At 35.1% G+C, this 144,179-nt stretch overlaps 12 protein-coding genes and 2 pseudogenes across 18 annotated transcripts; 9 read left to right on the forward strand and 5 right to left on the reverse strand.

Moving 5' to 3' along the window:
* Window positions 1-20,783: 20,783 nt before the first annotated feature.
* Window positions 20,784-21,353, forward strand: LOC132279206 (abscisic acid receptor PYL11-like). The gene has a single exon (XM_059781138.1). It carries the CDS (start codon window positions 20,784-20,786, stop codon window positions 21,351-21,353), a length of 570 nt encoding a protein of 189 aa, XP_059637121.1.
* Window positions 21,354-39,234: 17,881 nt separating this feature from the next.
* On the forward strand, window positions 39,235-40,065 carry LOC132279215 (abscisic acid receptor PYL12-like). Its single transcript, XM_059781144.1, has one exon. The coding sequence runs from the start codon at window positions 39,235-39,237 to the stop codon at window positions 39,730-39,732; it is 498 nt and encodes a 165-aa protein (XP_059637127.1). The 3' UTR covers window positions 39,733-40,065.
* A 2,128-nt stretch (window positions 40,066-42,193) lies between these two features.
* On the reverse strand, window positions 42,194-44,327 carry LOC132279224 (anthocyanidin 3-O-glucosyltransferase 5-like). Its single transcript, XM_059781153.1, has 3 exons — window positions 44,289-44,327; window positions 44,090-44,167; window positions 42,194-42,643 (listed from the first exon to the last, which is right to left on the reverse strand). Exons 1-3 carry the CDS (start codon window positions 44,325-44,327, stop codon window positions 42,194-42,196), a joined length of 567 nt encoding a protein of 188 aa, XP_059637136.1.
* Window positions 44,328-46,169: 1,842 nt separating this feature from the next.
* Window positions 46,170-46,664, forward strand: LOC132311611 (abscisic acid receptor PYL11-like). Its single transcript, XM_059809647.1, has one exon. It carries the CDS (start codon window positions 46,170-46,172, stop codon window positions 46,662-46,664), a length of 495 nt encoding a protein of 164 aa, XP_059665630.1.
* A 1,579-nt stretch (window positions 46,665-48,243) lies between these two features.
* LOC132279232 (fasciclin-like arabinogalactan protein 21) lies at window positions 48,244-49,383 on the reverse strand. The gene has a single exon (XM_059781162.1). The coding sequence runs from the start codon at window positions 49,381-49,383 to the stop codon at window positions 48,244-48,246; it is 1,140 nt and encodes a 379-aa protein (XP_059637145.1).
* Window positions 49,384-55,952: 6,569 nt separating this feature from the next.
* LOC132279239 (vignain-like) lies at window positions 55,953-56,396 on the reverse strand (annotated as a pseudogene).
* On the forward strand, window positions 56,255-57,832 carry LOC132309971 (vignain-like; annotated as a pseudogene).
* A 1,230-nt stretch (window positions 57,833-59,062) lies between these two features.
* LOC132279249 (probable disease resistance protein At1g58390) lies at window positions 59,063-60,938 on the forward strand. The gene is made up of 3 exons (XM_059781183.1): window positions 59,063-59,095; window positions 59,487-60,047; window positions 60,318-60,938. Exons 1-3 carry the CDS (start codon window positions 59,063-59,065, stop codon window positions 60,936-60,938), a joined length of 1,215 nt encoding a protein of 404 aa, XP_059637166.1.
* A 1,491-nt stretch (window positions 60,939-62,429) lies between these two features.
* On the forward strand, window positions 62,430-64,749 carry LOC132309962 (senescence-specific cysteine protease SAG39-like). Its single transcript, XM_059808213.1, has 2 exons — window positions 62,430-63,917; window positions 64,040-64,749. The coding sequence occupies exons 1-2, from the start codon at window positions 63,482-63,484 to the stop codon at window positions 64,621-64,623; spliced, it is 1,020 nt and encodes a 339-aa protein (XP_059664196.1). The 5' UTR covers window positions 62,430-63,481; the 3' UTR covers window positions 64,624-64,749.
* A 4,236-nt stretch (window positions 64,750-68,985) lies between these two features.
* Window positions 68,986-70,327, forward strand: LOC132311688 (senescence-specific cysteine protease SAG39-like). The gene is made up of 2 exons (XM_059809764.1): window positions 68,986-69,482; window positions 69,605-70,327. Exons 1-2 carry the CDS (start codon window positions 69,047-69,049, stop codon window positions 70,186-70,188), a joined length of 1,020 nt encoding a protein of 339 aa, XP_059665747.1. The 5' UTR covers window positions 68,986-69,046; the 3' UTR covers window positions 70,189-70,327.
* A 787-nt stretch (window positions 70,328-71,114) lies between these two features.
* LOC132279258 (fasciclin-like arabinogalactan protein 21) lies at window positions 71,115-72,301 on the reverse strand. Its single transcript, XM_059781191.1, has one exon. It carries the CDS (start codon window positions 72,299-72,301, stop codon window positions 71,159-71,161), a length of 1,143 nt encoding a protein of 380 aa, XP_059637174.1. The 3' UTR covers window positions 71,115-71,158.
* A 1,779-nt stretch (window positions 72,302-74,080) lies between these two features.
* Window positions 74,081-80,101, forward strand: LOC132309982 (uncharacterized). Of its 5 annotated transcripts, XM_059808251.1 has the most exons (6): window positions 74,081-74,250; window positions 75,030-76,133; window positions 76,214-77,239; window positions 77,330-77,391; window positions 77,598-77,626; window positions 79,657-80,101. In XM_059808251.1, exons 2-4 carry the CDS (start codon window positions 75,141-75,143, stop codon window positions 77,372-77,374), a joined length of 2,064 nt encoding a protein of 687 aa, XP_059664234.1. In that variant the 5' UTR covers window positions 74,081-74,250; window positions 75,030-75,140; the 3' UTR covers window positions 77,375-77,391; window positions 77,598-77,626; window positions 79,657-80,101. The 5 variants fall into 5 exon arrangements, with proteins under 5 accessions (XP_059664234.1, XP_059664230.1, XP_059664224.1 ...); XM_059808247.1 differs by lacking the exon at window positions 77,598-77,626; XM_059808241.1 differs by lacking the exon at window positions 79,657-80,101 and having other exon boundaries at window positions 77,598-78,026.
* Window positions 80,102-90,158: 10,057 nt separating this feature from the next.
* LOC132310013 (uncharacterized) lies at window positions 90,159-95,175 on the reverse strand. The gene is made up of 7 exons (XM_059808257.1): window positions 94,646-95,175; window positions 92,637-93,079; window positions 92,377-92,453; window positions 92,249-92,285; window positions 91,671-91,845; window positions 91,250-91,547; window positions 90,159-91,108 (listed from the first exon to the last, which is right to left on the reverse strand). The coding sequence occupies exons 2-7, from the start codon at window positions 93,010-93,012 to the stop codon at window positions 90,920-90,922; spliced, it is 1,152 nt and encodes a 383-aa protein (XP_059664240.1). The 5' UTR covers window positions 93,013-93,079; window positions 94,646-95,175; the 3' UTR covers window positions 90,159-90,919.
* Window positions 95,176-104,991: 9,816 nt separating this feature from the next.
* LOC132310022 (protein MALE DISCOVERER 2-like) lies at window positions 104,992-113,597 on the forward strand. Of its 3 annotated transcripts, none has more exons than XM_059808266.1 (14): window positions 104,992-105,586; window positions 105,804-106,264; window positions 106,366-106,498; window positions 106,716-106,787; window positions 107,771-107,914; window positions 108,006-108,149; window positions 110,451-110,522; window positions 110,629-110,687; window positions 110,776-111,216; window positions 111,962-112,152; window positions 112,293-112,425; window positions 112,529-112,683; window positions 112,772-112,963; window positions 113,078-113,597. In XM_059808266.1, the coding sequence occupies exons 2-14, from the start codon at window positions 106,150-106,152 to the stop codon at window positions 113,336-113,338; spliced, it is 2,112 nt and encodes a 703-aa protein (XP_059664249.1). In that variant the 5' UTR covers window positions 104,992-105,586; window positions 105,804-106,149; the 3' UTR covers window positions 113,339-113,597. The 3 variants fall into 3 exon arrangements, with proteins under 3 accessions (XP_059664249.1, XP_059664263.1, XP_059664255.1); XM_059808280.1 differs by having other exon boundaries at window positions 104,995-105,586; window positions 110,779-111,216; XM_059808272.1 differs by lacking the exon at window positions 104,992-105,586 and having other exon boundaries at window positions 105,707-106,264.
* Window positions 113,598-144,179: the final 30,582 nt, after the last annotated feature.

Consider the following 144,179-nt stretch of genomic DNA (forward strand, 5'->3'; position numbering starts at 1 on the left):
AATAACCCGTACCTGAATGAACCAGACACCCTATCACACACTACTCACCAATTGTCCAACCCTGGACACCCAATCTCACCTGAGATGAGACGAACTTCCTACGCACAAGAAGGAGAACCAACTGGAAACACATACAGGACTACGACCTAAATTCTAGGCGGCCTCGCCACTAACGAACCGTCACACACTATCAACACGAAAACCTCGCATACGGCACTCTGCAACACCTATGCTAACCCAAACCAATCAGGTCCACACCACCCCTTCGTCAAGTATAAAGATACAACACTAAAAACAATCACAGCCCTTCGAACACCGCGTCCCGTCACTCCCAAATAACAACCCATATGCCAAAAAAAATGACACATTACCACCCATTCCATCTCTTCCTTTTAGATGATACTACCTCGATCACCGTGCACACAAGACTTGTGACCTCAATCGCAACAACCCATTAACTCGTTAAAAGAAAAATGTGTCAGATCCTCACTGGCTCTAAAAGGCTAAATAGTCCACAATAGCCTCAACTAGCGCACAACGAACAACTCATAATCTCTAACCCATCCTCGGATCATACCTAAAACCATTCTGCTCATCAGTACTAAGTATCATGCCATAACGCTTCTACTACCATCATCCTCGAATGACAACTCAAACTCTCGTCTCACCGACTCAACAGGTTACCGCCAAGCGATCTCTCCTCGAGCATCCCTAGGATAACACCATCATAACAAGAGAGTATGCCTCACTCTCAATACTCCCCACAGTAACCACTACATACTACTAGGATAGAACCCTTACACTACAATGCTATGTTGACAGATCCCAAAGAAAATGAATGAGCACAAAAACTAGAATGCTCAACACCCAACTGTTTCCTTAAAACCATCTACAACACAATTAGTCACCAACACTTAATCGACTTTTCTGACCATTCTTCCCAAAACACCCTACACACTCAGTCAAAGAAGCCTTACGCACTAGTGCCAACACCATCACTCTCATTCTTTACCGTTCCTCAAAACACCCTTGGCCCCGACAAAAGTCAAATGGGGCTACCAGCTAAACCTACGAGGTCACCCTCGTCCCAAACATTCCAATCGTCAGTCCATAGCTTTCAAATTCAAGAAACACTACTTCCTCCTACCCCAGACACAACATGAAATTCAACTCCAGCCCATAGCTTTCAAATTCTAACGCACAATCCATTTAGTAACACAATGCCTACTATCAATCACTTCATCCACAACAACCAAACATACCAATGACCACATACTACCTACTTTACTGTGCAAGCCTATACTAAACAACTAAAACTAACCATTATACTCCACCTCGAGACTCTCAAGACAATCGTGCCAACCCAGAACCCCGTTCATCGACCGAGCCATGTAATCGACCCATCGAAAATCGATTACCCGTAATACACTCCCATAACTTTTCGAAATGAAAAAAAATCACCCCTCAACCAACCGTAACCAACACATTTTCTTAGACCGCACTAGAACACTCACAATACACATCTATATCCCATAGACTACATTCGTGACTCAAACAACTTCTGTCACACCTACCACGACCAGTTCGAAAAGAACCTCTGCACCAAATTGTGACCACTAACCTCCTAAGGTAACACCTTTCTCCCAAGAAACCCTTACTCCGTACACCTGACCTTTTTGGTTGCAAAACCTATGCACTAACACATGAAACCCACACGTCTCACCCTGGACATTGCACTATGCCATCCGCAATCATTCAAAAGTCGTGCCCCAAGCACTACGCTCTAAAAATAACGAGAAAACTGAAGCAACCCTGCACCGAATAGCTCGATCCATGAGCTAAAGACCTACATCATTCGTTAGAGAAGAACCGGCACCCAAACAACCCTAGAGCAGCAGAGCTCCTCCCCTACTCAGGTCAAAACCTGTACAAGCATCAATGCTGCAATAAGTACTCTACCGTACCAGCAACCACCCCATATATATACTTATATAAAATAAATGGAACCCACAATACCATACGAAACATGTTTGCACTTACCGTGCTCACTATATGCCATATTATCATTAAAACGAAACTGCACACACCGTGCCTACCACTTTCCGTCACCACATTCCTTATACTCGTCATTTTATCATAATTAACATGCTTTCATATAATCTGTACACTTCATTTATATTTACTGGCATTTAAACACATAAGCATGTGAACATTTATCGAGAAAGCATGTCTTTTAAAACCGTAAACACATAAACATGTGATCACATAAACAAATAAGCAAGGAAACAAGTAAGCAAGCTTTTCAAAACTATAAACACATAAACAATTAAACAAATAAGCATGCTTCTCAAACATTTAAACACTTTAACACGTAGCACATAATCATGCAATTCAACTTCCCCATGCAATCCCAAGTAGGCCTCTACCCGTCGTCCTAATGGTATTCGAACCATTGCTCTGATACCAAATTTGTAATGACCCAAACCCGAGGGTCCGAATCGCTAACCGGGTCCTTATCTGAACCCGAAGTCAACTAAGGACACTACCGTCCTTTCCTACGTCAATATATATAATATACATGTTGTCATAGGGTTTTAAAAAAAATTGCAATAGTAATAATAATAAAATGAGATCATAGTTACGAAATATGTCAAAACAATCCACTGACCCATCGAACCCTGTGGAAGAGCATCGTCCGCCACTTCCCTTCCGTGTCCTGAAAAATGTTAATAATAAAAGGTAAGCATAAGCTCAGTAGGAAGTGTCTAAGACACACTTCTTATAACCCCGTGAATCTACATATAGAATAGAAAATAAGAGAACGGGATCATACTATACCGGGAATGTATACCATAACCACAGCATCTAATATAAACACATATGCCATCCAAGTCACAATCACGCCATGTATGCCAATGAAGTGCAATGCCATGCTCGTGTCATTCCCCATTTTCTGAAACATTTCCGTTTCAACATCCAAACCGTTAGTGTTATCCGACCCATAGCACCTTTATGGCGTCACGAGGAGAGGGTTGACTAACTATCCACGACCACAAGGCACCTCCAAGGCGTCGTATCCTGCCTAGTTAGCTCAACTATACTCCCCTATAGACTACATTAACACCACGGACCACTAGGCGCCTCCTATGCGTCCGGTTTTCACAAACACTTTTCAAAACCTTTACCCAAAATCATTTCATTTGCTTTCAAAACATTTTTCCCATTTTCCTTTCCCAATGGATGCATAAATGCGTCATGCTTCAATTCGTTAATTCAACCATACAACTTTCACACGTACTTTGCAACTCAAATCTCTAAAATAGGTAATCATGCTTCCCCTTAACATACATACAACACATAAGCAACTTGTAAGAATTCAAGTTAATTAGGCATACAAAATACAAATTTCCATTACACATAGACATGCTTCTCATAATATCATCAACACACATTGTGATACCCCCTAATTTTGGAACACGGATTGATCAAGTCCGCGCACAAAATCAAGGGATATCAAAACAATTTAAGTATTTAACAAGCACAGAATACAAAGAAGAATAATAAAGAATAAATAAACCGCTGAAGAAAACTAATAAATAAATATTACTTAATGATTCTCCAACAATTACAATTCGGAAATCCCATAACTCAAGGACCCCTTAAAACATTATCTAATAATTCAATACTATTTAAAAGTACACAAGATGAATAGACGAATGACAGTCTCCCAGCTGCGGATCCTCAACCTCGAGACTGGAACCTCTAATAACCTAAAAAATAAATCGTGGGTTAAACCCTACGAGCAAGTTCACTCTACCAGGCCTCTGAAAACCAATAAGCAGATCATCTCTGATCAAAACCAAACCTAATAAAGTTTTAACTTTAATAAAGCATGATATACATGTCTATATATAATTATATATACTATACTAATCACATCCATTAATAGGTTTATTAAATTTCCATACCTATTAAATAATTATTAAAATAATATTCATACCTAGACCAATCTACCATTTCATTTTATAAAAACTCCTTTGACCTTAATCCCATCCTAGTCAGTTGTTTAATCATTTAAATAACAAATTATAATAAAAGAAATACTCTATTTAATCCCAACCCGATAATGATTTTAATTGTTTAAATCACATATCCAAAATCCAAGTTTTGACAAATCATCCACGTCTTCCCCAATATTATTTTATTAATGTAAAATAATACACTAATCAGTAAGTACTAAACTATTCTCATTTAAGAATATCTAACCCTAATCCAATCCATACATACAACAACCATAGATGATATTTTAATCATCTAACACATAACAACGTAATTATGCTTTGGCAAATCAACCATGCCATTGTAAATATTTTTATTTATATATTGGCAATTCAACCATGCCTCCATAAGTATATTTATTTATACATTGGCAATTCAACCATGCCTCCGTGTAAATATATTTATACATTGGCAATTCAACCATGCCTCCACAGGTATATTTATTCATACATTTAATTAGCAATTCAATCATACTTTCCATATATGTATTCTATTCATACAAATATTTAGGTAATATATTTAATCATTTGACAATTCATCCATGCCCACACTTTAACCATGAATTAACTTTAAAATTAACAATACGCTAAATCATACATAGCCATCACATGCATATTATACGCATATCATTAATTTAACAACCAGCCTATTAAGATATGCCAAATAAGAATGATAATATTAATCATCTTAAATGATTTATATATATATATACCTACACATATGTTATTTAATGTATATATGTGTTTAACACCTTCTTTAATAATCCTTGATTATTTAAAATCAATATACATACATACATATATATATATATATATATATATATATATATATAATTATTTATATATGGGTATATATAGTTTAATTTGTCTATGAGTTATATATAATTATTTATATATGGGTATATATAGTTTAATTTGTCTATGAGTTGTAAGGAAGGATGAATATATATATATATATATATATATATATATATATATACACTTCCTTCCATAACAAATTATTAATTTATTATATTTACACAAATTAGTGCAACTAAATATGTCAGAAATAGTTTCCTTTAAATACTCCATATTGGTTTAAATAGTTTTCCGACACTTTCTCACTAAAACATAAATATCTCCTAGTAGGATGGGAATCTGATAATGAAATTGGTACCATTGGAAAGAAGACGAAAAATCCTTGAATTTGAGCTCAAGAATGACCCAATTTCGATTTAAAATGACTAAGTTATGACCGTTTTAATTTCTAGTGTCGAATTAGGCCAACATAGTTTCCCACGCGCGCCCACGTGCTTACTATGCACTTGCACGCGCTGGATTCAAGCCTCCTTGTGTGCTGGTATTGGCTAAGCTCTTTCAGTTACCGTGAGCTCACCACACTGAATCCATCACTTCCTTTATGCCGCATCCAATGGTCATAAATGAGTGCGCAAATGAACACGCTCACACTAGATTATTTTCTATTAACTATAATAGATCTAAGGTCCAGATCAGCGAGTGCACCATCTTCTCATGGTCTGCAATACACCAAATAATCCCATAGTTGACCAGACCACTTCTATGGTCCAGATACACATGCGCACCAAAGTTTTATGCGCCGCGATGCACCATATCAATTCACATAAGTTTAATTAATCAAATGGCCCTAATTGGCGTATACACCCTATTATCCTACACCGCGCCGCACTGGATCAATTCTTTATTGTGCCGCCGCTCCCAGTTACCTAGTATATATATATATAATTATTTTCCTAACAAATAATAGGAAAATAAATCCTAATAAATTCCTAAAAATATCAGAAAAATTCCAGAAAATTACAGAACAATTCTAGAAAATAAAGAAACCATAATTAACTCTCTTGGGTCACAAATCCACCTATAGATTGATTTTAAAATATACATAACACCTATATATATCAATTAAAATCCAATAATCTAAAAATCAAATATAATAGTTTATACTTTTTAATTATTCCGATCTAACCATAATTTTTAAACAAATAAATTTAATTAAAGCCTTGATACTCAAGGTGAAATCCTTATGAGTTCTAAGAGGAAAGTTAGAGAAAACTCGCCTGAAGGTTTCGAAACGAAACCGACGCTTTAAGCTTTAATTATCTCTTCCAATTCCGACGTCCTCCTTTTCAGATCCGACCTCCTCCTTGTCAGCCCTTCTTCTTCCTCTCTCTCTGTCTGTTTTATTTTTCTAACGTGTAAAACCTTTAACCCTAAAGCCTTATGTGTATTTTTATACACCTTAAATTCCAAATCCTATTCCAACTAGTATTATGAATTAAAATAATAATCTTTAAATAATTTATATCTATAAACATATATATATATAAATATATATTCCTTCCATAATTAACTCATTAGTTAATTAAATCATATATACTTATAAATATCAATAAATATATATCTATATATATATCTTTCCATAACAATTATTAATTAATTATATTTATATATAATTATATATATATATATATATATATATATATATATATAATTGATACAAAAGTGATCATTTAAATAATTAAATAACCACGGACCTTCATTAATTAACCCAATAAGGTTTCATACAAGCCCAAGACCACATCTTTTGGTCCAACTTTCCTTAAGCCCAATCCAATTAATTTAAATAAATAAGATAATTAATTAAATACCGAAATTAAAATAACTAATTACATGAAGCACATAAACAAACAAGAATTTACAACTAAGTCATATAATACCAATAAAATCAACACACCAATAATTCAATCAATAATCAACCACACAAACAATCAATCATCATACATAATCACGAAATATAACTTAATTAAAATAAGATAATTAATCTAGCACTCAATAAAATAAAATAAATCATTGAAAAATAAAATAAAATAATTAATCCTAATTAATAAATCTTTTAAAATTATCGGGGTATTACACACATAGGCATAGATTTTCTAACATAACAATCATGTCATTCTCAAGGCAATCAATTTAAATAAAGCATGTTTTTCATACAGTTTTGATTATTTCAAATGTTCATATATTTCATCTACATAAATCAAGTTACTTCAAAATACAATCAACACTACTTAGCATGTTAGAACATAATTCAAGTAAAATTAACTCACTAAGGTGCAAGATTGTATGGATTAGAGACCCCTACCTCAAAAGCAACCAAAATATATCCCCGGCTGGAAAAGTCAACGCCGGTTAACAAAAGTCAATGACAGTCAACGGCGGCGGAACGAAAAACTGTTCAGTGGGAACGTAGCCGTCGACAAGGTGATTCTACTGTTCCAAAGGGTGAGCTCCGGTATCCAACTCTAAGTGGCCCAAAATCCTATCCAAAGCCTTACATCCACAAATTTCAAAAATTCATAAAATAACTATCGCTCCTCTGAAAAATAAACCCTTTGACTATGTGATAGAGAATGATGAAAGCAACATTTTTTGTCAAGGAACCAAGACTGAAATCCCAACCGATTAGCCGAAAAATGGAAGAGAAAATCGAATTATCAAGAAAAAGAAAAATGAAAGGAAAATGAGAGGAGAGAGAGAGAGAGAGAGCTGCGTGAGAAAGAGAGATTTGAGACCATTTGTGGTCTTTTTGCCCTTTTAAGGTGGTGGTGGGACCCACCACAAAAAAATTTAATTTTCTTTTTGTTTTACCTTTATTTCTTTTTACACCACCCACATACATATACACATTTAATTCACAATCACTTAAAACACATAAAATAAAATGAATATAATGCAAATGGATCCAACTAAAATTCCCGGATGCAATAAATCCGGTAGCGGGTCCCACACGAGACCGTCCGGCCCGAAAAAAATGAAAAATGCCGAAAATTGGAAGTATCATAGTTGCAATTAGGCTAAGGACCTATTTAGTACACAGGAATTAATTCTTGATTTTACTATCAATTTCTAAAATAGGAATCAAAAGTCAAAATCATGTTTAGTAAAATATTTTCACTTTTTAACTTTAAGGAAGTACTTTCTAATTTTGTGAAGGAAAAAGAAAGTGAGAAATCCTTACTTTGTATACTTTCTCTACTGTTGGAAGGAATGATTTCCTTTTGCTTCTTTTTACTGTAGCACTCAGATTTGTCCTCTCTCTACTGGTTTAACCTTCTGCCAAACCAATTTGGCTGAAAGTATATGAACGGGGGCAGCTAACAGTGACTCCAAGTGAGGCCGGACTGAGCTTACTGGCAGACCAAGCGGGGACGAGGCTGTAACGATGCGTGCAAGGAATCCGGCAATTTGGCATCGGAGAGGTAGACCCAAATTCGCATCCACAAACAATTCATACTCCAAAGTTCTATTCCCAGTCAGTTTGTCCGTGGATTCCGGCATCGGAGAGGGGACAGTTTGTGGTTTCCATGGATTCCGGCATAGGCAAACAGTATATAGAAAGAGATTGACAAGGCTAATGCACTTCATCATCTCTATTTCTATGGCAAATTGAGCAAGTTTCTGAGGTGGGTTTCAGTTAGACTTAAGATTTTGATGTTTTATCTGTCTGGAGATTATTAAGGATGATGTCAATGACATGCCACAATCTTGAATTTGGTCGAACTAGGTTGGATTCAATTGCTTGTGGGTGTTCTTCCAATGCTTCGTTTGGCCGATCTTCAGTAAGAAACCATGCAAAAGGGATGTTTGGGAGTGTTGGCGGAGGCCATGGGGCTCACAGTGTGTTTTCGACGAAATCAAACCCAGATATATATATATATATATATATATATATATATATATATATATATATATCTGGGTTTGATTTCGTCGAAAACACACTGCGAGCCCCATGGCTAGAGAGAGAAAGATAAGAGGAAAACAAAATTAAAATTAAAATTAAAATTAAAATTATTAAACTTACTTTATGTTTTTCATTTTCAAAATATTAAAAATAAAATCTTCTTATTAAACATCAATTTTACTTTCTATTTCATCTCAACAATGTAAAATTATGATTTTACTTTCTTCGAAAGTAGGAAAATGAAAGCGTTAGTAAACGGACCCTAAGTGAGTAGGTTGTTGATGGACCAAACTTGCAGTGCATAGCAGGCCAATGATAGGCCTAAATGGTTAACTCATGGGGCTATGACCAGAGTTTGGCAGGCCAGGCCACCATGGCCCGTTGGACAGTCTCAGTCGTCGTGATCCTTACACTCCAGACTACAAACGGGAAGAGTATTTAGACTTCCCCCACTCGCTTGTTCGTTAGATAAATAATCAATTAAAAGTAATAAGTTAGATTTTGTCTTTTATAAAATAAAATAAATATTAATATTAATAAATTTCATTAAAAGATAACAAACTAACTCATCTAGATTAATGTAACTCTTCCTTTCAACCTCATCCTTTTTCTTTTTCTTTTCTTTTTTTTTTTCAAATTTTTATACATTCATTTTCTTTCTTTTATTTTCTTTACATTTCTTTTCAACCAAATTGAGCCTTAGACCTCTGAGTTGTGACCCCCTCATGTGCAACCCACTCCAAGGTCCTTGTTGTGCATCAAAACTTCATTATTTTGGTGTACAGAACCCTTCCAAATAAGATGGTATCTAAAATTACACGGTACAAAACCTCATAACTTATTCTGATTATTTTTCTTGATACTGAAGAATTGTTATACAAATTTTCTTATATATATTGAATAATATATATATATACAACAAAAAAATTTTAGACTTCACCGTTAGTCAGAAAAGAAAAAGCTTCCAAAATTGTAAATCGCCATCCTAATGAATCATAAGAATACGTACTTGTAATATGTACTTGTACTTGTTTTTGTTTTACATATATAAGAGATGCAATGTTATCTATATCTATATATAAAGAGGGACACATTATTCTCCCTAAGAGCATCTCCAATGTAAAATGTTATATTTTCATGCCAAATTTATATTTTGAGAGGAGTTACAGTGTCAAAATGTTATATTTTGCAATTATACTCCAATAATGTATTTCATTCAAAATGCTAATTTTTGACACAACAACCATTATTCCATATATTTGAGAGCTCATTGGAGTGCCTTATTTTCATTTTAGCAACTTTTGACAATCTTAAAATATGAGAGGTCTTTTTAGAGAGCCCATTGAAGTGCCTATTTTCATCCACTTGCTATATTTTGAATTTGAGAGGTCATTTGAGAGCTCCTATATTTGAGAATTTCAAAATATGGGAGGTATTTTGAGAGGCCATTGGAGTGCCTTATTTTCATCCACATGCTATATTTTGAGTTTAAGAGTTCATTTGAAAGACCATTAAAGATGCTCTAACAAGCTGTTAGAATGCATCATAATTAAGGATTTAAGATTTAGTTTTTAAAACTCTTTATCTAAATATTTATTTATTTACAAACTCTCTATACTATTTCACAATATTCCTTAATTTACCTTATATTACAACAATTATGTTAACTAGGGATGGCAATTCGTGTTCATGTGTCATAATCGTGTCGTGTCGATGTAAGGATATTATATTAAATAGGTAAACCCAAACCCAACCCATTTAATAATCGTGTCAAGGACCCTTAATACTAATCTATCCCGTTTATTAAATAGATAAACGTGTTAACCCGTTTAATGATCTATTTATCAAAATAAGACATTTAATATTTAATCAAATACTAAATAATAGAAAAAAAAATTGTCAGAATTAACCCAAATATTCAAAATAAAAAAAAAAATCATAAAGCATAGACAAGATTTATGTTGAAATGACTTAACTATTGTGACGGCCCTGGTTTTTCAAACCAATGCGTCCTGTGATGAACCGTAGTTTGACCTAATAACGGATCTGAAATGTAGAAGCGAAAACAGAAAACAAGTCTCTAGGGATATACAACATCCCTAGGATACTAAAGTGACTTTTCATAAGGCCACGGAACTCCATGAGAACCGACATGGAAGAAAAGATCAGAAAAATACCAAATAAGCCCCAAGGGCAAAATAGTCTTTTACATGAAAGCAACGTCTCTAGAAATGTACATCATTCCCAAGACACATCCGTGACTTCATGGGAAGTCACGAAACTCATAAGAAAGCATAGCGGAAGAAATTAAAAAAAAAAAAACCGGACAAGTTTAGCCCCAAGGGCAAAATAGTAATTTTTAGCAAGATCTGGGTGCTACCAAGTACACAATTGGAAAGACAGTGAAAAATTAATCAAGTTAGACTCAAAAATCACTTGATTCGGAGTTTAGATGGAAGAAAAAAGTCAAAACAAAGTTTTGACGTCGCTGAGGCCGTGAATAGTGTTTTGACAGTAATGAATAGTAACCTGGGCAAAATGCTGAAATTTGTGCGCCGTTTTGAGGTACTAAACGATATTTTCTAGAAAAACACGAAGAAGAAACCCCCCTTAAAATAATTTTTCCAAGCTGACCATGTCAAAAGAAAATTTTATTTTTGACATGAAATTCCCAAAATGCCCTTACAATAGACTTTTTCAAATAGTACAGGTGCGCACAGGAAATCAAATTTAACGCGGGATTTTCGGGTCCGAGATGACATTTTTTGGAAAAATGTCGTGACTAGACCCCCCCCTAAAATCACATTTTCTATGTGATCATATCAAGACCAGAATTTAGTTTTCAAAGGAAATTCCCAAAATGCTCCTAGATCAGTTTAGGCCAAGAGGGTTAAAAAGACATGCATAACAGAAAACTAAACTTTGTAAGGGATTTCCAGTACCAAGACGACATTTTTTGGAAAAATACGAATAAGAAACTCCCCCTAAAATGACATTTTCTACCCACCATGTCGAAAGAAGAAAAAAAAATGCCCTGTAAAATGCTCAGAACTCGCTTGATCAGTCTAGGCCAGAAACAAGGAAAATGCAACTTTGCACCAAGTATTCATTTGACCCTAAATGCATTTATAGGCTAAAATGATTATGCACGCAAACGTACTTAGTGTTTTTAAGCACACGAAAATGGTCCGTGGCTCTCAAAAATGGCAGATGCAAAATACGACCCCCCGACGGCCAAAAATATGAAATGGTTTCAAATTACCATTTGGCCATTGGCCACACTTCATACATGATTAATGAGACCCTATGAAAGAATGAAAATGGAATTCCCACACCCGATGCAAATATGGTGAAGTAATAACTTGTCATTTTCCAATATTTCCATAATATTTCTTGAAGTCAAAAGTTACATAGGATACAAAATAATAGTCATTGGCCTCCGGCCTCATCTCATACATGTCAAATACATCGTAAAAAGTGTACTTATGTACACGTTACATATATGGAATCAAAGATACAAGTTTTGACATACAAAGCTACAAATAGGATTTCATGCCAACATTTTCATGAAAATGATACTTCAAGTCTACGAAACTTCCATGGCTTAGTGTGCATCCCAAATCAAGGTCCCTGTACCTGAAAAATGTTCCCACTACGTGGGTGAGTAACATAAAACTACTCGTAGGAGATGAACATGCATCGACCTAGCATTTAACAATTATACCACCTTAAGGTGAAACATGTTAAAGGTGCTAATGCCACCTATAACGACCCACTCCACCACATGGTATGATATTGTCCGCTTTGGGCCTCATACCAATTGAAGATAACACACTTACATAAGCACTTTACCTTTCCTCTACCTAGGCGATGTGGGACTTGTGTACCCGTAGCTCGTCAGTGTGGTAGCCTGACAGTGTCTCTCGCACCCGCCCACGGCACACCCGCCCATAAGGTTATCACAATCCACCCCCCTTGGAGGCCCGACGTCCCCGTCGGCACACTTCCGGCTGGGTCAGGCTCTAATACCATTTGTAACAATTCACTCCACCATATGGTATGATATTGTCCGCTTTGGGCTTGAGCCCACACGGTTTTTACTCTTGGGCTTCACCCCAAAAGGCCTCATACCAATTGGAGATGACACACTTACATATAAGCACTTCACCTTTCCTCTACTCAGGCGATGTGGGACTTGTGCACTCATAGCTCGCCAATGTGGTAGCCTGTCAGTGTCTCTCGCACTCGCCCACGGCATACCTGCCCACAAGGTCATCACAATCCACCCCCCTTGGAGGCCCGACGTCCCCGTCGGTACATTTCCGGCTGGGTCAAGCTCTGATACCATTTGTAACAACCCACTCCACCACATGGTACGATATTGTCCGCTTTGGGCCTGAGCCCGCACGATTTTGCTCTTGGGCTTTACCCTAAAAGGCCTCATACCAATTAGAAATGACACACTTACATATAAGCACTTCACCTTCCTTTTACCCAGGCGATATGGGACTTGTGCACCCGTAGCTTGCCAGTGTGGTAGCCTGACAGTGTCTCTCGCACCCGCCCACGGCACACCCGCCCATAAGGTCATCATAATCCACCCCTCTTGGAGGCCCGACATCCCCGTCGGCACACTTCCGGTTGGGTCAGGCTCTGATACCATTTGTAACAACCCACTCCACTGCATGGTATGATATTGTCCGCTTTGGGCCTGAACCCGCACGGTTTTACTGTTGGGCTTCACCCCAAAAGGCCTCATACCAATTGGAGATGACACACTTACATATAAGCACTTCACCTTTCCTCTACCTAGGCGATGTGGGACTTATGCACCCGTAACTCGCCAATGTGGTAATCTGTCAGTGTCTCTCGCACCCGCCCACGGCACACCCGCCCACAAGGTCATCACAATGGCCGTGGGCAGGTGCGAGAGACACTGTCAGGCTACCACACTGATAAGTTACGGGTACACAAGTCCCACATCGCCTAGGTAGAGGAAAGGTGAAGTACGTATGTAAGTGTGTCATCTCTAATTGGTATGAGGCCCAAAGCGGACAATATCATACCATGTGGTAGAGTGGGTCGTTACAAATGGTATCAGAGCTTGACTCAGTCGGAAGTGTGCCGAAGGGGACGTCAGGCCTCCAAGGGGGGTGGATTGTGATGACCTTGTGGGCCGGTGTGCCGTGGGCGGGTGCGAGAGATACTGACAGGCTACCATATTGGCGAGCTATGGGTGCACAAGTCCCACATCGCCTGGGTAGAGGAAAGGTGAAGTACTTATATGTAAGTGTGTTATCTCCAATTGGTATGAGGCCTTTTGGGGTGAAGCCCAAGAGTAAAACCGTGCGGGCTCAGACCCAAAATGGACAATATCATACCATGTGGTGGAGTGGGTCGTTACACCACCTAACGTCTATGTCAAGATAAGATTCAGGGAGCATCCTAAGCTACCTTAGATCATTTATAGCATAAATTACATCATTCATGCAATTTAAACAATATAGAAGCATGTTATACAAAGCAACAAGATATAGATTATGAAAGTCCTCAACTTGAAATCTAAAACACGAAAACAACTTAAGTGGATCATGCCACCTAACGTCTATGTTCTAAATGAATCTATAGGATTGTTCCTAAGCTACATTTGAACATCAAAACACAAATCACACTATCGATGCAATTTAACCAATATTAGAACTTCTAATACAACACATAAAGCATGATTTCTCAAAGTCTTGAAACTCAAAATGGGAAATCAAATAAGAAACAACAAGTTACGATATTATCTAGTTATCAACTTGAAATGAAATGCGAAATCAAATAAAGTGGATACTTGGACATCACGTCGGATTAGACCGACACAATAGTTACTTTAGGGTTACTAGCCCATGGGTAACCTCCCTATGTGCGCACTAGACTGTATGAGGATAATCCCCCGTACTAGAACCATGTCCTAGCCGTAGTCAAATAACGAAATCCCCAAGTTTCCAAAATCAACAAGTTATGCAACAACGTATATATCAACATGTATATACAAGATAATCAATTATCTACCATGCACAACCAAATTTGGAAACACATACAATACATGTTCTAAGTTCACAACTACTATGGCATGACAAATGTCGAATCTTCAGTGTGCGATTCGTTACACGCTATGACAATATATTTCAACACTGAAAACATAAACTCATGAATCTAATACAAATCCAAAATCGAGATTTAAATATATAACTAATGGCAAACACATCATTAAATCATTAACGCTATAGAAACGGAAATTAAATAAATAAACTAATTAATTTTTTTAAGTTTCAAATCTCAATCAAATGACTCCTAATTGACACATGTTAAACAACATTGCATGGTCATTACATACATACATTCAAAATCTTAATTAAGCCAATGGAACAACAAAGTAGAATTTAATTAAATCTCTAACTTCTAAAGCAACTTCAAATGGTCCCAAATTAATATATGTTAGTAAACAAATCATAGTCATTTCAAATATCAAGTTTAAAACTCAATTAAGCCAATGGAACCCTTAAATCGATTTTAATTAATTTATTTAATTAAAATCTCTAGATTTTCATACTCATCCAAATGCTCCAAAATTAAAGTATGTTAAAGAACATGCCAAGACTTAATTTAATAGCCTATCACAAGTTAATTTCATGCAAGGTACGACCATGAGAATTAATCAATCACAAAAAAAAAATATTAAATAAAAGTTGCAATTCTTATTCAAATGACCAAAATTTAATATATGTCAACAACTATACCAAGACCAAATTTATTAGTATGCTATACTTTAATTCTAAGTTATACACATCCTTGAGAATTAAATCCTATACAAGGAAAATAATTGAATTAAATTCTAGGATTAATACAAAACGTGTATACAAGTGGTATAAAATCATCAATACAATATAAATAAAAGCCTAAGACATCCCCTACCTCAATTTGAGATGAAAATATCAAAAGTCACCAAAATGAAACGGCTCCGAATCCAACAATACTTCTGGGTTTTGTCGAGGACAATACCGTGAACATTAAACTCCAAAAAGGACCTATCAAAATCCTAACTTGACCTCATACCTAAACTCAAAAATTAGCCAAAAACGGGTTCTAATAAGGGGGAAAGATGCGCATAGTCAAGACAAACACAAAATACAAAGACACTACGACTTTTTAACAAAGGGAAGTAGGTTTAATTGAGAAAAGAAGGGTGGCAGCCCCCTTGGGTTGCCATGGAAGCTTCTAGTCGTGCATGAAGAGAGGGGAAGATCATTTTTTAATTTTATAACCCCCTATTTATAGTAAAATCCTAAAAGTGTTCCGAAAGGGCCTCGCTAGGTCTGAAAAAGTGGAATTTGAGTAAATGCGCTCAAACGGCAAAATTCCGTGAACGATAAAGAACCAAAATGAGAAAAAATGAATAACGAAAGAAACGGCATCAAAAATCGAGTCCCGAGTAGAGAGGTATGCCTCGAACAAATTCGGCAGCAACGGGGGCCAGAAATCCTGAAACTGGGGGAAAACGACCAAAAGACAATTCTAAGAGTATACGACTTGACGAAAAGTGAAAATGAATCCCGTACGAGGATCTAAGCTCAAAACGAGGCATTTTCGCAATAACTTTCATTAATTGCACAATGGCCCCTCAAAAAAGTGAAAACTGCACTAATAATCCAGAATGAAAATATCTTACAAAAATATATTTTTAAAAACCCCCGAAATAAAATATCTTCAAAAGATATTTATGAAAAACACCCTAAGAAAAGAAAAAGATTCTAAAAAACTATGCATCCATACCCCTATAGACACTGGGAGAAACCAGAGTACTTTACTCAAAAAACAAAGATACATATTTCGTGGAAACCACTTAGAATGAAAATACGTGAAGTCAAAAACCAACTTCGAACAGAAAGTGAGGTTATGCTAACAAAGTGACAAACGGGGAAAAGACAAAATAGGAAAAATGATGAAAAGTGAATAGTGTCGAAAAACGAAAAATGCAGAAATGACTCGGTTTTTAAAGGAAGTTGTCAATCCAAAGGAAAGAGTATCAAAAACCATTTCCGACCACTCGAGACGATACTAAGTGACGAGAAACCAAGCGCAGAATAGAAAAGATAACGAAAAAAATTTATCCGTAAAATTTGAAGAAAAGGGAAAGGAAAGAAAATGACCGGGTCATTACAACTATCCATAATAATTGGGTTTAAACAGATAATATATTATATAAATCATTTTCACGATTATAACATATTGAGTTAAATAGGTCATAAACGAGTTACACAGGTTGAACCCTTCAACCCTAACCCGATACGGTTAAGTAAACGGGTTAATCGTGTCGACCCTTTTATAATCCAAACCCATTTATGTCAAACATAAATCCTTTTAACTCATATCATGTTCGTATCATATTATCGTGTCGTGTTGTAATTTGTCACCCTTAATGTTAACTCATACAGTAATATTGTATATTACTGGATAACAGAAATTAAAAACATTTCCGATCCAAAACTCAGATAAATTTATCCAACTAAAAGCAAAATGTCTCAAAAACGTACAATGTCTTTTTTTTTTTTTATTTACGGTTGCGAGTGGGTTGTTGATGGGCCAAAGTGGCAGCGCATAGCAGGCCAGTAATGGGCCTAAATGGTCCGCCCTTGGGGCTATGACCAAAGTCTGGCAGGCCAGCCCACCATCGCCCGTTGGACACTCTAAGAGCCTTACACTTTCCCCAACTTACAAATTGGAAGACTATTTAAAATATTTTAACAAAAGTGTTTTACTTTTAAATATTTTTGTTAAAATTAAAATAAGCTACAAAAACTATACAGTACAAAACCTCATAATTTACTCTGACCATTTTTCTTAATACTCAAGAATTGTTATAGGAATGTTCTTATATATATTGAATAAAAATATAAATATTTGACAAAATAAATAATCTGTACTTCTCTGTCAGTCAACTTTCAAAATTTCAAATCGTCATTGATTCATACGTCTAAATAGGCATGAACTGAACGCAGTTAACATAAAAAAAATACATCTGACTTCAAAGTATTACGACAGGTTAATAAATTTGCTAATTTACTAACATCAACAACCGCTTAAAGCATTGCAGTTGAAGTGACATGAACCGCTACTTAAAGTATCTCAGATTTGTTTTACACTATGCATATTTTTTTGATAAATATATTTTTCTTATTTTATATATATGACAGATGCTATCTATATCTATATATAAGTAGGAAGGCATTATGCTTCCTAACAAGCGGTTAGAATGCATCATAATCAAGGGCTTAAGATTTAGGTTTTTAAAATTCTCTGCCTAAACATTACATATTTACAAACTCTCTATGCTCTTCTACAATCATTTTTAATTTACCCTTTTTTCAAAATCTTCAATGTTCTAAAATATTTCATTTCTTTGAACTCTCCAAACTTTCATATTATTTTTAGTCTTTAATATTATTAAAATAATAATATATAAGACATAAGAAAAGAAAATTAGTATATACGTGGTCAAATGTTTAATGGCAAACTGTTTTTTTAAAAGAATTTTTTTTTATATCTGAACATATCTGTAATCGTATTTTTTCATTTTTACTTTTGTATGCTGAATATTTTGAACATTTTTAAACAAGAAACGGAAATTATATCTGTATGTTTAAGAACACATTTTTTTTTTTAATTTATTTTCCTACGACGGTGCTAGACTACTAGTTAGTTAAAAAAATAAAACTAAAATAAAATTAGGATCAAATTTTTACACTCACCAAAAAAGAACAAAAGATATTCATATACATATTGCCAGAACTTGAGCTTGATTAAATTATACTCGAGTTAATATTGACTTAGAATCATGATTTTCAAGCTGGGTGTGAAAAATTACTTAAAATAATTTTATCTAAAGTTCCCTCTGCTTACACACAATGGTAAAAAATGACCATAATTATATTGTCTTTCTCTAAAATCTGACGGTGTAAAAATCACTTTAATTAATTTCATACTCTTAAAATTGGTTCTAATTACATGTGGTGATCAAGAATGATTTTAATTACGCTAAAAAGATCAAAATTAAAAACAAATATAACCAACAGTCCCTTTTAAACACAAGTTGAAAGATTGTGTACGTAATTAGTATCGTTTAATAGAAATTACTGCATCCAAAGATTCCAAACAAGGACAAACATAATATTAATGTCACCCTTGGAAAGAGACAAATTTTACATACTTACCGACAAGGAACAGATAAGAGTTGATACATTCGTGTATATATATCTATATATATATGTATGGAAAATCTGAAGTCTGAACCATAAGATAATATATTAGAATTTAACTGCAACTATAATGACGTATAATGGTGGCAGTGTATCGAAGAGTGAGTCACTTTAAGCAAGTTGATGAGGGATAAAGAAGCCATAAACCGACTCAACCACAAAATGCCAAAACTACAAATATATATAAATATGTATATATAATACTCCGTATATATTTAATTATTTGGGTAAAAGGTGAGATTTTTAGTTAAAGGGACATAGGCCCCATGTGATGAACCAAAACCTGTCTGCAACAAATTCTTATCTTTTGGTAACTTGGGATGGTTGATTTCAGCATCAGTACATGTACAGAAAACATATTATGTTTACGGTTAAATTTAATCACTGTTATTATTAAGTTTTATTAATTTTTAATGATAAATAATATTAAGTTTCACCCATTTAAGTGGTGAAATTCACCATTTAAAATACTGAAATTCGTAAGGGTAAAGTACAGAAAAGGGAAAAAAAAAAAAAAACTTTTCTATAAAAAAAATTATGCAAAATAAACCAATGTTATTTAATATATGCATATAAATTATTAATATTTAAAAATATGTACAAATTGCCCCGGTCAATTTTGATCAATTTTTTTTATAGAAAAAATCCATTAAACCCTTAATAGTAAGTGTTCTTTATTTTTTTATTTTGTTTTAAAGATATTTAATGAGTCACAGGTCCAAACAATTTGTAATAGCCTGGTATATTTTTTAACACATTACATTTCATTTTTAGCACAATAAAAACACAATAATTTTCATTAAAAAGTAAATATAAAATATATGTTAAAAATACATGCAATGCCGTTGAAAATCACTCTCCAAAATTGTATTTGCAGAGCATTGAAACTAAGAAATTCAAAGATAAATTACAAGAAGGCTTTATAATCCATTGGTTCGTAAGAGAATAATGATGAATAATGATGACATGCAATGAACGGTTACAAATACTCTATCAAATAAAAATAAAGTCAAAAAATACGATCTAGCGTGGTATGTAGTTTTGTATACATAACCAAACTTAAAATGGTAATTAATTTAGTAATTTTAAAATGAGACAATATAATAATTACATGTCTTTTTAAAAAAGCAACATCTAATATGAAACAGAAAGAGTACATATGCTATGAATTTTGCCGCTTTATACATTTACATATAAACACAGTGTATAATAGTTTCTATTATATGAGTTAGATAAAAGAGAATTTAAACTAATGTCTCCCATCTTTTTACATGTAACTAATTGAGTCCTCTTTTCTATTTTCATCTTTATTTATTTAAGTTATATTTTTCACAATATATGTATAAATTTTTTAAAAATTATATTAAGATTAATTTACAAATTTTTAAAATTTTAATTACTTTGCCGGCGTCCCCCCAACTTGCAAGGCTTTTGTCAGTTCATTGATTGTCCAGGGAGACAAGCGTAGGAGTATCACATGGACCAACTAAATGACGGATAAAGATCCTTGACCTCAAAACCCCATCCACAACCCCACGAACCGACTCAACCACTACAATCCAAAACTACTAAACAACAAATAATAATCAGATTTTTGCTATAAATAGCAATACTCTCTTTACCTTTTTAAGCCACAACATACTTCAGCAAAATTTAACCATAACCATGAACATGTTTAAGAGTGACCAACCTCAAATTCTTGGATACGAATCAAGCCAACACTACCAAGCACACACCAACAATACACTAGCCACTGTGTTGAGCCACTTCCACGCTCATGTTCCATCACCGGGGCAGTCTACATCGACCCTGGTCCAGACCATCGACGCACCACTCCCTCGAGTGTGGTCCATGGTCCGATGTTTCTCCAATCCGCAGGCCTACAAGATGTGGATAAGGAGATGCACCATGCATGCCGGCGATGGCGGCATAGGAAGCGTGCGCCAGATCGAGCTCATGTCTGGCCTCCCGGCCACCACCAGCACGGACAGGCTCGATTTTCTCGACGATGACATGCATGTCATGACTTTTAGGATCATTGGTGGTGATCATAGGCTTGTGAACTACCGGTCTACCACATCCGTGCACCAAGAGGAAGGTGGTAAGACGGTGGTGGTGGAGTCCTACACGGTGGACGTTCCCGCGGGAAATACAAAAGAAGAAACGTGCTGCTTTGTTAATACTTATATTGGGTTTAACCTTAGGTCTTTGACTAGATGCACGGCTGGGAATTAGCTAGCTACAGTTTGGTTTAATTAAGCTTTTCTCATGTTGTGTTTGTGTTTGTGTTTGTAGCTCTAGGTACGGAAGAGATCATTTGCTTATTCGTGTAAGCATATAAACTCTCAGACTTTTTATTTTAAAAAATTATAAAGTAATAATAGTTTTCTATTTGAGTTTAGTTTAGTCATGTAATAAATAATGATGTTTTTGTTTTATGAAAAATAGAGTAACCTTTTTTTCCAAAAACTTGAATCTAATGATTAATTTCATTGGGCTGAAAGACACAGAGGCCAAACGCACATCAGCAACTCGTAACAAAACTAGAGGGGAATATGGACCAGCCCAGCACATAATCACGTTTTCAAGTTCGTAAGCCGCCAAATGTTTTTATGTTATGTTTAAGAACATTGAATTAATATTTTGAATTTAAAATTGAAACAAATTTACTTCAAAATTTTAATTAATTTTTTTTTTAATTTCAAATTCAAGTTGTCGATTGAATTGAAATCTCCTTGGTGCCAAAAGTTTTTGTCTTGATTTTTTTAAATATGAGAAGGGGGTTTGATTCATAATATCAAGCAAGTATCATAGAAAAAAAACAAAACATAAGGGCAAATGGGCCTTTGGTTCCATATCCATCTCTATTAGCAAGAATCAGAACTTTTTTCAAAAAGTACAACAGAAGGGCAAATGGGCCTTTGGTTCGAGTTTTGACCCAGTTCATAGTAGTCAAAGGTCGATGGATCCTTGAACTGGGCCTGAAGTTTTTGACCCAGCACCTTTACGAATTTCTTTTTGAATAATGCTATGACACTAGAATCCACTGGGGACTCAAACAAGCAGTGTAGAGAGTCTCTCTCCATTGGTCCAACGACTACTACATTTGTAAAAAACCAATCCGCATTTTTATCACATATATATATATATATATACATATATTATCTTGAATACTTATTACTTATTAGCTCAGGTGTGATTTGCTTTTATTTTAAAAAAAGTTCTATATTGGAAAACAAATTACGGTCTAATTGTATTCTTTGGCATGGAAGGTAAGCTATATTGTTCTCTGCGTCAATCACGCAAGTTTTCCTTGAAAGTCAAAAGGATTATTGTGGTTTATGAGTGCAAAACTTCAATGGAATCATCAAGTACATGGTAAAGGGAGTGAATTTGATGGGGAAAGGCAGGCTAATTTTCTGGTTAATGCCTTTCTGATGTATGGTCAGTCGTAAAATATTTAGAAAGGAAAAATATTAAAATTTAACAAAAATAATTTACTCGTCAATTTTTCCGTAAGTCATTTTATACGTCATATCTCGATCTCAACTTCGATCTAAACCTTTACCAAATACCAAAAAAATAAAAATAAAAATATATATTTTTTATCTAAAAAAGAAAAAAAAAATCAAGAAAAAAAATTTACGTCAAAACTACGGAGCCTTCATGTCAATTGGCTCACCATATAAAGTCAAACACGTCGCTAAAGTGGTTAAACCAAATAGTATTTGGTATAAATACTATTGACGTATTTGCATTGTTTCAATATTTTATTAGACCATTACACTACACGGATGGACCTTGAAAAATATTATAGTTGATGAATTTATACAATAATAAAGTAAAAGTAAAATCAACTAATATTTAAGTGAGTTATTGATTGATAATATTTTTGTAAAATATATTAACAATTGTTTATGTGTGTTGAATACAAGAGAGAGACAGAGATATAAAATGTGAAGTGTTCTGTATAATATTGAAGATCTATTTGGAGCATGTACAAATGGACCAATAAATAAGCTACTGTGCAATGGCTATACAATTGTGATTAAGCTATAATCACGGCAAGAATCAATGTGCAACGGCTATAATATAATACACAGAATTTTTATATTAACATTCCCCCTCAAATTCAAGGTGGTAAAGCAGAAACCAATTTGAGTTTGGAAACTCATTCCCGAAATCTACCTGGTGGATGAGTTTTGGTAAAGATGTCAACGGTCTGATCAGCGAAAGTTAAAGAATGAAGGCGTACGGTCCCCCGAGCAACATGTTGACGTACAATATGACAATCAATTTCAATATGTTTGGTGCGTTCGTGGAAGACATCACTATGAGCAATGTAAATAGCACTCTGATTATCATAATAGAGAATAGTGCCATTGGAATGAGAGACACCCATATCCGTTAGGAGTCATCGGAGCCAAATAAGTTCTTGTATGGAATCAGTAAGGGCATGGTATTCAGCTTTTGTACTAGACCTGGAAACGACGAATTATTTTTTGCTGCGCTAAGAAATGAGAGAGTTACCAAGAAAGATAGCCAGTAGTAGAACGCCAGTCAGTTGGATCACCTGCCCAATCAACATCAGAGTAGGCACGTAGCTCAAGTGAAGAATGAGTAGAAAAGTGAAGGCCATGAAACATAGTCCCTTTAATGTATCGAGAATGCGTAGTAAAACAGTATAATGAGTAGATCGAGGCGCAGAGATGACTGACTGACAAGATGCATATCATAGGCGATGTCAGGTTGAGTAACAGTGAGATATACCAGACTGCTAACCAACTGTCGATACAATGTGGCATCACTGAGGAGTGTACCATCTAGAAGAGTGAGCTTAACATTGGTCTTAAGTGAAGTAAGAGCTGTCTTGCAATCAATGATACCAGCATGAGCAAGAATGTTAAAGGAGTACTTGGCTTGGGAGAGATAATAGCCATCCGAATCAGAGAGAATTTCCAAGCCTAGGAAATAGTGGCGGCACCTAAGATCCTTTATATCAAAGTGATAACTGAGAAATATTTTGAGTGCAGAGATACCTGCAAGATCATTACCAGTGATTATCATGTCATCAACATAAAGTCAGAGAAAAGTAATACCAGAGTCAGTTTTGCGGATAAAAAGGATAGAATCATATGAGCTTGAAGTAAATCCAAAATCTCCAATTGTAGAACTAAATTTAGCAAACCAAGCTTTTGGAGCTTGTTTAAGACCATATAGTGCTCGACGAAGTTTACAGACTTGATGTGGAGAATGGTTATGTGACGACCCGAACCCGAAGGTACGAACCGTTAGCCGGGTACTTACTCGAACCTGAGGTCATCTACGTCAAATCCATCATTTCTAGAGGTGTGACGACACTTATAGGATCATCATTAAATCTTCACGAAGGCTCAAAACAATTCTCCAAGGGTCGAAAGTAGGATACCTTGAAGAGAAGAGGGAAAATGAACAAACAGGTGCACTTCGGTCGACCGAAATGGAGCTTCCGTCGGCCAAAGTAGACCCTCAAGAACCGGTCGACCGAAACCCTCCATCGGTCGACCAAAAGGTGAGATTCTGAAAGCAAGAGGATGGTTCGGTTGACCGAACCCTATTTCGGTCAACCGAAACAGGAGATCCTGAGAGTTTGCAATTAGTTCGGTCGACCGATGAGCCATTTCAGTCGACCGAAATGACTCATTCGAGTCATGATCCTGTAATTGACTTGCTGCACTTGGAAAATGAACTGAAATGGTTGAAGGAATTTTAGAATGACCCGGACCTGAACTAAACCATCAATTATAAAACATTCAACGATCATGAACTAATGTGTCATCATATAATCATCTTACAACATCACTTGCTACAATTACATACAGATATACACAATGATTACATTAGTTTCATTTACATTCAATGAAAACTAAGTTTCATTCTTAAGTTACAAGGCCATGAATATTAACATTTGTTACATTCTCAAAACTATGATTATACACCGAATGGCCAAAATACAAAATAGCAAAATGGTCTTCTAACAACTTTTAAGCTTGCGGTGGATTATCATCCGCCGATTCCTTTCCATGACTTGAAAAATGATAAGTATATGGGGTAGGCAATTTGCTCAGTAGATGGCACTTAAGACACGCTCCTTGTGTCCCCGTGAATCCATACAAAGAATAGAGCAATGGGAATGAGGATCATACCATGTCGGGATAATATAACACAACCACTAATCTCAACATAAACATTGTAATGCAATGGAATACTATGCATGCTAATGTCACTCTCCATTTTCAACATTCAAACCATCGCTTTCAAACTATTAATATAACCTGCCATTTGGTTACCTCGCAGCGACACGAGAGAAGGATTGACTAGTATCCCTGACCCTTGGTACCCCTGCAGCGTCATTATGGGCCCAGCTAGCTCAACCGTGCTAGGGCAATCTCCTTAATTCCCTCTAGGCTATATTAACATTCTGACCCTTTGGTACCCCTGCGGCGACCGGGTTTTCATAAAACAAGTTCATCAAAATACTTCCCCGAAATCCCCATTTTCATTTCAAAACAATCTTCTCAATCATGTCCCATGGTATGCAGGTACGTCATGTTCTTAATGCCATGGAAATGAAGGCTTTCACACTATACAATTATGCATACACTATAAGTACTCTAGGGAAATTACACATGCCTTCACACATCATTTCTAACAAGTTCTACAACAATATAAGTATGGTAGATTAACTATTAGACAAAGAAATTAATCAAATAAACACGTTCTCAGACACACGTTCTCATACAACTTAAGTTACACATTTAATCATAACTTCACATATAACACTTACATCATCTTTAAAACAATTTATTTAAAAATAAGCATATTTTACAACAATTTAGGAGGTATAATTCACAAAAGAACAAGAACATCATGAATTAAGAACCCCTACCTCTAAAATGAGCAAAACCCTTGAAATGGGTAAAGAATTTCGAAATCCAAAGAAAGGCCCAAAGCTGAAATTGTTGGTACTCACGCGTAGAGCTCGTCGTGCTCTCCGCTTTGCCTCGAACGGCGCTTAAAATCACTAAGAAATGAAGTTGGAATCAAGATTTGAAGTCTTGAAACCAAAAGAAAAGAGAAATGAAGAAGAAATGAAGAAGATGGAGAAACTTACGGGGAGAGAGAGTGTGGGAATGAAAATGTGGTCTCTGGACCACTTACGAGGTAGTGGTGGGTCCCACCACTAACATTTCTTTTCCCTTTTTCTTTTATTTGCAATTCTACACCACAATTAAATATATAATGCACCACCACACAATTACTACATAGCTCACATAATTTAAAATGTATGAAATGCAAATGGGCTTAACTAAAATCCCGTACGAAAAATGTGAAAAGACAGAAATGCCCTCGCGGTGACAAAATTCTGAAAAAATGAAAAATGCAGAAAATTGGAAACATCACAGGTTATATCTTGGAGGAGGTTTCATATATACTTTTTCAATGAGATTACCATTCAGAAAGGTATTTTTCACATCCATTTGATATAATTCCCACTTACGAGCTGCTGTAACAGCCAATAGGCTACAAATAGAAGTAAGTCAAGCAACAGGAACAAATGTTTCCTCATAGTCAATACCACATTCTTGGGTGAAACCCTTTGTAACCAGACAAGTTTTGTATCATTCCACTGAACCATCAAACTGAGTTTTGATTTTGTAAACCTATTTATAGCCAACAATAGTTTTGTCAGAGGGAAAAACAACTATGTCCCAGGTATGAGCTTGTGTGAGAGCCTGTAGTTTTTCTGCAATAGCTTACTGGCAAAGGGGATTAGAGCTAGCCTCACGATATAATTGAGGCTCATGATGAGACATGATAGTAGAGAAACACTGAAAATCACATAAATGGATAGAAGGTTTTCTTACCCGATCAGATTGGCATAGAGGTTTAGCAGTAGTGATGATATCTGGTGAAGAAGATTCAGTAGCAGGACCACCAGATGAAGCAGATTCGTCAGATAAGGCCATTTGTGGGAGCTCAGATGGCGACGTTGTTTCTGGAGTAGATGAGATAGTGTTTGGAAGCTCAGATGATGATACTGTATCTATGTCGTCTAGGAAGAGTTCAACTAAAGAATCAGTAAAGAATAAGGGAGTAGAAGATGGAGATAGATGGAATTTGGAGAGAGAATAGAACATTTTATGTTTTCAAAAGATGACATGACGAGAGACACGAAGACATCTGGAAATAGGATCCAACATTTGTATCTTTTGTGTTTAATTCCATAACCTAGAAGACAACGTAGACGAGCCCGAGGCTCTAATTTGGTATGTTCATGAGGCTAAAGTAAGACAAAACAAGAAATGAGAGAGGCCTGAACGGATTCAAATGAGGGTTAAAGAGCCACGAGAAACATAATGACATGATGCTGATCTCGATAGGTAGTAAACTTTGCAGCATCAGCAGCACACGACTAAGTTGGTTCAGGAAGAGATTGGTGATCCCGAATAACATGCATTTCAGAGACAAAAGTACTGATAGATAGACCAGGCTGTTGAGTTTTTCTGTGAAGATTGGTCAGAAGTTGATATTGATAGGGTGAGATCAGTAGTGGTGTAATGGTGCTTCAAAAAATCTCAGATAGATTTTGTAGAATCAAAACGACCAAATTCTATACTAATGGATAAGATAGAGGCATTGCAAAATCAAGTGATTATCTAATGATTTTTCCTATCCCATTCTTTAAGACGATCACCATATTTTTCTTTTGTTTCGGTTTCATTTCGCACAGGCTCGAGGATATCACTAGTGACAATGCGCCATAATTTCTTACCTTTGAGAAAGCTGGTCATAGCTTGGGTCCAAAGAATATAATTTGAATAGCCTTCCAATGTAGTGCCAATAAGATGAGAAATTTCAGACCGATCCAATACTGGAAATATATGAGACGTGTACCTGGTGAATAGTTCTGATTGCTGCCCGATTTAAGCCCAATAGCTTAATTGCCCCATAAACATAATATAATATATATAATATTATATTTTTTGGGTGGAGATATATATTATATTTTCTGGGTGGAGATATAATATATATTATATTATAAATTTATAATATATATTATTAGAATTTATAGGCAGTGACAGAGGAAGGTGTAGAGGGCAGCGGTAAAAATCAGTGGCAGCAGCAGAGAGTGGTGCTGATGGAGTAGAGAATACCGGAAAAGAGCAGTGGCAGAGGGCAGGCGGGACAGTGACAACGGATCTGGCGAGATGGGATGACGTTAAAAGTTATCAATTGCATAGAGACGTCGAGGACGGCGGGACGACGTTAACTATAAAGGGACGTCGAGGATGACCGTTGTTGTAGAGAGAGAGGGTCAGCAGCTGAAGCTTACGAACGGCAAACCCGAACCGAAACAGTGGGCAATATGGGTTTTGGAGCAATCTAAAATGATATGTCGATATGGGTTTTGATATAGGTAACAGGTTTAAAATTGTTGCAAAGTTTGAAATCAGATTGACTTTTAAAAAACAATTTTAGGGATAATATAGAGGGAAAAAAAAATTGGTTCGGATTTGTTCAGTACAAGCCATCAATCGATGGCTCTGATACCATGTTGAATGCAGGAGAGAGATAGAGATATACAATGTGAAGTGTTCTGTATATTGAAAATGTGTTTGGAGCATGTACAAAGGGGCCAATAAATAGGCTACTGTGTAACGGCTATACAATGTGATTAAGCTATAATCACGACAAGAATCAGTGTGCAATGGCTATAATATGATACACAGAATCTTTATATTAACAATGTGCATAGGCGTAAGTAGGAGTAAACAAAAAAAGAAAAGAAAAGGATACTAGGACAAGAAATAAAAATTATAGTACCACTTATTTAATTACTCGAGATTTTATAGGTAAAAATAAAGTTAAAGAAAAATTTAGTGGGGCAAGTGCCCCTGCTAAATACACGTACAAAGGATATAGCCTTTATAAAAAAAAATTGTTTGTTTTTTCATTTATGAATCAATTCTTTTCACTTTATTAGGGGTGCAACTTCGGCTGGCCTAACCCAGCCCAATCCCAACCCAACCTCAACCCGAAATCGGGTTGGGTTGGGTTAACTCGAATTGCACCCAACATGGGTTGGGTTATAACCCGAACCAAATATGTTCGGATGGGTCGAGTCGGGTTCACGGGTTGATTTTATTTATTTATTTATTATATATTATTATATATATATATATACATATATATTTGATTATATTTTTAGTAACTAAACCAAAAAACAAAATACAAAATCTACAAGAATCAGAAGTTCAGAACCCATATATTTCAGATTTTCAGTTTATCCATCTATTTGCAAGAATCAAGAGTTCAAAACAGGCATATCATTTCATATTGTTCAAAAAATCAAAACCCATATCTTTCAGTTTCAAAACTAAAGTATATAATTAAATGGTCATTTATCTCCAAATAAACGAAGCATAGAAGGAAATTAGTTTCAACACAATTGAGATTAAGAATAAAAGTATTACCAAAGGACTAATGATATTATAGACAAAGTAGAGTGCACTTGGATTCCAATAAAATTATGAACAAATCCAAACATAACCAAGCAACATGTTATAGTAAGTATGCCAAAAGAGAGATTTTTTACACCCAAAAAAATTTAAAATCCAACTGGACCAAACAAGTCAGTATTCCCATTTCTTCATCTCCATACCATCCGGAGGGTTTCCTTCAACCTTTGAACCCATTTCTTTCCGGTTAGTTGATAGCACCGTTCCATTTGACTCGATCTGTAGGGTAGCACCCACAAAATAAATAATATTACTACTTGGGATGGACATCAAAATCAGTAGTATATATATGATATCAAAGTATGGAAAATTCTAGAAGACTTCAAAGTACTAATAAACAAGCGATACCAAAGTATGGAAAATGTAGATAACTTAACGTAATTACATGCTATTTAACTTGAATACAAAATAAAAGATTGCCTGTAGTTGAACACAAAAGAGCATTTTCATCACAAACACAAATTCAAAACTGTAAGAGCATTTTCATCACAAACAAAAATTCAAGTGTCTATCTAACTCGAATTTAGCAAGAGCTACTCAATGCAGTTGTCAGACACCTTAACTTGCCAGCATTTCCAGACTGTAAACTAAGGCTAACACTTGACAGCTGTTCAATTCAACGAGACGTCCATTCTTGATACAATTAAAAAAGGGGAAACATGAGTAATAAATAAAGAGAGAAAATCAAATGCAAGAAGCCGAAATTCAAAAAAAATGAACAAGTGACAGTGGTTTTACTAGCGAGTGTGTAAAGAAGTTTAATGAATTAAAAGAAATCATCTCAATTGCCCTTTTTTCTAGAAGGTAGTGTCCGTATCCGTCACACTTGTGGGTAATGAGGGAAAGAGTAAAATCAAATCCAAATGTGTGCAAGCAGCAAAAAGAGTGTTATTGATTAGTGTGACCAAATCAATTTCGAGTCACATAATTAAGAGAAGTGATGTAGCTAGGAACTGAATCACAATGTCTGTCATAAACCTTTGTGAAACTTCTGCTGCATAGTATTAGCATTTCACCAACAAAAAGAGGTTTCTGGGCCAAGAAGATGCAAGTGCAACTGTGTAAAAATCCCCTTCCAAATGTTGCATTGAGGCATAAACATGATTAAAGATAGGACACCACAAACTTACTATTTTGAAAATAAGACACCAACTGTGTAAAAATCCCCTTCAACAAGTGCATGATCTGCTGCTTTCTCAAGTAAAAGATTGAACCTTTTCATCATAAACACAAATTCAAGCACTTTCAGTTGAACCAAATTGTTTTAGTAATAAAAGTCTAAGTTATAAGTTAAACCAATTGTGGCCTCAATAGCAACCCCAATCCACCTAAACATGCATCAACAATTGCTAGCTCTATATTAGAAGCCAATATGCAAATAAAAGCATATTAACATAAACAATTAAGAATAGTTCTAACAATTTATATATTGTCAGATTAGCAGTTGCCTCAAAAGCTTTAAACAATTAAGAACAGTTCCAAGAATTTATATCAAGCTCAAAATCAGCAGTCTTACAAAAGATTTTCTCATGCAACATCAAAATCAACAGCGTAGATGTCCCAGAAAAATTTGTTCAAAGCTGCATCTCCATCTAACTTTTCTTTTTTCAATTGCCAACTATTCACGGAATGGCTAACCTTCAAAATCATCAGCAATTCCTACAAAATGCAAATTAGAAGTATAAATAATTTGATACTTAGACAGTGTACTGGACAGTCTAAACAATTTATGTTTATACTTATTATTAAAGGGGCCACATAAATTATTTATACTTATTTATTAGACTGTTTATACTAAAATCGAGCCCAGTAAGCTTACTCAAGTGTACAATGGATAAGCTTACTTGAGTGTCTAATATAAATAAATATAGACAGTCTAAACAGAAAGGGGACAAATTAAGTATTCAATACCTTGTTCGACAACCTCAAGAGCCTCCAACGTCTCTTCAATCTCAACTGGATTAGGTGAAACTCTTAGTCAATCTTGAGCACAAATCAAACTTTCTACAATTTTCAGAGTTAAAAAACTTCGAAATCTGTCAAGCAATCTACCTCCCATACTAAAAGCAGATTCAGAAGCAACCGTTGACAAGGGAATGGCCAAAATATCCCGGGCCATAAGAGAGAGTACACGATATGTAGAAGATTTTCCCTTCCACCAACTTAAAATGTCAAAATTTGATTAATCTTCTTCCACACCATCTTCCAAGTATCTATCCAACTCGGATTTAGCCACCTCATTTTCCTCCTCTCAAAATTTTTTTCCAATCTCTGTCTTCTTCCAAACCATCTTCTTTTTCATTGGGCACATAAACATCTTCAAGGTTTTGAGCTAAATGAGCACCCAAGCCTGTAGGGGAAATTATTTCCAATGATTTGTAATGTCTGAAAAGCCTCTCCATCAAACTTTTCACCTTTCCACTTTTTCTGATGAATATAATTTTTTGTAACAAAACTTCACATACTTCATCTTAAAACATGGATCTAAAACCACAGCAATAATCAAGATCAAATTCAACTTTCGAATATTACAATACTTCTCAAATTTGGCATTCATCTTAATAGCCATTTCTTTAAAACGCAAATCCTCACTTTTTGTCCATCTTAAGAGGACAGTTTGCACTCTGAACACTTCACGAAAGTATTTATTGCAAGTAATATATTGGGACCCTGATATGTACTTTGTGACATTGTAGAAGTACTCTAAAAATTTAGAAAGATCCCTTATTTTTAACCAATCTTCCTCACACATCGGCTCCTCAGAAACTTCCAAATTTGTATCTTGTTCCACCAAACGTAATCCCAAACTAGGATTTTGCTCTGCCAAACGTTCAAGTGCCTTTTGAAAATCAATAGCTGATTTCAACATTAGATATGTTGAGTTCCATCTAGTAGGAACATCCAAACATAAAGACTTCAAACTCCAAAGTCTTTCCTCCTCAACGCATTTTTTAAACGCTTGCAATCTTGAAGGAGAAATCTTTACATATTTCACAAACTCACGAATACGAAGGATGGACTTTTTTACCTCATTTATTCCATCATTCACAATAAGGTTCAAAATATGTGCAAAACACCTCACGTGAAATAATTCCCTATTCAGCAACAATCCATTTCTTTTATTTAACTTCTGTGCCAACTTTGCTGCCGCCGTGTCATTTGAACTTGTATTATCTACGGTGATAGTGCACACTTTTTCAAGACCCCAACTTAATAAAAATGTATCCACGGCTTGTGCAATAGCCTCACCACGATATGGAGTTGGAAGCACACAAAACTAAATGGCAATCCATCAACAATAATCATCCTAGCAAGCTTTTTTCGAAGAATATTTTGGTCAAATGTCCAATTGGGATCTTGGTTTTGGGTTAATGTTGAGAATTTTCCAACTTTATCCTTATTATAAGGATAATCAGGACACGTATTAAGGTGCCTACTAAGGGTAGTAGTACCATGACTACTCGAACAATTATATGGTTTGTGACAATTATTACATGTGGCTTTCATGTATGATTCGTCCTGCAACAATTCTCTTGTAAAATGGTCCGAAATAAAAGATGTAATCTTATAGGGTTTTTTTCTTTTTTTTACGATTTACCTCAAAACAAGTTGAAGAGTTTGAAGTTGGTTGGGTTTCATATCCAGTTTCTTCCATGTCTGACATTTTCAAGAAATGCTTACTGCAAAAACATAAAAATATACAAAGTATCTAACAATTACAAACCTGAATAATAAATATATTATACAAAATTAAAAAGAAAAAAATTAAGAGAACAGTTTACTAAACATACATATCTACACCTTCCAATATGTATATTTGTATGTGTGTGTGTGTGTGTGTGTGTATATATATTTGGATATATTAAGATTTTTGATACGAGATAGTTTACTAATTATAAATGAAGTGGTGTATTTGTTTTGCACAATTTAATCAAGCAGCAACAAACAACAATATGTAAAATTGTGCACGAAGTTGAAGCACTAGGGGAAAAATGAATCACATAATTTATACAACTCTCTCTAACCTGGGGTTATATCACTGCCACTTAGTTATTATATGTGGGCCAGCTATAATGGTATCAGAGCACTGGTTCTAACAACTTTGATTCCAGGGAAAGGTTTTATGAGTAAGTATTTTCTGGAAGGATGACCTGACTAATTCTAGATTAGCAGCCTCCTTTCATCCTCGTAAGTATAGAATTACACCACAATTTTTGCTGGAAAATTATGTCAATTTTACTATTAAGAAGACCTATTATCTTTACTGCATCTGTGTGAACTCTGTTAAAGTTCATCGTCCACAAAGTTTTGTTGCGTTCCAAAATCACCCCATGGAAGTATATGTGCCATGACTATGGAGCGAAAAACATTGCTTAGGACACATCTGGTGTGTTTTCTGGCCATTGAAAGCGGTGAGGAAGATACTTAGATCTCTTTCTGAAACATTTAAAGCTAAGGTAACTGCCATAGAAGAAAGTAAAGATATAGATAATATTAAGGTAGTTGGCTTAGTAGGATCAGGACAAACCTATGAACTCCACAATCTTCCAACTAAAGCCTTGCACTGAGTTATAAAGAAAGATCCTAGTGATGATTTTAGCAGCTAAGGAGCATTCTAATTCATCTGAATTAGATAGTGATGATTCTTCTTCTAAGGTTGAGGAGGTATCACAAGTTGCATTGGTTTCAAGTGTAGAACCTCAAAATTCTTCCAGAGATAAAACTTCTGAATTAAGTAGTGATGCCAAAGAAGATAATAATAGTTATATTGGGAGTGAAGATTAAAAAGATGATAATGATGATCCTTCAAAGCTCAAAGCAACGTTTAATTAAATATTTGAGGAGACTGGTCAAGCTAACAATCTTAATAATTAAGAAGCTAGAACAAACTTTTAACAAACTAAGAAAATATTGCCTGAGAAAACATTGTACATAGATAAACCTGAAAAAGGTAGAACTGATTTGCTCTAAAAGATAAAAGTCTTAGAACAAGAAAATTATGAGGTACAAAACCTAAAGAACTATTATATTAAAAGCATTGAAACATTAGAGGCTGAACTTGAAACCTCTAAAGTAGTAGCATCTAAGTTTATATCAAAATTCAGAACAAAACAATGTTAAAAAGCGGATAGGCATCACACACAGTGATGCACACACACAAAAAACCCTAGTATTAGAACAAAGGAAAAGGCCCAAATCAAACGATCCACATAAATTGAACAACATATATGTGAGAATTGAAGACCCAGATAGGGAAAGAGTGTGAATTTAAAGAAAACCTATTCTCTAGTGGCGAGAGCGGTGTTTCGACTTTCGCGGGAGTCGCCGAGAGATGTGAGATAGAGGGAGTCGCCGAGAGATGTGAGATAGAGGTGAGGGAGTCACTGAGAGAAATGAAATAGAGGGAGTCGTCGGTAGGTTGCGAGCTTCGCTGCTCTTTCCGATGATACAGGGAGAAAAGAGAAGGATTAGGAGAGAGAAAGTTAGCGAAGAAGGAGGAGAGAGAAAGTTAGGGTTTGTGAATTTATGTTTATTGTGGATTATTATTATTATTTTAATTATTATTATTTTTTAATGAAATGTTTAATTTGGGCTTTTGGGTTGGGTTCAGGTTGAACTCAGCCCAAACCGATTAAGGTTGGGTTTTGAAAAAATCTAATCCGACTTAAACCCGAATTGTAAATTTATATGTCTAGATTTTAAAATTTGTAGGCTGAACTCGGGTTGGGCTGGACTAACCCACTCAAGTTGCACCTCTGCACTTTCTTATTATTTATATGGTATTGTGTAATTTATAACTTTGTAATGTGTATTCCTGTTAATTGATTGTTGACGTCCCAAATGGGTTGTGCATAGCAAGCCAGTGATGGTCCGAAGTGGTTGGGCCAAGGAGCTGTGACCAAGGTCCTCCAACCAAAGGCCAGCTCATCATGGTCCAGTCATACGTGAATTAAATCCTACACATTTTTATTAATCTTTTTTATAATTTCAATAATAATTTTTTATTTTTAATTTATAATAAAGTATTCAAAAATTCTGTTGGATTTATTTTTTAAAAAATTATTTTTTATAAGACATATTTTTAGAGAATTATAAATTATATATATCTTTATTTATTGGTATTTCTTTTTTTTTTTTTTTTTTTTTCTTACCATTATCAAATTAAATAATTAACTATTTAAAAATAAAAGTGAGGCGTGCCGCTCATTTTTGACAAATTCCATGTCTGTGAAGTGGCACAAATTTCAAAACCCCATTATTTTTCTTAACCCTTAAGGTTGCTGTACGATTCGTTGAATAAAATCAAAAGCTGTCAACGAATAAAAAATCTGTACGTGGCCGTACTGAATCCCACAAGTATTATTATGTCCAGTAGCTCAATCTCAGTTTTCCAAATCGAGAAATCCAAAAATGGAAGGCGGTGACCAATTAATTACTGTTATGGTGTGTTTTGTAAGCAATCGAAGTAATTGAGTTTTTCCTCGTATTCCAAAGTTTATGTTCTCATATTTTTTTTACTTAATTTATTTTTATTTGATGGTTTTTAAATTTATTCTGAATTGGCTATTATGCGATATTATCAATTTTATACTCTGTCCTTAAATATAAGTCCCTGTTTAGAAATTGAAGTTTTGAACGGGACATGCAATTAATGTATTGTTCCCTTTTAAAATTATCAAATTGTCCTTTTTAATTTAAATATATATAGTTATAAAGTTTAAAATTTTTTAAAAAGATAAAGGACAATGATGAAAATATAATGAAAAGATGTTTTGACTTTTCAAAGAAGGCAACTAATTTGAGACATGTAAAAAGAATTTGTAACACCCACTTCACCATATGGCATGATATTTCTATGCTTTGGGTCTGAGTCTGCACGGTTTTGCTCTTGAGCTTTACTCCAAAGCGGCTCATACTAATTGGAGATGGCACATTTACATATAAGCACTTCACCTTTCCTCTACTCAAGTGATGTGGGACTGTGTACATAGCTCGTGATAGCCTGACAGTGTCTTTCGCACCCGCCCACGGCACACCCGCCCACAAGGTCATCACAATCCAGAAAAATAGACTACTAATTAGGGACAGAGGGAGTTTTTCTTATTTGACATTTTTTAATTTGAATGTTGTATTATCATTTAAAAAAAAAAAAAAATTAAACTTAAAAAAAGAAATTTTTTACTATACATCAATGTAGAATTTATTTAACTTGTATTACAAATATAATAATATTAAGTTCGGATTGTATTGTTCTCTTGAAAAAACTTGCCTTAGGAAGTCTTTTTGATGCCAAAACATTGCATAGATGGTTTTTTGTAATCTAAGTATGTAAAGTTGGATACCTAAAATGATTAGCATGGATGAAAAAATTATTAAAGAGACTTAATTTAAATATTTTTACTGCTTCTTTTAATTTCAGAAACATGATTTTGCAACTTGGTTATGAAAATCATAATAATAATAATTAATTAATTGTACAACCTATAAAATCTTTTGAATATGAATACTCTGTAGTTGTTATCTTAGAAAAAATATATATATGTAAAAAATAAATTATACTAATCGGTGGTTAATAAATAGATTGGACATTAATCACACAAATTGAGATGATGAAAATTAAAACAAATAACACTAACATCTATGTTCTAGTAAAGTATAGTCTTTCAATTGAAAACAAAATGGAAATAGTGTAATTAGTGACATCATGGGTGTGTATATCATAAAATAATTAAAATTTAAGAGCATTGCAAAAAAAAAACAAAAAAAAAAAAAATAATAATAATAATACTAATTAAAATTTGAGAGCAACTATAGTGACGTCACATAGTGAAACCAGTACACGAACCAAGGGGATGAGGGATAAAGATATATGCTAGTCACATGGTGAAACCAGTACGCGAACCAAGTGGAAGAGGGATAAAGATATGCTAGGCATGTGACTCAGCAAAGAACTCAAACCCCGATAAATATACCCGAACTCAAAACCTGATTAGAACCAACTCAACTACAAGAATCCAAAACTAGAACAAATTTAAGAGCAACTATAGTGACGTCACAGCGTGAAACCAGTACATGAACCAAGTGGATGAGGGATAAAGATATGCGAGCCATGCGACTCAGCAAAGAACTCAAACCCCGATAGATATACCCGAACTCAAAACCCGATTGAGAACCGACTCAACCACAAAAATCCAAAACTTGAACAAATATCTCTGTTTTTGTTTTTTTTTTTTTTTTGGTAAAAGAGGAGACAGGGCTAAACAGGGGGCCGAGCCCCTGGTGTGAGAAAACAAAGCTGGATCCAGACTGTCAAGGGCTGAGGTAACACGAACATACATCATAACATGAACCAATATCCATCTCCAATTGTTATGGTGAATTTTATCTATAATAATGAAATTTACTACTAAATTTTTAATGATAAAGTTTCGCCAATTTAAGTGGTGAAATTCATCGTTTAAAAGTACCCGTCTAACAAGTGAGTGACGTGATTCTTTTTTGTACAGTTGGATTTGCACAACCAAATATGAGAAAATTTAGTTCATGTATAATACATTTAGGAGAAGCAAACACTTCACCTAAAAGTGTCTTGGTGGTGACAAATACTCAGATGGGCGTGGGATATAGTCCGGAAACATTTGGGACAAGATTAAAAGTATCATGAAATTTGATTATGTTAGGGTAAACCACGACTGAACACATTTGGAACACTTTAAGGATATGTTAGTGTACTTTTGTAAATTTTTTAAAAAAGAATGTAATTCAATGTCATTTAAAATAATATAAAATTTTAGGGAGCAAAAATAACAAACATCTCCTTCTAAGTTTCAAATATGAGAAATTGGAGATGGTTGGAGTAATCACAATTGGAGGATGGTTTGAGTAACATTAATTAGACATAAAAGTGACATAGTACATATTGAGAATAATATTGAAAAAAGAGATAATACCATAATTAATGCGATCGAATAAAGTCAGTAAAAAAATATATGATATTATGTGGACTGACTAAGGCTATTGCTTTGTATAAAGCGGAATCGAAATAAGAGAATTACTTAGCTGACACTAAAAAATTGGAAAATGGCTTCGTTGATGTGTTTTTTTTTTTTTTTTTTTTCCGAAGGTTTGTTGGTCTTGTTGATGTTGATGCAAATATTATATTATTATTTTTGATATGTTCGTATCATATTTAGGTGTTGTTTGATACTAACTTGATACATGTATGCATATGGATGACTGCATCTTTATACATGCATGACAAATGTGAAACATTCCTACTATATCAACTTGCAAAGGCGGCAATTCATTGTGTGGTGAGTGGTGAGACAATCTTTGGACATATCACATGGACGGACCAACTAGAGGAAGGGTTAAAGATCCTAGAAAAAGTAGCACAAGTATCAATCAGAATTTTGCTATAAATAGCAATCAACCTCTTTCCCCTTTTAAGCCACAAGATACCTCTGCAAAATTGACCATGACACCAACCTCAAAACCTTCAATATGTTTCGGGCAAAGACAACCAACCCCACAACCACCCCATACTAGCCTCTATGCTGACCCGTTATCACGCCCATCACAATATTCCACCAAACCAGTGTACCGCGACCCTGGTCCAGACCGTGGACGCACCATTGCCTTTAGTGTGGTCCATGGTTCGATGCTTCAGTAAACCACAGACTTACAAGCTGTTTATAACCAGTTGCACCATTCGCGAGGGTGATGGTGGAACCGGAAGTGTTCGTGAGATCAAGGTCCAGTCTGACTTACCGGCCACAAGAAGCACGGAGAGGCTCGATTTTCTCGACGATGACATGCGTGTAATGAAGTTTAGCATCATCTGTGGCGATCACAGACTTGTGAATTATCAATCCAGGGTATCCGTGCACGAAGAGGAAGGTGGTAAGACGGTGGTTATGGAATCGTACGTGGTGGATATTCCGCCGGGTAACACTAAGAAAGAAAGATGCTGGTTTACTAGTAGTATAATTGGGTGGAATCTCAACACTTTGGCGGCAGTTGCAACGAAAAGTTGCATAGCTTCAAATTAGCTATATACGGGTTTAGAATCTATTGTGGAAGATTGGGTTCTGTTTTAAATTTTTGTAGTGTTTTTTTTTTCTCTGTAGCGAGACTATTTGCTTGTATTTGTATGGACTTGAAATCTCAAACTTTTCAAAGATATGGAAGCAGTATTACGTTAATTAGGATTTGGGTTTCGTTTAATTATTTAATATATGGAAAATCATGTTGTTGATTTTGAGAGAAAACAACTCTCTCCAAAAAAAAAAAAAAAAAAAAAACTTGAATCCAATGATTAATGCCAATTATATATGAAATCATTTAGGTGGTTGTTTTTTATTTAACAAGAAAGCACCATCTAAAAAATTTATTTCGGGTGTTATTATTATGAAAATAAAATAGGAGAAGGAGGGGAAGGGGCTAAGCCCACAAAGCAATCGGGTGGGCTGAGAGACAAGGATGCCCAAACAAAAGCTGAAGGAGGCCCAAAGAAGGGCCCAAACCCATCAGAGACAGACTCTCAAGCGCACATCAGCAAAAAATCATCACAGATTGGATTTTGGATTGAAATCGGCCTCCTCCTCCTATGATGACAAATGTTTTTGACTTGATTTTTTTAAAAAAATTAAGATAGTGTTGTTTGATTAAAAATTTAGTGTTGTTCTTATTATAGTTTATTTAGTTTCGATTTTTTTTAATGGTTACATATATTTTATTAAAAAAAGTAAAGCTGTCAAGAGAGTTACTTCATGAGCTATATATATATATATAACAATGAAATTAAAATTATTTTTTGAAATTTGTGAAAATTCAAATGAATTATTTAATACATATTTGAATTAATTGATTTTAACATTGAATAGTCTCAACCGGAGTCTATGAATGAGAAGGTGGGAGTCCAACATTCGATTATCAAAGTGAAGATTAGAGGGTTGAATGTTGTCTTTTATTAGAATATATAAAAATATTTTTTTCCCAAACGTTGATTTTAAATAGATTTTTTACATTCGGGTGCATATCTATTTATATATTTAGAGCATCTCCAATACTAAAATGCTAAATTCGGATGCCAAATCTATATTTTGACAGTGCTACAATGTCAAAATGTTATATTTTAGCAATTCTGCTCCAATGATGCATTTTATATAAAATGCTATTTTTTGACACACCCATTATTCTTTTTCAATTACCATTCCCACCATTCATTTTTGCATCAGTAATGTTAATATTAGTCACATTCCAAGTCAAGTTGTAGACATTAGAAGGAAAATAAAATTAAACTTAATTAAAAAGAATCAACAATCTAAAATATCTGGTCAAAAAATGACCCCATATATATATATATATATAATATAAATTTCTGAAAAAGAAAAAAAATATATAAAAAAAATTTATATAATAATATAAATTTTTTTATATATAATATAATTTATATAATATAAATTATTATATAAATTTTTTTTATATATTTTTTTTCTTTTTCAGAAATTTATATTATATATATATATATATATATATATGTATGTATGTATATTATATATATTTGATTATACTATTATTAAAAATATATATATATATATATTTAGGACAAATCATTTCAGCCTCCCAAATCGCCATATATATTTTTAGGGCAAATCATTTCAGCCTCCCCAATCGCCTCCATCTCTATTCTCGTTCTTAACTCTAAGAACTTGCCCCCCTTCTCTCTCTCTCTGTAACTGCAAACTACAAAATCTACAAGAATCAGAAGTTCAAAACCCATATATTTCAGTTTATCTATCTGTCTGCAAGAATCCAAAGTTGAAAACCTATTACCTATATTAAAACCCATATCGACGTATCATTTCAGATTGTTCAAAAAATCAAAACCCATATCTTTCAGTTTCCATCGCCCACTGTTCTAGTTCGGGTTCGCCGCTCGCAAGCTTCAGCCGCTGTCTCTCAACTCAGTCCACCAAGAAACATCAAGAAAGAAATTCACCGTTTTCGTCGAAAGAATCCCAAGGATAGAATCGAAATGGATCGTCGCAGAGGAAATTGCCGGAATTGGAAGCTTTTACTCTGAAATGGACGAAGGAAGAGGGCGATTGAGGGCGGAGAAGTAGAAGTGAGAGAAGAAGAAAGAGTTGAGAAGCAGAGGGCACCGGTTTCTTCCATTGAAGAGAGAGATTTTGGTAGAGCGAGAGAGAGAGACGGCAGGCAACAAAAAAGGCAAATAGCTATTGCTATTTGTTTTGTTAGATTTGGCACCAAAAATAGTAAAGGCAAATTTTGACAAGTGATATAGCAAGTCATTGGAGGGCTCAATTTTAACTCACCTGTTATATTTTGAATTGGCAACCCATATAGTAAGTGGGTTGGAGATGTTCTTATCTGGTTTAATTTATAGCCATTGGCCTTATGTGACTGTAGTCTTTTCTCACAGTCCTTAATCACCTCACAAAGTGAATTATAAGAGGTGCCATATTTCTTTAAAGCTTTCTGGGCACTTTATTTTAGTTCTTTCACTCTCTCCCTCACCATCTTCCCTTCTTTGCTCTGTATCACAGTCCTCACCATCCTCTCTATCTCCTCTCTCCCCACCACCTCCTTTGTTGGCAACTCCCTCAGTCGGACCGCCACGTGGAGCTCTTCCGTCAGCAAGGCAGCATTCAATCTCTGCTCAACATAGAGTGGCCATGCAATCATAGGTACTCCATGCACTATGCTTTCTAAACTTGAATTCCAACCAGAGTGTGTTAGAAAACCCCTTATTGATGGATAGCTTAGGATCTCCACCTGTAGGGTCCAAAGTGGAACAACAACTCCCAAATTGTGGGTCCTCATCACGAACCCATCTGGCAGGTAGTCAGGGGTATCATCAGGAGTATTGTTCCTTGATGTGAAAAACGACGCATCCGTACTACCCTCGATGGGTGGGTGCACCACCCGAACAAACCTCTACCGGCTCAGCTCCAATTCCCAAGCCAGCTCAGACCATCTCCAATGCAAAAATGCCATTTTTACATGCCAAATCTATATTTTGAGAGGTGTTACAGTGTAAAAATGTTATATTTTAACAATTCTGCTCCAATGGTGCATTTTATCCAAAATGCTATTTTTTGACACAACCACGAATTTTTTTTTTTTTTTAACTACCATTCCCAACTACCATTTTTAAATAGAAATCATCTATGAAAAAATGTAAAAGGAACCCATCTACCATAATACTCAAATTAATCACCAATTTGCATAAAGAGACTTCAAAATTAGAATTATTTTTGTTTTTGTTTAACAAAGAAAAGAAAAAGAAAAGAAAAAACTACAAGTCTCAGACAAACATAACTAGTAAATACTTTTGCTAGACTTTCATTTATAAGAAAGAAGACTTTCATTTACATGCATTCAAGAAAATCCATTGCATCTCATGATAGAAAATCATCATAAAAAACTAAAAGATAAAAAAAGTTCATATAGTAGGTCCACAATAACTCACTTTAAGGTCATGAAAGAGAATTATAGTTGAATTTCAGAATAAATATTACATCAACACAGAAATTTTTTTTTTCCCTAAATGGGGTGTTTTTATAAATATAACCAAAATAATACAATTACAAAGGAGATGAACTCCAATACATAAATAGGAATGAATACTTTTCACTCCCAGCAAAAAGACATCAAAACAAAGTAAAAGAGTAAGAAACTTATTAGCCTAAAAGCCAAATCTGATCAACACATGAGCAGGCAGCTTCTCTCTGATCTTCAAAATATATTACTTCAACAAGTCTTCTATCAAAACCACTTATATAGAAACATTATCTGAATGTGCAGCAAAAAGCTATACAATCTGAATTGTCATCAATTGCAGATAGTTAACAAATCTTCCAATCTAAGATTGAGATATGTAAGCACATCCCAAATTATAATCCTGACAGCATATTCATAAGAGTCTTTTGTGCCATTGTGTAGTGCTGAATTTCTACTTGACCAAATTTTCCAAATTGTAGCAGCAAATAAAGCACCCAACACTTTTAATTTTGTGCTTTTTACAGTTGAATTCACAATGAAACAATCTGTCAATTATAACATGGTAGAAAACCTAGGCATTTCCAAATGAAGTAAAGAATTGATCTCTTGCCAAATTGCAGCAGCATATGCACATTCACAAAAGACGTGATCATTAGAATCTATATTTGCCAAACAATTATGACAGATGGAGGGAAGGATCAAGCCACGCTTCTGCAAATTAACAAAGCTGGGGTTCTTATTATGTACAATAATTACAACTCCCACAACAATTCGAGGTCTACAACTGCCCTATAATACATTAGTCCATGACCGTAATTGTTTTTTAGCCTTACACTCATTCCAAGCTGCTTTCAGAGAAAATCTTCCATGCTTCCATACCATTGTATCAGCACCAGCTTGTAGCTCAACATTTTGAATAGCAAAACAGACTTCATCAGGTAAATCAAACTGGACAGCCTAAACACCATTATTAATGATATCAGACACCATAGGATTTCTGTCAATGTGTCTAAACTGTGTAGCCCTACATCAACACATAATTACAAGTCATAGATGTAAAAATCATAACCGTAATTACAGATTCTTTTGAGCTTAAACCCAAGAAATCCCTCTCCATTTTCAGAGTTCAATCAGATATAAAAAGCATACAAGTTTGAAAGAAAAAAAAAACCCAACTTATATTCCGAGTCAAAACCCTCTAATTTTTGCAGGTCAACAGAGATGAAAGCTCTCTGCTCCTAAAGCAACAAACCCTAAAACCTTATGCCAATTGGTGATTAACAGAGGAGGGGTTTGTGCTATGTAATATGTTTGGCTACTAGAAGACATGGCATGTATAATTACAGATTTGAGTTTTTTCAACAAAATTACAGATATGAGAAGATATATATATATATATATATATATATATGAGGATGAGAGGGGAAGAGAAAATACAGATATGAGAATTTACCCGGTTTGGTATTCGTCGCCTTTAAGCGCCGACCGCCGTCGATAAACGCCAGTCGTTGCAGATGAGAGGGAAAAAATATTTTAATAATTTTTTTATATAATTTTTTTTTTTGGAAGTTTATATATATTATATATATAATATACATATAAAGATGCGAGTGAGTGATGATTGGTGAGAAACGGTACCGTTTTAGGAAATGAGAGACTTGCCAAAAAAATTTGACAGCTGCCATATATGAGAAAAAATTTAAGAATCTCAAATTTTAAGAGTTCAAATAAGAGTTCATTGGAGAGACCATTTTTTACCCAACTCTCATATTTTGAATTTGTTAGAGTTGCCCAACAAATTCATGACTCTTCCCATCTGCTCACAGTGTTCTATACTTTCTACTGGGCCCATTATAGCCATTGGGCTACCCGCACAAAAATAAGGTGAGCTAACCCAGTAGGCTTAGGTGTCGCGTTAACCTTTTCTTCTAGCCCTTTGCCTCCTATTTATTTATTTTACAACTTCCAGTTCTTTGCAAAGTCTATCTCTCTTTTTCAATATTATTATTTTTCGTATTTTGCATACTTTTGTTACATGGTTTAGACTGTAGAGGCAACTAGACATAATCTTTGAATTGGCACATTTTAACTTTTTAACACTTACACATGTACTTATTAATCATTTATACAAATCAGTTCTTTTCATCAATTTATTATTATTTTTATATTATATTATGTAATTTATTATTATTTAATTTTTATATAATATGAATATTTATTCTAGTTAGTTGATCAAAAGTTGCTTCACGGTTGATGTTTCGTTCTATTAAAATTTCTTCTATGTAGATTTTCTACAATAAATATTTCTATTATTGAACTTTAACTATAATTTGCAATAGTTTTTTTTCCGTTGAACAAGAATTTTTTACGTGATATACACATAGTAAATGTGTCATTTTATTTAATTATTTGTGGGGAGCGACCTTTCTTAAGTCTTAAGTATCCCGATCATCAAAGTTATTGTGAAAGAAGAAAAGCAACGTACACGTGGCATACCAAATGGCAAAATTTTACACCTGTTCCGATTTGCAAGTACTAATTGTGATTCTCTCGCACTTGTCATGCATGCAAAGCTTTACACGTGTTTTGATTTCCAATTGCCAATTGTGCACTTGTATTACCAAAAATATTTGATGCGTAGAGAAATATATATACACACACGCACATATTATATCAGTAGAATTTTACCGTCGGCAATTTTATGGTAAATATTTAGGAGCTGCAAAAATCCATGTAATGAGGTAAAATCTTATGAAAATCACAGTACCCAACGAGATGAAGGATATAGATATAAAAAATTCAACATCGACCGACTCAACTACACAAGATGACAAAACTAAGAAACTTTTTCTATATATTTAGCGGTAGTCTCTTCCTTTTAGGCTACCATTTATTTCCGCACAAAGAACGAGTGAACAGGCTTAGCTAAAATGCACCATAAACCAAACACAACAACCATATGAAGACCCTATACCACACACACAATGTTTTACCACACCAGTGTAGCTCCACCCTGGTCCAGACCATAGACGCGCCACTGGCTCGAGTGTGGTCCTTTGTCCGACGCTTCAACGAGCCACAAGGCTACAAGCAGTTGATCAAGAGTTGTATCATGCATGATGGTGATGGGGGTGTGGGAAGTGTCCGCGAAGTCACGGTGAAGTCCGGCTTACCGGCTGAGAGAAGCATAGAGCGGCTCGATATGCTTGACGATGACATGCATGTCATGGTGTTTAGCATTATTGGTGGTGATCATCGACTCTCGAACTATCAGTCTACTTTGACCGTCCATCAAGAGGATGGCGGTGGTAAGACGGTGGTGATCGAATCCTACGTGGTGGATATACCGGACGGTAATAGCAAGGAGGAAACCTGCTGGTTTATTAATACAATAGTAAGGTGTAACCTTAAGTCTTTGGCTGAGATTGCAGAGGGTAGGGTTCGTAGAAGATAGGCCTTTAATTAGTTGCTAATGTTTGTATCCTTCTACTTGTTGCTATTTCTAATGGAGCTTTTGGTACCCTCTTTTATTTTAATACAACTTACTTTACAACCCCCTTCTTGTTAGATAATATTTTTTTGCACATATGTTCTCACATAAATAAAAATATATTATTTTAATAAATCTGTCGATACCATATCATCGACTCATTGACAATTTAGAACATTAAATTTTGTTTTTCTAAAACAATTCTTCGTAACAGTGTGATTTTGGCAATAAAAATATGTTTGGTGCAATTTTATTTACACATTATTAAAACACTTCGTGAAAAGTGGTTCAAAATTAAAACACAAAAAAGTTATTTTTTCTTGTTTTGACAATTGTTCATATCTCACAACCATAACAGTAGTTTCTGTTTTCTACATTTTCACAGTAAAACAATATCGTTCTCAAACGTATTTTAATTTTTTTTCAAAACACTCTTATAGTAAAACACTATTTTTATTTTAGCATAAAATAAAGCACCTAAAATAAAAGACATGCAAATGGCTATATATGCGTTTTTAATTTTGTTTGTGGATGCAATACTTCTCAAAAGTAACAAGTTGGTTAATATCATCACTTGAGAACACGTAAGTTGTTGTTTGTCTCACTTGTAAAGCACTAAGGAGAGTCATGGCTCATACATGCATGATGACATCTATCAACGAACGTTTTAAAATATTCAGATGCTAACAATTTTAAGTTTCTGGACATTGTCTGCTAAATTGCGATGTATTGCGTCACTTGAGCATGCGCTTTCAATAAGCTTGTTTGTCTTTTACATGAATTTCCACTTTTGCTCTTAGATCATCTCTTTTGGTCACTACTACCAACTAGCAACATTCATTGGACTGGGCTTATTTCTTGGTCATTTTGGTAATTGAGTGATTTCTGTAGATCAAACTCTTACTTTGAATCTAAAGAGAGAGTTGGATCTGAAGGGAAAGCCCACAGACGCATCCCATATTTACTTCAATTTAGTGTGGACCTCTTTTACATATCGTAACTATAATACATTCAGACCCGAATATATAATAACCGCCAATCATAACTCTTAATTTTAGATATTTGTGTATCGTGTTGCTATTGACCAAATAGTTAGTTTTATCTAGATTTTTATTTGGGTATCATGTTGTGATTGGCCAGAATAGCTATAGCATATAGTTGCTAAATAAATTTGGGTCATTAAAAACTAAATTCTTTTTCTAAATACATTTATACCGGAAAAGAAATTATATATGTTAGATTGGAATTTCAATAAAATATTATAGCTTATAAGGCATTTTCATTGCAATAATCCATATTAGATATTTTTGATAAATTTGATTCATATTTTGATATTACATATTTATGCAAAGAAAAATTAGGTAATATGATTGAAGCATGAAGGAGCAGAATGAAATTCCAACAATTGTCAGGTGCATATTATGAAGTAAATGTCTTGTAAAGTATAGTACATACAAAAGAAGCGTGACTTCTTGGAGTTTTATTCTACTATATCTAAAAACACAGTTACCACTGGTACGAACTAGTGTGAGTGAATCAGATATTAGAGGCCATGCTTCGATTCAATCTCCTCTGTTGATTCAATCGCATGCGTAGGGGCCATCATGCCTCGCATCCCAGCGTACCCCGTGAAGCCTGATTCCTTCATTTTCCATGCTGACCGTTCGATGGGATCAGCATAAGCCGTCGTATCTGTATGACGAACGTGCGGAAACGGGAATGACAGTACATGAACCACGATCTTGATATTGTGTATGAAATCAAAACCCTTGATCTTCACGTAGTTGATCCTCATCGGCGTCAACGGCCCGCCGCCACCCGCGGTTGTCACCACCAGCTTCTGTCCTTGTTCCATCGTTGGCAACTCCGTCGCCATCGGCAAAATCTCCAAATCAGACGCCCTCAACAGCCTGTTCGGCACCATGTGGAACCTCAAATGGGAGACGTAATCGTGACCGCCGGAAAAAATCGACTTGTCGTCAAGAGCGAACACGGTCACCGTTCGAAGATTCAATAGCTCTACATACTTGACTCTCAGAGCAAGAGCGAGTACGCTGTAGCCACTGATCTGTAATCGGAGCATGGCGTCCTTCAGCATCATGCGCATCATAAAGAACTTCTCCACCGGCGGCGCCGGAGGGAATGAGAGAGAAGTCATTCGCTCGATGTGGCAAGAGAACGGCGATAGGTGAGAGATGAAGCCTTGGATGCCGTGAACGACGACGAGGCCGTTGTTGAAGAGGTCCGGACGAGTGACCTCGACGCCGTTGACGAAGATTCTGGAAGAGTTGTTGTCGGCGTTGATGTTGATGCATCGGCCGGGGGCTAGGGTTTCAATCTTGGTGCCGAAGGCTAGCGTGCGCAGGAAGTGGAGAGGGTAGAGGCCTGGGATGGTGTGTTCTTGGAGGAGGAGGGGAACGGAGCAGGTAGGGCAGGTGAGGAGCGAGGAATCGGTGGGAGCGAACACGGTGGCGGGGCCTCGCCATGTGGTGGCGGTGGAGAGAGAGGCGGCGGCGGCGGCGAGTTCTTGGAAACCGAGATTGGTAAGAACTGGGCCGAAGAGAGAGGATGGATACGGCGGGGATGGTGATGATGCTGGTGATGAGGCGTCTTCAATGGCGACGACGATCGTCGAGGAGATGAAGATGGAGATTAGGATGAGTAGTTTCAAAGGAGTAGCCATGAGTGAGGATTCTATTGTAGAGAGAGAAACCTCTAGAGAGAGAGAGAGATAACGAAATGAAGTTGAAGAAGAAGAATGACCAAGTGGAGCTGGACCTTGTGCAGTTATATAACAGATTCGAAACAAGCAAAGCAATGATTTTGGCGGGAGAATTTGTTAACTGCAGTAGCATTTTGACGAAAATATCCTTGGTTTATATCTCTACAATCTTCTACGGTTTCTTGACATTTGTAAGACTAGATACTGGAAGGCTGCAATTACCGACGGACACCAAATATGTGCTTGAATTGGGGTAGTTCATAGTTGGGCCGAAGTCCTGTTTGGGATATGATAATTCAATAAAGCTCCACCTATTTCTATATATAGCCAAATTTGGGTTTGGTCCATCTTAGTTCGGCCCAATGACTAAAGTGTTCGACCACCGCCTTCCACCACTATCACCTCTACTGCTGCCACCACCACCATCGATTTTCACCACTACCATATTCAACCAACGCCACCTCTATTTCCTTCAACTACCATCATTGTCACCATCAGTGTCACCATTACAACCACTATTGCCGTTGCAATCATCACCATTGCATTCCACTACTGCCACCTTCCACCACAACTACTTACACACTGTTACCTTCCACCACTTCCACCACCGTCACTGCCACCGCCATCCACCACCACCACTGCCTTACACCGTCGCCGCCACCTCTACCACCACTGTCATAGCCACAAACTTCCACCATCGCCACTGCTTTTCGCTGCCTCCACAACTGTCGTTACTTTCCACCACCACCACACGATCGTCGCCGCCTCCATTGCTTTCTACCACCTCCACCACTACCGCATTTACCACCACCTTCCACCACCGTCACCGCTTTCTACCACTACCACCATCGTTATTTTCACTGCCTTCCACCACTACCGCCACCACTTTTTACCACTGCCATGCGCCAACTTCCACCACCTTCCACATCACCGCTACCCCATTACCTTCCACTACCACCACCGTTGTCGCCTCCACAACTGTCGCCGCCATCCACCACCACCACACCGTCTCCACCGCCTCTGCTACCTTCCACCATTGCCACCACCTCCACCATTACCGCCATCACCACCGCCACTACCACCATCTTTCACCATTATCACCTCCACTACCACTGCCATTGCATTTTACCAATACCATTGTTGCATTCCATCGCCGCTGATATCTTATAACACCACCACCTACACCACTACCACTTTTCACCTCCACCACCGTTTACCATCACCGTCATTTCTCTTACAAAAATAATAGAAAAATATTATTTTGTTAATTTAATTTATTTGTCACTAAGAGGGTTATTTTGAAGAATTTAATTTAAAATTCATTTCATTCTAAATTTTAAATTGATCCAACCAAACATTAGAATGGTTATTATTATTCTATTCTTACACATTTTATATTTGCAACCACATAATAAAACAAGAATGACCATTCCATTTTATTTTATCCGCATATTCCATTTAGTTTACGCACATCTCAAACGCAAAGTGACAATTTTTATGTATAAACACACTAATTGGTCGACTAAAAGTCTAAGAGTGTGTTTAGATGGGATGATTTAGAGAGATAGGGAAAGAAAAGAAAAAAAAAGATATGGCTTAAATATGTTTGAGTGGTTTAAAATGAGAGAAAATAAATGACAGGAGAGATAGGGAGGAATAACTATTTATCTGTATCCTTTATTTCATATATAAAAAAAAAAATGAAAAGACAGAGAGAGAAATGATAGTGTTTAAGTAATATTTTCATAATTTCAAAATTACCCTTAACAATTAAAAAGAGAAAATTATTATTCCACTTATATGACTTTTATTTAAAAGGATACGTTAGTTAGTAATTTAGTTATTATCATCTATCTTTTTTCCTCCTCTTTAGCATGTCCAAACAAAAATACTTGCATTTCTTTTCCATTATCTTCTTTTCTATCCATAATTATTACTACCTTTCTTCTCTCTTCTCTTCTCTCATATCTAATACCGTTATTTCTTTTCTTTTTTGTCCAATATATCCGAACAAAGCCTAAAACTAATTTATCAGCGAGTCATTTAAGTGAGTGGAGTCAATGGTTAAAAAAAAAAAAAAAAAATTGGCGAGGGTGGGTATGCTCCGCCCAAACATAACCAATGGTCATTTCATCATTCATCAGCGACTCTCTCTCTCTTGGTTCCTCTCAAATTTACACCTAGATTTCTAGTGACTCTCTCTATTCGATCGACCGGATTCACAATTCTTTCAGTCAATTTCAACTTCGATTTCACTAGTAGGTTTCTGACGATTTCGTCTTCACAACAACCATCAGTTTAATTTTGATTGCAGCAATCGACTTCGATCGCAGCCCCAAACTTTGATTTCGGCTTATCTTCATCAATCACACCAAGACTTTGCATCGAAAACCGATCAATTGTGAGAGAGACCATTTTCTCGACACTCTGCGTTTAAACTGAGAGTTCAAATCGTTCTATAGCGCAGTTGTCATTTCAATTGATCTATATTCAAAAAAGCTTGATTTCTCTTGTTGGTATCTTCAGCAATGTTTCAAGTCTCTCCTTTTCTATTTCTTAAGCTGTAAGTATATTTACTCCATTTATCACCAAGTGTTTGATGGAATGCCTCATTAGCATACCTTTGTATAACTGTATTTCTGTGTTGATTTTAACAATAGTCCGATCTTTGAACAGATCAAGTCTGTTAGGAGCTTTCATTAGTGCGAGGTGAGACCATTGCTGGAATTCATTTTATTTTCTGTACTATATGATTCCCATAAAACATTTCAGATGGGTTTATAGTCCTTTTAGATGGTACCATTATTATTATTTATTTATTTATTTATTTTTTGTCATGGTTATGTGGATAGAAATGAAATAATAGCAATATTGTAGATATATGACATCTAAATTGCTTACATTTGGTACTGTCTCTGTAGTGGGTACTGTGATTTTTTGCTGTTTTGGGCCCTTGTCTTGTAATTAGTGCCATCCTACATTACCTTTTCTCTGGAGGAATGGGCTTGTTTTGCAAATATGTTTTGGGTACAGTGACATTCTTTCAAATATGACCAAAATATAACTTAATGACAAAGTGGGAATTTAGTAGTATATATTGTCTCACTCGATATATAAACCAAATTTAATAATTATATATATCTCTGTTTGTTTCTACTAATTTGAATCTGATGTGTTGATGTATTTGTGTTATATCTTGTCCCGTTTTCGTGCCTGTGCTACTTGGTTTCCGAGCTCTCTATATGTTTACTTGTGATTTTTTTACCTGGGTGATTTGATGTTATATAGTCTTCATAAACTATCTATCACAATATACATATATGTGTGTCTGTGTGTGTGTCGCATGACTGCATTCATTGCCAATTAAACACTATTATATGTCTGCATTCCTTACTAATGGTATTTTTGTACTCTTGTTCCTTTGTCATCTAACTTTGTGGATTCTATATGCTATTGAAATTTTCTGGCCTTAAATATTAATCAGCTCTATGGATAGATTCAGTATTCTAGTGTATTATAACCTTGATTTTAGATTTTTTAGTCTGCTACAAATGTCCTTATATTCTTAATTATTAAATCTGAAACTGCCCCATTTGTTTTGTTACTGACCCGTTCATGACCTGCCCAATTGCCACCCCTAGTGCTAACCTTTGTCACCCTCTTCATATCAGGTATGGATTGTTATTGTTTTGTATCAGAGGATCACGAAGAACAGCCTCGGCAGGATTATTACAAGCTTAAAATTAGTAGGTAATTGTCATTTTAGCATTTGAACTATTAAATTATGAGCTCTCTGTTACAATCATGGTGAAACTTTGGGAGATGAAATTGAATATGGTAATTTTGGGTAATTCATTTGACCTTTTTTTTTTTTGGTTAAAAATAATATATATATATATATATATATTAATTATCTCTTTAGCTGTAAAATTTACCTGAGTTACTATGTTTTTGTGTATTGCTGGAATTGGAAATTTTTTTGGCTTTAGATTTGAAGTTGAAAGTAAAAGAGTTTTGCTTAAACTCAAGGAAGTTTGGATTTAGTTTGATCCCAATCGTCAGCGTCGTTGAGGAAATGTTCAACCCACTGCAGAGAAGGGTTGCCTGAGAATTATATATTTATATGTGTGCGTGTGTGTGGGGCATGTTCTACACTTTTAACTAAATTCTTATTAATATATTACTGCAAAACACTTTTACCTAAATTCCTATTAATATATTACTGTCAAATTGTTTTTAATTTTTTAAAATATATGCTATTTAATTACATTTTTTATTTATTTAATGTTAGCATTATTATTTATGTAAATAAATACTCTGTTATATTAGAGTGGAAGAGTAATATATGAATAAATTTGTATTCAATATGCATATTAAATATTTAAATAAAAGTAAATAAAATACAAGGATTTGGAGTGAAAGGGTAAGATGGTAAATCATTGAAGAAACTATAGGATGTTTTAGTTTATTTTATGCAATTCTTGGTGTTTTGACAAAGTCAAAGGGTAACCAGGTCATTTATTTTACATGGTGTTAGGACGTGGTGTTTGTGTAAGAGGAGCAAACGTTTGGGGTCTGATTCATCTGAATAAAAGTTAAAATCAAAATATTTATCTATGTGAAATTTTTACAAATCTCAGGAAGTGTCAGTGTAGTTTACCCTAAAATTAATTATAGAAATTAAGAAGCTGTACAAAGGCCAAGTTGAGAAAGCCCTTTTGAGAGAGAGCAAGTTACAAGTCAAAGACAAGACTAAATTAAAATAGATGGCTAGCCCAGGCAGCAACTAGCTAACCTCTCTCTCTCTCTCTCTCCAAAAGCTTCTTTGCAATGGTTGAATATCTCAACAACTGGTCAAGGCTCTGGCATAACAAACCTATCACCAGTCAAAGCCCTCACCAACCGACCAAGGATTTCGCCGACCCCACCATATGCACGCGCTTGACTTAGCAAACAAGTCTCACCACCGTGACATGCCAGAAACCATCACAGACCACCATGTACACCTATCGCCGACCAGGCCCTCAACCAACGCAGAAATCCCCACCGATTGAAGGCCGAACCGAGCGAATCTTCTCATCGATCCAAAAACCCCCCTTTTATCACTTTTAGGGTTAGCCTTGAATGGAATTGGGGAAGGAAGGTGGCCTTGGTTGTTCAAGGCTGGAAGGGAAGCAAGAAGATCATAATGAAAGTTCCATGAATTCCCACTGATAAAGGAGCTAACTGTGGTATTTGCAGGGACAGAGGATTTATCCATGTCTGAATCACTGACCAGCAAATGTAGGGGACCCAAAGAGCACCAGTTATCATACCAGAAATTGGTATTGCATCCATGATTTGATAAGAGGTTTTTAACAGAGGTCTAATCTGCAGGAGCTTGCACTATTCAAATCATTTAGCACACTTTTAGGAAGGATGGGAATCCAAGACCAGAACATTGAATACTAAAATAAGATGGTTTTAATTATCTGTAAATGACCACCAAATGATAAGGCTTTCCAGGTCCAATGTTTCATGCTGCCAGATATTCTGTCAATGAGGCTATTACAGTCCTCTGCCTTGAGCGTAGTGGAAATCAGGGTGATTCCAAGATTTCTTATAGGAAACTGACATCTTTCAAACCCTAGCAAGGAGAGAATGTTTGATTGAGTGTTGGGATGGACACCTAAGAACAAAACACGACTCTTGGAGTGGTTGATGGTTAGGCCTGAGAGGAGAGTGAACTGGAGCTTGCACATCTCTTTCTGTAAGAGGAAGACTATCTTTTTCTTTGGCCAAACAAATTTCATTCAATATTTAACAACTTGCCTACAATCTGAAAACACACTCACAATCACTTCCTTTGGTAACTTGTCCTCTAAAACAGTATTTACTTTTGTTTTAAGGGTCCATTTACTAAGGAAATGCAGAAGCTTCTGAACATCTTCCACAACTAAAAAAATTGAGCTACCTTTAACATTTAACAACCAAAAATGCGGACTAAGCATCACCTTCGAAAATTCCCTGAAATGGATTCCTGCTGCTATTAAAACAGAGCCAACTCCATCTCTAACTATTATATTAAATAGCCATTTTTTGGACAAGCATCATTTCAGTCTATTGGTATTCTATCGGTTCTACCATAGAAGCTCGATCGGTTTCGGCAAAGAACTTAATCTAGTTCATATTCAAATTGAGCTTCTTTTGGATGCCAAATTACTGATTGAATATAGAATTAGATTTGTGATATTGAATGTAGCTTTTAGGGGTGAGATTTTTGTTGCATATAAGGATGCTAATCAAATCAGTGGGACTTCGAATTTTGGTTTTATCATTTGCTAGAAATTGTGAGATTTGGAGTATAACCAATAAAAATTGACTATGCAGTTTCTTCACCACTGAAGATTGTATATAATTTACATACGAGCTACAATACAATACTGTATACAAGATCATAACAAGTAATACACCACATAGATAATAAGCAAGGTGGAACCACTGAGGTCCTAAGAGAACTCAAGGTGAGGATCCACCCACTATTTTGCTATTTATGCAGTTGGATGGGAAGATTCCATGGCAATGCCACATATACCTTCCTTAGCATCAATGTCTCTTTCCATCATAATAGTGCCCCAAGAATTCTTGTCTAATCAATACTTATTACCATAATCACTTGTCTCATATCCAACTGCTGTAATACCATGGTCTGTCTAATTCAGTCCCACAATCTCCAGGAAGAACACCGCCTGAGTTGAATTGGAGGGCAGATCCACTAGCATCAATGGCAACAGATACAGGCTGGTTGGCCACAACCTTCAACAAAGCTGCCTCACCATTGGCAGGCACGTCTTTATAACCAGTGATCTTTTCTGCTGGGGAGGCTGCCTTCTTAGTTTTACAAGTTGCATCAAGTCCTTCATATGGGTAATTGGCTTCAGTAGTGAGGCCATGGCGCCATGGTTGTCTATTATGAATTCAAAGGCATCATCCATGAGGCCACCCCACGGCCTTGATCTTCACCACTTGTGTCGCAATCCACAAGTTCTTGCTCGGATAATGTGATCAATTTACTGGTTGTGAGCTAGTTAATCCCTTCTATGGTTGCCACTGTTGAAATGCCTAGCAACATCTTTCTCGGATAATGAGATGTTGCTGGGCATTTTCAGCATTGGCAACCATGGAAGGGATTAACTGGCTCACAATTGGTAAATTGATCTTATTATCCGAGAAGAACTTGTGGATTGTGTGACACAAGTGGTGATGATCAAGGCTGTAGCCTGTAGGGGTGGCTTCATGGATGACGCCTTTGAATTCATAATAGACAACCATGGCCTCACTATTGAAGCCAATTACCCATATGAAGGAGTTGATGCAACTTGTAAAACTAACAAAGGCTGCCTCCTTTGCAGCAAGGATTACTGGTTCTGAAGACGTGCCTACCAATAGTGAGGTGGCATTTTGTTGGAGGCTGTGGCCAACCAGCCTGTATCTGTTGCCATTGATGCTAGTGGACCTGCCTTCCAATTCTACTCAAGTGGTGTTTTTACTGGAGATTGTGGGACCAAATCAGACCACGGTGTTGCAGCAGTTGGATAGGGACTAGCGATGATGGTACCAAGTGTTGGTTAGTCCAGAATTCTTGGGGCGATAATGGAAAGAGACATTGATTCTAAGGAAGGCTTATATGGCATTGCCATGGAAACTTCCTATCCAACTTCTTAAATCGCAAAATAGTGGTTGGATCCTCATTTCAAGTTCTCTTAAGACCTTAGTGGTTTCACCTTGCTTTTATCTATGTGGTGTATTACTCGTTCTTGATCTTGTATTGCAGTTGGTATGTATATTAAATACAATCTTCAGTGGTGAAGAATCTCCAGAGTGTTTTTTACCTCTGTTTATGGCTACACTCCAAGTCTCACAATTTCTTGCTAATGATAGAACAAAAAATTCAAGTCCCACATATTACATTAGCACCCTCACAGGCAACAAAAGTCACACACATAAAAGCTATATTGAATGTCAGACATCTGAAAGCTATTGAAGATAAACTAGACTATGGGCCCATTTGGTAAACTGTTTCAGTGTTTATTGTTTAAATAAACATGTTTGATAATGTTTTTTGCTTATAAATTTTCTAAACAGATACTATAGCTAAGCCTTGAAACTGTAAACACCAAAATGATGTTAATGATTTTATGAAGTCACTGTAGCGAAGCATTGTAGCGGGACACTGCGCACTTAAAATTGTTCTCTCATTTATTTCAGTCCTCATGCAAATCCCTCTCTCGATCATTTCCCTTAGTAATCGAAGCCCTGTCTCTCAATTTCCCCCACACACATCTCTCTACTTACCCAACCTCATTCAAGGGTTTCATAGTCACCTGTTCTCCGCCTCTCTGGGGGGGTTTTCATTCATCCTTCACCTTCATGGCAGGTGGCTGATCAGAAGAAATCCACCATTGTTACGACCACCACTCCTCATGAGGTGGTGAATTTGTCTCCTCTGCCACAGGGACCTGCCGGAGTTCCCTTTGAAGTTTGTGAGTCTTAGTTTCTTTCTTTCCCTTTTTTCGGTTAAAGATTATATGATTTGCTTACATTAATGTATTGAGTTTGATGCATTACACGTTTCTTCAGTGATAGGATTCGTACTTTGTGTCTTAATACGAAGTCACTTTTAGATTTTAATGTTCGCTGTTGATTTTTGTGTTGTTAAATTGACTGAAATCAAATTCCTTGAGCATCTTCTTTACACACTCACGTTAATAAATAAATATATATATATATATATATATATATTGATTGAATTATTGATATGAAAAAAAAGAAATTTAAGCTTCTGTTGATTGGATTCTGAAAAATATCTCAAATGTGATAGACTATATAAATTGGATTGATTCTTTTCTCTGAGGTTATTATGATACTTTGATCGATTACATAAAAAATTATTATAGTGTAGCGATCTATATATGGAAGAGCAATTCATTCCATGCATTTCCAGGGAACCATTTTTGGGATTATAGAGAACTACTGAGCATGGGGATTGAAGAGTGCAGAGTGTCCAAAACATACTATATTGTTTCTTCTTGTATTGAGAAGCCCAATTTTTTGGGTCTCTGTTTATTTTGATCTCTTATTGCCAGGACTATTTTACTTTTGGTAACTGTCTACCAAGTTACAGTTTTGAATATGGTTAAGTTCAAACTAGAAGAACGGGAAATGTGCATCCCACTTGGGTATCTATAAGTCAAACTGATCATTGTTTATTTTGCGTGCAAGAGATGGTCAAATGTTATGTTGAAGTTGTGTACCCACTTTTAGTTGCAGATTTGTTCCACATTATTGGTTCTACAATAGCCTTTATAGAGAACACGTATTCAGTTGATGCATTTTTGTGTGTGTGGTTCCTTTTGTTCTTAGCTCAGATATGCAATAATTGTTACTTTGACACGTAATTTTCTCTTTAGAGAGGCACATTCTGTTGGGAAAAGTATTACAATGGCAATTAACTCTCTTCACCTCTGTTATTACACAATCTTCTGTAGTATATATGCTCTGCCATTTCATAATAGTTTATATGTTATTGCACAAACTTCAATTTTTATTTCATTGTAGTTGTATGTTTGCATAGTTTATTTTGGGAAAACTGTTGGTCATGATGGGATATTGCTTGCCATGGCAGCTTGTTATTGTAATTCATATTTAGATGGTGGCAACCTCATTAGAAATTCAGCTAGTGCTATCTCAAAAGCAATTTTGTTCCTTTTCAATTTTGTCTCGGATCAATCATTAGCAGAAGCTCTGAGTTATTATGCATGTACTGCTTGCTTGAGACACACACACACGCACGGCTATGAATTTTGAATAGAGACCTTGAAAACAAGCCAACTTTCTAATCCTTGATGTACATTCTTATTTTGGGCAGGTTATTTGGAGGAGTGTGGTAGCTTCCTCCATTATCAATGAATTCAACTCCTGCAACTCATAGAGATATAACACCTTAAGTTTCTGAAACCCATGTGCCCCAAAATACATTCTCTCATCATCATATCCCTTACGGAGATATAGCCATAACAGATTAGGCTAGTCTTGCCGGGCTTGGAGCAAGGATCAATCAGCAGCACAAAAGATATGGATTCAGTTCCTTGGAGCAAGGATCAATCAGTGGCACAAAAGATAGCACGGGGCATGACCCTCCAGCGGCTTCCCTTTTCATTGCCGAAGATGACGTTGTAGGCATTGAATTTCTCAGAGATGAATTGATAAGTAAGCTATTGGCAGAACAACCGACGCGTGCAGTGATTTCTCTTGTTGGGATGGGTGGATTGGGAAAGACCACTCTTGCAAAGAAAGTTTACGACAACGCAAGAGTGACCCGACATTTTGACTATTGTGCTTGGATCTTTGTCTCTCAGTCATATAAGACGGAGGAGCTTCTCAGAACAATAATAAAGCAGTTCTACGATTCCAGAAAGGAACTCGTTCCTGATGGAATTGACTCAATGGAAAAGGTTAAACTGATTGAAAAGCTAAAGGAATATCTAGAACCCAAGAGGTATGTGATTGTTTTTGATGATGTATGGGAAATAGAAGTTTGGAGTATCATAAAACATGCTTTACCAAAGAACAACAAATGCAGTCGGGTAATCATCACCACTCGAAATGATGATGTTGCCTCTTCTTGCAAAGAATCTCCATTTGATTAGGTCCACCAACTTGAGCCTCTCTCTGAAGACGAGGCTTGGATACTCTTTTGCAAGAAGACATTCCAATTAGACTTTGGAGGTTAATGTCCACCAGACTTTGGAAGAGGTTGCAGAAGAATACTTGACCGAACTAATTCGCAGAAGTTTGATTCTAGTGACTGAGCTAAATTTTGATGAATCGAAATTGATACTTGTTGGGTGCATGAGTTGATCTGTGAGCTCATTGTTTCAAAATCCGAGGAGTTGAGTTTTTGCCAAGCTGTGGAAGATGACTCAAGTTTTGATGGACAATCTCGGCGACTATCATTCCATAACCCTGTTTATGATGGTTTAGAAACCATTGGTAAGCTCCGAATTCGTTCTTGTTTTATTTTAAAAGTGGACAAGGAGTTGCCAAAGCCATTTTTAGGTATGTTGTTCGCAAAATTCAAGCAATTGAAGGTGTTAGATCTTGAAGGTGCTCCTTTCGATAATCTTACTGAAGAGGTTGGAAAGTTATTCCACTTCAAGTCCTCAAGTCTGAGGGATACAATAGTGAAAATCCTTCCAAAGTCCATAGGCAAGCTATACAACTTGGAGACTTTAGATCTGAAATACTCTCTCGTGGATGAGCTACCCTGTGAAATTAGTAAGTTACATAAGCTGCGACACCTTTTGGCCTACGATTCAAACTACAATGTCGATAGCATTATTGATATTAGAAGAGGAGTGAAAGTGCAAGAAGGAATTGGGCATTTAAAGGAACTGCAGAAACTACGTTATGTGGAGGCAAGTCATGAAGGGTTTGAGAAAGTTGGGTATCTCGAGAAAATGGGAGGGCTCTCATAGACTCCATTGAGAAAATGACACCTTATCAGTCTTGTCGTCGGGGCAGTAAGCGAAGATGAGATCCTTGATTTACAATCTATTACATCTCCACCTCAGTGTCTTCGACAGCTCTATTTGCATGGGCGTTTAGGGAAGTTGCCGGATTGGATCCCTAAACTTTAAAATCTAGTCACATTTGGTCTAATTTATTCAGGATTAAGTGATGATCCGATAAAAGCCCTGCAAGTCTTGTCTAATCTGTTATGGTTATATCTCCGTAAGGGATATGATGGTGAGAGATTGTATTTTGGGGCACATGGGTTTCAGAAACTTAAGGTGTTATATCTCTATGAGTTGCAGGAGTTGAATTTTGTTCCTTTTCAATTTTGTCTCGGATCAATCATTAGCAGAAGCTCCGAGTTATTATGCATGTACTGCTTGCTTGAGACACGCACAGAGGTAGGTTATTTGGAGGAGTGTGGTAGCTTCTACATCCCATCTAATAGAGTTCTCTTATTCTTATTTATTTATTACTTTTTCCGTGGGGTATGCCGTTACTGATGGCCTTGTATATTCTTTCTTAATATATATTCCAATTTCATTTAGGACGAAAAGAAAAGAGAGCAGCAATGTAATTATTGGGAGAGTATAATTTCTATGACTTTTATTGAGATTCTTTATTAAGAAATACGTATTTGCAAATCAGTGGCGGATTTTATCTTTTCCTGATTTTCCCTCTTCCCACCTCTCAGATCGATTTTAAAAAATATATATATATTTCTCGCGATTGGTCATACTTAAGAAGTATAGTCAACATGTGCTTCGGCAGTATGGATGCTAAGCTTTAAGAAAATGATGAAGGCCATGCTCATGAAGTATAATTGAAAAATAAGCTTTAGAACATGGTTTGTCGTATGGATGGGTTTGTAATACTCATACACACTTCTATGAATTTGTCGATTTTGATCTATATTTGTCCAGAGGCTGTTCTATGCTACATCAGTAGTCCTATCGAACTTTATCTTCTAGTGTGTTTTTGGGCGGATAAGATTGGTTTATATGCTTCCCCATCATTGTTTTATTTCCCATTCTCTGTTATTTTTTGAACAAAAACCATTCAAAAAAAATACTCTCATTCCTCAATCAAATTGAGAATCGGGGCTTCATTAGAATGGCTAGTTCTTTCTTTTTATTACAGGCAATTTGTATTTGGCTAAACTGTCCACAAAAAATGGCTATTTCAGTGGCACTGCATTGCGCGAGCAGTAGCTAGCTCATACTGAAAGAGGATCATGTAGGGGGTGTTTCATAATAGAATTTAAAACCCACAAAGGGTACCTGCCCCGATTAGTAATTAATATTTAAATTTCTTAAGATAATTCTAAATTTTAACAACATCAATGATTATTAAATATTTGACTATACTACCAAAAAAAAAAAAAAAAAAAATTATGAAAATTTTCTTAAATTTATTAAGTTTGAATTGTCTTTTTTTTTTTATTACTTTTTTTATTTTATTTATTTATTTATTTAAATATGCATATCGGGGCATCTTGAACCCACCCCAACTCTGATGCGGGCTGCCCCGAACTGGGATTGAAAAAAGATTTTCATTCGTGGGACGATTTTGTAAAAAGGGTGCCTATCCCGCCCCCGCACCATTGACATCCCTAGAATTTTTTTTTTTTTGTTGACATCCCTAGAATTTTTTTTTTTGTTGGATAATCCGGGTATCCGAGGCTTCGCCCTGACTAATTTCCGAGGACCCAGGAAGGGTGCCTCCCGACCGTAAGTCGTTGAGTATGACATCGCTAGATATTGCCATCAAGTAAACTCATGAAACTGATTCTGTGCATTCTTTGATTATCCTTTTGTCCTTGAAGATCAGTTTGAACCACCAATCCATCCATGATAAATTCATGTGCTAAAATGTTGTTGTTTGGGAAGAAGAAGAATTTCCACCATTTAAAGTCGCATATATCAAAACCTATAATAAGTCTCACTTGAGTCGATTTTCTATTCAGTGGTATCCTACAAGCGGCTCAGGAGCAAGCCAGGAAAAATAAATTTCAGCTAGAAACACAAACAAAATACACACAATACAACAAAAACTTACCTCATACATATTTATATTATAAAATATTCTGTGTTTGTCTCACAAAACAAGGACTATTGAATAAGTTTCTGTCTGGTTGTCCAAGTCATTACAGTTTTCCCGGCAAACTGGAGAATTATGCCTTTGAAATCATAGTGAGAACTCAATTTGAGATAGATGGTGAGGAAGCAATAGGAATGTAGTTGTATACATTGAAGTTGAAGCAGCGTCTACGGAACCAAACATTAGTTGTCTGTGTCATACATAACTTACCGGGCTCTCTCAGGAACTTGATCCCTCGCCACAAGATTCAAATCATAGTGGGAACTCAATTTGAGAGAACACAATTGGAATGCAGTTCATGTATATATATACCTATATCTATCCAAGGACCATAGTGTGCCTACTCATTCACATTATCATTATTCATAGCCGCAACATTTACTCCGCAATATTCAGTTAGTAAACAATGGGTTTTACACTCAATTGGAAGCTAATTTGTGCAACTTTGTTAATTTTGGGGATGGGAATTTCTGAAGTCACATCCCGCACCCTGACTGAAGTGTCCATGATTGACAGACATGAGCAATGGATGGTTCGTTATGGAAGAGTTTACAAGGACAATGTAGAAAAAGAACTGCGCTTTCAAATCTTCAAGGACAATATGGAGTTCATCGAATCTTTCAACAATGCTGGTACCGAGTCTTACAAGCTAGGCATCAATGAATTTGCTGACCTAACTAATGAGGAGTTTCAGGCTTCTCGTAATGGTTTCAAGATGTCCTCCAATTTGAAGTCATCTAAAACGACTTCGTTTAGGTATGAAAATGTGACTACAGTTCCAGCTAGCATGGATTGGAGAAAGAAAGGAGCAGTTACTCCCATTAAGGATCAGGGTCAATGTGGTAAGGCACAACACCTTCCTTTTGCTAATCGACAATTACATTTTTATATATACAATTACTTGTTTATATCCTTTTGACTAACTTAAAACATATGTTATAATACAATTCATAAAAAAATGCAGGATGTTGCTGGGCATTTTCAGCAGTGGCAGCCATGGAAGGGATTAACCAGCTCACAACAGGTAAATTGATCTCATTATCTGAGCAAGAACTCGTGGACTGCGACACAAGTGTAGATCAAGGTTGTGAGGGTGGCCTAATGGATGATGCCTTTGAATTCATAATACAAAACAATGGACTCACTACTGAAGCCAATTATCCATATGAAGGAGTTGATGCAACTTGTAAAACTAAGAAAGCAGCTGCAGCAAAGATTACCGGCTATGAAGATGTGCCTGCCAATAGTGAGGCGGCATTGTTGAAGGCTGTGGCCAACCAACCCGTATCTGTTGCCATTGATGCTAGTGGATCTGACTTCCAATTCTACTCAAGTGGCGTTTTTACTGGAGCTTGCGGGACTGAATTAGACCATGGCGTTACGGCAGTTGGATATGGGACAAGTGCTGATGGTACCAAGTATTGGCTAGTCAAGAATTCGTGGGGTACTAGCTGGGGCGATAGTGGATATATTATGATGGAAAGAGACATTGCTGCTAAGGAAGGCATTTGTGGCATTGCCATGGAATCTTCCTATCCGACTGCTTAAATAGCAAAATAGTGGGTGGATCCTCGATCGTCTTGAGTTCTCTTAGGAACTCAGTGGTTTCACCTTGCTTACTATCTATGCTGTGTATTACTCGTTCTGGATCTTGTAGTGCAGTTCCTATGTAAATTAAATACACCATTCTGTGGTGAAGAAACTGCATAATATATTTTTCTTGTGTTTATGGTTATACTCAACTCTCCTAGTCTCACCATTAATTTCCTGCAAATGATAAAATAAGCCCCACTAGTTAGATCAGCATCCTCATATGCAGCTAGAATCACAACCCTATAAGTTGTATTTAATATAACACATCTAAATGCTATATATCAGTAATTTGGCATTCAAAAGAAACTCAATTTTGAAGATGAACTAGACTAAAATACCAATAAACTGAATTGATGCTAGTCCACATAAATTTGGCTACCTTTGACAATCGTGTGAATTTCTTGAGCAATATAGACATTTGGTGTTTGGATGTCTTGTGCAAATTGAATTTATCATTTTCACCCTGTTGATTGTTTTCATAGCTTTTTGCCCATTTTATGACTTAAAGTGTGTTTTTCATTACAATCTTGCACAAATTACTATTATTAGAACCACCACTTCTTGCACAAATTTCGTAAGTAATATACACATTGGTTATGTACTTTTGATTCATGTTGATGTTGCCTCTTCTTGCAAAGAATCTCCATTTGATTACGTCCACCAACTTGAGCCTCTCTCTGAAGACGAGGCGTGGGAACTCTTTTGCAAGAAGACATTCCAATTAGACTTTGGAGGTTAATGTCCACCAGAATTGAAGGAATTTTCTCTTAAAATTCTTGGCTAGTGTGAAGACTTGCCTAGTGTGAAGAATTGCACTTGCAATTGTGGCCATAGCTGGATTGTTATCAACCAAAAAAACAGATTGTATCTAAATGGGAAAAGTTGTACAATAGCCTTGGTTTTGAGTTACAAAGGAATGCACATCTTACAAGTATTACAAAAGTCATATTTGCTCAGTTATCACAATCTTCCTTGCTGCCTGAAATCTTGTTTCTTGTACTTAGCATAATACCAGAAGACTTCTCTATTTGTAGTGGAAGATTGATATGGTTGTGGATAGTTGAGGGGTTTGTAAAACCAGAAAAAGGAAAAACTTTGGAAAAGGTTGCAGAAGAATATTTGACCGAACTAATTCGCAGAAGTTTGATTCAAGTGACTGAGCTAAATTTTGATGAATCGAAAATTGATACTTGTTGGGTGCATGACTTGCTCTGTGAGCTCATTGTTTTAAAATCCGAGGAGTTGAGTTTTTGCCAAGTTGTGGAAGATGACTCAAGTTTTGATGGACAACCTCGGCGACTATCATTCCATAACCCTGTTTATGATGTTTTAGAAACCATTGGTAAGCTCCGAATTCGTTCTTGTTTTATTTTAAAAGTGGACGAGGAGTTGCCAAAGCCATTTTTAGGTACGTTGTTCGCAAAATTCAAGCTATTGAAGGTGTTAGATCTTGAAGGTGCTCCTCTCGATAATCTTCCTAAAGAGGTTGGAAAGTTATTCCACTTGAAGTCCTTAAGTCTGAGGGATACAATAGTGAAAATCCTTCCAAAGTCCATAGGCAAGCTATACAACTTGGAGACTTTAGATATGAAATACTCTCTCGTGGATGAGCTACCCTGTGAAATTAGTAAGTTACATAAGTTGCGACACCTTTTGGCCTACGATTCGAACTACAATGTTGATAGCATTATTGATATTAGAAGAGGAGTGAAAGTGCAAAAGGGAATTGGGCATTTAAAGGAACTGCAGAAACTACGTAATGTGGAGGCAAGTCATGAAGGGTTTGACCAAATAATTAGAGAGCTGGAAAATCTGAGGGAGTTGAGAAAGTTGGGTATCAGAAAGTTGAGAAGAGAAAATGGGAGGGCTCTCATAGACTCCATTGAGAAAATGACACATTTTCAGTCTCGACGTCGGGGCAGTAAGCGAAGATGATATCCTGGATTTACAATCCATTACATCTCCACCTCAGTGTCTTTGACAGCTCTACTTGCATGGGTGTTTGGGGAAGTTGCCGGATTGGATCCCTAAACTTCAAAATCTAGTCACATTTGGTCTAATTTATTTAGGATTAAGTGATGATTCGATAAAAGCCCTGTAAGTCTTGCCTAATCTGTTATGGCTATATCTCCGTAAGGAATATGATGGTGAGAGAATGTATTTTGGGGCACATGGGTTTCAGAAACTTAAGGTGTTATATCTCTATGAGTTGCAGGAATTGAATTTTGTTCCTTTTCAATTTTGTCTCGGATCAATCATTATCAGAAGCTCCGAGTTAATTATGCATGTACAGCTTGCTTGAGACACACACACACACACAAGCAGGTTATTTGGAGGAGTGTGGTAGCTTCTACATCCCATCTAATAGAGAGTTCTCTTATTCTTATTTATTTATTACTTTTTCCGTGGGGTATGCCGTTACTCATTGCCTTGCATATTCTTTCTTAATTTATATTCCAATTTCATTTAGGACGAAAAGAAAAGAGAGCAGCAATGTAATTATTGAGAGAGTATAATTTCTATGACTTTTATTGAGATTCTTTATTCATAGAAGTTTTGAAAGATGCTCATTTTATTCAAAATACGTATTTGCAAATCAGTGGCGGATTTTTTCTTTTCCTGGTTTTCCCTTTTCCCACCTCTCAGATCGGTTTTAAAAAAAATATATTTATTTCTCTCGATTGGTCATAATTAATAAGTATAGTCAACATGTGCTTCGGCAGCATGGATGCTAAACTTTAAGAAAAAAATGAAGGCCATGCTCATGAAGTATAATTGAAAAATAAGCTTTAGAACATGGTTTGTCGTATGGATGGGTTTGTAATACTGATACACACTTTTATAAATTTGTCGATTTTGACCTATATTCGTCCAGAGGCTGTTCTATGCTACATGAGTAGTCCTACCGACCTTTATCTTCTAGTGTGTTTGTGAGCGGATAAGACTGGTTTATATGCTTCCCCATCGTTGTTTTATTTCCCATTTTCTGTTATTGTATTCTCATTCTTCAAGCAAATTGAGAATCGGGGCTTCATTAGAATGGCTAGTTCTTCCTTTTTATTACAAGCAATTTGTATTGGCTAAACTGTCCACAAAAACAATGGCTATTTCAGTGGCACTGCATTGCGCGAGCAGTACCTAGATAATACTGAAATACGATCATGTAGGGGTTTCAGAATAGAATTTAAAACCCGGAAAATATTTAAATTTCTTAAGATAATTTTAAATTTTAACAACATTAATGATTATTAAATATTTGACTATACTACCAAAAAAAAAAAAAAAATTATGAAAATTTTCTTAAATTTATTAAGTTTGAATTGTCTTTTTTTTTTTTATTACTTTTTTATTTTATTTTATTTTATTTATTTATTTAAATATGCATATCGGGGCATCTTGAACCCACCCCAACTCTGATGCGGGCTGCCCCGAACTGGGATTGAAAAAAGATTTTCATTCGTGGGACGATTTTGGAAAAAGGGTGCCTGTCCTGCCCCTGCACCATTGACATCCCTAGAATTTTTTTTGTTGTTGGATAATCCAAGTATCCGAAGCTTCGCCCTGACTAATTTCCGAGGACCCAAGAAGGGTGCCTCCCGACCATAAGTCGCTGAGTATGACATCGCTAGATATTGCCATGAAGTAAACTCATGAAACTGATTCTGTGCATTCTTTGCTTATCCTTTTGTCCTTGAAGATCAGTTTGAACCACCAATCCATCCATGATAAATTCATGTGCTAAAATGTTGTTGTTTGGAAAGAAGAAGAATTTCCACCATTTAAAGTCGCATATATCAAAACCTATAATAAGTCTCACTTGAGTCGATTTTCTATTCAGTGGTATCCTACAAGCGGCTCAGGAACAAGCCAGGAAAAATAAATTTCAGCTAGAAACACAAACAAAATACACACAATACAACAAAAACTTACCTCATACATATTTATATTATAAAATATTCTGTGTTTGTCTCACAAAACAAGGACTATTGAATAAGTTTCTGTCTGGTTGTCCAAGTCATTACAGTTTTCCCGGCAAACTGGAGAATTATGCCTTTGAAATCATAGTGGGAACTCAATTTGAGATAGTTGGTGAGGAAGCAATAGGAATGTAGTTGTATACATTGAAGTTGAAGCAGCGTCTACGGAACCAAACATTAGTTGTCTGTGTCATACATAACTTACCGGGCTCTCTCAGGAACTTGATCCCTCGCCGCAAGATTCAAATCATGGTGGGAACTCAATTTGAGAGAACACAATTGGAATGCAGTTCATGTATATATATACCTATATCTATCCAAGGACCATAGTGTGCCTACTCATTCACATTATCATTATTCATAGCCGCAACATTTACTCCGCAATATTCAGTTAGTAAACAATGGGTTTTACACTCAATTGGAAGCTAATTTGTGCAACTTTGTTAATTTTGGGGATGGGAATTTCTGAAGTCACATCCCGCACCCTGACTGAAGTGTCCATGATTGACAGACATGAGCAATGGATGGTTCGTTATGGAAGAGTTTACAAGGACAATGTAGAAAAAGAACTGCGCTTTCAAATCTTCAAGGACAATATGGAGTTCATCGAATCTTTCAACAATGCTGGTACCAAGTCTTACAAGCTAGGCATCAATGAATTTGCTGACCTAACTAATGAGGAGTTTCAGGCTTCTCGTAATGGTTTCAAGATGTCCTCCAATTTGAAGTCATCTAAAACAACGTCGTTTAGGTATGAAAATGTGACTGCAGTTCCAGCTAGCATGGATTGGAGAAAGAAAGGAGCAGTTACTCCCATTAAGGATCAGGGTCAATGTGGTAAGGCACAACACCTTCCTTTTGCTAATCGGCAATTACATTTTTATATATACAATTACTTGTTTATATCCTTTTGACTAACTTAAAACATATGTTATAATACAATTCATAAAAAAATGCAGGATGTTGCTGGGCATTTTCAGCAGTGGCAGCCATGGAAGGGATTAACCAGCTCACAACAGGTAAATTGATCTCATTATCTGAGCAAGAACTCGTGGACTGCGACACAAGTGTAGATCAAGGTTGTGAGGGTGGCCTAATGGATGATGCCTTTGAATTCATAATACAAAACAATGGCCTCACTACTGAAGCCAATTATCCATATGAAGGAGTTGATTCAACTTGTAAAACCAAGAAAGCAGCTGCAGCAAAGATTACCGGCTATGAAGATGTGCCTGCCAATAGTGAGGCGGCATTGTTGAAGGCTGTGGCCAACCAACCCGTATCTGTTGCCATTGATGCTAGTGGATCTGACTTCCAATTCTACTCAAGTGGCGTTTTTACTGGAGCTTGCGGGACTGAATTAGACCATGGCGTTACGGCAGTTGGATATGGGACAAGTGCTGATGGTACCAAGTATTGGCTAGTCAAGAATTCGTGGGGTACTAGCTGGGGCGATAGTGGATATATTATGATGGAAAGAGACATTGCTGCTAAGGAAGGCATTTGTGGCATTGCCATGGAATCTTCCTATCCAACTGCTTAAATAGCAAAATAGTGGGTGGATCCTCAATCATCTTGAGTTCTCTTAGGAACTCAGTGGTTTCACCTTGCTTACTATCTATGTTGTGTATTACTTGTTCTTGATCTTGTATTGCAGTTCCTATGTAAATTAAATACACCATGCAGTGGTGAAGAAACTGCGTAATATATTTTTCTTGTGTTTATGGTTATACTCAACTCTCCTAGTCTCACCATTAATTTCTTGCAAATGATAAATAAGCCCCACTAGTTAGATTAGCATCCTCATATGCAGCAAGAATCACGACCCTAAAAGTTATATTTAATATCATACATCTAAATGCTTTATATAATCAGTAATTTGGCATTCAAAAGAAGCTCAATTTTGAAGATAAACTAGACTAAGTTCTTTGCCTAAACTGGTTGAGCTTCTCTGAAATAGAACTGATAAAATACCAATAAACTGAAATGATTTGGCTACCTTTGACAATCGTGTGAATTTCTTGTGCAATATACACATTTTGTGTTTGGATGTCTTGTGCAAATTGAATTTATCATTTTCACTCTGTTGATTGTTTTCATGGCTTTTTGCCGATTTTATGACTTGGAAGTGTGTTTTATGACTTAAAGTGTGTTTTTCATTACAATCTTGCACAAATTACTTCCATTAGAACCAACACTTCTTGCACAAATTTCATGAGCAATATACACATTGGGTGTATAATATATTGTAAGGCATTTTCCTTTCATTAATATATATATATATATATATATATATATATATATATATATATATATACATTGTTTTTAAAAATTTTGATTCATGTTTTTGTAATATTACGCAAAGGAAAAAGTACTTTATTGAGAACAGAAAGAAAGGTGTCCATATGTAATTTGATTGAAATGTCTTGTACAGTACAGTACATACAGAAGAAGCGTGACTTCTTAGAGTCTTACTATACCATATCTAAAAACAAGTGTGAGTGAATCAGATCTCAGAGACCATGATGATCATTCTCAACCGTCGATTCATCCGATTGCGTAGGGGTCATCATCCCTTGGATCCCAGCATTGAAGCCCGATTCCTTCACGTTCCATGCTGACCGTTCGATGTGATCATAACCCGTCGAATCCGTCGGACGAATGTGCGGGAAGGGCAATGGCAGTCCATGAACCACGATCTTGAGGTTGTGCATGAAATCAAACCTCTTGATCTTCACGTAGTTGATCCTCATCGGCGCCAACGGACCTCCGCCGCTCGCTGTGGTCACCACCAGCTTCTGCCCTAGTTCCAAAGTTGGCAACTCCGTCGCCGCAGGCAAACTGAGCAAATCAGAGGCCTTCAACATCCTGTTCGGCACAATATGGAACCTCAAATCGGAGATGTACTCGTGTCCGCCGGCAAAGATCGACGCGTCGTCAAGCGCGAACACAGTCATCGTCCGAAGATCCAGTAGCTCGGCGTACTTCACTCTCAGAGCGAGAGCGAGTACGCTGTAGCCGCCGACCTGTAATCGGAGCATGGCGTCCTTTAGCATCAGGCGCATCATAAAGAACGCCTCCACCGGCGGCGGCGGAGGGAATGAGAGAGAAGTCATGCGCTCGACGTGGCACGAGAACGGCAACAGGTGAGAGATGAAGCCTTGGATGCCGTGAACGACGACGAGGCCGTTGTTGAAGAGATCCGGACGAGTGACCTCGACGCCGCCGACGAAGATCTTGGAGGAATTTTTGTCTGACATGATGGTGAGGCATCGGCCAGGGGCTAGGGTTTCGAGCTTGGTGCCGAATGCTAGCTTGCTCAGGAAGTGGACAGGGTAGAGGCCTGGGATGGTGTGTTCTTGGAGGAGGAGGGGAACGGAGCAGGAAGGGCAGGTGAGGAGCGAGGAGTCGGTGGGGGCGAAGATGGTGGCGGGGCCTCGCCATGTGGTGGAGGTGGAGAGAGAGGAGGCGGCGGAGGCGAGTTCTTGGAAACCGAGATTGGTGAGAACCGGGCCGAAGAGAGAGGATAGAAACGCGTGTTCCTGAAACGCAGATGACGGAGATGAAGCTGGCGAACAGGCTTCTTCAGTGGCGAGGACGATCCTCGTCGAGATGAGGATGGAGGTTAGGATGAGTAGTTGCAGAGTAGTAGCCATGAGTGAGGAGGATTCTGTTGTAGAGAGAGAAACTTCTAGAGAGAGAGAGAACGAATTGATCACATGGACCTGGCCTTTGTGCTGTTATAAAACAGAGTCGAAACAAGCAGTTAATGATTTTGGCGGGAGAATCTGTTAACTGATGTAGCGTTATGACGAAAATGTCCTTGATGGACAGCTGTAAGATTAGTCACCGTAACGTTGCAATTACTGAATTGCCCCGAATATGGAGCTTGAGTTTGGGTAATTGGGCCGAAATCACTTATGGGCTTTGATCTTTATAAAGCTTCACCTGCGTCAGGATATAGCTTTGTATTGGTCCATCTTAGTTGGGCCCAATTACTACATTGGGCTAACAATGGACAATTCTTGGAAAAATATGAAGCTAACACTTGGCAATAGCACACAATACACACTATGCATCTATTTCAGGTGAGTCAGGTGGCCAAAGTACCACCAAGGACACATTTAATCAGAATTCTAGGAAGAATCAATCCGTTAAATTATTATATAGTCCGAATCAATCAGAATTTATCACACAAGTAAAAAAATTGAATAAAATAATCATATATATTTACATGACGAATTGTGATTGATTCGAATTATGTAGTTTCAGATTATTTAATAATTCCTCTAATAGATTATGTAAAAAAAAAATTAGAATATTTTGGAAAAGGACACTCACAAATTGAATGGTGAAAAAAATATGGTTGTTTGGGTAGAGCCAAGATGCAAAATGCACAATCACGTGTATACAATATGAAGATATATAGGTAGCTACAAGCCTATAGCGACATGTCTGGCTTTAGACCGTGTATTCTGGGCTATAAGATAACATGGTTGTCTTTTACATCGATATTTAATTCTTAAGAATGTGACGTGGCACAAATACCATTTTCTTAAGAAAAAATATCCAATGGTAGACGACCCACAGTCAATAATGGCAGACAGATAAAGTCAATGGATACAATCTTTATTGGATACCCCCATGTGAGGAACAGAGACGCTTGCTTTCAACTTCAAAATTATAATTTCACTCCAACATCGTCACAATTTCAAATCTTTAATTATTTGATTTAATCTTTTCATATACATAAAAATAAAAAATTCCAAGAACATAAAAGTTTAATTTTTGGTTTGAAAAAAAACTCTCAAAATTTAAATTATGCAAATAAAATTATAATATTTATTCAGTTTCAAAATAAATATTCACTTTTTTTACTTTAACAATTTTAAAATAATTGTCACATTTAAAAAGTAAATATATTATATATATATTTTAAATATTCTTATAAAAAAAACCATATGAACTCACCAGATGTAAAATTGATAATTTCGAAATACAATTTAAATAGGACACATGAAGTACTTTAATTTGCCAATAAAGTTATAAGAAAAAAAAATATAAATTTGAATAACCTTATGATCTTAAATGAAGTTCGTTATATTATTCTTTTTTAAACAATTAAATGTCGGACTTAATATTTATACATGATCATAATTTTTTTTTAATACACCGTTAATGCAACCAGCGTAATAAAAATTTTCTCTGGCCAAACTATCGACCTAGTCAAATAAAAATGGGTGATTTTTGTGTTCCATTTATCTAATTTGCCGCGAATTAAAGACAGTTAGGCATCAACCGTCAGGTCCGTCACTATCTCTCAACGGTTTGCCCGTGACCACCGCTCCTCATATAGGCAAGACAATTAAAGGGCAAAATCAACGGCGTTAACTCTAAACCCACCACATCATTAAAGCAGAGGGGGTTTTCAAAAAAGGGTTTATCACTCTGGACCCCTCCTCTCCTTCTCTCACTACACTACACTAATCTCTCTCTCTCTCTCTCTCTCTCTCTCTCTCTCTACACTTATCCTTCTTTTCACTCATTCCTCAAGTCTTGCCTTCATTCCCGGCCACAAAAGTCCAGAATTGACCGACTCTTACAGGTATGAGATATCTCCATTGTCCTTTCTATGTCTTCTTGAGCTCTGTGTTTGTTTCAATTACCGATTCATGATAATTTTGATTACCCAATAAAATTGAATTTCTTGGGATGATAATAAGCTAATGTTTGTGCAAAATGAATTTTGGATTTGTGGAATTTTTTGATTTTCATGATCGTTCGCTGGTGACTTATAGATTTCAAGTGTTTCTTGAATGTTTCTTTTTCCCTTTTTTTGATTATGACAAATTGGTCTTGCTAACAGTTATGGCCACTTAAAGAATCAGAATTTTATGAAAAATACATTCCTATTTTGATTTTGATTTTTTGATTTATAAAAAGCTTATATACTATAATTAGTTCTTGTTATTCCCAATTTCTTTTTAGATATTTGGATGAATTTTACATGTTGCTCTCTTTGTTTGCAAATAAATTAAAATTTTGACTCTCAGATCGCTTGTTGTTCAAGAACTGAGAAAACAAAAACCTCCCCAAATATTAAGTGTTTTTTTTTTCGATGCATCATGTTTTTTCAATTGTTCTGTAAGGCTTATATGATGAAACATTGGATTCAACATGTTATGGTAAACATTCTTTCTAGTTAGTAGTGAATGTTAAATGCCTTTGGAATTGGAGTCTTCGTGTTTGATTGTTTGCCATCCTGGAGTAAATTGTTCTGTGTCATTTCTGGTTTTTAGATAATGGGAATGTAAATTAGTGTGATTATTATCTTTATTTCTTTTGTTTTCTTATTTTTGGCTTTCTTGTTATGGAAAATTGCAGCAGCTTGGCCAGATTAACATTTGATGATTTTGTTGCTTATATAAGATAGTCAGTTGTGGAATATTTAATTAAAGAGGGGAGCAAACAGATCCTTCACAGTTGTGAGACGTAATGGATAAAAAGCAATTGAATTTTAATGTGCCACTTCTATCTGTGAGGCGAGTTCCATCGGCATTGGCTTCTTTAGGTGGAGATAATGGAAAGAGAACTGAGAATTCGCAACAAACTAAGAAGAAATCTCTTTCATCTTACCAATCAGACTTTGATTTAGGTGAGGTTGTAAAACCGGCCACTGTTCCTTTTTTGTGGGAACGGATACCTGGAAGAGCTAAACTTGGAACTGATAGCCAACCTCAACCTCCTAAGGAGCCTGCCAATACTCCAAGGCTTCCACCAGGAAGGGCAATGGATGTTAAAAGGCAGCTTTCTGGAGAATTATCCAAAGTGCAAAATGTGATCAGGGCCCACAATGAAGAACCATCTTTGAATGATATTGCAGCCTTACTGGAGAGCTTGAGTAAGGGAATAAATTCAAATGCAGATTCAGATTTGGAAAGTAGGGATGACGCATACTCTGATGCAGTTGACACACTATCGTCAACGGAATCGTTCTCTTTTAACTGCAGCGCAAGTGGTTTAAGTGGGTATGATGGTCCTGATTTGAAGCCATCTGGAACCTTTGACTCTGATCCACAAACTCGAGATTTCTTAATGAGTCGCTTTTTACCTGCAGCCAAGGCTATGGTGTTGGACATGCCTCAGTATGTCCCAAGGAAGCAACCTGTGTCACATGAACAACCTAGACAGACTAAAAAGGTGCTCAATGGGGAAGGGAGGCCTCTACTTGAACAATACGGATCTACCGTTATACCTCATTATGATCAGCATATGGAGGATGTAGAAAGTGAAGATGGAGATGAGGAGTTTGATGATTTTGGCAATAGATCAACTAAAGCTTGTGGGTTAATTCCTCGAGTATGCTTAAATAATTCGTTGTGTCTCTTAAATCCGGTTCCAGGGATGAAAATGAGGACCCCATCTCCTATGTCTTCCAGACCGACCAGGACTGCATATAGTGGACCCCTACCTCAAGTTGTCAACAAGGTGAATATAGGCCTTATACTTCATTTCTTTTGTAACTACTATGGATTTCTATTTGTTACTTACAATCTATTCCTTTGCAGCATGCTTGGGATACTGCAAATAAGAAAACACATGATTCCTCAAACCAATCAAATAAGCTGCTTGAGTTTGATAATAAGCGAATAATTGGTGAATCCAATCGGTTAACTTACTCCAGTGACTTGCATTTGACAGATGAGTCATCTCCATACAGGCGTTCCATATCTCCCTACCGGAATTTTGCACCCCAGTCTCTCTTCAGTGAAGGAGCAGGGTTTCTTGGTGTACCGAAGGTAGTTGAGACTGTTAAGCCAAAAAGCTTCAAGTTGTCTAACAAAGGCTCTAACAAATTTCTGGATGTGTCACCCAGGCCACCCTATCAAAGATATAAACCGGGGTCAGGTTCAGTGAGTCCCACAGTTGAGAAAATGTTGTATATAGATTCTGTAAATGAATTAGAACCGATTTCTTCAGAACCCAAGGGGGTCACTGACTCTTCTGGTGAGGATTTAAAGACCTTGGTGGAAGAAGAAACTGCCAAGGAAGAATTTTCTTTTCAAGATATTAGATTCCAGAATATTTTTGAAGGAGGCAGCATACTGAAGCCTAAAGCCTCAGTGTCTACTAAAGCTGATTTATCTTCTTCCGCTCTCACATCCGATCAGAGATGCCAAGCAGGCAGAATAGAGGGATCAAAACAAGACACATTAGATCTGAAATGCCAAGCAGACAAGATGGAGGAATTGAGACGAGATCAAAGTCTCAATCAGGTCTCCCAGTCCTCTGAATTCTCAAAAGTGTATACCAGTGGAAACCTGGATATGAAAAATGAACACAATCTAAAAGCAGATGGCCTAGAAAATTCTAATGGTAGCTCTTTCAAGTCTCCGCTTCAACCGCCTTTACCTAAATCCCCTTCTGAGTCTTGGCTTTGGCGTGCGCTTCCTTCCATTTCCTCACAAAGTTCATTTTCACATTCACTGTTTCGTCCTAAAAGGCAGGGTCCTGAAACTTCCTCTACTGGTACCAAGTGGGAAACCATTGTGAAAACTTCTAATTTGCATTATGATCGTGTACGTTATTCTCAGGTAATCTCAACACTTTTTCTTAGTTTTTTCATCGTAGAAGGTTTGTAGGTAAGAAAACTAATTGAACAACATTATTTTCCTACTTGACAGGAACTGATTCCACATGCTTCTCAGCACTCCAAAACTGAAAAGTGAAAATGTCTTCCGCAAAGGTGGTAAAATCCATTCACTTGCTCTGGAAGGTTTTCTCTGTTTAGTCAGAACTCAGAAGCATTTCATAGTTTCAAGCCCCACCAAAGAATTCTTTCTGATGTTCATTTTTCTCTATTCTTACTTATACTAGTATTACATTATGAAAATGGAATTTGGCGTGCTTTTTGCTTCGGTAATCTGAAATACATTTTTTATCTTATGTCAGTATGAAGCAGAGGTAAAAGTCACACTCAGGTCATATTCTTTGTCAAATTATTGATCTTTTGATACCTGATATCTTTGTTACATTGCATGGTTGCTAATGCTTATGGATTAAAGTGCCCTTCAGTAAGTGATGATGCTGCTTTCTTGATAACTTACATATTCTGTCATCTCACATACTTTTTATCAAATAGCAAGTTATTGTAGGATGTTTACCTCAGAAACTACTTTGGTAGATTTGGCATGTGGCTGAAAGGTAGACTAATTAATTGTCTGTATATTTGAGGTTATATACCTTCAAGCTTGAGATATTAAGCCAATTTGTGAGGAGATCGTTATAGTTTAAGTCAGCACACAGTAATTTCATTTATATTCTGTTTTTACAAAGTTGATTTGTTCAATTCAATGTGGACTTTGTTCTTATTTGTTGGTATGGCTGCTATGTTATGTTTGGGTATGTGAACAATTTTGTACATAATAAACTTTGAAATGTATAACAAAATTTTTGAAAGTTGTTCTGTTATGTTTGAGATAATCACAAGGTAATTATTGAATTTTGTAATTCAAGAACTTTTCTTTTCCTTACTTCTACCAGAGCTGGATTGGAGTGTGTTGAAGGAAGTTGTTGTTATTGTTAGTTTGAGTAGCTAATCTGTTGTGCTTCAATAATGTCTAAGTCTCTAGTTTTAGCCACATGAAACCTTGAAAATTTCGCTTCGTTACGAATGCATACGGGAACTTATGCATGTGTGTGACTTGAAAATGGTAGAAGCAGAAAAAACATCATTTTGAGTTCTACCGTGGAATGATGCCTAGAAGGTAGCAGTTATACAAATTGATAGAGACTTCCACAAGTTCCATAATCAAGCCAATGGATGCTTGATTTTATACGAATATTATGTGCTACTTTTGAGTGTATTTCCTAAATGTGCTATATAATATAACACATTGGAGGCTGTGGTGGCTGCCCTAAATAAGCTATGATTTATATTTTTCTAATATCATGTTTTAATCCTGCTCCCACCAAGAAGACAAAATATGATTCCTTCTGCAGTCATTTTGATATTTGAAAACCAAAAATTCAGACAACTATTCTTAGTATGGAAATGGTCTACTCCAGGAATTTTTACACCAGGCCAAAAATCATAATACTACTTAAGTGTTTCGCAGTTTTTGTTTCTTCATGATAGTTTGAGAAAAGGGGCAAAGATTGCTACACGTTTGTATGATCATATTAGACCATTGGCCTTGGATTTAGATAATTGAGAAGGATGACATACATCATGAACATTCGTATAAATTTCTACATGTGCATACTCTTACACATTTTAGAGGATGATCCTGTAATGCAGATGTAACAAAAACATATTACTTTGTATGAAGTCGCTGCTTTCATAGTCAAATCCGTAAGTTCTTGGTAGGCAACTGAGTCGAAAAATCATTGAGTTGGACTTGTTCGTCAATAGCCAAAAAGGACTGAGAAAACAGGTTGCATGCCAATTCCCTTTTTTGCAGGCCGTTTTCTGATGATCATATTGCTTGCTTCCTTCTGTTTCTTGGTAAGAATGATCTATTATTGAAACTAGGTTTATACTTCTGTATTTCCAGAACTTTGCTTCTGGAGTCTTTAACCTTTTTTAATTTTTTTCCCGGGAAGATTTTGGAGCCCTAACTTCTTATATGGTTTTTCTATGATTCTCCGGTGCATAAAAACTACACTACAGAAATGGATACAAGACTTTACTTATCCAAGTCTTTTTCATTTTTACTTTTTTGAATAAATCTGACAAGATGATGTCCTACAGAATCTACAATCAACACATATTACTTTGATGTTCTGTTTCTAATTTGAGAATCAATGACATTTTATGGACTACATTTCTTGGTTTTGTTCATTTCTTGGTTACTTCTACTTCTTTCCTTGCAATTTGCACTCTGTATCTTCATGTATTGGCTTTTCTCAAGTGCCACTACTTTATCCTTCATAATTTTTACTGCGTTATCACAAGGCCGATAAACGATGTATTTGCGCTCTTTCTGATGTTTATGAGTTGATGAAACAGGAATCCAGTAAAAGATTACTGTGCTTTTGGGATGGAAATTTAGGATAAAATTTGACGCTATCCTCGGTTTGATAACCCGAAATTTGGAAAAGAATAGAAAGCTTGCAGCTGAGTTGCAATGAAGCAGCATTAATGAAGTAACTGTTGTTGAATTCTAGTCACAAAAGAGCAGAACTAGAACCAAAATGCTAGAAAAATCAGTTGATGCAAGGTTGTTTTTCTCATAAAATTTGGGCTTTCATAACAAAATTGTTAGTTGATCATTTTCTGTAACCAACTTGTCGATTAGACATTTAATTGCAGTTTTGGAACTTTTTGCTCATAATTGTAATTCATTTTCCAATTTTTCTTTGATCAATTCAATTAGTTTTGCAATTAAAATGACAATATAAGATGACAACTGTATAGTAGTCTAAGTTTGAATGAGATCTCCTTTTCATAAGTATCTATTTTCTGTGTATGGTTGGTTGGAGGAATTTAATTTGAAATGTACAGTTCCTAATTTTGAAATTTATGATACAAACAATTGATACATTGAATAGTTGGTGCCTGGTGTTTATTGTCAAGATTCCTTTTGACTATTTCACCTAACGTCGGTGCTCCCTTTTGATGAAGGAAAAATGAAACGAGAGAAGTACCATTCTCCCTTAAAAGGCGTTAAAGTTTATGATGACACGAGAGAAGTACCATTCTCCCTTAAACTAGTTGCTATTTGAAAACATGTTTGAACGTGTTTAATATTATTGGAAGGTACATTTGGTAATTCATCTGTTGCGAGACTTTTAGAAGCAAAAATAAAAATATATTTAGTATAAAATTATTGTAAATTTGAAAAATATAATGATTAGTTTAAAAATAAGAGGTTTTTTTAAAATATTTATTGTCCATTGATGCATTATTTGTTGTTATAATATTGAAATTTGTAAAATTATCAAATTTTGATATTTCAATTTTTGATCACTATTTACAAAATGTTTTAATAATATACATAAATTATTTATTTTTCATTGCTAGGGGTGGCAAATGGGTGTGTTTTGACTGGGTTGAAAATGGGCGGGTCAAACATAATTCAACCCGTTCAGAACGAGTTGAAAATGGACGGGTAAAAAATGTATAGGATCAACCCGTTACATTCCGTTAATTATTATTATTTATTATTTTTTAAAAATTATATTTAAAAAATGTATAGGGTTAACTCGTTAAGACCCATATTGATTGAAAATGGACGGGTCAAAAATGTATAGGATCAACCCGTTACGTTCCGTTAATTATTATTGACGAGGATAAAAATAATTGGCAACTCAAAGTCAAAATAAGATAAGGGTAAGGGATTTATCCTCTCCAAAATCTCTATGGAATTATAAAAAATATTTGGTTACCATATGTAACGACAGTTACCATTCCTGTAAGAAGGAAACGATATCATCTTGGATCAGGGAGAATCTCGCTTCAACAACTACTACCATCAATGCTTCTATAAAAGGAATGATCAGTCAACCTAAAAAGGTACGCCATAAATTTTTTATGTAATCCTTATCGGATATTATATCGTCAAGTATTAACTTGACTGTCGGAGTGCATTCGGCCGGCACCACGCCGGTCATCACTTCTCTTGTTTTGCAGGAATCGCCACCGACTCCGAAGCGTGTAGATTTTTGGCATCAACAGTTGGCGCCGTCTGTGGGAAACATGTGTTAGTCCCGTAAAGAAATTATGATCCAAAAATTCCTTATATTTCCCCCAAAGAAGTTACGATAAAAAATTTCCCAATATTTTTAGTGATATTTGTGTTTATTGGCTAACTCTGACGTTCTGTTCATTATTGGCCTAAAAAAATAAATCCATTCTCAAAAGGCTCAAGTACAATGCCGACAGGTCTCTATCACCATCGCCATCTAAAACCAATTATCTGGAGGCAGAGGAAGCTTTATTTCAAGGGCTTGAAGCATTGAATAAGTCACCACTGTTTTAGACAATGCATTGGGCTACCCTCCTAACATGGGCAGCAGGCTTTCATGTCAAGTCAACTAGTCCGTACCTAGAAAGAATTCATTCTATTTATCACACAAAAAGAAGTCAGTGAGCCCGCTCTTGTTCACAAGACAACAGCACAAGCATATCAATATAAGTGAATAATAGAGGATGACGCTTATATTGTAATACCCCGATAATTTTAAAAGATTTATTAATTAGGATTAATTATTTTATTTTATTTTTCAATGATTTATTTTATTTTATTGAGTGCTAGATTAATTATCTTATTTTAATTAAGTTATATTTCGTGATTATGTATGATGATTGATTGTTTGTGTGGTTGATTATTGATTGAATTATTGGTGTGTTGATTTTATTGGTATTATATGACTTAGTTGTAAATTCTTGTTTGTTTATGTGCTTCATGTAATTAGTTATTTTAATTTCTGTATTTAATTAATTATCTTATTTATTTAAATTAATTGGATTGGGCTTAAGGAAAGTTGGACCAAAAGATGTGGTCTTGGGCTTGTATGAAACCTTATTGGGTTAATTAATGAAGGTCCGTGGTTATTTCATTATTTAAATGATCACTTTTGTATCAATTATATTTTTATATATATATATATATATATATATATATATATAATTATATATAAATATAATTAATTAATAATTGTTATGGAAAGATATATATATAGATATATATTTATTGATATTTATAAGTATATATGATTTAATTAACTAATGAGTTAATTATGGAAGGAATATATATTTATATATATATATATATATGTTTATAGATATAAATTATTTAAAGATTATTATTTTAATTCATAATACTAGTTGGAATAGGATTTGGAATTTAAGGTGTATAAAAATACACATAAGGCTTTAGGGTTAAAGGTTTTACACGTTAGAAAAATAAAACAGACAGAGAGAGAGGAAGAAGAAGGGCTGACAAGGAGGAGGTCGGATCTGAAAAGGAGGACGTCGGAATTGAAAGAGATAATTAAAGCTTAAAGCGTCGGTTTCGTTTCGAAACCTTCAGGCGAGTTTTCTCTAACTTTCCTCTTAGAACTCATAAGGATTTCACCTTGAGTATCAAGGCTTTAATTAAATTTATTTGTTTAAAAATTATGGTTAGATCGGAATAATTAAAAAGTATAAACTATTATATTTGATTTTTAGATTATTGGATTTCAATTGATATATATAGGTGTTATGTATATTTTAAAATCAATCTATAGGTGGATTTGTGACCCAAGAGAGTTAATTATGGTTTCTTTATTTTCTAGAATTGTTCTGTAATTTTCTGGAATTTTTCTGATATTTTTAGGAATTTATTAGGATTTATTTTCCTATTATTTGTTAGGAAAATAATTATATATATATATATATATATATATATATATATATATATACTAGGTAACTGGCGCATGTGGAGCGGCGGCACAATAAAGAATTGATCCAGTGCGGCGCGGTGTAGGATAATAGGGTGTATACGCCAATTAGGGCCATTTGATTAATTAAACTTATGTGAATTGATATGGTGCATCGCGGCGCATAAAACTTTGGTGCGCATGTGTATCTGGACCATAAAAGTGGTCTAGTCAACTATGGGATTATTTGGTGTATTGCAGACCATGAGAAGATGGTGCACTCGCTGATCTGGACCTTAGATCTATTATAGTTAATAGAAAATAATCTAGTGTGAGCGTGTTCATTTGCGCACTCATTTATGACCATTGGATGCGGCATAAAGGAAGTGATGGATTCAGTGTGGTGAGCTCACGGTAGCTGAAAGAGCTTAGCCAATACCAGCACACAAGGAGGCTTGAATCCAGCGCGTGCAAGTGCATAGTAAGCACGTGGGCGCGCGTGGGAAACTATGTTGGCCTAATTCGACACTAGAAATTAAAACGGTCATAACTTAGTCATTTTAAATCGAAATTGGGTCATTCTTGAGCTCAAATTCAAGGATTTTTCGTCTTCTTTCCAATGGTACCAATTTCATTATCAGATTCCCATCCTACTAGGAGATATTTATGTTTTAGTGAGAAAGTGTCGGAAAACTATTTAAACTAATATGGAGTATTTAAAGGAAACTATTTCTGACATATTTAGTTGCACTAATTTGTGTAAATATAATAAATTAATAATTTGTTATGGAAGGAAGTGTGTATATATATATATATATATATATATATATATATATATATATATATATATATATATATATGTATGTATGTATGTATGTATATTGATTTTAAATAATCAAGGATTATTAAAGAAGGTGTTAAACACATATATACATTAAATAACATATGTGTAGGTATATATATATATAAATCATTTAAGATGATTAATATTATCATTCTTATTTGGCATATCTTAATAGGCTGGTTGTTAAATTAATGATATGCGTATAATATGCATGTGATGGCTATGTATGATTTAGCGTATTGTTAATTTTAAAGTTAATTCATGGTTAAAGTGTGGGCATGGATAAATTGTCAAATGATTAAATATATTACCTAAATATTTGTATGAATAGAATACATATATGGAAAGCATGGATGAATTGCTAATTAAATGTATGAATAAATATACCTGTGGAGGCATGGTTGAATTGCAAATGTATAAATATACATATATGGAGGCATGGTTGAATTGCCAATGTATAAATAAATATACTTATGGAGGCATGGTTGAATTGCCAATATAGAAATAAAAATATTTACAATGGCATGGTTGATTTGCCAAAGCATAATTACGTTGTTATGTGTTAGATGATTAAAATATCATCTATGGTTGTTGTATGTATGGATTGGATTAGGGTTAGATATTCTTAAATGAGAATAGTTTAGTACTTACTGGTTAGTGTATTATTTTACATTAATAAAATAATATTGGGGAAGACGTGGATGATTTGTCAAAACTTGGATTTTGGATATGTGATTTAAACAATTTAAATCATTATTGGGTTGGGATTAAATAGAGTATTTCTTTTATTATAATTTGTTGTTTAAATGATTAGACAACTGACTAGGATGGGATTAAGGTCAAAGGAGTTTTTATAAAATGAAATGGTAGATTGGTCTAGGTATGAATATTATTTTAATAATTATTTAATAGGTATGGAAATTTAATAAACCTATTAATGGATGTGATTAGTATAGTATATATAATTATATATAGACATGTATATCGTGCTTTATTAAAGTTAAAACTTTATTAGGTTTGGTTTTAATCAGAGATGATCTGCTTATTGGTTTTCAGAGGCCTGGTAGAGTGAACTTGCTCGTAGGGTTTAACCCACGATTTATTTTTCAGGTTATTAGAGGTTCCAGTCTCGAGGTTGAGGATCCGCAGCTGGGAGACTGTCATTCGTCTATTCATCTTGTGTACTTTTAAATAGTATTGGATTATTGGATAATGTTTTAAGGGGTCCTTGAGTTATGGGATTTCCGAATTGTAATTGTTGGAGAATCATTAAGTAATATTTATTTATTAGTTTTCTTCAGCGGTTTATTTATTCTTTATTATTCATCTTTGTATTCTGTGCTTGTTAAATACTTAAATTGTTTTGATATCCCTTCATTTTGTGCGCGGACTTGATCAATCCGTGTTCCAAAATTAGGGGGTATCAGATATATGATCCATTGTTTTTCATCTTCTTGTTGACAACTGGGACCCGCCCTTGATTTCTTCTTAGTAGCTCCTACTCACATTATTATGGTTGCATAATACTTACTGAATTCTTGAAGAAGCAGTGGACGAAATCTCTTTCCAATTGATGGTATCGGTAGTTGCAGACAAGCAATCCAATCAAAGAGAGTACCCCATCTCTCCCGGTCGACATCAATAGTAACAGTTTTTCCATTTGATGTTTTCCTTTTCAGACACAACGTGGTGATGGGTCTCTAATCAGATAAGTTTTCCAACTTAATTTTTACAATTAAATCTTTATTAAAAATTATATATATATATATATATATATATCAATATTATATATGTATATATATTTTCACACATGATGCAATCATGATACATAAATCTTTATGATTCTGTTAGATTTTTTGGTCTGCACTATCATCCAAAAAAAAAAAAATCATAGATTTAACGTTGGTATCCAAAAAATCATAGATGGGATTTTTATTAATTTCTTAATTAATCCATCACAAAAAAAAAAAAAAAAAAAAGTGAGTACTGTTCACATGAATAGTACCCGCAGGAATACTATCCGCGGGTACTGTTCACGAAAAAAAAATGTGTCCAGGACAATGTTGAATGGTCATAATCATTTTATATCTAAATTTTCTTAAATGCAAATTCTTTGTTTGGTATCATATGAGTGGGTACAAACCACATTATAATTCTCTAACTCATGCTTTGTTTGAGTGAGTAGTCATAAAATAAATATAAAAAAAGAGCATGATTACACTCTCTTATTTTAGAGAACAATCGCTAGCTCCATGGATGATTTTGGTCCTATGATGCTCAATGATAAGTTTTTGCCTTTGCCTTAGTTGTATCAATTTTGATATATATATATATATATATTATCCATTCAAACTGTTCCTCTATTTTTGCTTTGCTAACTTTGCAAATAGAAAGAGAACATTAGTGTTCCTTGCACGTGAGAGACAAGCTTGAGAATGGGGGCAGAAAATTAGCCTCTCTTATTAAAGATACGAGCTCACGAAGCTCTGGAAAATCAGCCTTCCTTATCAAATAGATGAGCTCATGCAACTACAGAAAATTAGTCTCTCTTATTAAAAAGATGAGGTGACAAACATCACGAGGATGAACCTTCCATATTAAAAGGATAAGTTCATGAAGCTTGGAGAACCTACTCCCTTTTTAAAGGGCGAGTTCAACGTATTATAAGGGATTGATATAAAAGTGCCCCGTACTATAAGGGCCCGAGCTGAATGAAGCTCGTAATTGTTGTCCTCCGTATTAAAAGGGGTCAAAATCAACTCGTAAGATATACTTCCCTTTTTAAAGGGCGAGCTGAGTGAAGCTCATAAAATATACTTCCTTTTTTAAAGGGCGAGTTGAGTGAAGCTCGTAAAATATATTTTCTTTTTTAAGGGGCGAACTGAGTAAAACTCGTAAATATACTTCCATTTTTAAAAGGTAAGCTCATTTAGCTTAAGAAAGCCTACTCCCTCAACTCATGAAGTTCGGGCAAATCTGCTTACTTATTAAAGGAGTAAGAGAGGTCAACCAAAAAGAGGTCACCCAACAAGGGTTAACCTAAAAAGAGAATGATTTCTACCAAAGAGATGTCGGTCAAAAAACACTTTCACATTCTCGATGCTTGACAAACAAGCACGAGAATGGGGGGGGACAACTGATGAGGATAAAAATAATTGGCAACTCAAAGTCAAAATAAGATAAGGGTAAGGGATTTATCATCTCCAAAATCTCTATGGAATTATAAAAAATATTTGGTTACCATATGTAACGACAGTTACCATTCCTGTAAGAAGGAAACGATATCATCTTGGATCAGGGAGAATCTCGCTTCAACAATTACTACCATCAATGCTTCTATAAAAGAAATGATCAGTCAACCTAAAAAGGTACGCCATAAATTTTATATGTAATCCTTATCGGATATAATATCGTCAAGTATTAACTTGACTGTCGGAGTGCACCCGGCCGGCACCACGCCGGTCATCACTTCTCTTGTTTTGCAGGAATCGCCACCGACTCCGGAGCGTGTAGATTTTTGGCATCAACAATTATTATTTATTATTTTTAATTATTTTTTAAAAATTATATTTAAAAAATGTATAGGGTCAACTCGTTAAGACCCATATTGATGTTTTTTTAAAAAAAATTTGGCCTATGAAACCCAACCGACTCGCCCAAAATATTAATGTTTAAAAAATAAAAATTCCTTAAAAATTTTGATGTTTACAAACATGGAAAAGGAAAATGTAATTTGTAAAAAAAAAAAAAAAAAAAAAAAAAAAAAAAAAAAAAAAAAAAAAAAAAAAATTGACCAATGAAACCAGCACGACCCGCCCAAAATATCGATGTTTTAAAAATAAAATGTTTTTAAAATTTTTGATGTTTACAAACATGGAAAAGGAAAATGTAATTTGCATATTTGAAAAAAAAAAAAAAAAAAAAAAATGACCCATGAAACCGACCGACCCGCCCAAAAAATTGAAGTTTAAAAAATAAAATTTTCTTAATGTTTACAAACATGGCAAAAAGAAAATGTATTATGTATTAAAAAAAATAAGAATAAAATATAACTTGTGAAACTCGCACAACCTACTCAAAATTTTGATGTTTTAAAAATAAAATTTTCTTAAAATTTTTTATATTTACAAACATGGAAAAGGAAAATGTAATTTGCATATTAAAAAAAAAAAAAAAAAAAAAAGACCCGTGAAACCCAACCAACCCGTCCAAAATATTGATGTTTTAAAAATAAAATTTTCTTCAAATTTTTGATGTTTACAAACTTGACAAAGGAAATGGACATAACCCATTTTGGGTAGAATTCAGACTTGCCTAACCTAACCCGATTTCGAGTTGAGGTTGGGTTGGGATTGGGTTGGGTTGGGCCAACCAAACTTGCAGCCCTTTGTGAGAGAGAGAATTAAAAAGAGAGAGAAATGAGTTGAGTGCAATATAGAATAGATGTATGTTATATATTTATTATGTGAAAGTGAAATATGAGTTGAATATAAGTAATCATATTCAATCTATCTTGATTCTCAAATTAAATGGTTAAAAATTACCCACTCATTTTTTACTCATCTTAAAAATGATTCACTCATAATTATTAAAAAATGAACAAATATAAATAAATTGATGGGTTGTGATCTATTTTGCCACCCTTAATTGATACGAAAGAAAAACAAAACGACTGTGAAACATGCAGAAGCAACTTTAGTTTTCAGGTTGAAAGGCAAACTTGGGGCCCATTCAGTAGCTTTTTTCATCGGATTCGAAGCCCGCTAAGGCCGCCGGATTGGACCACCCATGATGTTGTTGATGTCAGTTACCCTTGTAAGGACTAAGGAGGGAGCTAGTTTAATTTGTTGAGTTATGTTTTGATTGGGCCCCTATTTTCAGTTAGGTTCTGGGCCGTAACTACTCTGGCCCTTGTTATGCCCATTTGGGCTATCACATGTCCAAAAACTAAATGGGCCAATATGCCCAATCTTGTAATTATCGTACCTTCTCATCTATACAATTGTTTTAAATAATAATAATAATAATAATAACGCAGGAGAAGTAAATCGCTGTGGTTTGCTCGTCAATTTTTTTAAAACTAGAAACAGATCTTTCTTATTTTTACTTATGGATGATATGAGGAACGTTCTCAAGCTGTAGTAACTTGATGAATTTTTTTTTTTTTGTTTTTTTGTTTTTTTTGTGTATAAAGAGAGTAACAATGTCTCTCGCACGTGGCAATTTGTTTGATTTATTTTTTATTTTTTATTTTTTATCTTAAAAGTAGAAATTGTTTAGATCATCGTTTGTTCCTTATTTTTAGTTTCAAACCCAGTAACTCTCAGGTTGCAATAATAAAAAAAAAACATTGCTGTTAAATAGCTGCTGTATACCAACATCTAACTCCACATAATTTAGTAATTTTTGCATTTGTTATATTGTTCTAGTGCAATGGTATTTAATATTCATTTTGAACTTTCTGTATCCGTAACTGTGTCTGATCATCATAGTAAAATTCCTATAACCCTAACTTGTTCCTTTATTCAAATTTTAAATATAGTAAATTAATTGTAATTTAATTAATTCACAAAGCAAAAATAAATGTAAATAATTAAAGTAAAATTAAACTGATACCACTCACCCAATAATCGAAAAAATCTCAAGGACTGTCATGCCGTCTCGAGTGAAACGATCCACTATAAACGAAGCAATGTATAATGAATTTCTACTCAGGCTCACACCCCTTCACTCTACCCTATCAAGAACCACTTGACTTCAGGTTTACCCTCTTGATTCTCGCAGAAGGATTGGTGGTAGATAAACAAGGCTCCATGCACGAAATCACGAATGATTTGACCCTTCAAAATGTGACCGCTCCCTCATTTCCATCAAATCATAGTTTTTGAAGTAGAAACACAAATCTGCTTGACGACTGGTAGCAATAGAATCTTCAATTACGCAAACATCGATCGAACAATGAACAACAACCTAATTCACTCAAGTGTATAGGTGTGTGCTTTCAAAAACAAAAAAAAAATTGTAAACTTTGAGCCTTGCTTGGTTTGTAACTCTAAACAGTTTTCTTCTCATAAAACTAAAAATAGAAAACTATACAAAAAACTTTTATTGATTCAGTTTTCTGGAAACTGTGTATGAAAACTTAATTATAAAAAGATCTGTTTTCAGATAATTGTTTTTTATTGTTCTCTGAAAACTGTTTTCTGTTCTCTGAATTCTTGAGAACTGTTTTCAGAGTTACAAATCAAACAAGCCCTTGAAATCTTACACAAAAGGCTTTTGATATCTTCAATATAAAAGCAGTAATGAATTGTGTGTGAATATGAGTTTATATAGAGAATTAGAGAGGCCTAGTAGGATTAGAAAATCTTCTCAATTTCATGCTCAAACATCCCTCTAATTCAGACTTGTAAAAATAATAGAGGTTGAGAAAAACAAAAACAAAAACAAAAACTTTCCCTCTTGGTTCAGGAAAGTGCAACCGATTCTACTTGAAATTGCAACCAGTTGAACTTATCCCAAATAGTGTTTTTCACCAAAGAATGCAATCGGTTCTAAAATGAAGTGCATCCGGTTCAACTTCTAAAAAAACCCCAAGTACTATATTCCAACTTCAAACCAACTTTTAAGTGATCCTCACACACTTACCTTGACTAATTGTTATTCAATGTCGAACCGCCGCTTCCGTGAGTAGCTTTAGTTGAGTTTTTAGATTCCGAAACCAGACTCAATTTTAAATGAAAAATACACAACTCTATTTGGATTTTGTTTTGTTCACCGGAACATACCAATTGCATTTTTATATTTCACACTTTCTAATGAATCCATGACACACACACACACGCACACACATATACTCACTTGTGCACTAATAGCAAGGTATAGTGCTGCAGTTTCTCTAACCCTGTACTGATTTCACACCAAACTGATTTCATGGTGAAAGGCTAACAAAACCATATCTATCCTTTCTAATGGATTCTAAGACAAGTACTTAAAAGATCTCTCTTTTTACATGGTCAGATTATATATATGGTAACGTTATGGAAGTTTTTGTTGGACGTTCTCAATCACTGGGTTTTGTTTGTTGACTTGATGAACATAAGGACAAAGAAAGAGAGAGCATACTGTTATTTTGGGGCACACTCTTACTAGCAGACGTCTTCTCCATAATATTGTTCCCAACACTTTGGCTCAATCTCAGCTGCAAATCAGGTAACCATTCCTTGTGCTTCAACCTTCTTCCTTCATTAAACTGCATATATACCAAAAATTAACAAACTAATAAGTAAAATGCGCGCATTTCGCTAGATATATAGGACAATTTAATTTGCTTATAAATCAGCTGAATTATATATGTGAAATAATGTCTCCATATACATATGAAGTAAATTACCTCAAGCCGAAAGGGGGGCTCAAACTCTGGCTCCAAGCTATCGGTCGTGTTCATACAGTCATGCATCCTGGATTGGCAGTGCCTAATTCTTGTACTATTTCTGCAGTCCCATGCAGGAGGCTGCGTAAGATAGGTTGCCCCGATAGATGTCCTTGGTGTGGTACGGACTTGATAAATATGATGAGGGTGAGAACTAATTATTGTTTGAAGCAAATTGTTGCCTTGTCCAACATCTTTGCTTGTTAAAGAAGTACTTGGTCTGATCATAGCATGCTGATTGGAAAACCACTGTTGGCTTCTGCAAATATATATATATATATATATATATATATATATATATATATATATATATATAAAGAGAGAATTTTAGGAGTATGAACAAGTTTCCTAGGGCTTTATATCATTAGATATAAATAGTTACCTTGAAGAGAGAGTTTTGACATCAAATGAAGGTTGCTTGAAGTGCGAATACTGTGGATGACTATGAATTGGATCACCCTCTTGAGAATTTCTTGCTTGAATAATTCCACCAATATTCTCCACTCCCAATTGTTTATGGTGATTAATTCTATGGTAAATATTTGTTCGACATAATACTGTCAAAAGAAACAAAATTTGTGAATAAAACTGTATTTTCATCTATTTTTGTGCTTTTTAAGTAAGAGAGATGTTATTGGGATACTTATCATATATTGTCTGAGATGAAGTTAATTAGTCAAGATACCTCTCCTAATCAATAAAATATGTCAAGTAATTAGAAATGATATGAAGTACCATATACTCTAATTAATATTTAACCCCTCCAAAATAGCTGAAATATCATATTTGAAAAATAATGCATTAAATTTGATGTGAAATTATTTCTTTTTTCTTTTATAAGACTTGAGATTTTTTTTGGTGTGCCAAAAACCCATCAATGGTGTGCTATATCAAGAAAGAAAAAAAAAAAAAAAAAAAAAAAAAAAAAGAAAAGAAAAAAAAGAACAAACACAAATTTACCTTTGCCAGACTGATCGAGCCTCTTACTTCGATACATCTGATATAAAATATGCATGATCAGTGAAATTAACTAAAGATAGGAAAATATATATTAGGAGATAGAATTATAATTCATTTTGATGCAGTACCTGCAAGTGACTCTTTACATGGGCAATGCTAAGTCCTCTCACATTCATTAATTGAAGAACTAATTTGGGAGTTGCTTCTGCCCATAACCAGATAGAGTTCAAGTAATTAATAACCAATGATAAAGTTGAAAGGAAAAATATTTTGATGAAGAAGCAGATTCAATTAATAACAGTTTTTATATATCTTCTAAAAACTGTTAAATAGGATCGATATTGTGTGTCATGTGCTTAGATACACTGGGGTTTCTAACTAAACTTACTTTCTTGTCCACCAAGCCTTTCAACAGCTTGTACAAAAGAGAGATGGAGATCAGGAGTCCATCTGAGCCGAGGCATTTTTGATCGAACATATTGCCTAATTGTAGTCTTCCTTTCACTTCCTTCCTCTAAAGCACTATTACCGGTACTTGAATTCCCTTCTGCTGTTTTCTCATCATCCTCAACATTACTCATAAGTTCAGCAGTCTCAGTATTGGCACTATATATATCAACCTCTTCGCTGTTGGCTTCTTCGTTCAAGTCCAAAGATGAACACTTCGGCAAAGAAACTGATGATGTGTATTCAACTTGTTCCTCAATTGAGTTGCTCATTTTATCATCAGGAACGATCTCCAATACTTGAGTCGAATCAGTCATGGCTACTCTTGTTCTTTTAATTTGACTTCCAAATGTTGTTTTTCTTCTAAAGTTGCATGTTCTTGAGCTGAGAGAAATTTAGGCAATGTGATCCAGTAGATGTGAAATTTGTAACATATAACATGAATTAGTTAATTCGCTGACACCAAATATGATATAGTAATAACTGAACTATAAATATGACAAAATGGCAAGAAAAACCAAGTCAGTCTTCTGCGGAATTAACTAGAATTTTATCACTTTCATAACATCAGTACAAGGGAAGAATATGTTTTCCAATATATATGCTCATATAGAACTAAATTTCATTCCATCAACTATACCAACATTCCGGCCAATTTGTTTTTTGTTCCATCAATTCTTGGTCATACATTAATTGGAGAGGTCTAAACTGGATAAAGGTATATTGACACGTAAGATATAGTTTCTCAAACAACTATTCTCATTTGTGGATATAATAAAATGACTATAAGCCCTTGGATTTAAAAGAAAAAGATGAGGTGATGAATTTCAACTCTGAAATCAGACTTTTTTTTTTTTTTTTTTTTACTAAAAGCTCATTTGGGAGTTCAATTTAATGGTTGTATGAATATATCTTTTGTTTTAAAATATATATATATATATATATATATATATATATATATATATATATATATATAGTCCCAAGAAGAATAAATGGTGAAGCCTTCACTATACATGACAATGATCAAAGTGTTGTCATAATCCCATTCTCACACACATCTCTAGAAGCAAATTATATAAAATAGAGAAAAAAAGAGTAAAAAATGTGATCATAATCTAGTTTAACATCAAGCACAACATTTAAAATTGCAACAGACTATTTTAATTAGATTCCATGTAATGTGTGTGTTAATTACCATTATCTAAAAGTTCAAACTGTGCAAGAGGGAGTTGTAATATGCAGAACTCAAGATGTTGCTTTCTGTATTACCAATCTACTTTAAAAACGTAACTGCGATATAACTAATTTATATTCTACCATTCAAAAAAAAAAAAATTCTGTTCTCTGACAATTTATTAATTTATGTACATGAGTTCATTGCAGTCACTGCTAGCTAACAAGTACTGGATATTTTAAGTCATTTGGCTGAATAGAGAATTTGATCTACTTACTGCCACACTTTATAGGTGATGCTAATAGGACATTTAATAGTAATTCTGTTCATGTGCTGTATCATCTACCTAACTAGATAGTAGTAGTTACTGATTAAACTATACATGAAATGCAGTAATTCAAAGAATTCAAAAGAAGAGGAACAAAAAAAAAAAAAACCATTGATCTGTTCCTCGATTATGAAACTTCAAAACCTAGAAATTATAAGAAGCAATATTGTCACATTAGCTATAATAAGTGAATCAGCAAATGGTTTTTATTTTAGGTCATAAAAAACCATATGACAAAGTCCTTGAAATATTATATTAATAGTTGATCAAAAAATATATAGCCAGGTTAACAAAAATGAAAGATAGAGGACCTAAAATTCTGGTTGAAAACATAATATATATATATATAGAGAGAGAGAGAGAGATTAACTTAATTAGCATCAGCTACCAGAAAAAAGATCAATAAAAAAAGTTTAATATTTTTCTAGTTCCATTCTAAAATACAAACCATTGATGCTAGATGTACACCTCAGCCCTTCACCTTATGAGATTGAGCAGCAGATCAGTTGCTGCATATTATCAGATTGATCCCATCCATATAAGATATAGGCAAGAACGATGATGATCATCAACAATTGCATATTATCCAATCGATCCTTGCATATATATACCCACAAAAGTATAAATTCTTAGACTAAATCAGGTGAGAAAGAATTATCCATGAACAAATGATCAAAGTGGAGAAAGAGAGAGAGAGTGGGTAAAAGATGGTATTGTTTTTCTCTGGGCGTTGGGAGGTTTTGGTTTCATTCAACTGTGGAAATTAAAGTCTCATGCCATTTTGTGATCACAGTTTCATATATTCCTAACTTTCTTGAGGACTTTTTAAAAAAAAAAAATCAACAGACACTCCACTTGTGTTCTTTATTATGCAATAATACTTACATTATGGATACAGATGTCATTGGTCCCCTTGGCTGTTGAGCATCATGTGATTTCCCTAACCCTTTTTTCCTCCTTTCAATCCTTTCTTTGACAGCTGTCCACCTAAATCTCTCTCTCTCTCTCTCTCTCTCTCTCTCTCTCCCTCCTTTGATTAAATTGTTTGACCTCTGTTAGAGACTCCTCTCATTGTTAATACCATGGACAAATTCTATTTTTCTCATTATTTTAAATATCTACACATATGCTTGTAAGAGAAGAGGGACCATTTGGTTCGTTTTGAAGAATCTACATGTCAATTTCTTTCCACCTAAACTAAGACTTTCTTCCCATTGTATGTCCCCATATATATATATATATAATTCATATTTTGCTTCTGCTCATGATGATGCAATGTTTTCATATGCTTTGATTCAAAGCTCTGATTGATTTTTTATGTCACCATAAAAAAAACCCAATGTTTGTCGGTAATATGTGGGGCTGCTAGCTAGAGAATTAGTCAATTTTTTATGGGACTTGTTGCATTCAAAGTTCAAACAGGCAGCATGGATCCATTTTCCATACATTAATTTCTTATTGCAAATGAGGGAATATTTATGTCATAAATGCACATTTGACAAATCAAAATATTTTTGATGTGGTTATGAATGATGCAACCGAAAACCTTGACTACTAAGTTGTAGGTTTTTGGCTCAAACCTAAACCACGTACCCCCCACACCCACACACACACACACACACACACACAAAAGAGAAAAACATTAAGCTTAACTATATATTGCATATTTAATTCAAAATCTGAGCACTGGCACTGGATTTTGGGTATCTACTTTCCTTTGCATTGTGGGAGACTGGCAGCAGCTCTTCAGGGTGGGGTGCATGGGAGCTTAATCCATGTCTGTTCTAAGGATTATAATTTTAGAGGTTAAAAAGATACAATCAAAGTGGAATTTTGGGAATTTCGAGTGTGGACCTTAGCGCAATGATGATGTTATTTTATTGTGATCTATAGGTCACGAATTCGAATCAAGGAAATAGTCTCTCTGTGCATGTGAAGGTAAGGTTGTTTACATACTATTGCAACAACCACCTAAAAAGTTGTATATATATGTATAATGGAGTAATATAAAAAATCTGAGTGATGGTATTTTTAAATTTTTAATAAATTTACAAGTAATTCTGTAAATAAAAATTTTCAATAATAACAATTATAAGAGTACTCTACTTATGTTTACAAAACAAACAAACTAAATAATGTCACAAAAAATCCCATGTGGTTGGCCTAACGAATGAGAATTCGGATCTTGGTGCCTCATGAAATTAAGCATCAGGTCTTAGGTTTGGGCCTTGGTATTTACACAGGTTAAGTTGTAGTAAAGTTGAGTCATAAATTTATTCGGTGCACGTAACTTGTGAGGTATTACGTGTGTCTTGAGGTGAATTAATCTCACCTGTAAAGTATAGGATACCTTCTCTCTAAAAAAAACAAAAAGAAAAATTGTGAGGCTAATGAAGGGTCAGCAATCAGCAAGCTGAGTTTACCAAATATATTGACTTTTCTCCCTGCTAAGTGGTATTCTTAAATTGCACCTATTTTTAGTAATTACTACTAGAAATAATTTGGACTGTGTTGGTTTCAAATGAGAGAGAAGGTCTACTCCTCATTATTTTTATTATTATTTTCTGAAAGGTGTCTTCTCCTCATTTTCATTGGAATCATTTCAACCATTAGGTATTGGCTAAAAGACACACACAACCATTAGGTATGAAGTGACATACAGGTATAATATTACTTTTCTCAACATAAAATTATAATTTACGTAGTACATTATTTTAAGTGAGAGGGAGAGGACAGATATTATGTGGATTATAGTATATAGTAAGAATTAAAATGTAGAAAACTACGTACGTTGAAGGAGGGAAGTGTCATGCAACATAACTATATATAATGACTCTATATATATATATTTTGTCTTCACGTATGCATGGAGGGTTGACATTCTGTTATTTTAGTTCATAAGAATCTTTCAAAGAATTTGTTCTATTTTTTTGAGTTAATTAATCTTATTCTTTCATGGATGTTGACGTCCAACCTAGCTTCAATTCATATATGATATGTCTTGCTAAATAAAGAATAATTTGCATGGAGATTAATTTAATCAATGCCCAAAAAAATATTATGATTATAGTCTAATATCAAATTTATTACTTTCAGGGTGCATAAATTCTATTCATGTACAATGTGTATCATCTACCAATGTAAATATAAATAATTACTGATCAATTAAACAACTCTGGATGGCATGGAATAGTGGAAAATTATGTACATAGCATTACAAACTTCAACTCTGTTAAAACAAAATGGATCATGAAATGCAGTATATATTGTTTCTTAAACTGAATCAATATATATATTGGACAAAGAATCATCCATGAACAATGATCAAAGTTGAAAGAGTTATATGAGAGACTCCTCTCATTGTTAATACCATGAACATGCTTGTAAGAGAAGAGGGACACCATTTGGTAATTCATTTAGAAGACTCTACATGCCAATTACTTTCCACCTAAACTAAGACTTTTTCTTCCCATCATATGTCCCTAATTTTCTGTCCCCATATATTTTGTTCTTATCTATTTCTGCTCATCATGATGCAATGTTTTCATATGACTTTGATTCAAAGTTCTGATTGACATAATTTATTTTTTTATTTTTTATTTTTAGCTTTTCTGCTACCTAAAGAATTAGTCCATTTTTTGTGGGACTAGTACTCACAAATTCAAGTCAAAGGCCTAGGACTAATCATGTCATGTGGAACAAAAAATCGACTTTACTAATTTTTGGTAAATGGATACCAACTCTCTCAAATATTCTTTACATGCACAGAATGAAAGCGACCCCTCTGACATTAGATCTCTTTGGCGGTCCGAATTTCAGGGTTGCTGGAACTTAGTCTTGAATCGAATGGTTGAATCTTCTTTAAGTATTTTTGTAGTCGAGGAAGATCAATGATTTTTGATTGAGGGTTGAACAAGATTGACCATGAATAGTATGCTTGATGATCAAAGTAATCTATTTTAAAAGTAATAAATAAGGAAAATGAATTTGAATTTACATACTTCTATTTCTTTTTCTTTTAAACTTTTAAAATTAATAACTAAATATAATGCGCATTCTTGATTGGACCACATCAACTGCCTACAGTATATATCCATGAAGAAGTAGATAAATACAATGGCGAATCCAAGGGAGCGCTTGGGTGGGCTTGAGCCTCCCCCCCCTCCCCACCAAAAAAAACATTTGTTTTTTAGTATAGGAATATTTAACCTAATGTTTTAAAAAAGAAAAAAATTAGTAGTAATATTAGCCCCCAATTTTAACCCATCCAAATAAGCCCAATATCTAAGCCACAATTTTAAAACAAAGGCCCAATCAAATAGGCCCAAGCCAAACAAGTTCTAAACAATCACTAAGCCAAAGCACAGATAACTCTTAAATTCCTAATCTTGCACAAATCTGAGAGCTCACTCCTTCTCTTCCCTTAAAGTTTAACCCTATTTCCTCTACAATTTTCAAACTCTTTAATCTTTCGATCCCTAATTCTTCCTTGTTTAATACTAGCCCCTCATTAACAATTCCTGAATTTGTCCTTCGATAAATATTGTCCTTATGATTTTGGAGGCAATAACCCAAGGTCAGCCCTTTTCCGGCTCCATCATGCATTTGGACATGGAAATTGAGAAACAGTGAACACACACCAGAATTTTGTACTCTATAATTATATGACTTTATTTGCAAATTTCAAGAAAATGCAGAAATTATTTATAAATATCATCAATATTTTTTTTTTTTTTTTTTTTTGAAAGGCAATTAAAAGTTGTGAATAAGTAGAAAGGCAAATAAGTCATGATGATTCACAAAGATTTCTTTCTTTAAAAAAAATCAAATTTTTTGTTACAATATGAATAGCATCCTAAGTGGATTGAAAAATAGAAAAGATTAAGCACCATAGATTGAGCTCTTGACATTAGCATCCGCACAAACTGCACCCCAAAATATGCCACTGGCCCAACGGACCTAAGGCCCATCTGTTTCCCCAGGAAATAAGGTGGATAGTTTGGTATTGGATTATTAGTGAATTGCTTGTGTACACAAACTCTATTGGAGAGAACTTAATATCTTTTATATCTTTTATTTTTTTCTCTGTTTACACTCAAGGTTTTATTTTTTATTTTTTATTTTATTTTTGAAAGGTTAAAAACAAACTCACACACCTTTATCGTGGCTTGAACAACCAACCACCCCTTTGGAGGGATGGGTTAAACTATTGCTCGATCATTTGATCACTCAAGTTGTTCATATATCTTTATCATAATTTCGGGGAGTGATTAAAGTGGTCAGATTTAGCACGTTATTATATTCCCATATGTAACAATGATTTAAGTGGTTCTAACACAATATAATTTAATATTATATTTCATATTTAAATGACTCTCGTATGTAAAATTTGATAATAAAATAGTTGTTTTTTTCATTTTTTTTTTTATTTTTTTTATTTTTTATTATTAACAGTGTTACACATAGCGATGGAAGATTAGCCGTGCTTTACACGTAGCTGGTCTCCCACTGTACCGTGTTAAAGTGAACATAGCTGGCTATTGTAATAGTAGGCGGCCTTAAAAAATACTGATACTAAATGTGAGTTTACAGTTGCTCACACTCGAGTTGCTTATGTATTGAGGTTCTCTATTGATCAAAGTTCGACGTCTTCTACCTGTGGTTTGTTATTCTTTGGGATGGCTTCCCTTTACTCCCATGATCTTCGTGATTATGGTGTGTATTGGCCTTGCGTTGTGAACTATAGCGGGCTGGCAACGTTTATGGTTATGGTGCTCCTTTATGGCTTTTGGAGCGTTGGTAATCTTTTGGTGAAGGGCCACACCAACTATCCTTTTGATCCTGGTATTGGTATGAGTTCCTTTGCTAACGGTCTCGTTTCACGTTTTCTCCAATTCCTTTTTGCATCGATTTCTTTGTTGGTTGTCTTTTGTCTATTGTTCCCTCTGACTCAGATGTTTGCTAGTGGAAATGACGACCAACCAGGAAGCTCTCTTAAAATCGGTGATCTAGACCTGTTTTTCTCTTTTAAGTGTTCTATTACCTTGGCGGGTTTGCTTTTTTCCTTTTGCAGCAGCTCCAGTCCGTTTGTTTCAGTTATGGACATACCTTATCATCGCAACTGTTCATCACTAAAATCCATGGTAGTGCTAGACGGTGCCAATTATGGTCTGTGGATGTACGTGTACCCAGGAAAATAATGGTCCGACGAAGCATCGAACTATCAGCGGTGTTTTGGTTGCTAGTCCGGGTCGAAGTTGTTTCTCTATTGTGAAGGCTTCAAAGTTTAGGGATTTGTCAGCGAAATTGATTATACCAACTTCTCGGTTGCCGGCAACTTTGGGTCCTTCCCGAAACCCACATCACTAATCGTCTGTTAGAATGAACCTCAAAAATCAAAAGTCATGATGGTTTTGCTCCATCAGCGTGGTGGGTACGTTACTTTGGGTATCTATATTAGAGTAGTAGGCCCTATAGGGTGTCTTATTTTGCCTCCACCAAACCACTTAGAAGGTACACATGCGATGGTTTATCTGGTGCCTATAGACTTTGTGGATATATATGGGCTTTGTTTTTAGTCAGACCTACTTTCTTGTCACTGTTGTGGGCAGTCTATATGTCTTGTCATCTAACCTCATGGTTGTTAGGCTTTCTATGTGTGTTGCCCAAGATGGGAAAGCAAGTTTGGATCTAGGTGAAAATTCTAGTGGATGTTGGGGTGTGCAGAACCAAATGGGCCTTTTTGGTTGTGGCTTAGCCCAATCAATGGTGGGTAAGTTAAATGGGACCGATGTTCAGTTCGGTGCAGTTTTAAGCCCATATTTGTGGCCTGCAATTATTCATTACCAGTTGACTATGGGTTTTATCTTTGGTTGGGCCATGGAATGCTTATGGGGTTGTAGGATTTTTGTATCCATAGCTTGTGGTGGCTTTGTTTGTTATCTGTCATATGCCTTTGTATGTAGTGTTGTTTTGTTTGGCTGTACTTTGTAGATGATGTATGGCAGTTTCTTATTACTAGGATAAAAAAAAAAAATTAATATGTATATTTCATATTTGAAGTGGCTCTCGTATTTAAATTTATTAATAAAAATAATAATATTTTTTTTCACCCAAATGTTGCACGTAAATATTTTTCTCATCTAACAATGTTACATGTAGCGATAGAAGATTAGCAATGCGTTACATGTAGTCGGTCTCCCAGGCAAATACAGTCGATCCGTTGCAACTGTCATAATAGCAACATGTAACGATCTTGAAAAATGATGATCCCAAGCGTGAGTTTACAATTGCTCACACTCGTTAATCATGCATCCTTATTATAACCTTAGAGATTTTGTTTTTGGAGTTATTAGTTTGATAAAATTTAATTATTAATTATTATTACTATTATTATTATTTATATAATATGACTATAGTCTTTGTATTGTATGGGTAAAGTATGTGATCATGTTATGACTATAGTTTGTAAAGTAATGCATGACTAAATCTGTCATTAGGTCATGTAAAAGACGGGAGTTTGTGGACAAATATAAAAAGGTAATATTTAATACAAGGCGGGAAAGAGTTATTCATAGATATTTGGAGTCTTAAACAACACATAAACATAATGTAGAAGTTAGTAGAATAGATACATAAAAAAATCTTTAAAGGAATATTTTATAAAACTTTTAAATTTGACAATGTTTAATACCAGTAGTGTGTGTGGAGGAAAAAACTTATTTATAGGGAGAAGTTCATTGTAATATTTCACAAAAGTTCTAAATTGGATTATGAAATAATATCTAAATAAAATATTTTAAATATATATTGAACATAATAATATAAATCATATTATTAACTTTCTATATTGGTTTTTTTTTTTCTCCTAAATTTTATATAGTTGAAAATTTAAAATAATAATTTTGACTTAGGCCGGTTTGTTAGGTTAAGGTTTAGCCCACTCCAAGCCCAAGGTTTTAATATGTAATTTATACTAAGCACAAATATCAAGAAACTCATCACATCTCAACTCGCAACATATTGCACAAAGTTTTCCAAAATTTTCAAAATCCTCAAATTGTTCAAAATTTTAATAACCTACTAATAAAAAAATTATGAAAAAATAAAAATGTTAAAAGTATATAAAACACCCATATTATATCACAAGTCTTTTAATTTTTACTTTGGGTGACTAAAACTTGTTTGACTTAATAGCATATAAAAAAAAAGAAGGTACTATTTTTGGAGCATTCTAATAGATGGAGTCTAATAAATACTACTTCTTATCAATAACTAAGATTTACACACTCTCCTTTGCTTCTATGAATGTTTGTCACGTCAGTTGGTAACAAATATGTTTAGAATTTAAAAAAAAAACTCAATATCTTACTTTCTTTATTATATTTTATTTTTTTAATAAAAATTTATTTTTTAAAATTTTAAAGCAAATGTGTCAAGGTTGGATTAATACCTATGATATTATAAATTATCTAATTTTAACTTTATTGATAAACAAATTATAACCTAAATTGCAATATACAGCCTCATACACCGCGGTAATATAGGAATGTAGGGGTGATTAATTTTTAGCACACATCCAATATGCACACCATTTGCAGATGCCTCGATAGTTCATTGGGTTAATACTTTATGTGAATTTTGGAGTGATAAGTTTCGGCTCTCTGCATCTACTAATATAACTTCTAACCTTTCTTATTTTCTAAAAATATATATATATGGGTTAAGTGCAAAAAATTCACTGATCTATAAGGTTTGTGCAAAACTAGTCCTTATTTTTTAAAAATGTGAATGTGAGTCCACAAAATTCAAAAAAGTGCAAATAAGCCCCTCTGATCACTTTTTGACAAAAATTAAGTATGAAAACCCTATTTTACACTTTTAATTCTTATTTTGCTCCTCACCCAAATGCGCATATTTCCTCGCCCCTCTCTTTCCTCCCTCTGTCTCTCTCTCTAGGGTTAGAAATTGGTTAAATTCTTATGATATATAGATATATATATATATATATATATATATATATATATATTTATTATGAGAACAATAATAAACACCAATAAACACCAACAAGAACAACACAACAAAGAACAACAAAATTAGAAACAATACATAGATTAAGAGCACAGACAATCAAACCAAAACCAAAACTAAAACACCCATATCAGATACTGATTCAAAGAGGCGAAATATCAAACACCCAGAAGAGATTACAACTTTTCTTCATCTGGTTCGTCTCAGATATCAACAATCCAATTGTGAAAATATGAGCCTTTTTGTGATGAAATTCAATTCAATTGCATTCCATTTCAAAATCATCTTGTTTGATTACCACTTTTCTTCATCTGGGTTCCTTTCATTTGATTTGGGACCTTTTTATTTATTTATCTGGGTTTGATTATGATTACAGACCCCAAACGAAAAGCTCTGTAACATACAACCAGAGAAAATTCAACGCTGGCGACCAGAGAGAGCTTCACAACAGCGACCAGAGAATGAATATTACGACAACGATGCAACAAGAGGCAGCAACAATGAGCATTTATTAGTGGCGCGACTGAATCGGCGAGCAAATAGGACTGAACCAGCAACTACTTTGGCAAAAACGATATGACGATGACTGTAAGGATGTCACGATTTCGGCGAAGGTACTGTGGTGGTGATGTTGATGATGGCTAGAGAAGATTTTGGCAGAGGCAGTGACAGAATATTCCTGGGACAACACTACAGGAGGCAGCAGTGATGAGGGTAGCGAACGACGAATACTTCGGCAGAACTCGTCGGAGAGAAATGATCTGTAATTTCGGTGAAGGTGAAGGCACGGTGGCGGCAAACAGTGGGTCTGGGGTTTGAATTGATGCTCCGATCAGTTTGTTGCAGAGGGTGATTGTGGTTGCACTAGGTGGTGATGGGTGGTGGTAATGGAAGTAGGGAAATGTTTGGTTTTAGTTTTAATTATATTTAGATTTAGGTAATCAATTTGAGATTTATTTGACAGAAGAGTCCTTTTACATGGCAGATATTTATAATCATTAATTTATTTACATCCCACAGGAATCTATTTGCATCAAATTAATAATATCTATTTGCATCAAATTAATAATATATGAGTGTTTTACCGTACAGGAACCATAATCTATTTGCATCAAATTAATAATATATGAGTTTTTTATCGTACAGTAACCAATATGCACTATATTAATAGTAGAGCGAAGTTTTTTGCACTTAACTCTCTCTCTCTATGTATATATATATATATATATATATATAGACACACACCATCTCTGATTCACAACTCATGTAGACATTTGCGCCTCAAAATTGTTAACCTAACTTTGTTGCACATATGGGAAGAATAATAGGTAAGGGAGAACATCTACTCTTGACACAGGAGTTCAAAGGGTTCTAAGCATGGAACTTCACGGAAAATGAAAAATAAAAAAAAAAATCTAACTTTTGGAATTCAATTCAAATTTCAGACCTTTGGTACAAGTATTATGCATAAAGCAATGCAATGCAATTCAAAGTGAACAGTGTGAATAGTCCAATAGCTTGACCGGATGTTCCAAATATAGATAATACTGTAACGTACTAATCTGAAGTAAAAAACAAAAAAAAAGATCAGCAAAGTTATTTCATTCAGAATTCCTTTTTGTGAAAATCAAATTGACATGTTTTTCAATCTCACTTTGATCCTTTAGCAATCAGAAAAGAAGCGAATGATGGTGGCTGAAGGAAACTCATTCTGCATTTAGGATTCGAGTCTGTAAATGAAAGAAGGTTGTTGTAAAGAGGAGAGAGACAGGGAGACAGAGGACTAGGTAAAAGCGCGTCCGAGTTCATGGGATGTGGGAGCCTTAACCACCACTCAAAAGAACCGCGAAAACTGACACATACGCCGGCGTTGCCAACAGTGCTCCCGCCGGTAACATCTGCCCTGGGCCCACCATACTCAATTTAAAAAATAAAAAATAAAAAATAAAAGATTAAGAAATTGGGTACAAAAAAAGAAAAAAGGAAAAAAAAAAAAAAAAAAAAAATAGAGCACGGTGTGTTGGGGGTGACCCGGGTGGGGACTCCGGTTGTGGGGGTCAGAGGGAACAAAATTGAGAGGGCGACACAGAGAAAGCTCTCAGCCCTCTTCCGGAGAAGATGGTCAAACAGAGTTGTCTCCTCTGAGATCATCCTGAAAAGGGCAGTCAAGAGAGAAATATCAAATTTTAATATTAATTATATTATTTTTCACAATTTTTTTTTCCTTCTCTTTTCTGCCTTTTGAGTCTCAACAATCTCTCCTACCTATGATTATCATCATCATCATTTGCACACTCAAAAGTTAACAACATCAGCAAATATATTATACCATTGACTGCCCTTTTGCCCTTTCTTTCTGGTAAATTTTCTCTCTCTTTGTTAACATTTCGTACCCTTTTGCTTTTTCTTAGATTGCTTGAGCATGAGAGTATTCTTTTATTCACTTTTGTTGATTCCTTTTTGTTGTGACTTGTGAATGACTCTTTTCTTGAAGCATCGACCACCTTCATATTGTTTATATGTTCATTTTTTTTTGTATGCTTTCCTAAAAAAATTGCTCTGATTGAGAGTTGCAGATAATTTGTGAGCTGGGTTATGCAGAAAAAGGAGTTGTTGTAACCTAAAACAAAAAAAACTGCAAGATGAGGGACCCCAATTCAGTCATTCGTATCAAAAGGGCTGGTGATTTTACTTTTATTTGTAATATAGTTTATGCCCAATACTGAATTTAATTACATACATCTGTATATTTATTTGTGTGCGCAAATAGAACAAGTTGTTGTTGTTGTTGCTTCATGATTTGTTAGGAGTCTGAGTAAATCTAGGAGTTTTTTTTTTTGGTAAAGTGAAGAAGAAAAAAAATCAAAATCTGGCTATTCTGTATAGAGTCCTGACAGTCAGGGGCCTCCACCACTGCGACAAATGGTTTATCGAGCAATGAGGGGTGGATGGAACTCTGTTGGAATCCAGTTATCATATGTTGCACTATTGATTCTTTTTCTGGAAATTCGAGGGTGTTGGTCTCTTAATTCAGAAGGTAATTTGTACTTCACATTATTGTTTATTGCTATTACGGTAATGAATTGAATTGTAGAACATTATCCTTTTTTGTTGATTGGGATTGAAATGGAAGTGCAGGATTGGCATTGTTAAAATTCCGGTCTGGGGTGGATTATGATCCATATGGTGCTTTTATGAATTGGAATTCTAATGATGACGACCCATGCATGTGGCCGGGTGTTTATTGTGTTGATGGTAAAGTGCAAATGCTGTAAGTCCCCCTTTTATGTTTCCTTCAGATTTTCCAGTTGCATTCATGTCATAATTTTAACTTCTTAGATGTGCCTCGATGTCTTTTTCATCAAATAGTGGGCACATGTCCTGAATTTTGTTTAATAAGCATCTTTATAAAAACAGCATTGTAATTCAAAGGTTTGGTTTCATCATATTGCACCGTTTGAGTGGGAATATGTTGTTTTTGTGTGTAGGGATCTCAAAGGGCTTTCTTTGGGAGGAGTAGTAGCTCCAGATCTTTGGAAGCTTACTCACTTAAGATCTCTGTAAGTATTGATTGCATCGCTGTTCTTTTGAGTTAAATTTGGTGTTCTTTTCACTCCCGCTGAACTACTTGATTTATGTGGTTACTGTTAATTTAAGAACCCACCATGTTGCTTAAAAATATAACATTGTCTTGAAGAGTTGCAATACACTCAAATATCATGTAATTTTGCTGATGAGCATTTCTTATAACAAATTTTATGGTATATTAATTCATATTGAAGCCATATTAAAACATAGATTAACTTTGGATGGTGGAATTGATCCATTCTGAGAGGAGAATGTGAAAAACAATAATAATGCTATGTTATGTTTTCTGCTTCATAAAATCATACCTGGTATAGACTTTACTATGTGAGAGTTATGATTTATGATCACTTTTCCAATGTACTATATGAAGAGTGCATGCGCTATAATTCTAAACTCAGGCCGGCCAATTGGACCTACTCTTCAAATTACCTACACGTTACATCTTTATGTCAACTATTTTTTATTTTATTTTATTATTTTTTTTTCCTAGTTGGTACTTACACTCACTTGTCTCTTCTAGACTTGAACCCCTGACCTCTCTTTGGAAAGTAAGAAGCTGATACCGCTAGGTCACTGGCCCGTTGGTATCAACTAATTTATCTATATTATACCGTGGTAACACATTTGCCTTTGTTTATTTTTGGACATAACTATAGCATGTGCGGTCAATTTTAACCTTTCCGAGTTAATTAATTTTTAGTTAATTTTTCTTTGTTGACTCCATATACTTTTTTTTTTTTTTTTTTTCATTTGATCTTCTGTCATTTGATATGAATCCCCATGATTCATTGATATGGCTAGGGTCTAGATCCGCTGTTCAATATGTATTCTGCTGAACTCATATTCTGAATCTAATAAAATTTTCTAATTCTGTCTTCTTCTTTTTTCTTTTTCTTTTTTTTTTTCTTTTTCTTTTTTTTTTTTTCTCTCTCTCTCTCTCTCTCTCCTGTTTTAGTGTACTTTACAAGAACCGGTTTTCTGGTGTCATTCCTAAAGGAATTGGAGGGCTTAGAAAGTTGGAGGTACTGGACCTGAGAGATAATAACATGAGTGGAACTATTCCAGCAGAAATTGGGGGTTTGCAGTCACTTAAACGCTTGTGAGTCTGTTGTTTATCGATGTTTGCAATTTTTGACGCTCTAGGCTGCAGCATCCATGTACTTTTGACGTAAATTTGTATTGTATTCCAGGTTGCTTTGTAAAAATAAATTTGAAGGGAGCATTCCTCTGGAGCTTGGGAGGCTGAATTTGCTCTCTGAAATGCAATTTGATAAAAACCTTGCGTCTGCTATGGCTGCTGGGACTGGCTGTGTAAATAGGAAATTTGGACACTGGTAAGATATTTCTCATTTGTTCGGATCTGTTGATATTCTGGTGATTTGCTACATTTTGTAAACCTCTCTCATGTCTACACCACCAACCGGCATATCATAATGAGATCAAAACTCTGATGTTGATTGGTCCACCTTGCAGGACATGCCACACTAGCTTCGTACTTGCTACCAAAACCTGTTACGAAAATGACATATTCAATACAGAAAAATTTTTCATTCACACACACATGTACAGGCACGGAGCCAAGAAGGGCCGAGTGGGGGCAGGCACCCCCACTGAATTTTTATTTATTTACACTACATTCCTAAAATTTTGCCAAAATCCTAAAGCCCCACTAAAGTTTCAACAAAAGCCCTTATACATGCCCCAAAATCCACCACAGTCATCTGTTCTCTCTCCCTCTTTAAACTTCACAATATGACAGACATATTTTTTAACATATTTAATCCATCCCCACTTTATCAACCCACCCAAAAAAATAAATTAAAGAACTAGTGTCCTAGTTCGCACTCTAAACCCCATCACAACTATGCAATATGACAGGCTTCTTGGATATGCGTTGTCCACAAATTTTCTAAGATTTCCTTTAATTACCATCTTGGTCTATCAAAAATCTAAGATTAATCATATTAAACTTGTTAGTTTCAAAATTTTATTTTTCTTTCTAAATTAGAAATTTTATGAGTATACATGGTTTTTGTTAAAATTCCTTCAATTTGAGTTGTTTTTGATATGTTAGCATGATAGTAATTGAAATTGAAGTAGTTACCGAAAAAAAAAAATTTGAAATGGAAATTTGAGCAATTTTTGAAGAAAATGTCTATTAAGTTAAAGTTCTTTTGTATATTGCCGTAGTTTGAAATTTTTTTATCTTATTATTGTTCCCCCCCCCCCCCCCCCCCCCCCCCCCCCCTCCCCCCCCTCAAATGAATTTTTTGGCTTCGTCATTGCACATATATAAACATTGCTATATAGTCATGTGAAAATATGTTTTTCAATATTTTGTCTGTGTGTTCATATGCTAGTAAACTTGCAAGTTTTTCATGGGATGAAAGCATTTCCAAAAGGAAAGGAATGTAATGGATCGGAAAACATGGTCTTATGGGCTTGGTTTTCTAACAATTATTGATAAGGAGATGTCCTTTGGCCTTGGTTCAATGGTAGTGTTGAGCTAGGGTCTTAGGTTCGAATCTTGCCCATATAAATAGCAACAAATAGGAGATCAGTTCTTACATGGTTGCAGGTTATTATGCAAGGAATAATGTTGGGTTACAATTTTTGTTATGACAAATGTCGCAAACCAAGAATCATGACATAAAAGTAAACATGTCACATACAAAGAACACAAAGATTTACGTGGTTTGGCAAAGCCTACTTCCACAGTGAAGATCTGGTGAAAGATTTCACTTTGCGAAAATTAGGAGATTGCAAGTTTCAGCCCAAACCCTAGCACGCTCTCTCTCTCTCTTGCGATTTTCAGTGTTCTCACATTACCCACTCCAAACCCTAACACCCTTATATACCGAGCTACATGAGAGTGCTAAACAGGGTCCAGAACTCGCAAGTGGAAAATGGGTTAAAAAAATTCAGTTTTTGGGTTGAAACTGGGTCGCAACGCAACCCGGGCCAAAACAAAATTTTGGGCCACAATATCACAATTTTCAAATTTTTTTTAATTTAAGAATTTTCAAGTACACTTCTTTGTTGAACAAATGGCATGTGAAATCAAACCTGAATGAAGTTTCGGAGAGAACCATAATGATTCAGCATGCCCCATGGATTGTATCCTTGTATGTCTTTCATTCTATGATTAAGATTAAGGTGAACAGATTTGGGCTTAGTGCTAGTCCTTGTACATCAGTCTGTAATTTGTGCATAGGCAATAATAGCAGTTTAACAAATTTCTTGTGGACTGAAAATATGATTTGGACAAAAAACTTAAGTCAGTTTGAGGTATTTGTTTCATGCCCCTATTGGAAATTCAGTTATTTGATCTATTCAACTTGCCATTGTCCATTGATGGTTCAATTGAGCCACCTAAATTGATAAGTCTGTCATATGTGGCATCATCGTGAAATTGTATTAATTATTTATGGCCATGGTTGTCACATGATTTTATTTGCTTATATTTTGAAACATATTTTGCTTTTGCTGTAAATATTTAGTTTTTTTTCCAACAATAAAGCAAGTAACCAGGAATGATAGTTTATCACCTAGTATTTCTACTCCTTTTGCAGTTTTCCCGTTCAACTGTATATTAGTTGTCTGCTTTACTGATCTTCTAATGCATTTTTGGGCAGTCTGAAGAAAGCATATTCCTATGTAATCCCAATCAAAAGGACACGTATACGTTACCTCAATGTGGTTCCATTGTATGGGATTGATATGTTTCTTTTACCCTATTAATTTTCCTTTCCGTTATGGATCATAATGTTTTCTTATTACATTTTATTTATGCAAAGTATTAATTCTTTCAAGGTTCAAGTTCAGAAAGGCCTCCTTCCGCCACATTACTATTCGCAGTGACTATCTAAAAAGTGAGTAAAATTAATAATACGAGTCTTGGCTCCTTGAGCATCAAAGTTTTAAGTTTTTGAGACTAATGAAATTGGTTCATGCATTCAGCAGATTCATCTGAGTTGCGTATGCTCCAGAATGTACACAACCTGTTTAATATTGTAAGGCGTAGACTACTTCAACAGTCCAGTAACATTGCCGCTGCCCCTGCAACTGCAAGTGGTGGCCCCCCTACCGAGCAGATCATTGCTCTTCCATCTACCCGAAGTAGTGGAGCTTTCCCAGCTGTACCAAATGGAAAGAAGGGACTTCCATCTGCACCTTCTCCTCCACTTACATCTAATCCTGATGGCGATTCTTCTGGTTCTGAAAAACAGCCTTCAGCTGGTGGAACTTCTAAAACATGGAAGTATGTAGCTGTGGTTTTCGGGGTGATTATCTTGCTCGTTGTTGCTGCAGCCATTTTTATCGTGTGTCGAAGTCAAGCAGCAGCCATACGTCCTTGGAGGACGGGACTGAGTGGACAGTTGCAAAAAGCATTTGTTACAGGTATATTACCTTATTTTATTCGGACTGTTCTGTTATGCGGTGTTTTGAATGTCAGATTGACTGGGCCGGTTGAACCAGTCAGTTGCACAGCCTGCACTTACCACTCAAAGATTTTAACCCTTTGCAGGGTAGTTATACACAAGTACGAGTCAGAGTAAGCCAGAATCTTGTATATGATTTTTACAAGATGCTGGACTTATCCAGTGTCAACTATAGGTGTTGAGTCTGACCTTAAAAGGTATTGTTTGAAGAATTTTTACATCATGGTTGCACATCCGCGGAAATCAAATGATGAGTTTGACATGAGATCTTGAGCTAGAAATCCATAAAGGAATAGATATATTGTAGAAAGTTGCAGCACTCTTATCATGATTGTCAAAAATTAAGTGTTGTTTCTTGAAATCCGTAAATGATTTAAATTATTAATTGTGTGATGGTTTCTCCTTTCTGCAATGGGGATGGATTTGTGCTTTTCAAATTCTCTGCAGTTTGATTAGACTTCTTTAATGCAATGCAGTATAAGGTTGAGCCATACAATTTCTCTGGTGTCTATATGTGCTCTTGAAATCAGCTGATTTTTAAGGCAACGTAGACTGACTTGTCAATTGAACTTTATATTGACTTGCCTCCTGGCTGGTTTAACGGTTAACCAAGTTTTTTACATTGGCTAGATGCCAATGTTATCATTCTTAGATAACGCTATGGGAAGTGGGAACTAAATCACTTGTTTAATTGAAAAATGCAGGGGTTCCTAAGCTGAACTGGGCAGAGCTAGAAACAGCCTGCGAGGATTTCAGCAACATTATCAGTACTCGTCAGGATTACACTATATACAAGGGAACACTATCAACTGGAGTTGAGATTAGTGTTGCATCAACTTCAGTTACTTCCATCAAAGACTGGGCAAAACGTTCACAAGTGGCCTACAGGAAGAAGGTTTGGTGTTTTGGCTGTCACTGGAGAATTTAGCATTACATGGACTACGAACTGTCTCACACAATACATGTCCTGGATCTTTTGGTCCCACTTTCTATTGAAAATTTCATTTAATTTTCTTGATTTTTGATTTCCTGTAGATTGATACACTGGCACGTGTGAACCATAAGAACTTTATTAATCTTATTGGCTACTGTGAGGAGGATGAACCCTTTGTTAGGATGATGGTGTTTGAGTATGCTCCAAATGGAACCCTTTCCGAGCATCTCCATGGTAATATGATTAGTGATATGTACCATTGATAGTGATGATTTGGAAGAAGTTGCAGGTTTGATTTTTGAAAGGTGAATCACAATTTATTTATTTATTTTCCCAGTGAAAGAAGTTGAACATCTTGACTGGAACACACGGATGAGAATTATTATGGGAATTGCTTACTGTCTTCAGTACATGCATGCCCTGAATCCTCCTGTGGCACATACGAACCTGACTTCAAATGCCATATACTTGACAGACGATTATGCTGCTAAAGTAGGCTCTACATACCATAGTTTGACAGGCTTCATATATTTTTCTGTTTCATAACATTTTTTTCTCTTATATTGCTTTGTTTTCTCAGATTGTGGAGATCTTTTTCTCAAAAAACACTGCAGCCAAGTCAAGGATTTCAGGGGAAAATGAATCGGGGCATTCTGAACTTCCACGACCTGCTGATCTAGAATCAAATGTTTATAACTTTGGATTATTGTTGCTTGAAATCATTTCTGGGAAGCCCCCTTACTCGGAAGAACAAGGGCCTCTTGTGGACTGGGTAAGCTTCAAAAGAAAATCTTCAACTCCCAGCACCCTTTGCTTTTTCGCGCTTTTTGGATAGACTGGTGTTGTATTTAAGTTCTGTTTAAACCAATTACTATGACATTGTCAGGCTGCTGAATACCTGAATGACACAAGGAGCATCGGCTACATGATTGATCCTACCCTGAAGTCATTCAAAGATGACGAACTTGACGTAATCTGTGAGGTGATCCAAGACTGTATTCAACCGGACGAAGGAAAGAGACCAACCATGAAGGAAATTATTTCCAAACTGAGGGAAGTAATTGCTATATCTCCTGATGCAGCGACTCCGAGGCTTTCTCCCCTCTGGTGGGCTGAACTCGAGATCCTATCCGCAGAGGCAACTTAAAGTTTACTCTCTGTTTCCCATGTTGTAAGTCTCTCTATTGGTTTGTATTAATATGAAAAATAATGCCTTTTTGTCCTTCCACTAAATTAAATACCATCACTACGTAGTATTTAACCATGTTCTTGTCTCTGTTTCTCTCCATCATGTTGTTGTGATGGTTCATTCTATTTAATTAATTTCCTATTCTTTGTTCACTCTATTCCACAATAAAATTGTTTCATTTACTGTGCGGCTTGCCTGCAATTTATACCTGATATAACTAATCTTGTGATCAAAACATGTTTTGTAAAAAAGATGTTTTTATTGTTGGTTGTACGTGGAATTCTGCTGCAAATGTGAAAATGTGAATGGAATTGAAAATGGGATTTTTATATCCTAGGCATATACCATTGCTTGGTTGCTTGCTCTAGGTTAGGCTTTCCTTTTGCTTCCCCTTCCAATTCTCCTCTCCTTCATTTATAAAAGAAGCACGAGGTAATGTAACCCTCATTCTCCTCTACTTAATTCCTGCAACCCAAACAAGGTGTTACATATAGTGAAGTCGGAAACAACCTATGATTCAACATGATAATTTTATGTTATGTTATGATCATGTTGAATAAGGCATTATGGTAGGAAGACTTTTTCTAGGAAGGATAAAAGACATGTGACGATATTATACATTATTCTCTTTATTTAGAAATTACTGTGCATAGTACTTATAATAGAAAGTACCAAAAGTACAAAACTACATGAAAACTAATCTGTGAAAGATCATATTACGAAATATCAATTCAATTGAAAGATATTTAGTTTTAGCCTCGATAGTAATAGGTTAATGTCAATTCAATTAAGTTAATGAAGATAGTAATAGGCCATTACTTAATGAAGATTTGGTTTGTCTAAATAATTATTGTACAATGTATTAAGTCAAATTTGGTGATATGTGGACTTTAGTATTTAATAAATGTGCCCTACTCTTGAGGAAATGGTATTATTTTTCCCAACTTCATAAATATGATTATTTATTATTTATTTTTTATTTTTATTAAAGGCAAGAATGTTAGGGGTTAATAGTTAATTGTTAGAGGAAAGGCAGAGGGTGCGAGAATGAACATGAGAAGCACCTCAGCCACTCGACAACAACACTTGCCATAAATATGAATATGAAAATAAGCTTTAGAAATATTTTCTTGGTTTTGCTTTAAAGGAAAAAAAATAAATTAGAGTGCATTCATCAAATAGTAAAATAACGCGGCAAAAAGAATTACATCATGCTATTGTGAAATCTAACAATGACCTCATAATCACACTAACATCAATTTTGCTTGCTTGATATTAATAATGGCAAAACTGTGTTAAATGAAGATCCTTCCTGTAAGGAGGGATTTTGTGGTGCATCGAGGTAGCAAACGACACTGATTTAGTACCGTTTGATTGAATCGGCGTGGAACTCACCACGCCGCGCCGTCGATTATGGCGCGGAACCAAGGAGGGATTTTGTGGTGCATCGAGGTAGCAAACAACACTGATTTAGTACCGTTTGATTGAATCGGCGTGGAACTCACCACGCCGCGCCGTCGATTATGGCGCGGAACCAACGTACCGCGCCGTCTATTGTGGCGGAATCAACTTACCATACTGTCCCTTATTGAAAACTACAGAGTAATTATTTTTAAAATTTAGTATATATGTACTTCAGAAGTACAATTTCTTTCCTTTTTTGTTTTTTGATTTTGTGTTTATTTTTGTTTTTTTTGGTTGGATATATGTTCTTTTAGCAAATTGTCTAATCTTTACTCAAACTTTTTATTAGAATCACAAATGAATATACCAGATAAGACTCCATAGGTATTTTCCTTTGATTGAAGAAAATATATGTAAGAAATTCTCAAATATATATTTGTAGGGCCTCTACTATTCAAATGGAGAGGTTAAGGGTTCCACCGGAGACAATAGAGTATGTGTTTACTTTAAGAGTGACAAATTGATGGACAAATGGATGGATTGAATCGGATTTGAATTGAGTTGAAAATGAACGGGTTAAACATGAGTCAAGACTCATATTTAACTTTTTTTTAAATAAAAAAACCTTGTACTCTATTAACACATTCATTTCAATCCAAAAATGGAACTTGGAATTATATCCTGATTCAGTGGTCTCCAAGCAATTAATAATAAAAAATTGCAAAGTCATTAATTCTCTTCCTTTAGATGAAATAAACCGTCCTTATCTTTTTTATTATTTTACACAAAGTGATTATTTTATACATTTAAACATATCTTTTAAACAAATTATTAATATTATTTATTAAAAATGATACTGTTAAAAATAATCACCTTTATTTGTATGATAAAGCTACAAATTAAAAAAAAAATTAATATATATATATATATATATATCTTGAGCATATGGTTAGTATGTCATAAATACGAAAAATAGGTTAAAAAAATTTAAAAAAAATAGGAAAAATTCAGAGCAAGAGAGATCTGGGTAACATGATAGTCGTGACTAAGCTATATGATGCTGGGAATACAGATGTGGGACCAAGGTGATGTTGCGAAGCATTAACAGCCTGGGAATCTTCCACGTGGGTTCCACCGACTCTCTCCTCTCTCGACACGTTCACAACATATCACCTGGTCCTCTCCACGACCATCTCTTCCAAACAGTCAAATGTTGAGAGAGAAAACATATACATATAGAGAGAGAAACACACACAGCACACCCCGCCCACTTTCAAACGAAGGGGTGGTTAATTGCTGCGCGTAAGCCATGCAGAAGCCACGCATTTCCCAAACTCGCCACCCACTTGCAGCCTTGCAGCGTGGCTTATAATTAAACCTCCATCTGGTCACACCCACCTCCTCCTTCATATACATATACTCATATACATATACATACACCACATATATTGCACAACATTTTTCTATATATATATATATATATATATATATATATATATGTGATGCTCCCAACCTAAATTTCACTTGCACCACACTATTCTCTCTCTCTTAAGCTATACCCTCTCTCTCTCAAATGAAAACCAAAGTTGAGGAGACTTTCTCTGCGTTTTTTGAGAAGTGGATTTGCCAACTTGAAGATTATCTACTTCTTCTTCTCAATGTCTCAACAACAGAGACTTCACGTGACTCAGACTATGAAGCCCTAGTGGGTAAACTCACAGCTCATCACAAGAGCTACTACACTGTCAAATGGGCCGAGGCCCAAAAAGACGTCTTGGCCTTCTTCTCTCCGGTGTGGTTAACGCCTTTGGAGACCGCTTCTCTCTGGGTCACGGGTTGGAAGCCGTCGATGGCTTTTCGACTCTTTGACTCACTGATTCGGACCGGCGTTTTCGGGGTGAGTCTGACCGGGGTGTCGGAGGAGCAAGTGAAGAAGATCGAGGAGCTGAGGGCGGAAACTCGGATGGACGAAGGGAAGGTGGAGAGCGAGCTGGAGAGGCAGCAGATGGCGTTGGCGGACCGCCGGATCGAGGAGTTGGCTCGGCTGGTGGTCCGCCTCAAGAAGACTGACTCGGTGGTGAGTCAGGTCGACAAGTTCGTGGAGATGGTGGTGAAGAGCTTGAAGGGCGGGTCGGAGAGGGTGATGAAAATGGCGGATTGTGTGAGGCTGAAGACACTGAAGGGGATCTTGGACGTGTTGAAACCGAGACAGCGTGTGGTGTTCTTGGCTGTGACGGCAATGGTTTTGGTGCAGCTGAGAAAACGCGGGAAGGAGAAGGAGAATGTTCGCCATGTGAGTCTGATGAACGATTGTGCAACACAGTAAGAGTAGTTGGTCTGCTGGTGTGGTTTGTGTTTTTGTCATAGGTTTTAATTACGGGGAAGAAGGAAAAATGAGAGTCAAAAGAGAGTGTTTGCTTTATTGCTTAGACTTTTGTTGGAGAAAGTTTGTACTTGGAATAAAGAGTTTGAATTATTAATAAATGTCCTTCCACACTCTCTGTACCTATTTCAATCTATATCTATAGATCTATGTATATGCATAAACGTATATATATATATATATATATATATATATATATATATGTACTTTGCATGCGCATACACGTGTATATGGTGTGAGGGGTATGATAGTTTGTATTTGTCTTCCATGCAGGACTAGTGGAAGCTATAACTGTCTCATGAATTTTATGTAAATTTGCCAACTCGATCAATTGAACGGTCAATTCTAATTCAACCGGGACTATGGACAGTCCACATTCCGGTTGAATCCGACTTTGGATTAAGGAGACCCTTTTGACCTGAACGATGAGTGGGGTCATACAGACTCGAACATAGTTAATCATACTTAGTACCAGTCTTATTTAGTCTTATTTTATAAAGAATAAAAAAAAAGGCTATATAATGAATGATTTTCGTGATACATATTGACGGATCTAGCTATGTGATTCGTTTAAAATTAACCTCCATCTAGACCTACCAGGGAACGTCATTAAGTTCAGTTATCCATCCAAGGTAATATACGCACCCTAATCGTGATCATGAGACTCAAACTCATATCACGGTACCATAATGATATATATAAATCTTTCCTAGTATAGAAAAGTAAAACAAACATCCGTTATGTCGTTCAACTGTTTTAGTTGACAGGACATACATCCATGTAGGATTCAACTGTTTTAGTTAATCCATTCCGTATGTATGAAGAGGTAGGACTTAACCTTTTGATCTAATCCATCTCCGATTTGTTACCGTCCCATACCGGTGCATATAATGCATATGATCCATAAATGATGCACACTCAAATGAACATCAAGTAAATCCAGAAACCAACATAATAGAAATCAGACATAGATACGATCCTATCATGCATCCAGTATATGATAATACTCATAGAACCTCCGTTTAAATTGCTAAGTAATAATACACAATTCAAGCTATCTATATCCGCATAATTGACGGAACAGAAATTTAAAACAGTTCATCAATTAACATCCATAGCATGTAACATGATTATCAGAATTTAAAACCTGAGCACATTATGCTAGAATTCCCAAACAATCCTTTTCCATACTAGTTCATTTAAGTTACTAAAACAAAGATTAGTAATTAAATTCTCTTCAATCCTGGGTGGCATATAAATTAATATTTAAATCCAATGATGTTCATCCAGTCCCAATTACAAAATTGGTGCATGGTATAATGACACTCAGAAATCTAACCTGCACATCATATAAAATCCCAACAATGTTTTATATTAATCCATTTATATCGATTAAAACACGACCCGCAAGTAAAACCTCCTTAACTCTTGACAGCATGAAACTTAATATCAAAAGCTCATGATGTCTACAACTGTAACCTAAACCAACATTTCTGGCCTTCATTAAATTATATATATCATTCATATAACATCCCATGAATAATTTAATAGCAGTCTCTTTAAGTTGCTAAAACAAACTTAACAAAATAAACCTTCCTCCTTCCTTGACAGCATGCCAGTTAAAAGTTTACATTTCATGATGTCTCCTTAGATTAATACACTAGCATATACTAACTATTTTAAAGAGTTAACAGGTTAATTTTAAAGATTTAAAACCTCCTTTTACTTTCCAAAAATTGCATTTGAGCCCCTGGAATCAGAAAATTACCCGAAAACACCCCGTAGGGGTTTTTTTTCCAAAGGAGCCGGCTCCCCCATCATTGGAGCCATCTCTTAGGCTTCCAGAGCCGGCTCTCTCTTCATGGGAGCCGGCTCCCTGAGAGCCTTCTCCCGCCTCCTATGTTCGTCTTTTTCGCTAATGGTGAACTTTAACCTTTTGTTCCACATTTTTTAAAAGTTTTCAGGGTTCAATCAAAGTCTAAACAGCCCTAGAAACTCTTCGAATTCCATTATGAATTGATTTACAGAAGTTTAAATCCGAATCGTAGCAGTTTATGCAAAAAAGCAAAAATAGTTACACAAAACGTAAAACAGATTGCAGCTTGATTCATTATGCATAAACATTCATTTTAAAGTTTTATTACATCTCTGGAGTCTATTTAGAATGCACAGAACACAAGTTTACAGGAAGGAGATAGAATGAAACTTGCCTTTAGGTTTCGGTTTGAAACGTAAATCACCGTCTCAGAGTTCCGACAACCCTAAGACTGTTTCCCCTTCTCTGACCACTGTTTTCTTCCTGTGTTGCTTCTTGGTTCAACCTACAAGCAACTCCCCTTTAAAAATCCTGTTTTGTCTCCCAAAACCTTCTCCTCTGTTTAACTCTCAAGACAATCTCTATTTGGCCTCCCAAAACCCTCTGTTTCTCTTTTTGTGTTTTCCCCTCAACCCTCTCTGTGTTACGGAAAAAATGGTTCTAAAACCCTTTCAGACATATAGCTTATATATATATAGGCTCTTGTAAAATCCTAATCCTAATTCCAGCCTAATTATATGTCGGCTACTTCATAACCCAACGTGATTACAAAAACACAAAACCCTAACATCATTAATAATAAAGCATACTATAATACACGTCATTTAATACCAATAAATCAAATCATTAAATTAAATCACAATTAAACAATTAAAGTAACACAAATAAATAAATACAATTAGCCACTTAAATTAAACAATTACACAAATAAAATTTAACAATAAATTTCATTAAATACAATTAATCAATTAAGAAAAACACATAAGTCACGTAAGTCACATAATTAAATAAAAATGCAATAAAAAATTAAAATTTAAATTCCCATTTTATCCTTTTGAAAACTAAGGGTATTACATTCTTCCCCCCTAACAAAAAGAATTCTGTCCTTGGAATTCACGAAACTCTGAACTAATGTCTTTTCAAAATTCATTTTCGTTTTCATGTGGCATAGCCTTTTTATATGAGCTCCACCAAATTCCAACACATCCAAATAATAACCAGGTTTCTATATTTAAGAAATATCATAAATGTATAACTCCTAGGTTGTAGCTATCAACGATCTAATCCGACCTAGTATTTAGTGAAAGGAAACGATCTCTATTCCTCTAAGTTCTATAGAACAGACGCATAAAATTCCTATGCATCCAGCACTAACTAATTAGTAACTCTCAGCAATAGGCTATTGCCTAAATCGATAAACAAAATTCGTGAAAAGTCAATGCAATATGTAAAACTGACCTTCCTCCAAAACAAATTGCTTTCTACATGGAAATCCTCCTAAACAACCATTTCTTGATTGAAAACTCCCATGTACGAGTTCAACTATTTACAAAATCCGACTGCCACATGCGAGCCACGCGCAATCATTACAAAAGAGAGTATTTGTCTCCGATGTATCCTTAAATAAAGGTAAGGTCTTATTATATAACCTCGCTTCCATGCTAGACCAACGAGTGAGAGATCTGCCCTACGTAATAGCAAAAACCCCAAACATTGTCGCACCACCCTTCTTGGCCATCAATAGCACAAAAAATAACTGAAAAGCGAAGTAACACTTTCAATTACCTATGCCAACCTAGGATATATATCCTAAGCATATTCGTCATGATCAAATATAATATTTCGATCAAATTTCCCGTCTTGAGATGTGAAGCATAGTTGTTACTCCAACACCTTCAGAAAATTCCTTTGACATGGCACTGTTTATCTACTATAAGAAATAACCACATGCTATAACTCCGTTATCAATGCAGTGTAGAACTGACATGAAACGCCAAGGTAAACACCACTAAAGTGACGTCCACAAGCAAACTTGCTCTATCCATCACACTAAATCCATATAGAATTAAAATTCCAACTAATGTCGGTAATTTCTACCAACCATCCCCTCCTGATTAGTCCTACTCCCAGTTTGAGATAAAAAGTGGCTAAAACCTCCAATAATATCCAAGTATCAATTTTTCACCTTGTTAGCAGGTGATACTCTTGGAGACAGTGATATACATGTCTCTATCCGTACTGGCTCACCAAAACAAACCTGGTATGTCGTGCTGCAATTCCTAACCATTTGACTGCACCATAAAATTTATGAATTTTACATCTCAGTCACTCCGACCTTCCTGGAATCAGTAAGACAACTATCAATCCTCCTCCAGTACCCTAAACTCATCTGAGTAAAATATGACCTCCTATGGGGTCAGCTCAAATATTTCAAGTTGACCGCCTCCATTTCCCTGGTAATAGCAAGTGTTATTATTTCCACATGCTAAAATGTAACGAATTGCGCAATAACCACCGAAAGTTCAATTACCATATCGGTTAATAAGATCAACCTCCCCTCTATTATTTTCACCAAACGAAACTTATTGCAAAGTGTGAATCACCACATCTATCCATCTAAGGCGTCTCGTGATCCGTGCTATTCGTATGACCTGATATCTTCTCAGTTCCAAAATAGACAAAATGAAGCTGATTTTTATTTTATCAATCAAGCAGTATCCCAACCAGAATCCTGACCCTTGTATAGAATCAGAAATTTCTCAACTAAATCCGTGGGAATTACTCTGTCATTCCCGCTCTAATATAAGAAGTGGCTGCAAGAATCCAATGATTTCTGACAGTCCATCTAGACTATTTACTGGATATCAGACTTTAAGACAAAATCACTATGTCCCTCCTCCTACCTGCCCTCCAAACATTTGCTTCCCTCTGTGAAGCAGCATGTTTCCTCCAAGATCAATAAAGAACTAAGAGTTGCGAACCTCAGTCTTTACATCCTCCTTCCAATTTGTCTAACGAAAGTATCATTAGTCCGGTAGCATCAACTTCCATATTTAGATGTTCAGTCTCACTTTCAAGTCTTTGACATCCTGCGTTTCTAACACAAGTAAATGTCGACCTCCTGTCTAACTCCAAAAGAATATGGAATCTTTCCATCCTCCACATAGTCAACAATTTTTGAACAACAACTATTTGTTGCGAACTGTGACCTAAAAAAAAAAATTTTCCCACATTTTTTGTGTAAATGAAGAAACTTTGCTTCCTTCTCGATATGCAACTCTGGTAACTCCTCCTAATGACACCCCCTCATGAACAAAATTCTTGATTAAGAATTTACTGATGACTAGTTAGTCCGTCTACTATCCTCAGTCGGTGTCATTCCAATAAACACTTAACCTAGTACAAAATCCTCCTGCCGACTAATGAACAACTTTTGAAATTTCTAAGAAGTTGTTCAGCAAAGTCAGTATCTCCGATATATCATTGTGGTGTTAAAGTATATCAAACGAATCTATATTATTTGACTCGAACTGCTGGTTTACTTATCCCATCCTGAAAATGTACTATATCTACGCACGTCTAGGTTCATTAGATTGGCTAAAGGTAGGTATACTTACCAAATCCTATGAACACATACCCAAAACCCTAGCGTAATTAACGCTATTCCTCCAAAACGGTAGTTGGCTGATCACACACTTATATCCCCAACTGAACCACATTCCCAATCCTGAATAATTGACGAAAATAAAACACATAATGCACACACAATAAAATACAATAAATAAATAAATAATCTACGTAAAACATCGTTCCTCCTAGCAAAAAAAATCTCTTTCGGAAGTCAACTTTACTTGATTGGTTCACAATATCCTTTTTACAGTTTCGGAGGTAATCATCTAAACTCGAAACATAAGCTCAAACCATAGCTTAAAACAAAATCCATTTGCCTCAGCAAATTCCAAAGGCTTAACCCTCATCCTCCTTATACACAGAATGCAAACCATCTAATGTAACTTAATAAAGCAACTTAGACCGTCACAATCTAATCCCCATACTCCCCGGAACGTGATATAAAATCATTGCTGCGTTCCGACAAGAACTCCATCAAATCCTAAACTCCTAAACAGTCCTCTTTATCTACCTCTTTTAAAGGTAATACGAAAGGTTAACTATATGTAGGTTGATCCACACCACCTCTACAAGTATCGTTCACTATACTATTAGCGAACAAGATCACTCTCACGCGATCCTTGATTTTCAAGATTCAATACCTTCTTTCTTGGGTATGTTGAAATCTCCTCCACTAGAATCCTCTTCGGACTCCTAATCCTTGTTTGTCTCCTTTATGAGAAGTACTGAAATCGTGTTGGTTCCTTTATGAGGTGACCTAAAACACACTCCTAAATCTTTCCTAGGTTTATACTTTTAAAAGTAACGCCAACCGGAACTAAACCTTCGCTCCCAAGTTCTGCTTCTGACAGAGAACTCGATAACGTACTCCTTTATTCCTTTGGGTCTGAATTGCTCTTGCCTTGGACCCCATCCTCCTCCTAGTGTCAACCATTCCATAGTTATGAAATAGAATTGACAACAGCTCCTCCTAACGAACCGTAAAAGAGTACAACGAATCCTAATATGGCTCTAAGTTTTAAGAGACACAACGCGGAAGTCATATAACGAAAGACACTCTTAAGGACATTAGAACCTGGAGTGCTCTGATACCAATTGTGATACCCCTCGATTCTAGATTCATGGGTGATTAAGTCCGAGCACAAATCCGAGGAATACTAGACAATCAATACGTAAACAAGCAGGAATACAAAAGAATTGAAAAATAAAATAATACGCGGAAAAGAATTCAAAACATATAAATCCTCCAAAAAAAATAATAATAATAATAATATACTTTAATCACTCCAATCCGTACAACTTGGGAATCCATCGAGTGGATCCCTAATAATTCCAAATGAAAAATGAAATTTTAGAACCAACATCCAAACTATAATATAAAAGGAAATCCTACGTAGTCGGATGAGTGAGTGACTGTATCTGCTTCATCACGATTAAGCTCTAAGCCTGGTACTGACGAATACCTGAAAAATAAGAGTGGGTCAGGCCCACATGCAAGTTCCATCCTATTACAATCCATACATAAACCCGATACGCAGATACATCCTAGATAGCTCAGCAATATCTAAAATAGTCCATATAGATATAAATACACACTATAGGATGCTCACTAACCTATAGTCATCACACCTGAGTAAAAGGTAACACGCAAAACGCACGTAGCGTAGTCATGCACACCTAGACCTACCAGGGAACGTCATTAGGTCCAGTTATCCATCCAAGGCAATATACGCACCCTAATCGTGATCAGGAGACTCAAACTCATATCACGGTACCATAATGATATATATAAATCTTTCCTAGTACAGAAAAGTAAAACAAACATCCGTTATGTCGTTCAACTGTTTTAGTTGACAGGACATGCATCCATGTAGGATTCAACTGTTTTAGTTAATCCATTCCGTATGTATGAAGAGGTAGGACTTAACCTTTTGATCTAATCTATCTCCGATATGCTACCGTCCCATACCAGTGCATATAATGCATATGATCCATAAATGATGCACACTCAAATGAACATCAAGTAAATCCAGAAACCAACATAATAGAAATCAGATATAGATACGATCCTATCATGCATCCAGTATATGATAATACTCATAGAACCTCCGTTTAAATTGCTAAGTAATAATACACAATTCAAACTATCTACATCCGCATAATTGACAGAACAGAAATTTAAAACAGTTCATCAATTAACATCCATAGCATGTAACATGATTATCAGAATTTAAAACCTGAGCACATTATGCTAGAATTCCCAAACAATCCTTTTTCCATACTAGTTCATTTAAGTTACTAAAACAAAGATTAGTAATTAAATTCTCTTCAATCCTGGGTGGCATATAAATTAATATTTAAATCCCATGATGTTCATCCAAGCCCAATTACAAAATTGGTGCATGGTATAATGACACTCGGAAGTCTAACCTGCACATCATATAAAATCCCAACAGTGTTTTATATTAATCCATTTATATCGATTAAAACACGACCCGCAAGTAAAACCTCTTTAACTCCTGACAGCATGCAACTTAATATCTAAAGCTCATGATGTCTATAACTGTAATCTAAACCAACCTTTCTGGCCTTCATTAAATTATATGTATCATTCATATAACATCTCATGAATAATTTAGTAGTAGTTTCTTTAAGTTGCTAAAACAAACTTAACGAAATAAACCTTTTTCCTTCCTTGACAGCATGCCAATTAAAAGTTTACATTTCATGATGTCTCCTTAGATTAGTACACTAGCATATACTAACTGTTTTAAAAAGTTAACAGGTTAATTTTAAACAATTAAAACCCCCTTTTACTTTCCAAAAATTGTATTTGAGCCCCTGGAATCAGAAAATTACCCGAAAACACCCCGTAAGGTTTTTTTTCCAAGGGAGCCGGCTCCCCCATCATGGGAGCCGGCTCTTAGGCTTCTAGAGCCGGCTCTCCCTCATGGAGAGCTGGCTCTCTCTTCATAGGAGCCAGCTCCCTCTATTAGGGAGCCGGCTCTCCCTCTGAGAACCTTCTCCCACTTCCTCTGTTCGTTTTCTTCGCTAACGGCGAACTTCAACCTTTTGTTCCAATTTTTTAAAAAAGTTTTCAGGGTTCAGTCAAAGTCTAAACAGCCCTAAAAACTCTTTGGATTCCATTATGAATTGATTAACAGAAGTTTAAATCCGAATCGTAGCAGTCTATGCAAGAAAGCAAAAATAGTTACACAAAACGTAAAACAGATTACTGCTTGATTCATTATGCATAAACATTCGTTTTAAAGTTTTATTACATCCCTAGAGTCTATTTAGAATGCACAGAACACAAGTTTACAGAAAGGAGATAGAATGAAACTTGCTTTTAGGTTTTGGTTTGAAACCTAAACCACCGTCTCTGAGTTCCGGCAACCCCAAGACTGTTTCCCTTTCTCTGACCACTGTTCTTTTCCTGTGTTGCGTCTTGGTTCAACCTACGGGCAACTCCCCTTTTCAAATCCCTTGCCCCTCTGTTTAACTCTCAAGACAATCTCTGTTTTGCCTCCCAAAACCCTCTGTTTCTCTTTCTGTGTTTTCCCCTCAACCCTTTCTGTGTTACGGGAAAAATGGTTCTAAAACCCTTGCAGACATATAGCTTATATATATATAGGCTTCTGTAAAACCCTAATCCTAATTCCAGCCTAATTATATGTCGGCTACTTCATAACCCAACGTGATTACAAAAACATAAAACCCTAACATCATTAATAAAAAAACATACTATAATACATGTCATTTAATACCAATAAATCAAATCATTAAATTAAATCACAATTAAACAATTAAAGTAACAAAAAATAAATAAATACAATTAGCCACTTAAATTAAACAATTACACAAATACAATTTAATAATAAATTTCATTAAACACAATTAATCAATTAAGAAAAACACATAAGTCACGTAAGTCACATAATTAAATAAAAATGCAATAAAAAATTAAAATTTTAATTCCCATTTTATCCTTTTGAAAACTAGGGTTATTACAATTCAGTACACTCTTAAAAATCCTAAAACTCTTTCAAGTACCCACCTTAGGTTGATGAAGGAAAACCCGTGCGGAATCGGGGCTGGGGCGGGGGCAGGGGAAGGTCATCTCACCCCATTACATATATATATATATATATATACACACACACACACAAATAAAGAAGTCCTGAATAGGCTAAATTCATTTCATTCTTCACTCAACCATTCTTACTTCATTATTCCAAACTTCTCAGGCCCTTACCCCTCAGTTCCTCACGACCACTAGCCACCGTTGCCTGTCGTAATCTCATCAACCACCGGCTTCCGTCATCCTCATCGACCACTAGCTTTCATCAACCTTACCAGTGTACATTTAATTTTCTGCCTCTACTAGTGTGTCTTCTTCTTTTTCTTTTTCCGTCAATCTCACTAATTTACTAAATGCATCAGTAAAAGTTTTGATGCATTTACCTATAAGTAAAAAATTGGAAAAGTCAACCTTATCCTTGCTTTGTTGGATACAATCGTCATTTTGTTATGGTGTTTCTAGTAGGATCTAATTTTTGTTTATATTAATTGTATGTGTCAATTAACAATCATTTGACCTAGGTTTATTTATTTTTTAATTTTAATTTTATTTAGTTGTTTACTTGTGTTGATTTGATGTTTCTCCACAGTTTTTCAACTCCCATTTTCTTCTATATCTTTCTCCTCAACCCCTCCTTTTAGAAATTATGTTTTGTCTACCGTATTTGGTCGTTGAAAATATAAATTATAAATTTTTTTCTTGTTTTTTTTTTTTTGGAATTTTTTTTTGAAAACAAAAAGTAAAGTTTTTGAAATGATATATTGAAATTTATCTTCTACTTATTCAATATACTCCTAAAAATCCTAAAACTCTATTAAGTACCCGTTTTGAGTTGATGGAGGAAAACCAGTCTAGATTCGGAGCGAGGGTGGTGGAAGGTCATCTCACCCTATTTTATATATATACACACACACATCTATACAAATAAAGAATTCCTGAATAGGCTAAAATCATTTCATTCTTCACTCAGCCATTCTAGACTTCATTGATCCAAACTCCTCAGGCCCTTACCCCTCAGTTCCTCACGACCATCAGCCACCATTGCCTGCTGTAAACCTCATCAACCACTGGTTTCTGTCATCCTCATCGACCACCGACTTCAGTCAACGTCACAATTATACATTCAATTCTCTCTCTATCAGCGAGTCTTCTTCTTGTTCTTCTTCTATCAATGTTACTGACTTATTAAATACACCAGTAAAAGTTTTAATGCATTTAGTAGATCCACCTATAAAAGCATAAGTAAAGAATTCGAAGAGTCTACCTTGTCCTTGCTTTGTTGGATACAAATATCATGTTTTTTTTAAGGTGTTTCTAATATAATCTAATTTTTGTTTGCATAAATTGTATCTATGAATTATGAGTCACTTAACCTACATTTGTTTATTTCTAAATTTTATTTTTATTTTGTCGTTTACTTGTGTTGATTTGATGTTTCTCTACAGTTTTTCAACCACCTACTTTTCTGTATCTTTCTCCTTAATCCCTACTTTTAGAAATTATATTTTGTCTATCGTATTTAGTCGTTGAAGATAGAAAATTGTAAATTTTTTTTTTTGAAACAAAAAGTAAATTTTTTGAAGTGATGCTTAGAAATTTATTTTTTACTTATTCAGTACACTCCTAAAAATTCTAAAACTCTGTCACATACCCGCCTAGGGTTGAGCGAGGAAAACCCGTGCGGATTCGGGGCGGGGAGGGTCATCCCACCCCATTTCACACACACACACACACACACACACACACACACACACACACACACACACATACATAAAGAAGTCCTAAATAGGCTAAATTCATTTCATTTAGCCATTCTAGACTTTATCGATGCATACTCCTCAAGCCTTTACCCCTTAGTCCCTCATGACCACCAACCACCGTTGCCTACTGTAAACCTCACCAACCACTAGCTTTCGTCATCCTCATCGACTACCGGCTTAACCAACCTTACCAGTGTACATTCAATTCTTTTTGTATCAATTAGTCTTCTTCTTCTTTTGTCAATCTCACTGATTTAAAAATGCATTAGTAAAAGTTTTGATGCATTTAGTATATCTACCTATAAAAGCATAAGTAAAGAATTGGGAAAGTCTATATTGTCCTTGCTTTGTTGGATACAATCATCATAATTGTTAGGGTGTTTCTAGTAGGATCTAATTTTTGTATATATATTTTATGTGTGAATTAGCAGCTACTTGACCTACGTTTGTTTATTTCTGAATTTTATTTTTATTTTGGTCGTTTACTTGTGCTGATTTGATATTTATCCAAAAAAATTTAACCCCCATTCTTTTTTATATCTTTCCCCTCAACCCCAATTTGGTCCTTAAGGATAGAAATTATAATTTTTTTTTCTTTTTTTGTTTTTTTTTTTTTTTGTTTTTTTGTTTTTGGAAATAAAGAGTAAAATTTTTGAAGTGAAGCATTGAAATTTATCTTCTGCTTAATCAGTACACTCCTGAAATCGTAAAACTCTATCAAGTACTCAGCTCGGGTTGGGGGAGGAAAACCCTTGTGGATTCAAGGCGGGGGCTGGAGAAGGTCATCCCACCCCTATATATATATATGCACACACACACACACACATATGCATATATACGACAAGAAAAGAGGGCTTTTACGAGGATCTTTTTTTTTTTTTTTTTTTTCTCTTGTAACAAGTACTTTTTACGGGCTTCATATGAGGATTCTCGTAATTATATTAAGATTTTACGAGGTTCTAACAGAATCCTCGTAGATGAACGTTTTTACATGTTAAACACCTCGTTAATTTATATATATATTAACGGGGTATTTATCAAATTTTAATTGGATAAATTTCTTCTCGTAAAAATTTTTTTTAACGAGTATTTTTTAACTCCTTCAATAAAATATTTCTTGTTAAAAATATTTTAATGAGTATATTTTTTTCGCTGTGAATAAATAAAATATTTCCCACCCACAAAATTTTCACTTTCCCTCCCGCGCCTCAGCCAAAGCTACAATTTGTAAATAAATGAATATTAATTTTTTTTTTGCCCTAACTCTCGATAATTCCTAGGTTCTCTCCAGAAGGCCTTACTCATGCCCTAAATCTGGTGGCTGATGAAGAGTAAGCCATACCGTACCGATCAAATTACTCACTAATTGCGGCAAACAAAGAAACCCACAATCTATTTCAAGGAAGGTCAACATTAACGGTGCCCTCTTTCACTTTCGGTAACCCAAAGTCAGTTTTAAAGTCAAATTCCCCATTTGCTAATTTTTATTCTCTACCAAAACCCTAATCCTTAATCTTTGAGGATAATTTTAGCTTATTTCTTTGTCTCTTAGTGTTTTATCTCCTCTTACTTAGTCAAATCCTCTACCAAATATAAGCTATTTTGGTCGTGTATATATATATATATATATATATACACAATGTTAGGAGATAAATGATGATATTTAAAGCATTAATCAAGTCTATTTTTGAATCTAAATCTATAAGACCACTTTTTTCCCCTTCTTGTCTCGGATGCATGGGTTATACTGTCTCCAGCATCATGGTCATCAAGTAGAATTGTTTTCTACGAGGTACGCTGGTGTATAGTGAATACTAAGATTTATTAACGAGCCGCAAAGTACATCGTAAATTAATATTAACGACGGAATATGTATACCATAAATAAGTTTATTTTATAGATAAAACTATCTTCTACGGCATATATTTTAGTCTTCTACGAGTTTTATTATTTTTTGTAAAAAATTGTGAGTATTTATGGGACCTTCATAGACAAGGGTACCATTTGCCCCGTGAATACGTTTTCACGAGGTGTTTGACCCCTCGAAGAAGGCCTTTTTTCTTGTAGTGATATAAAGAAGTCCTAAATAGGCTAAATTCCTTTTAGTCTTCCCTCAGCCAATCTAGACTTCATCGACCTAAACCCCTCAGGCCTTTACCCATCATTCCTTTACAGCCACCAACCACCATTGCCTTGCTATTAACCTCACCAACCACTGGCTTCCATCATCCTTATCAATCATCGACTTCCATCAATCTCACCAGTGTACGGTCAGTTCTTTGTCTCTATTAGTGAGTTCTTCTTCTTCCACCTCACTGATTTACTAAATGCATCAATAGATCTGCATAAGTAAAGAATTAGGAGAGTCTACATTGTCCTTGATTTGTTGGATACAAATTGTCATGTTTGTTTAGGTGTTTCTAGTAGGATCTAATTTGTGTTTACATATATTGTATTTGTTAATTAGCTGTCACTTGACCTACATTTATTTATTTCTGAATTTCATTTTTACTTTGGTCGTTTACTTGTGCTGATTTAATGTTTCTTTATAATTTTTCAACCCCCCTTCTCTTCTGTATCTTTCCCCTCAACCCCTCCTTTTAGAAATTATGTTTTACTTACCGTAATTGGTCATTGAGATAGAAATTATAAAAAATTTCTTTTATTTTTGAATTTTTTTTTGGAAACAAACGGTAAAGTTTTCAAAGTGATGGGTTGAAATTTAACTTCTACTTAATCAGTTATAATTATTATATTTTTTATTGCACAGAGTTATTTCCTGATCAAATAAATATTAATTTTGCTTTGTTTATGATAAGTTGGGACTAGGTACTTTAATCTGTGATTATAAATAAATTTTAAAATTTTTGTAATAACATAAATTAGAGTTGTGATAACTTTCAATAAAATTTAGAAGTAAACGGAGTGGGTGCCTACGGGGTAGGAAAACTTAAACTAAGGTAGGCATGAGGTGGAAGGATACCTCGTATAAATAGTTTTTAGATGGGTCACTTAAATAGGGGCGAGGCCGAGGAGGGTACCCCCACCTAAAATTGCACTCGTAGTTATCCTTTCAGTCACGTGCATTGCACGTGCACTGTTTACTAGTCTTCATAAAAGAAAATGCATTTTTTGACTCATTCTCATGTATAATTGGAAAACATAAAATATAATTGAATTTTTAAAAATAGCATGTATTTACTGATGAGCGCTGAAAAGTACACATTTAAACCCCTTACGCTTGAGTATTCTAGGACCTTTATCTATCTTATTTATCCGTTTTAGTACTTATTTGTGTTTTTGTCTATTTCAGGTCAATAATGTTAAAATGGGCTAAAAATGAGTTTTTAAGGCCTTTTTGGAGTCAAACTAAGTCTTAGCGATGATCCGGAGCAAAAAGAGGCTGATTTGGAGCAAAAAGAAGCTGATACTGAAAAGCTGAAAAGTTGGATGGATCGCAGAAAAAGTTGGATCGATCGAACTTTTACTTGGATCGATCAGAAAAGTTGGATCGATCGAAAAATAAGTTGGATCGATCGAAAAAAGTTGGATCGATCGAAAAAGTTGGATCGATCGAAAAATAAGTTGGATCGATCGAAAAAGTTGGATCGATCGAAAATAAGTTGGATCGATCGAACTGGACATGCTGGCAGCAAGCTGTCACTTTTTCCGTGCGCGCCCAAAAGTTCACCTACCAAAAAGTTGCGGGATTAGATATTTTTGGACATATATTCTAGACTTAGTGACTAAGAAAATGACCTTCTATATAAAGGGAAGTGACCCATTTGTAAAAGGGAATTCTTTAGGCTTTTTATCATTTTATTTTCTACATTGTAATTTTTATTTCTCTCTCTAGAAAAGTTAGAGATTAGGGTTAGAAGAAAAGAGAGAAGTGGAGGCACATCTCAAGAACACATCTCTAAATCCACTATTTCTCCATCTCTAGAGCTTCAAAGAAGAAGAAGAAGAAGATAGAGCCATGTTTGGAGCTTGATTCCATGACTACATCCACCTCCTCCATGATTGACTAGATCTACACTTAGGGCTTGGATGAGCCCTAAGTCTTGTGTAATTTAAACCCTTGTATTTCTATTTTTGGGGATTTTTATATATATTGTTGTGATTAGTGTTCTAGCCTTGTGAATTTCATAAATCTTGGTATATTTCTATGATTTTCATGGTCTAATTCTTCCTATTAATTCTCTAGTTTATTTACATGTCTATGTGTGATTAAATTAGGAATTATGTCTCACATGATTCATATGGGTTAATTCTTCCATTGATTCTCTATTTTAATTACATGTTGTCTTATGTGTGATTATTTGGGGAATTGATCTCTACACTAGTTTTTCTATATTAATTGCATGTCTATGTGTGGTTGATTGAGAATCTAGTGATGGCTAGACATTAGTGGTTAATGGAATGCTCTTGTTATGTCTTTTGATGGTTCATACTTATTCCTTGATGGATTGTCCCTCTCCCTTAGTTTATTTTCATGCTAGTAGTGTAGTTGTAGTGTAGTGTTAGATGAGGGAGACAATTCATGCTTGTTCTTTGATGTTCCATGTTTTTGAATGCAAGAAGCATATGCTCTAATATTGTGGTGTAATGGAATTTTGAGCTTAATGAAGGATTAATGACTTGTTATGATATATTGTATCTTTCACATGTGTTTAGACAATATATTCCTCTCCCAATAGATATATTGTGGCCTCTCACATGATATTTAGACAATACATGTTTAACTAAGTCATCCTTATGAATTATTTGGACTATGAGCTTAATGAAAGGTTTAATGACTTGATTTGATATTTTGTTCTCTTCACATGTTGTCTAGCCAATATATTCCTCTTCCAATAGATATATTGTAGCCTTTCACATGTTGTTTAGACATTATACACTTGTTAAGTCACCTTTGCTAGTCGAACCAATTTTGTTCACAACAATGTATTCCCCATTAATGGAAAACAAGTGGTTAATTACATGAGCTTAGTGGTGATTCCAACACCCTAAGTCCTCTCTTCTCATCTATTAAATCTCTATCTCTACTTAGTTTTATTTTTATTGCATTTTAATTAATTCTTTTCTAGAAGTAATCAACCAACCCAACTCTCTTTTGCAATCATTTGGTACGCTAGAGTCGAAGTTGAAATTCCAACACGTATAATCCCTTGGGACGATCCCTACTCACTCTTGCTACGTTAGTAGTGGTGTTGGTAGTGGTTTTTATAAATTTAAATTTGACATAAAAGGCTTTTCTTGAACCACACATTCACTACATTCATTTTGGCGTATTGGAACGGCCGTCGTCAGATTTTGGCGCCGTTGCCGGGGATTAACGGTTTTGTTGGAATTAAAGTAGACAATAGTGTTCATTAGATTGCTTCTATTTTTATTTTATTTTCCATTGTATATTCTTTTCTCTTGATTCTCATTATTATTTGTTCAATTAGGTACTTGACTACAAGGAAGGCGAACTTTGGAACTTAAAGCAATCATTGGAGCTTAAAAGCTAAATTTGGAGTTGAAGTGCTAAAGGACCGTTGTGAGCAATTCTTGGCACTCTTGTATTTTAATTGTTTCACTTCTTTGTATGCTTGTGAAAGCCCTTGTTGAGGCTCATTTTATTGCTAAATTTTTGTCCAAGCATAAGCCCTTGTTGAGGCCATTTTTTTTTTTTTTTTTTTTCTTTCTTTTTCTTGCATTTGGGTTTTAATTATGAATGGAGGAATTGTTTGATCCAAGTTTGGGGGGGAATTACATCCCTTCACCTTATGCTCCTCCATCACATTTTAATCCTTATGAGATTGAGTCCAATTCATTTCATGCATCATCTTATTATGGACTTGATCACTCATTTAATCCTTCTTGTGACTATTACCCTCCCCCACCATTTTATGATGAATCAATTCCACCACCTTCTAAGTACTCACCCGGATTTGAAGAAAAAGTGTTAGCTTTACTTGATGTGCATATTTCACACACTTCACTTATTAATTCTCATTCTCAAACTTTAGCCAACTTAGAAGCTCAAGTTGAGCAAATTACAAATACTCTTTCTCATCAAGAGGAGGAAGAAGAGGCAAATGAAAAAATGGCAAGAACTTCAATGTATATAGATGAGGATGATAAGAGTGAGGAGAATGAAATAAGTGAGCTAATGCCTAGCACTCTATCTTGTATAGAGGAGGAAGTGGCAAATGAGTTAGTGGCTAATCCAATAGAACATAACATGATTAATGAGGACTTTCCTTGTTTTGATTATGATTTTATCTCAGACATGGTTACTCTAGAGAGTGAGGAGATATTGACCACACTTGAGGTAGGAGAGAAGGAGGAGGAACTTGTTGAAGAGTGCCTTCTTTCTATTATCTCTAATGACTCTCTTGAGGAGTGTTTTTTGGAAATGTATAAAAATTGTGGTTTTGACTTTCAAAGCTCCAAAAATGAAGTGAACTCTCTAATGGACTCCTTAGCTAACTTGGAAGGTGAAGAGATGGTGATTTTTGAGGAGGAGAAGATGGATGAAGAGAGGGTGTTTCTTATTAATCCAAATGAGTCTTTGAAAGAAAATGCCTCACCAATTATCAAAGTGAATGATCATTTGAATGTGTTTCAAGAACACAACAAAGAGGCAAGCCGAACCATCATTGATTTTGTTTTCAAGACCTTGGATGAAAGGAACAATATCATCTCTTTTATTTCTTTTCAAGTCATTCTTTTGGAGGATGATTTCATTGTCATAAGTGGGACATTAAATGAGAAAAGTGAAAAGAGGGTCAATAAGGATGTTTCATATCCAGTTCTTGATTCATTTGATTAGCGAGTTGACCTAACGTCTTACTAGAGACGTTAAACACTAGTATTTCGTAGAGTTTCACAACTCTATTCCTCCCTCATTTCTTTTTATTTTTCATTCTTGTGTACATTTTTCCATCTATTTTTCAAATTTTCATTCTTGTTACCATCATTGGGGCTTAGCATAGGATTTTCTGCACTTTCAGTTCAAAATTAGGCATTTGGTGCCAGTTCGATCGATCACAAGATCACCTTCGATCGATCAAATTGTTCTTCGATCGATCCAATATGTGGTTTGATCGATTATGAGTCCCAACACTTAGAAAAATTTTGGACCTGCATCCAAATTCCAAAATGCATGCTCTCGGGATCTCCAAATTTTCAAAAGTTCGATCGATCGTAAACCATTTCGATCGATCGAACTACCTTTCGATCGATCCAACATGTGGTTCGATCGATCATGAGTCCCAACACTTAGAAAAATTTTCAGGCCTCATCCATTTTTCAAAAATGCATGCTCTCGGGATCTCCAAAATTTTACATGTTCGATCGATCGAATTTCATCTTGGATCGATTACAGCTATGTTCGATCGATCGAACTTCATCTTCGATCGATCACAACTTTGCCCCTTTGACCCTTTCACTTTTTGACTTTTTCCTATTTCTATTTTTATTTTATTTTTTTATTTTATTTTACTTTATTTCATTTAGTTACCTCTTTCTCTTGACTAAAAAAAAAAAAAAGAAGAAAAAAAAAAAGAAGTTTTTGGAAATTTGTTAAAAACACAAAAATATTTTTGTTAATTTTATTTTATTTTCAAAAATTCCAAAAAGATTTTTATTTTATTTTCATTTTTACTTTTATTTCCAAGCTTTATTTTTATTTTTATTTCAAATATTTAAAATTAAAAAAAAAAATCAAATCCTAAAAACATTTTTCTTTTATTTTATTTTATTTCCTTTTATCTTATTTCCAAAAATCCAAAAATACTTTGTTTAACTTTAATTTTTAATTCTTCTAACTTATTTAAAAAAAAAAATCTTTATATTCCTTATTTTCTTACATTTTTATTTACTTGCCTTTTTATTTTTATTTGTGTACATATTTGTTTTGTCTAAAAAAATAAAAAATAAAAAAATGAGACGATTTTTCAAAGAAGTATTCCGTCTTGCTAGAGACGTTAAACTTAGCACCCATTTTGCATATTTCTTACATTTTTCATTTTTCTTTGCATGTTTTCACATATATATTTAAAAAAAAAAAAATGAAAAACAAAAAGTAAGAAAATTTTGTATATACTTGCATTGTACATATTCTTTCCATTTTTTTTTTCATTGTACATGTTCCTTTTTATTTCTTGCATTGCACATATTGTTTTTCATTTCTTACATTGAACATATTCTTTCATTACATTTTGCCTTATTTAATTTTCTTTTTATATTTTGTTCATGCATTTTATTCTTTGTTTTTCTTGCATTTTGTGTATACTTGCTTTCATTAAATGAAAAATATAAAAAGATTCATCATTGTGCCCTTATGTGTAGTCATGCATACTTTATGCTTTAGTTAGGGCTTGATCTTATATCTCTCTTGCATCATGTGTTACATTGCCTTAGAATGCTTGATTTGATTATTCTTATCCCATTTGATATTTGATGTGAGTTTGCTAGCGTGGTTATTCAAGTAGGTTGTTGATTCCAAATTTGGGGGAGACGTCTTTCAAATTGGATCATGACCGGGCTTCATGTCTACACCACCACGGTATACTCTTTCCATTTTTTTTTTTTTCCATTGTTCTCATTGCACATTGAGGACAATGTGCGGTTTAAGTTTGGGGGTAAGGTGTCTTATTGTATTCTACTTAAGATTTTAGCTTTAAATGCATGATTGAGATTTAAGATTGATGTTAGCTATGATTTTGATCTTTTGAGGACTATATTGCTTAAAATTTAAAAATTGCTTGACTTGAGAGTCCAATACTCCTTGTATGCCTTGAGGATGCCCTTCAGGAGTAAATTTTTCCAAAGATTGATATCTTGCTTGCATTTGTGGTCCACATCATCCTGAATTTGTGATTGTTTTGAGATTCATTCTAGGATTTTACACTAGCACCGGTGCACACTAGCAATCATTTGTGGGGTACATGCTTTGTTGATTATTGAATTGGTTATATCCCAATTGGGCTAGTAGTGCATTGAAAGCTTTCATTCTTAATAAAGGTGGATAATAACCCCTTTTCATTGAGTAGCCGGGATTCTTGCCTCATTAAGCAGTGAACTTCTCACGCCAAAAGGTGGAGGGCCCAAACTCTAGGTTAATAATTGATTATTTAAAAAAAAAAAAAAAAAAAAAAAAAAAAGAAGTTGCAAAAAGTAATAAAAGTGAGGACTTCTCCCAAAAGGTGAGAAGTATGAAATGATTAGATGGTTGTTGTCTTGATTTGTAGCCTAGTTGATTTGAGTTTGTAAGTCCGTAGGGGTGTCTTAACACCTAATGCCCTAAAGCCATCTGGTTTGGGAGTCATTGACCTAAAGCTCGCTACATGAATCTTCTAGAAAGCTTAAGAGATCAACACATTGCACAATACTTCCATCTTTGATCCTCAAAAAAAAAATAAAAAAAAAAAATAGAGTGAAAAGAATAAGCGCACCCAGAACAATAAAGCTTTAATAAAAGGTCCACTCTCTTATCTTGATGATCGGTACTAGATTTGTGTGCTAGTTTGAGGGTAAGGATGTGATTACTTCTCTAGTTTGCTAAGATAGCAACACACTTGATGCCGGACCTCTCACATGGATTCTAGACTTGTTTCGATTTTCATGATCATTTTCTTGATATGTGGAGGACCATACTTGCTTGCTTGATATTGAAATTTTGGGAGATTGCTTAAAAACGGTTGAAAATTTGCATACTTGAGGTAGTTTTCTCCCAATGCTTGTTTGCAATATTGGTGCCTCTTTTGAAAGAATGAGCTTAATGTTTGTGGGTACCATTTCTGGAAACCCTCACGAGACTTTACTCGTCCACTAGGGGTAACCTAGGGGTTTAAAAGGCTTGTTGCATATGCTAAATGCAATCGTGTTCCCTACGAAAGTGGCGCTATCATTTTATTGCTTTCTAGTTCATAGTTGTTTAGTTGTTCATTTCATTCCTTACTTCGTAGTTCATTACTAGGGACTAGCAATATTTAAGTTTGGGGGTGTGATGAGCGCTGAAAAGTACACATTTAAACCCCTTAAGCTTGAGTATTCTAGGACCTTTATCTATCTTATTTACCTGTTTTAGTACTTATTTGTGTTTTTGTCTATTTCAGGTCAATAATGTTAAAATGGGCTAAAAATGAGTTCTTAAGGCCTTTTTGGAGTCAAACTAAGTCTTAGCGATGATCCGGAGCAAAAAGAGGCTGATTTGGAGCAAAAAGAAGCTGATACTGAAAAGCTGAAAAGTTGGATGGATCGCAGAAAAAGTTGGATCGATCGAACTTTTAGTTGGATCGATCAGAAAAGTTGGATCGATCGAAAAATAAGTTGGATTGATCGAAAAAAGTTGGATCGATCGAAAAAGTTGGATCGATCGAAAAATAAGTTGGATCGATCGAAAAAGTTGGATCGATCGAAAATAAGTTGGATCGATCGAACTGGACATGCTGACAGCAAGCTGTCACTTTTTCCGTGCGCGCCCAAAAGTTCACCTACCAAAAAGTTGCGGGATTAGATATTTTTGGACATATATTCTAGACTTAGTGACTAAGAAAATGACCTTCTATATAAAGGGAAGTGACCCATTTGCAAAAGGGGATTCTTTAGGCTTTTTATCATTTTATTTTCTACATTGTAATTTTTATTTCTCTCTCTAGAAAAGTTAGAGATTAGGGTTAGAAGAAAAGAGAGAAGTGGAGGCACATCTCAAGAACACATCTCTAAATCCACTATCTCTCCATCTCTAGAGCTTCAAAGAAGAAGAAGAAAAAGATGGAGCCATGTTTGGAGCTTGATTCCATAACTACATCCACCTCCTCCATGATTGACTAGATCTACACTTAGGGCTTGGATGAGCCCTAAGTCTTGTGTAATCTAAACCCTTGTATTTCTATTTTTGGGGATTTTTGTATATATTGTTGTGATTAGTGTTCTAGCCTTGTGAATTTCATAAATCTTGGTATATTTCTATGATTTTCATGGTCTAATTCTTCCTATTAATTCTCTAGTTTATTTACATGTCTATGTGTGATTAAATTAGGAATTATGTCTCACATGATTCATATGGGTTAATTCTTCCATTGATTCTCTATTTTAATTACATGTTGTCTTATGTGTGATTATTTGGGGAATTGATCTCTACAATAATTTTTCTATATTAATTACATGTCTATGTGTGGTTGATTGAGAATCTAGTGATGGCTAGACATTAGTGCTTAATGGAATGCTCTTGTTATGTCTTTTGATGGTTCATACTTATTCCTTGATGGATTGTCCCTCTCCCTTAGTTTATTTTCATGCTAGTAGTGTAGTTGTAGTGTAGTGTTAGATGAGGGAGACAATTCATGCTTGTTCTTTGATGTTCCATGTTTTTGAATGCAAGAAGCATATGCTCTAATATTGTGGTGTAATGGAATTTTGAGCTTAATGAAGGATTAATGACTTGTTATGATATATTGTATCTTTCACATGTGTTTAGACAATATATTCCTCTCCCAATAGATATATTGTGGCCTCTCACATGATGTTTAGACAATACATGTTTAACTAAGTCATCATTGTGAATTATTTGGACTATGAGCTTAATGAAAGGTTTAATGACTTGATTTGATATTTTGTTCTCTTCACATGTTGTCTAGCCAATATATTCCTCTTCCAATAGATATATTGTAGCCTTTCACATGTTGTTTAGACATTATACACTTGTTAAGTCACATTTGCTAGTCGAACCAATTTTGTTCACAACAATGTATTCCCCATTAATGGAAAACAAGTGGTTAATTACATGAGCTTAGTGGTGATTCCAACACCCTAAGTCCTCTCTTCTCATCTCTTAAATCCCTATCTCTACTTAGTTTTATTTTTATTGCATTTTAATTAATTCTTTTCTAGAAGTAATCAACCAACCCAACTCTCTTTTGCAATCATTTGGTACGCTAGAGTCGAAGTTGAAATTCCTACACGTATAATCCCTTGGGACGATCCCTACTCACTCTTGCTACGTTAGTAGTGGTGTTGGTAGTGGTTTTTATAAATTTAAATTTGACATAAAAGGCTTTTCTTGAATCACACATTCACTACATTCATTTTGGCGTATTGGAACGGCCGTCGTCATTTACTCTGAGCATAAGAATAATATCACAAACAGTACTCATAACTTTATCAATTCAACTTTTAACATCATATAGACTCTAAAATAATTAATCATAGTTCAACAAGTTTTATTTTTTAAAAAGTAGGACAAAACCTAAACAAAAAAAATATAAATTCAACAATTTACTTAATGGGTGATGAGCACGATGACCATGTGGCCAATCCCATAAGTCTAATTGCTAGAACTTATGGCTACTAAACCTCAAAGATCGAGCACTCTTCAAAAGGTCAAAACCATGACACTGTCCTATATCCCAATGAACCTTGAAGGGGAAACCTCGAGTCCAAAGAACATTTAATCATTGCCACAATTCCCTTAAACCTCAAAAAATTATTTTCAGGCCGAAAATATAAAAGACCATCTCAAGTCACTTTAAATCTTAAGAAACAATTTTTGAGTTTACAACTTTGGGACACCATCTTAGGTTGTCTCAAACCTCGATAGACAAATTTTGAGTCTAAAATCTTGAAATATCATCATCTTAGGTCACCTAAGACCTCGAGAGATAACCATTGAATCCAAAAAATCTAAGATATATACCATATCTGGTTGTACTAAACCTTAAAAGGCAACCCTCGAATGAAATACCATCTCAAGTCGCTTTAAATTAACCTTGAGGGTTAATATCCGAGTCAATGGCTAGCAAGGGCCAAAAATGGAAAAGGTAGAACCTGACACACACGCTTATAATTGTAATTAGGAACACTCAAAAGGATCTTGAAATGGTGGACAAGAAGCCAGATTATGATGTTGGATTAGAGGCGAAGCTACTGAAATGCTAATGCTTATGAAGGATTAGAAGTTTTTTTCACGTTTTATTTGTTAAATCAATTGCTATTCAGACTGATACCAAGCTCTCTAGGTAAAAAATGGAGGTCAGGTTAGAAGCCATCAGCGAAAAAAAAGGTTGAAGATGACTGTGTGACACGCATCATTTTTGCACTTTTTTTTTTTATATATCTGGTGGAGCGTGAATTCACGTAATTGATTAGTAAGGGCCCAGATGATGCCACCTCGTTGTGATGTGAATAGATGCAGACTTTTGGACTTTTAAAAATTTTAATGCTTACAACTGTATACCATTGTTCATAGTTGTACCTTTATCTTTTCCTTCCGTAAGTATATATCTTACCATAGAGACTCTTTGACCAAGATAAAAATATTCTTTGGCTACCAATGGATTGCAACTGATATAATTACTGTTGTATGGCTTTGGACTTGTTGGCTAGCAATAACCTACCTCGTACATTTCTCCTTATATATATATATATATATAACTTTTATATCAAAACTGTAGGAGACATTTAATTTATTAGAAAACAAATGTATATCATACATGAAAGCACATAAAATTATTTTTTCTTAGAATTGTCCTAATACCCCTGTCCAATATTGGACACTTTACAGCCAAGTCCCCGTGGCCTTCAAATAGTTAAATTGACGAATCTGACCATTAGACACGTACTCGTGTTCGACACCCGTACTCGAGTCCAGGTAACATAGACTGCCACTGTACATTAATTCACAACCCTGTCCATATGTAATACTACTATTCCTTTTTGTCTAATCCACTTTACAATCCTGGCTCCGCCCCTAGTTGGGTCTGACTAAAGGAGTGGTGAATCACGTTCTGAGACAAAAAGACTTACCATCACCACAAATACAATTGATGTAACGCTCTAGCTATTTAATGCTTAACCATCACCATTAATGGCCTATCAAAGCTATTTAATGTGCCGCTATTAAAACCTGACAAGACTAGAGAAGGGTAATGATTAAACTTAATAGTCGCATGAAAACAATTGATTCAATGATGACCTTAAAATCCAAGGTTTTAGTTATGTAATATTTTTTATTTTTGTCATTTTCTAATTTCTGGAAATTTCTTTTTCTGAGAGTATTTTCACCTTTTCTCGTTTTGCGTGCCGGACACCGTGGGGTGTGCCGAGTGTGTCCAAGAGTTGGTTGGGGCATTCCATTAAATTTAGGACCCTTAAAAATGCACCGATCGCCATTTTGGCATTTTTTTAGTTTTTCGGGCAGGAAGGTCCCAAGTAGAACACGTTACCGGGGTTGTAACGCATGGGCGTGGTGTCGTGGTGCCATTTCATTTTATGCATTGTTAATTGAGTATAGAATTCTAATTATATGTTATTTTATGAGATGGTAAATTGATTATTATTATTATTATTATTATTATTATTATTATTATATATATATATATATATATATATATATATATATATATTAAAAAGAAAATGGGATTTTTATGGTGGGGCCCACATGTACCCTTTTAATGGCTTTAAAGCCATTAAAATTTCATTTCCAACCACACATTCTCTCCCTCTCTCTTGGCTAGCTCTCTTCCCTTCTCAACTGTCCCTTTTTTTTTTTTTTCTTTCTATAATTTTAAAACTTGATTTCTCTCCAACCATTAAGAGTTTGGTTGTGCCGTTTGTGGCAAGTTGGAGAGCTCGTCAAGATCTACAATTTGATCGGAGCCAATCTCGGTTTGGCCACCATTTTGGGATTTTAAAATTTTAGGGTTTGAGGTAAAATTGGGGCTTCTTGAGGAATAACACTTTAATTGAGGTAGGAGTCTTCCTAATACCCCAGTTTTGGTTTTTAATTAAGTAAATTTCTCTTTCCTTTGGTATGTCTTTAAAATTATTAAACTTGGTATGACATTTAGGGTTTAATAATGCCATAAAGATGATAAATTATGCTATTGTGTATATGATTATGTGTAATTATGGATAAATTTGTATATGTTTTACCTTGGTTAATGATGTTCTTGTTGTATGAGGTTTCCAAATTTTGCTATGTTTTTTCGTTAATTATTATATTATGCAATGATGATGTTGTTCTTGTTATAGTGATGAATTCATAATTTTGAGAATAAATAGTTATGCATGGCATATCATGGCATCAAGAGGGGTTTTGGAAATGAATTGAAATAGAAAAAAAAAAATTTATTTTGAAAGTGAAGTTTTTGATGATGGAAGGGAGTTTTTTTTTTATAAAAAATGAACCGGATTTCGAGAGTCCGAGGTTAGCTTGACCTAGAGGGAGCGCAACCCAGCTTTGGGCGTGAAAAAGTTGATACTATACCATTTAACGGTTGCCAGGCATTGCCAGAATTGAAACTGGGGATAGTCATTAATCTCGCCTCGGTAAAGTCAGCTAGTGGGTTTTCCAAAGTTATAGGTTAGGCCGATTCAGACCGACTTGGAAACGGGGTGCATTTACATTTCATTAACATGCATGGCACTAGTAGAAATTGTGTTATATGCTAAAAATATTCTTGGTTTATTGTAGTGTTCTACATACCCCAATGCATGACCCCTTTATCTCATTTTCCCTATGTGTTATGTGACTCAAGGGAGTCCAAAACTAACGTCTTAGGCGACTTCTACTGGGCTTTATGCTCACCCCTTAACTCAACATTTTCAGGTTCAGGAAAAGAAGTAGCGGAAGAAAATCCACCACAAGCTTAGTGGACTAGAAGTTATATCACCGTCTTTTGTGTGAGGGACCCATTTTTTTTTGTAAAATAATACTTTGGAAGAATGTA

This window comes from Cornus florida, unplaced genomic scaffold (assembly GCF_030987335.1).
Source record: "Cornus florida cultivar Cherokee Brave unplaced genomic scaffold, ASM3098733v1 CherokeeBrave_3.0.0_Hap2_Chr01, whole genome shotgun sequence".
Classification (NCBI taxonomy): domain Eukaryota; kingdom Viridiplantae; phylum Streptophyta; class Magnoliopsida; order Cornales; family Cornaceae; genus Cornus; species Cornus florida.

Bases quoted from the DNA above. Each gene is read 5' to 3' on its own strand.
- LOC132310013 (XM_059808257.1), bottom strand. From the start codon at position 93,012: ATGACTGATTCGACTCAAGTATTGGAGATCGTTCCTGATGATAAAATG. The intron at 92,286-92,376 runs GTACTGCATCAA...ATTTTATATCAG, and splicing joins ATGTAAAGAGTCACTTGCAG to ATGTATCGAAGTAAGAGGCT. The intron at 91,548-91,670 runs GTAACTATTTAT...ATATATTTGCAG, and splicing joins GTCAAAACTCTCTCTTCAAG to AAGCCAACAGTGGTTTTCCA.
- LOC132311688 (XM_059809764.1), top strand. From the start codon at position 69,047: ATGGGTTTTACACTCAATTGGAAGCTAATTTGTGCAACTTTGTTAATT. The intron at 69,483-69,604 runs GTAAGGCACAAC...AAAAAAATGCAG, and splicing joins TAAGGATCAGGGTCAATGTG to GATGTTGCTGGGCATTTTCA.
- LOC132279258 (XM_059781191.1), bottom strand. From the start codon at position 72,301: ATGGCTACTACTCTGCAACTACTCATCCTAACCTCCATCCTCATCTCG.
- LOC132279215 (XM_059781144.1), top strand. From the start codon at position 39,235: ATGCTGACCCGTTATCACGCCCATCACAATATTCCACCAAACCAGTGT.
- LOC132309982 (XM_059808251.1), top strand. From the start codon at position 75,141: ATGGATAAAAAGCAATTGAATTTTAATGTGCCACTTCTATCTGTGAGG. The intron at 76,134-76,213 runs GTGAATATAGGC...ATTCCTTTGCAG, and splicing joins TACCTCAAGTTGTCAACAAG to CATGCTTGGGATACTGCAAA. The intron at 77,240-77,329 runs GTAATCTCAACA...CCTACTTGACAG, and splicing joins ATCGTGTACGTTATTCTCAG to GAACTGATTCCACATGCTTC.
- LOC132279232 (XM_059781162.1), bottom strand. From the start codon at position 49,383: ATGGCTACTCCTTTGAAACTACTCATCCTAATCTCCATCTTCATCTCC.
- LOC132310022 (XM_059808266.1), top strand. From the start codon at position 106,150: ATGGTTTATCGAGCAATGAGGGGTGGATGGAACTCTGTTGGAATCCAG. The intron at 106,265-106,365 runs GTAATTTGTACT...ATGGAAGTGCAG, and splicing joins TTGGTCTCTTAATTCAGAAG to GATTGGCATTGTTAAAATTC. The intron at 110,688-110,775 runs GTGAGTAAAATT...TCATGCATTCAG, and splicing joins TCGCAGTGACTATCTAAAAA to CAGATTCATCTGAGTTGCGT.
- LOC132279249 (XM_059781183.1), top strand. From the start codon at position 59,063: ATGGGATATTGCTTGCCATGGCAGCTTGTTATT. The intron at 59,096-59,486 runs GTAATTCATATT...ATAACAGATTAG, and splicing joins TGCCATGGCAGCTTGTTATT to GCTAGTCTTGCCGGGCTTGG. The intron at 60,048-60,317 runs GTAATCATCACC...TGGGTGCATGAG, and splicing joins AGAACAACAAATGCAGTCGG to TTGATCTGTGAGCTCATTGT.
- LOC132309962 (XM_059808213.1), top strand. From the start codon at position 63,482: ATGGGTTTTACACTCAATTGGAAGCTAATTTGTGCAACTTTGTTAATT. The intron at 63,918-64,039 runs GTAAGGCACAAC...AAAAAAATGCAG, and splicing joins TAAGGATCAGGGTCAATGTG to GATGTTGCTGGGCATTTTCA.
- LOC132279224 (XM_059781153.1), bottom strand. From the start codon at position 44,327: ATGGAGAGGGATTTCTTGGGTTTAAGCTCAAAAGAATCT. The intron at 44,168-44,288 runs GTAATTACGGTT...AATGGTGTTTAG, and splicing joins GTTTAAGCTCAAAAGAATCT to GCTGTCCAGTTTGATTTACC. The intron at 42,644-44,089 runs GTATGGAAGCAT...CTGAGCCGGTAG, and splicing joins AAGCTGGTGCTGATACAATG to AGGTTTGTTCGGGTGGTGCA.
- LOC132279206 (XM_059781138.1), top strand. From the start codon at position 20,784: ATGAACATGTTTAAGAGTGACCAACCTCAAATTCTTGGATACGAATCA.
- LOC132311611 (XM_059809647.1), top strand. From the start codon at position 46,170: ATGAAGACCCTATACCACACACACAATGTTTTACCACACCAGTGTAGC.